The sequence below is a fragment of the Typopeltis vanoorti genome, chromosome 14 (assembly GCF_054136105.1).
Source record: "Typopeltis vanoorti isolate ZY-2024b chromosome 14, IOZ_Tvanoo_1.0, whole genome shotgun sequence".
Lineage (NCBI taxonomy): Eukaryota > Metazoa > Arthropoda > Arachnida > Uropygi > Thelyphonidae > Typopeltis > Typopeltis vanoorti.
Window position 1 is genome coordinate 34,378,104 of NC_143562.1, and position 126,050 is coordinate 34,504,153.

Sequence of the window (126,050 nt, forward strand, 5' to 3'; positions counted from 1 at the left end):
TTACTATGCAACTATCAGTCAGAACTATAATAACTAAATGCTGCATCTATGTTCCTCCTGCCACAGATATATCTCGGGAGATTTAAATGGGCATAACACTCTGTGGAGGTAGCGCTTGAACAAACATCAGAGGAAGAGTAGTTGAGCTTATGCTCGACAACAATAATTCCACCTCCCTCCCCTCAAGATAATGTATTTGAATGTGATCACTTTCAATATGATATCTACTTTTCTGCATCATCATGGATATCACAATGAACAAGCTGACTGGGCCACCTTCTCATCATTAGCAGGATTTTATTTGCAGCAGTCAGCTCTTCTTTCATCAGTGATGCAGTGAATCATATGACAGAGTGTATTACACAAGTTGCCACAACTGCAATTCATGAAACATCTAGTCTGTTTACATGTATTCCTAAGTCATGGTGGTATGACGATTGCAGCAGCCAAAGAAACTCAGAAGAAAGCGTGGAGTATTCTTCAAAGATACCCCACAACAAATTTAATTTCTTTAAAATGAAATTTGTGGCTGAGTTCAAACAAGACACACCCACTATCTGAGTCAAAAAGAATCCTAGATCCAATATACATCCTACATAACAAGAATAACAACACAAAAGAAGCCTGGGACAAAATCCAGAAAATGAAGGGCATATTTATGACCCACCAGCTCTCTGTCCTTGAATACAATGGATGCACAGTTAATGATCCAACAGTGATTGCCAACACACTCAGGGAAATTTGTGTTAAACATTAGCAACATCTTATCCTCCCCACCCCAAGTTCGTTCTCCAAAAAAGCAACCGAAAAATAACAGGCCATTTATTATTATTGTTAGTATTATTATTATTTGACACCTCCAGGGAGTCCAAAGACTCATCGAGGGAGGGCACCCGCTCTACAGCCGTTTCCACCACTCAATCCACCAAATGACCACAACTATGCCAACGCCATCTACCACCCACCACCACCACTTCCAAAGACAATCACAAACATCCATGCCCATGTTTGGATTGAACCCGCAGCTTTTTGGCTGGAGAGTAGATACGCTAACCACTCAGTTATTATTTGCTAAAGAAGAAATGAAAGCTGCTTTGCTCAAGTGCTGTTCAACCACTGTTGTACCAGATAATATTCCATTACAAGATGGGAAAACATTTGTCATTGTCATCCGTGGATCAACTGTTACACCTTTACAACAGACTTCTGTGAGAGCATATTCCCAGATACCACTGTCCCGCTTATTAGAGTCCTTAAAGAGGTTTGAAATTTCATGTTTAATCACTAGAACACAATTTCTGGATTATTTGAAAAATATATAAAATTACAAATTGTGTGTGTGTGAAATAGATTAAACTGGAAGCCAAAAATAGAAATACTATTTTTTATTTAAATAAAGTGCACAACTAGTTTCATCTTCTTAGATGACTTCATTGGGTACATTACATGAAAGGAGACAAACAAAAAACAAGCTATAAATTAAATTGCCAATGTATTACTAACATTTGAAGGCATTCTGGATACCACAGTATTGTTTGGCATGTGCATGCGGTAATGATCTTGCGAACACCAAAGTTGGATAGCAGCCCAGTGACAATCAGAAAGATTGTAGCTGAGGTTGGTGCTCAGATGTAATGAATTGAGGATGATTTCCTTAGATTCCACAATTCTTCTCTTGAGTTCGTCATGATTTGTTCAAGATGACTGGATGAGTGATAGAATTTTTATCGTTAGGGTCAGTAAAATGAACGGCATGATTAGTGTGCTACCTCTAGTTCTGCCATATGTGATGTCTCTCATATGCTTTTCCAGATGTAATCAATGGATTTTTCAGTCTGACTAAAATAGGACATGTTGCACCAACGACAGTAAATGCTGGGATATTTTAAGCTGTTATGTTTTTATTTAGGCATACTAAGTAAAGAACAGAGTTTGGGAAGAGGAATGAAATGGAGAAACAGAGCTGATATGTGGTAGAGATATATAGCGTTTTACATCATCCCTATCTTCAACATGGCAAGGAGGTGAATTAAATAGTAGCTTTCTATCTGTTTAGAATAACTATTTTTCTGAAAGGTTGTAAAAAGAAACTGTAGTTCTTTGTTTAATATCCTCTTCTTCACAGAGGAGGGGACAAGCATGTTTACCCAATGATGAGATTATACATGAAAATATCTATTGTATAAATGGAGATCTTCAGTTTTTCAGATACACAAGTGAGCTTGACATGAGAGGCATCAACTTCTAATTCCAAAGTAAATTGTATTTTTGGGTTGACTGTTGAGATGGTTATAAACTCTTTTAAGGAATTAGGTCCATAACTCCAAATTAAGAAAATATCATCTATATATCTCTTCCATAACCTAGGCTTTAATGGGAATTAAGTGATAGCTTTTTCTTTAAATGTTTCCAAGTATAAATTTGCCAGTATGGGAGATAAAGGATTTCCAATGGCTAAGCCAAAGTTCAGTTCATAAATAGTATCGTTGATTGAAAAGAAAATAACCAGAATTAATTCAGTGGGTCAGTAGAGACAACTTTTTTTTTAGACCATCATTAGATGCTAAGACAAACATGAGAGAAGTGCAAAATTGTGGAATCTAAGGAATTCGCCCTCAGTCCATTACATCTGAAGATTAACCTCAACATCTTTCTGATTGTCACTGTGCTGCTATCCAACTTTGACATTCACAAGATCATTACTATGCATATGTGCCTAACAATACTGTGGTATTCAGAATGCCTTCAAATGTCAGTAATATGTTGGCAATTTAATTTATAGCTATGTTTTTTTGTATGTCTCTTTTCATGTAATGCACCTGATGAAGTCTTCTAAGATGTAGCTAATTGTGTGCATTATTTAAATAATAAATAGTATTTCTGTTTTTATCTCTCGGCTTCCCGTCATTTAATCAATTTCAAATATGTCCCTCAGTCTAGTAAATCCATTATGTCACACACAACACGCACACACAGTATATAATAAAAATAGGTAAAATATTTTGTAAAGTACAGTAGATGAGCTGTACTAATGTACTATAGGTTTGCAATGTACTGTAGGTGGAGTAAAATAAAAAATAAATTATACTAGACAAGAAATTATATTCTTATTTTAATCCTTGACCCAAGCACAAGCAAAGTATGTGTATACAGTATCTTCACAACTTGGCTATTTATATAGAGGTAAAGGTAGTTGACTTTACATCAATTGCCTCAGTATCCTCTAATGCATGAGTACATTTCCTTTTGGATGTGTATGTTGCCTTGCATTATGGGATAGGTAACTACCCAGACTAGTTTCAACCTTTATTGAGGTCTCATCAGTGTGGATATGAAAAATTCTGTATTTATTTAACTTCAGTATTTTCCTGTATCTAGCTCCCATCTAATGAGATCTCAAAGGTTGAAACTGGCTCAGGTAGGTGACCTTTCCCAAAATGTATAGGAATATGTACATCTGTAAGAAGTATGCTATGCATTTTGGGATACTGAAATAATTGAATGCGAAGTCATCAACCTGTCTAATCAGGTATCTACACGTAAAGGTATTTTATGCACAAAGCCTGTTTGCTTAATCTTGGGTAAAGAATTAAAACGAGAATATAATTTGTATCGCATAATTTATTTTGTAAACAACTGATTAAACTTTCTACAAACATCTCTGATCCAGAGTATTTTAAGAATATAAACTTAAATCATGCCATAGTATCCTGCACACCATTGAAGGTACAGACTACCATGACAGGAATTTAACAATGATAGTAACGATGATGATAATCATTAATGTAATACAGTGGCATCTTGCTAATCCGTACTAAAAAAAAACTGTGCTTGTTCTGATTAGCGAATTTTCCCCCAAGAGACAACAATAACTAGCGTTTAAAACAAAAATAATCAGATTCTAATGGTACATCAATTTAATTCTGTAAATAAATGAAGTAACTGATAGAAAAAAAAAGCTACTGCACTGTAATGCAAAACTTAAAAAATAACACAGTACACAAGTTTATTTTAGTAAAAAATTTAGTTTGTGTGTACCTGTATTGTTGAGGATTCTGATTTAATAAAATTGCATAGTTCAGTACATAATTTAATTTCCATAAAAAATATCACTTTCTTGTACACAACATAAAAAAAAATTTTTTTTATTTCTTTGTAAAAAAGTCACTTGAAGCTAAACTTTTTTTCTAATGCTTCTTCTCGGAGCTGCATTAGCAATAAAATTTTGTGGTATGGCGTATCATTCTGCTTAGCCCATTCTATAGAATGGGCTAAGCAGAATGTTTTTTTTTCTTTTCTTTTTATAATTATAATTTGAGTATTTGATTTGATTTCGAATTCACTTTCAGTTCTACCTGTAATCCATTCCGTAATTTCACAAACATCTGTTTGTGAAATTTCAACATCTGGATTTATATTTTTAACCAAATTATGCACGTTTTGAATTTCCTCTTTTTGTGCATATCACCATAGTTATCTTGGTAAATTCTAGAAGGCCACAGTTTTTTCCATGACGCTTGAATTGCTTCACGTTCAACTACTTCCCAAGCAGCCTTCAAATTTATAATTTTTATTGATGTGGTAATATGTTTAATCGATGTGACAATACATTTAAAAGCAGGTCTTTACAATAAATCAAAATAGGCCTACAGTATAACCTTACAATCGACAGTATGAAAAGATACTGTATTGTAATAATAATAAAATAAATAATAATAATAGTTAAAATAATAATTATTAAATAAAAATAATAGTGCACAAAATAATAATACATAATAAATAAAACTTTTTTTTTCTTTCAAACCGCAGTTTGGATTACTGGACAGTTCGGACTAAAGGGGTTCGGATTAGCGAGATACCACTGTATCTTCTATTAATGACAAAGCCTTTGCCTTGGGGGTGATCTACCTCCCATGTCATTCTCAAGCCCATATAAAGGAGGAAGGTTGGACACAGGGCTAATCATGCTTCCCCATGCCAAGAGCCCAGTATACCAGGTGTGATGGCATGCAGGATTCTTGATGACCACTATTTAAGTTGGCAGGAGGAAATACATGAATGAAGTTTCAAGGGCATAGCCTACAGGAACCTTTGAAACAGATGAGGCCACCACTTTCACCTAAACAGAAAATGCTAATTGCAATGTGGAATGTTAAAGCTGTGTTTCAAACTGGAAACACACAAGAAGTTATCAAGGAAATGGGAAAGTATAGAATGGATATTTTAGGAATAATTAGAAGTGAATAAGTGAGAGAGTAGTGGTGCTTATATTTAGTGAAGAGAAAATCCTTGATAAATTGGAAGTCCAATAGTGATCGATGAATAATGATAGCTAGATTATATTCAAGATGTATTAAAATCACCATAATATAAGTGTATGCATGAACAAATGAGAAGAATCTTAAAACAAAAGAGATCCTTTATGATACATTAGAGATGAATAGAACTAGTACTGAAGCATGACATGATTATTCTTATAGTGACATGAATGCTCAGGTTGGCAAAAGAAACAATGAAAATGAGAGAGCAATAGTATTTAAAAAAAATTTAGGAAATCATTAAGACAAGTTAGTTAAAAGATCTGCAAGAGAAGATAAAAGGAATTATGTGGTCAGTTTGGCAGAAGCACAGAAGTCTATAGCATTAAGACATGATGAAAAACTGTATGAGGTGACAAGGAAAATATTCCCTGAAGAAAACAAGCAAGTAAATGCTATAAGGGATAAAAATGGTTTGCTTCTAACCGAAGAGGATAAAATCGTTGTAAGATGGTTAGAAATTCAATAATGGAAGACCTCCTATATGCATAGATTGGCTTCTGATGAGTATCAACAAGCTGTGTATTGCTCCCCCATTCATTAGTGTCTTTTCTAAAGGAAAGTCACTAGTGGTGTGTCTCAGGGATCTGTTTTAGGGCCATTGCTGTTTAACCTGTATATTAATGATACTGGGGAAGATTTGAATGGGGATATATAGCTGTTTGCAGATGATGTAAAGTTGGGATGAATTATGAGGAGTAGAGCAGATATTGTGGCCTTACAAGAAGACTTGAATAGACTGAGTGAATGGGCATGAGTGTGGAGATGACAGTTCAATGTTGCAAAATGTTTAGGAAATCATTTGAGCAGTTATAGAGAGAAAGACTAGTTAAAAGTTTTAAAAAATTTGAAAAACAAAGATGGAATGTAGAGTTTACTCTTGACAGGAAAATATTGTTGGAGGTGGAGGAAATAAGAGATCTTGGGGGTGATGGCAGATAAGGTCTAAAATTTAGAGGACACATTGCCAAAATTATGAGGACAACACAACGAGTTCTGGCAATGATGCAGAGGACACTGACTTATAGAAGTAAGGAGATTCTGGTTCCATTGTATAAGGCTCTGATTAGGCATATATGGACTACTATATACAGATTTGATCACCTGGTTTTCAAAAGGCTGAAGAGATGCTGGAGAAGGTCCAGAGGCAATTGACCAGAATAGTTTCTGATCTCTGGAATGTTGAATATGAAGAAAGGGTGAGACAATTCAAATTATAGAGCCTAGGGGATAGAAGAAAGAGGGATGATATGATAGAAATGTACAAGTTAGTAGGGTATTGTTATAGGATTAATGTTGAAGAGGTTTTTTATAAAATGGTGGGAGATTGGGGGACAACAAGAGGTCATTCCTAGAAACTGTATAAGGAGGGTGTGAGCAAGGGAGTGAGAAGCAGGTTTTTTTTGCATGAAAAGTTGTGAATAATTGGGCATTGCCTGAGAGTGTGGTGTCTGCAGAGATTTGAATGTGTTTAAGGCATGGTATGATGAGTTGTGTGTATGACAAAAGGGACCTCCAAGATGAGTCCCAGACTCCATGGGGTCTCATAGGTATTATTTCTGGAAAAATTCCCATGTTACTCCTCTGAGTAAATATTATTTTTATGGCTATTTAACTATTATTGTTTAGGAGTATCCCTTTTTTATAATGTCATTGGCTTTTTACTCAATTTTTTTAGATCATTACTGATGTTTTAAAGACAGATACAGTGATACCTCGGCTAATGAGTGACCCTGCTAATGAAGATTTTTTTTCGCTGTTTTTTGGACTTGGCTAATGAATATGGATTCGGCTAACGAATGTTTTAGTGGATGCGCGTGTTAACATAAAGCAGCAAACATGAACAGTCGGGCCATTCCAGGAGCTTATCTTTTCCATCTGTATGTGTGTGACAAAGAAATGAGCTGGCCACATCACATAGGGCAGACCCACCAACCCGACTATGTTGTTTACATTCGAGACAGCGAGAAGTGAAATGCTTCATACCAGTGTCAGTACGGTGCACGCTCCATGTGGCTGTGAATGCGAGAGGTAAGTGTGATCGTGGAGGTGTTTGGGCCCACGGTGAAAAAGTACCTGAGAGAAGAAAACTTGCCTGAAAAGGCTGTGCTTCTTCTGGACAATGCTCCAGGGCATCCACCTGGCTTGGAAGAAGATTTGGAGGCAGAATTTAACTTCATCAAGATAAAATTTCTTCCTGTGAACACCACATCTATTTTGCAACCCATGGACCAACAGGTCATATCAAACTTTAAGAAATTGTATACAAAAACACCTGTTCCAAAGATGTTTTGATGCAACTTCATTTACCAGTCTGACTCTGGGGGAATTCTGAAAGGATCATTATCATATCCTTCATGCTATTCAAGTCATTGATGGCATGGGATGAAGTGTCAGTTAGACACTTATGCTGCCTGGAAAAAGTTATGGCCAGACTGCTGCAAGATAAGAAGTGCTGTTTCCAGTGTTCAAGATGCTGAAGATGCTGCTGGTGAACTTGCTGCTGAAAATGCTGACATTGTGGGTAAGATAGTCTCCTTGGGCAAAGCATTACATTTGGAGGTAAATGAAGAAGTAGAAGAATTAGTTGAAGAACACTCAAACGATCTGACAACAGAAGATCTTGAAGAGTTGAAAAAGCAACTGAATCAGGAAAGAGTCCTGTCCTATCAGGTGTCTTCTCCCTCCAGGAGATTGACTACCATGTGTCTCCACCATGTCCTATTCTGTGCCTCTACTGCATTCCTCATATGAGAGATAGGTCCAGTCTTATATATTTTTCATCCATTCCAGTCTTTGTCTTCCTCTCTTTCTCTTTCCCTCAATAGTTCCTTCGAGAGGTGTCCTTTGTAGACAGTTATGTCTCAGAATATGTCCAAAATATCTGACTTTTCTATTTTTAATTTCTTTCATCAGGCTCCTGTTTATGTCTGCCATATCTAGTACCTCTTCATTTGTCTTTTTGTCTTTCCATGATATTCTCATAATTCTTCGCAGCATCCACATTTCAAAGGCCTCCAGTTTTTTCACACTCAGATTGGAGAGTGTCCATGTCTCTACTCCATATAATAATGTAGACCATATGTAGCATTTGGAGATTCTAAGTCTTGTTTTCAGATTTAATTCTCTAGATGTTAGTAGGTTTTTCATCCTGTTGAAAGTTGACCTTGCAATTTCAATCCTTTTTCTAATTTCATCTTCTGTCCTGCCATTTTCTGTGATCAAGTGTCCGAGGTATATGTATTTTTGCACCTGTTCTAATTTATTTCCTTTTATATTATGCATGTTTTTGGTATTTTCTTTTCTCTTGAAATTATCATGATTTTTGTCTTTTTTAAAGTTGAAACGGAGGCCAATACTGTTCGCTATACTTGAGGGTTTCATCTATAAGAGTTTTGAAGTCATATTTGTTTTCAGCTAGAACTGTGTCATCTGCATATCTTAGGTTATTAATATTTCTGCCCCCTTCACTGACTCCTTTGAGGTTACTAATTTTATTAAATATTTCTTCTGTGTACAGGTTAAAGAGAATCGGAGAAAAGACACAGCCTTGTCTCACACCTTTCTGAACTGGGAATTCTTCTGAGGTCTCTCTATTTATTCTCAAAGTTGCAGTCTGTTCCCAGTAATGATTAATTAATAGCCTAATGTCTTTTCCATCCATGCCTATTTGTGAGAGGATTTCAATTAATTGTTCATGTTGGACATTGTCGAATGCCTTTTTGTAATCTATAAGGCAGAGGTACACATTTTTTTGTTTTTCTAGATTTCTTTCTGTGATGGTTCTGATGTTGAAAATACCTTCTCTTGTACCTACATTTTCCTTGAAGCCACTTTGTGTATCATTTATTTCTATATTTATTTTTCTTTTATTTCTTTCAAGAATAACGTATAGGAGGACTTTTGATACTTGACTGATGAGGCTGATTGTCCTGAACTCTTCACATCTTGTAGCTTTTGTTTTTTGGGAATTGGAACAAAAATTGAGTGATTAATATCTTTGGGTAGAAATCCAGTCTCATATATTTTATTGCATAATTTTGTTAAAAATTTCAGTCCTCCTTCATCAAGAGCCCTCAACCATTCTGCCAAGATGTTATCTATTCCTGCAGCTTTATGTGGTTTTAGTTTTCTGACGGCATTTTCAACTTCATAGAGTAAAATGAATGGTCCTTCTAAATCAGTCTGTTCAGGAATATCATTTCTTTGTTGTTCATATAATTTCCTTGTGTATTCAATCCATCGTTCCATGATTTCTTTTTTATCCATTAGAATATGGTCTCTTGAGTCTCTAATGACACTTGCATGGTTTGCTGTATTTGTCCTGCTTGTTGCATTTCTCTGATGCATTTCTCTGCTTCTGTGTTTTCTATCAAGGTTTTCTATATCTATACATTTATATTTAATCCATTCCTCTTTGGCTTTCCTGCATTCTTTTTTTATTTCTTTATTCATGCTTTTATATTCAGGTTTGTTCTTTAACCTTTTTCTTTGTTCCATCAACGTCAGTATTTCTTCATTCATCTAAGGTTTATTCCTTTTCCTTTTTAATTGTGGGAGTGTATTTTTGGCTGCTTCATTGATGCTATTCTTGAACGTTTGCCAGTTCATGTTAATTTCATCAATTGGTGTTCTATTTTCTGTGCGAGTTGTGGTGTCACACTTGTTAAGGGATTTTGTGAATACTTTTATAAAGCAGTCTTTAACTTCTTGGTTGTTAAGTGAGTCTGAATTATCAGTTTCTCTTATGAATGGTTGGCTTGGTATCTTAAGTTTTATTTTGATTTTTGCAATTACTGGGTTGTGGTCCGATCCTATGTCTGCTCCAGGATATGTTTTTGTTTGTGTTATTGCATTTCGGAATCTTTTGCTTATTATTATATAGTCAATTGGGTTTCTATAGATGTCCCCAGGACTTTTCCAGGTATATATAGTCTTCTGGGAGGATGTTTAACTAGTGTGTTGGTAATTATTATGTCATTGATTTCAGAGAATTGAATTAATCTTTCATTTCTGATTCCAAGCCCTTGGTTTCCCATGCAAAATGAGATTTTTTTCTGAGCTCACTTTTGTATTTAGGTCACCCATCATTATAATAACATCATCTGACTTAGCACTGGAGATTGCAGTTTGGATGTCTTCATAATATTGTTCCAACTCTTCATCTGGATGATCTTGGGTTGGCGCATATGCTGGGATAATATACAGGTTGAATGGTTGTGCAGTTATTTTAGCAGTTACGATTCATTCTGTCATTTATGGGCCAATATCCCTGTAGAGATTTTGCAATTCTATTACTTAGGACAAGTGCTACTCCATTAAGGTGTAAGTGACTGCCAGAGTAGATTATAGTGTGATTTTTTCTTCTTATTATGCCTGTATCTGTCCACCTCACTTCACTGATATACCTGCAATATCGGCCTTCATCACTTCTAATTCCTGGAATAGGTTATCTAATTTGCCTGCCTCGTTGAGTGTTCTGACGTTCCATGTTACTAGTTTCAAGAGATTGCTCCTGGTTTTCAGACAAGGGACATCTAAGAATATCCTCCCTGGAGGGTTTGAGATATTATCTTCATACACTACCTTAGTAGTTCTTCTCTTACAATTCCTGGTTTCAAGATCTTCTTCCCTGTAGCTATAAGAGCTGATGGTTGCAGGTGTCTCAACCACATCTCTAACTTCATATTGTGACATAGTGTGTTTCATGGTTGACAATGGATAAATACGTGGTGAGGCTCCGATCTCTTCCACGATGGCTGGCCACAAGTCACTTAGATGTCAGGAGTGTGGATTTAGCTTGGATTAGTTCTAAGGATTCTTTGAGTGGGACATTTGTGAATAAGGAGGAGACATCAAAACTGACCATTAAGTCAGTGTGTTTGGGTGTAAGGTTTGCTATGCTGGCTTTGAAGTGGGCTGAGGTTTTTATGTGTGAAGGTGTGTTGCCAGTATAGTGTGTGAGAGCTTATTCACAAATGTCCCACTGAAAGAATCCTTATAGAGTTAATCCAAGCTAAATTTCTTCCCAATATCACAGCCCTATTTCAGTTCACAATGAACTCAGGCTATTTTGTTTGGCAAGGAAAATTCTACAAACAAATAGAAGGGACAGCCATGGGTTTTCCACTCTCCCCACCCTTGGCCAACTTTTATATGGAGACATTTGAAGAGAAAGCCTTAAACTCTGCCCCACAAAAACTAACCATATGGCTTCACTATGTTGATGATGATGTTCACTATTTGGCCACATGGCTTCGATGCACTCCTTTCCTTCCTAACACACTTAAACAACCAACACCCCAGAATCAAATTCACCCTGGAAGAAGAAAAAACAACTGCCTTTCTTTCTTAGACACACTAGTCACCTGCCAGCCTGATGGAACCTTGGTTTTCTCAGTCTATAGAAAACCCACCCATACAGGCAGATACATTCACCAACAATTCCCCCCCCCCACACACACACAACAATATGGAGTCATTAAGACACTACACTACAGGGCTAAACTTATCTGTTCAAATGACAATGCCCTAATCACAGAACTAAACCACATTCTCAACACTTTCTCAGCCAATGGCTACCCCCCCCCCCAAAAAAAAAAAAATCCAAAAAATATCGAAACCAATAAACTACAACCCTCCCCTTCCCCCTCACAACAAGGATTACTCTAAATCCATCACCATACCCTATATCTGAGACACCTCGGAAAAAGTTACAAAAATCCTAAAAAACATGACTTAACGTCTTGTTACAGACCATATAAAAAATTGGCATCCCTTATCCATTCTACTAAAGACCAAATCCCCCCCCCCTAGACCTACCTGGGGTATACCAGGTCCCTTGCAGCTGTAAGCTGTCCTACTTTGGCCAAACAGGCAGGACAGCTAATATCAGAATTTCAGACACAAGAACTACATCCGTTTTCACCAATACAGCCACTCTGGTCTTGCAGACCATGCGCTGGATACCTGCCATAGAATATGGTGGAAGAAAGCCATGATAATACACCATAGTAAATTCAAATACAAAAGTCTTTTCATGGAATCAGCCTCAGCCCTAAGAAACAATCCAAACCTCAACAAATTTGGCTGCGTGAGACTGCCCCAAATTTGGGAAACCTACATCAGAAGACCTTCAGCCCAAGAATACCAATATTGCCTGCTAGGGGGCATCATCAGGACTTTTAGGAGAAAGAATAGCTTCCTGCTTCGTCCTCATTTACTGTTTGTTGTGCTTGCGTGCATGTGTCTTGTTTTAAGTTCCTGTGAAAATGGCAACGTGACGTTGCCGAAATATTGCAAGTGTATTAAAATTTATTTTAATGTATATCTTAGTATACATTGTAATTTCCTTAAGCTATTTAGTAAAAATGCATAACCAATGTCTAAGCCTTTTCTCGAGAATGACTATCATGTAGTGTGCTATCTTTGTTTTGGCAAGAGGGTATTGCTACTTCTGTACTAGTATCATACTAGTACTTAAAACTTGAAGAGTTTAGAACTGCATGGAGGTAATTATGAAATAATAAATTTCATACTATTTGTATCAAAATTTTGGAGTATCTAGATAGAAAGAGAGAGAGAGAGAGAGAGAGATAGCAACTCATGTATATCTCTATCTTTTCATCTGTTTTCACCACATCATCAAGTGTTATTTCCACCTAGATGTTAAATCCTAGCAAATTTGTTACTTAATAGTTCAACTCTGCAGCTATTCCACACCTGCAATTATCTACAAGGTTATTTTCATACAATCTTTATTATATCTACCACATAATGTTACTCTAGAATTTCCTGTAAACTGTAAACTCATCTGATTTTTATTATGTCACTTCTAGCCTTTGCTGTATATAACTCATTCACCTGTTCATCGTGCTTTTCCTAAAAGGTCCTCCACATGATTTTCTTTTATAAATCTCTTGCATCATGAACTTTTTCATTCATCTCTCATCCAGTTTATTATTTATTCTAACTGCGGGGTACAATATGCTGCTACTGCCTTCAAGCATCTCTCAACTGTAAATGAAAGACATTAAATGTTGATTGTTGCACATTAAATACTTGAAGAAAAGAAATATATTAAATATTACATATGTTTTTATTGTAATGAGTTTATTGCAAATACAGTATTTGAATTTACAAATATTATTTCTATTTTTTATACTAATCTTATTTGAAAAACTACTCTTTCAGAATGAATATGAAAAAGAACTAAAAGATGCAGAAGAGCTATACCTATTAGAAAAAAATATGATGGAAGCAAAGATACGAGAATTGGAACATGAAATAAAAACTAATAAAAGAGATACAACTTGTAAGTTTAGACTAGTGACTTATGCAGGAAGTATATATATTTTTATTTCCAAGTACTGAAAACATCTGTTAAGTGAATTTCACCCACAAAAAATAGAACCTGTAGTACATTATTTTGGTATTATGTGCAATTGAGGATTAATAATCTTAAAATCTTACTCTAGATTATAGAAATTTTTCAAGCTACATCAGGCTTCCAATATGCAGAGTGGTATCAAATACTGGAATTTGTCAGAAATGTTAATATGATACTGTACTTGTAGAAATAATAAATATTTTATATCATCAAAAAAGTGATATTAGTAATAATGTCAGGAATATCTTATAGACTATTTTATCTCATCATGTTGTTTATTTTTGGTTTAAGCAAGTAGATTACAATTTGGTCAGCTAAGTCCCAAATTGTCAGTCCATCCTTATTCGTTCAGTACCCATTGCATATCTACTAACAGGGTTCACCATGTGAAGATGAGGAGTGGACATTACATCAGAAGCTCCAGATATCACCATCTAGGTTTCTAGATGGTGATATCTGGTGATCAGAAACAGATGATCAGAAAGCTTGGCTACCCTTTAAGCAGGAGAAAAGTTTTTCTTTAATTGTTCCTTTGAAAGTCTGATTTGGATATGTTGATGGTGTTTTTTATAGATACTGTGAAACTGAGTTTTTGACTCAAGTAATAAAGTATGCCAAATTTTCATCTTTGGCTGTTTGAGTGAAGTTGGGATTATAGGCCCCATTCCAGCAAGGATAATTTCACTTATTCACTTCTGGGGAGTAGAAATAGTAATTAGGATGGAAAAGAATACTAGTAGAAATCACAGAGGTTGTACCTTTGTACTGCTGAAAGACATGAGACTGAGAATGGCTGGGTGATGACCTTTCCATAGAAAAGGAAATCTGGAAAAGGATATGGTCTGAGTTAACAAGAAAAGAATTACCATTTACAGTATATTTGGAAGGAGAGCTGGTTAAGAAAGTGTCCAGGATGTTGGGAATGATGAAAATTATCTGGCATTCTGGTGAATAGATGGACTATTTTTGTATGTCATTACAAACAGCAGAGATATTTCTTTCAGCTTGATTATCAGATTTAGAGATGAGAAGACAGTTTATTGCAATTATTGAAATCCCCAAGAAAGATGTGTTGTTTAATTATTTGGTGATTATTCAATGCCAATTCAACCACCTAGTGGTTGAATTGGCATTTCTTTTGGTAAGTAACCAACTACTTTGATTATTAAAGAACAGCATTTTCAGAGTTAAAACATAAAAATTTTTAACTCTGCATCTCTTAAGAGTGAAAAATATATTACTGGTAAGTAGAGAAATTTTATCTCACATTCTGTGGTACTTACTTTTCATTGAAATATAATATATGGAAAGTTGATATTCCCAAAATTCACTTTCTGTCTCATCTCTGTAGCAATATATTTCCAGTTTCATCATCATTTCTTTATATTCATTTTTTCCCTTTAAATTAAATAGGTATTTGATCACAGTAATCTTTCAGTTACCTATGCTGCACTAGAAGGATGGATAATTATCCAACATTCGACTGTCCGACAAAATTTAACTTTTTTGTTGTTGTTGTTGTTTCCTTTCCAGCTGTGTGTGATTCTTACTCAATTTCTCATGCTGATTTCAAATATGTTTTTAATATTTTTTTATCACATATAGTTTTTGAGAAACAAATCTATACAATTTTATGATATAAACACTATTAACAATATCATACATGTAGAATGAAAGTCACCTAGAATGATTGTCTTAATGCCTTCCATTTATAAGATGAACCTGGTGGTTCCTGTTTCAGATCCCCAACAGTAATCAGCGAATATAGCACAACTCCACCTCCCCTTATACCTGCTTTCCATCCTCATAATCTGCTGATGAAACCTTTTGCTGTGCTCATCACTTACGGACCTGAGATTTTCTGGGGAAAAAGTCTAGATGGGAGTCAGGAAAGTGTATTTTCAGAGACATTTTGCATTTATCATGATATGCTTTGAGCATAGAAGAAATGAGTACCCAAAAAGTTTTCTGCAAATAACTTAAAATGTGTCCATGCATTAACTTCCTTTTGGTTTAGAACTTGTTCCATTGTGGGATTGTTCATTAACAATCTAATTTCTGGCCCAGTGAAAATGTCTTCCTTTACTTTTTCATCACTTATTTTTGTTTCAAATACTGAAACCCTGCTTCTTCCTGATTCAATGCTTTCATAAAGTTTTTCATGAGTCCAAATTTGATGTGAAGTGGTGGCAAATAGTGTATCTGTTTTTTTATTTTCTCCAGGTGTGAAATGTGTATGCAAAGGCCACTGTTTAATAACATAATGATTACTCCTGTTCTTATTGTCCCATTCACATAGGATTTATTTATTTATTTAGTGTATGGCATAATAAAGACACATGACATCGGAATATATAAATACATATTTGTGCAGACAATAAAAATGAGACAAGTAATGCACATATACACATATGTGTATATGTGCATTTTATAATACACATATAAAAAAAAAGTCATTAAAATTTTAAGTCTAGTTCAGACAGCCAATCAAGAGTTGAAGGATCTGCCTCAAAAAAGTCTCTCAGGTCACCAGGGTAGGCTCTTATGCTGCAGTCCTCCACAATGTGCCAGATTGGTTTATGGCCCCACGGCCACATTGGGGTGTAGATGATCTTCCCCACTTGTGTGGGCTGTCTGCACAGATACCATGTCCTGTGCATATCCTATTTAGACTTTTCCATAGAATACGCACAGGACATGTGTATTCTATGAAAAAGGAAAAGTTCCATATTGGTAACTCAGAAATTTTAGCTCTTCAGACAAATAGTAAATTACATCATTGTTAAATTAAGACAAGTAGAGAATTTATCTTGATGAAATGCTGCTCAGTACATAGGTAGATGATTTTCATGGCAGAATAATAAATTCTCTGTTTTTCTTAATGAAGAAATGATAAACAAATATTTTTTTCTAAAGAGCTAAAATTTCTGAGAGCTTGCTCCTTGACATTTATTACCTGCTGACTCAGTATAGTACTACTTGAAAGAAGCTATACATAATATTAGTCTTCATGTTGTCATTATTGTTATTACAGATGTTGCCTAGTTTTTTGTTTAACATCTCATTTAATAAAATGGTTTTTAATATCATTGTTATTTTGTGATAATAATTATTTAAACTAAACCCTGCATTTTTTAAAAATTGCTAAGTTAATTAATTTTATAAATATTTTTATACATTTAAAAGTTTCAAAATGAATCACTGCAATAAGAAACATACATATGGAGAAAATGGTTGCATTGTACTGATTCACTCAATTTAGTAAATTCCATTCCTGAGAAGCAAGTGAAGATCAGAACACCTATGATTTCTAAGTCTTCCAAAGCTGTTCAGACTTCATCTGGTCAAGAACCAAAACGGTCTGAAGTTGTTTTAGAAAATAAAGAACTAAAAATAAAGGTAACTTTGGATATTCAATTTATATATATATACAAAGTGTCCCAAAATTCACGCAAGAAGTAATTTTGATAGAAAACACAGGTTTTTAATTAAAAATTGTAATTTCTTATTGATTCATAAAGTATACAGTATAGGGTTATGCATGGAATAGCATATCGGGTAAATGGCCTCCACAGCTTTGCTGGCACATACGCACTCTTTTGTCGAAATTTTCCATGACCGTTTTGCATAAATGTGGCTGAATTTCATTGATATAGCGCTTAATTTCCTCCTTCAAGGCATGGGTGGTCATGGACTTGTTGGCATAAACCTTAGGCTTCAAAAAAACCCCAAAGAAAAAAGTCCAACGCCGTTAAGTCACATGATCTGGGCGGCCAATTCTGATCACCAAAACGGGAAATTACACGACCAGGAAATGGCTCATGCAGTAATTGAATTGTTTCTCGGGCTGTATGGCATGTCATGTGGCACCGTCTTGTTGAAACCACATGTCGTCCACATCCATATCTTGCAATTTAGGCACAAAAAACTAAACTGGATTATCATGTCGCGATAGCGAGCACCATTAACTGTTATTGCCTTACCAGCCGCATTTTCGAAGAAGAATGGACCGATGATGCCTCCAGCCCAAATTCCGCACCAAACAGTGACACGTTGTGGATGCATTTGTTTCTCAACAATCACTCGTGGATTTTCTGAACCCCAAATGTGACAATTTTGTCGATTAACGAAGCCATCAAGATGAAAATGAGCCTTATCGCTGAAGATGATTTTGTTCGAAAAATAAGCATCCACTTTTTGTTGTTCCATAATCCATTCAACAAACTCTCTTCGCTGTGTGTGGTCAGTAGGCTTCAGTTCTTGAGTCAGTTGAACTTTGTAAGCATAAAGATGCAAATCTTTCGTGAGAATACGCTGTAGAGAGCTTCTCAAAATGCCCAATTAATTCAAGACCACAGTGCCAGATTGATGTTCCTGGACTCTGAGCAACACTTTCACGAACTGCTTCGATGTTTTCTGTTGAACGACTTGTTGAAGGACGGCCAGAGTGTATAAGATCACTAATTGATCCAGTTTCCTTGAATTTTTTAATTAATCTTTTCACAGTTGATGAAGTTAAATCACTATTCCAACCATATTTTGTACAAAAATTGCGAACTGTAGCTGCCAAACCTTCATTATTTTTAAAATATTGCTCAACAATGAAAATGCGTTGTTCTTTCGTGTGGCGCTGCCCATTTTTAATAACCCTGAACTGTCAGCTGTCACGTTGTCTTTTTTTCTCGTTGGCAACACTTTACCGCGCAAATGGTGCTAAATTTAAATCTTGAGTGAATTTTGGGACACCCTTTATATATCAGCTGTTGAGATGCCAATTTAATGTTTTTTAAACATTCTCTTTTAGATTGAAACCCTGAATTTCCACTATTTGCAGATAGTCCTTTCTCAAGTGAGATTTATTATACCAGAAAAAATAAATGAATAATAAATGGCCTTATGCTCTAATGCCATTTTATTTCCCAAATGGAAAAGTGAAATTCTTTTAGTACTACATTTTGGAAATTGGGGGGCGGGTGCAACTTATCCCCATGTCATCATTGTAGATCGTTTGCTGTTTTGTGAGACATTGTTTAGAATATGGCAGACAATGCTACCATTCCATGTTGTAATCCTGATTAGGAGCATGTTTATTTTGTGAATATATGTGTATTGTGTGAATATACGAGTTCTGTGATTAGTTTTTTTCCCGAGTTTTAGAGTTAAAAACTTGAGTTTCCTTCAGGAGCAAAAAAATCCAACATCTCTGCAGAGATAGACTAACTTGGGAATCATCTCAAAAAAAAAAAAAAAAAGGCCTAAAATGATTTCATAGAAATGCACTTTGAGTAGAATTATATTATATTATATTCATAGTTTATAGAATTGAACCATGGGTGGAATGGTTCAAATTTGCTAGTCTGCAAATATTATCCTATCTTAAATCTGCTGTAAATTTTCAAAATACTAATATCCTGGTATCTTCTAGATTGTCAGTAGAATTGAAAAAAAGAGAAGCTAGTTGAACTTTAAATATTAATGCCTGCAAGGAAGATACTCTCACTGTTTGGATATTGTACCATAGAAAATCATGTTACAGGAACAAAAATTGGAAAATTTGAAAATTATCAAAATTTGGAGAGTAATAGAGATACAGTGAATACAAGTAAATCTTGTGTCAGAAAAGATTTTGAAAAGTGAATTCCAAGTTTGGCATGGGGTGTTAGAATGCACATTTGTTCAAGTTTCACAACTGTGAACTGCAGTGGAAAGAATCATAAGTATAGTTGGGGCAATTGAAATGGGTGATTAGTGTGACTTCCCACTGTGGTTCTGTTAGGAATAAATATTGGTTCAGTGGAGCACACATTTGTGTTTGGAATGTATATGGAAATGTCATTTTTTGTTTCTTTTGATCAAATTTTTATCCATATATTATGTTTTTTGTGGGAGTTTATTTTTTCATATTCAATCTGCATGCCACTTACAGCTAGTTGAACTTGCTGTTATTCTCTTGATATTCCTTCTACATCCTCTTCTTCTTATGAACCCCTTGCTTAAATAATTTACATCCATTTCACTTCCATCACCCACGTACTAACTGGTTGGGTAACATCTTGATGCATTACTATCAGTTTTAATCCCATGTATGTAATGGCTAAACTTCAGAGCTGCTTTGCACTTGAATGACAGTGGTATTAGGTCTCCAGACATATCCTTAAAGAATATGTCAAACACTCTCTGACTTTGCTTTCTGTAACTTTTATGACCTGCACTTGACATATTTATAACTCCTTTCATCCTTATTCTCTTGATATGGATCCCTTGCTTAAATAATGCACATCCATTTCACTCCAATTTGTTCTTTAAACTTTAGTGAAACATTTAAATGATACAGCATTTGAATGTTTCCATGCGCTACTAATATCCTTTCCATTTAGTAACTGATTATGAGATATTGTCTTGAGTTTGTTGTAAACTCCAGCTTTGTAATTCAGCGTGTAATCATTCTTAATTGAACATCCATATACTTATCTACTTGCTGGATTATCAGGGCACGATCATTGTCATCAACTTGTGACAAAAAATCATATCTTTAACTGATATCCACTTCTGACACTATGATCAAATCTAAAACTCTTTGACCTCGAGTTCCATCTTTCACATGTTGAGAAAGTTGTCTCACAACAACTCATTTTCTTTCATTCTTATCATGAGTTTTCTCTGCTACTCATTCAATGTTCAGATAATTGAAATCACCCATAATGATTACTTGTTTAGTACTTCTCAGGGTAATTTGCTGATGATTTCTTCATCTCCCAGCAAATTGAACTGCCAGGTCTTTAGCATCACCTCAACATATATTTCATCCTGTTATCCTTCACTTCACACTAGATAGCTTCGTACTCACTGCTTCATGGAACATTATTACATTTTTGCATACATGAGTTTCTAGCTCAGCCAGAAGTAAATCATCTGATATCATTAATATCTCCCTCTTCTTCTGTCCTTCCTATAAATACTATATCCTTTATACTTGATTCCATTTACTGCATCTGACTCTTAAGCAGGTTTCATTAACACCAACAGTCTTAGGCCATATTGTATTCACAGTCAAAAATACTCAACCTCCTTGTTCTTGTTACTCCTGATGTTTGTGTATAGACATAATGAGTAACCTTCTAGCTTTTCATATACTTACATCTGCGCTTCAAAAGTTCAAAGTTCCATCTGCAATCTGTAGATGGAACTTTGAACTTTTCTCTTTCCTGTAGGAATAGGAAAGAGAAAAATAAAGTTTTGAGTGTGCATTTTCCCACAGTGTACACTCAAAAACAGTCTAAACCAATTTGCAAGTCCACCCTTTCACCAGATTTATAACCATGATTATTGATGTGTATATTGTTAACATATTTGCATACCTCAGCTATACTTATGCATTCTCACCATTCCACTCATGATGGTCTAGTTTCCGTCACCCCCTTGGTTAAGTTTTTTCTCAAGGGTCCTGATACCTAATTCATTCACATACAGGCCATCCCTCTCATATACGTGTAAGTGTTTTCTATAATAAAACTTACTCAGCACATCCATTTTTACTACATATCCTGCATCAAATCTTTTGCTATAATAGTCCTCATTCTTAACTCATTACTATCATATCTCAGTAATAGAGATAATGGAAATAACTAAGTAATACAGAGACTAATAATTTCACTCTCTCAACCTTCTTTCTTCTTCCGGTATCTTCTCTTATACTGTATTTATCGCTACTTAAGTAATTCTTAACTGAGAAACAGAAAAGTACAATGTCTTTTACTTTTCTGTTTCTCAGTTAAGAATGTGCCAAATGAAAAATTCCAAATAGTGACTGTGTTGTCAAATGCAAATTTAATGAGTGAATCACTGTACCACATTACTTGTTTTTTCTTACATTCTTCTTGACATTCCTTATTGCTAATATTTTCAACTTTTTCTAATTCCTGGGTCAGTAGAGATTTCATGTCAAATTATTTTCTGTATCTTTGTTTGTGTCATCATTATGAGTGTTGTAATGTTTTTGTTCAGTAGGGAAAAGGTTTCTTGTCTCCAGCATCTGCATCAGCCTTTGCTTTTGATGCATATATTTAGGGAAGTTTTTGATGCACTACTCAGAACATGTGAATGAACAGTGTAGATAGATTTAGGATTTGTATAGAGTGGGTTACAAGATGGATCAAAAGCAGCATCTCCAGCAAAAAAGAATAATCCTCATTTTTTGAGGTTGAGGAAGCAATCTTAATTTAAGTTTTGTAGATCTGGAAAAGGCATACTGTTAAATTGTGAATGATGATATTTATAATAATAATACTTCATTCATAATTAACATCATGTACCATATCATAAGCAGGACTTATTTAAATTTATTCTGTTAGTTTCTTGCTTTTAAAATATTATTTATGTGATTTTAAAACATATTATAGATATGAAAAGGCTCTGTATTAAAGTGTCGATTATTTTATTTACTGTATTCCTTTGATAATAATATAAGAAACTGTAATATATGTAATTTTAATATATCCAGAAGATTCTTTGTGGTATCATTTGATTGGTTGTTATGAGAAAACATGCAAATTTCTCCCAGCACATGCTGGAATATGAACTACTATATACTAAGTGAAAGGCAAGTTTGATGTGAGCTAAACCGGTGAGAACCAGTTTTTGGCGAGAAAAAGGAAGGAGTAGATACGAAAACGAAAGTAAAAACAGAATCGAATAGGAGAGTATAGAGAACGGTAGCTGGAGACTGGAGGGGAATTTTGACGTGCCGAAAATGGTATTTAAAGGACCGGGAATCCCTTGGTATTTTAACTTACCTTTTTCTGAGTTGGATTTTTACCAAAACTTCCTAATGCCTAGCAGTGAAATAGTGCAAGAAATAGATTAATACGTATAAGAAAACTAAGAAATAAGTAGATAACTTAAACCAAGTGCATAAAGATTATATTCTCCCAAGTCTATAAATCAGTCGTGGAAATGGAAGATTCTTTTAAGTTTGTGTTACTACATAGTAAAAGTCAGCAAGGTCTTAAAAATTGTTGTTCGATCTACTTATGATGTGTTGAAGCTATATCCTGGTAAGATTACCTTTACTATACTTAGCGAGAAGTAACAAAAATTAATTCCTCCGAAAATTGTTCCTAGTTGCAGTATTCAGCGAGTCAAGGTTTAATGTGTGATGTGCTAAGACTTTTCCCTCTTCAAGTGACAAGTGTATTTTATTGAATTAAGTGTTCGTTGACTGAACGAGAATATTGAGAAGTATATTTGTTGTAATTTAGGAATCTCGAATTTACATGAACTAAAATTGATTAACTGAGCCTAGAGAATTACAAATGAATGTCGGAATGTTCATGAGTTGTATTATTCTGAATATCTTGAACTGATTTGATATTTAAATGTTTTGAAATATAACCTTGATCAGAGTAAAGTTATGATAGAAGTCCTTTGTAACAAGAAGGATAAGATCTGTTAAATATAATCTTTAATTATAATGTTTGAGCTCAGCTGAGTGGTATACTAGAATCTTAATGAGAGTTTTGTATTTTTTTAATTGTAATGTCCCTGTTGGAATGGTGTGTTATGATATAATTTATGTGACACTGCATTAAATAATTTTGTTTGAATCGAATCTTGTATTTGCCTGATTGTTTCATTGCACCGCTCATTAAAATAATACGAATCTCAGCAGGAATCCTATGTAGTAAGAATAAAAACCTCGGCCTAAAATCAGCTTATGATAACCTAATACAGTTGAAGGTTGATTTATCTAAATTGCTCTTGCAATTCAGAATATGGAGTGGCGCAGTATAATATAAATTTTCTTCATATTCGATTGATATATCAGCCTGCAACTAGTTAAATACTAAAGAGAGAGAGTTATAAGACGATAAAACGTGATTTAGAAGAAGTTAAGATCCAACAAAATGGCACAGTCGACTGTGCCAAATACAAGATTCAATTCAAATAAAATTATTTAATGCAGTGTCACATAAATTACATCATAACACAGTATTCCAAGGGACATTATAATTAAACGAATATAAAGCTCTCATTAAGATTCTAGTATAATACTCAGCTGAGCTTAAACTTTATAATTAAAGATTATATTTAACAGAGCTTATTCTTCTTATTACAGAGAACTTCTATCATAACCTTACTCTGGTCAAGGTTACATCTCAAAACATTTAAATATCAAATCAGTTCAAGATATTCAGAAAGAATACAACTCATGAACCACAGACATTTATTTGTAATTCTCTAAGCTCAGTTAATCAATTTTAGTTCATGTAAGTTCGAGATTCCTAAATTACAACAAATATACTTCTCAATATTCTCGTTCAGTCAATGAACACTTAATTCAATAAAATAGCACTTGTCACTTGAAGAGGGAAAAGTCTTAGCACATCACACGTTAAATCTTGACTCGCTGAATGCAACAACTAGGAACAATTTACTTTCGGTGGAATTAATTTTCATTACTTCTCACTAAGTGTAGTATAGGTAATCTTACCAGAATATAGCTTCATCACATCTTAAGGAGATCGAACAACAATTTTTAAAGTCCTTGCTGACTTTTACTTTGTAGTAACACAAACTTAAAAGAATCTTCCATTTCCACGACTGATTTATAGACATGGGAGAATATAACCTTTATGCACTTGGTTTAAATTATCCCTATTTCTTCTTTTTCTTATACGTATTAACCTATTTCTAGCACTATTTCACTCTTAGGCATTAGGAAGTTTTGGTAAAAATTGAACTCAGAAAAAGCCAAGTTAAATTTCCAAGCAATTCCCAGTCCTTTAAATTCCATTTTTGGTAAGTCAAAATTCCCCTCCAGTCTCCAGCTACCGTTCTCTATACTCCCTTATTTGATTCTGTCTTTACTTTTGTTTTCATATCCACTCCTTCCTTTTTCCTGCCAATAACTGGTTCTCACCGGTTAGGCTCACATCAAACTTGTTTTTCCCTTCATATATAGTAGTTCACGCTCCAACATACACTAGGAGAAATTTGTATGTTTTCTCACAACAACAATCAAATGATATCACAAAGAATCTTCTGGATGTATTAAAATTACATACATTACAGTTTCTAATATTATTATTAAAAGAATAAAGCAAATAAAATGAATGACACTTTAATATAGAGGCTTTTCATGTCTATAATATATTTAAAAATTGCATAAATAAAATTAACAAACGAAACTAAAAAGGAATTCATTAATAACATTTTATAAGCAAGAGATTAACAAAATAAATTTAAATAAATCCTTATGATGTGGTAGGTCTTGTTAATTATGAATGAAGTATTATTAATTATAAATATCTTCATTCACAGTTTAACAATACAAAAAGGTGCCCAGAGAAAAGCTTTTAAAAACACTACAATTATATGGGTTGAATGGAATAATTATTCTATATTCTATATAATAAGTCTATATTTAAGTTGTCAGTCAGTAGTTAGAATTGAAGGAAATTCAAGAAGATGGTTTGATGTAAAATCAGGGGTAAGACAAAGGATGCACATTATCTCCACTCTTATTCATAATTTCTATGGATCACATTATGAAAGAAAATCACAGTAGGCCTAATATTATAAATGGAGATGTCAAACTTAGCTCTTTACTTTATGCAGATGATGTTGTACTACTAAACACATCTAGTACAAGTGTCCAGGATTCTCTAACTAAATTGAATAACAGCTGTAACAAATTTGAGATTAGCTCTGCTAACGCATTCCTGGATGCTGACAATGTCAAGTTCTTTCCTGATATCCTCATTTTTAATATGATATTGCCATTGATGCCATCTATTCATATCCCTAATCTTTCTCAGAACTCTCATATCTTCTGTCTCTAGTCTTTGGTCAAGTGTTTTACTTCTGACCCAGCTCTTAGATCCATAAGTTAAAAATGGTTTGAATGCTGTCTTGCTAATTTAGTGTTTTGACTAATTTCTCTCTTATTCCATATAAACATATTGAGTAGACTTCCTACCATAATAGCTTTGTTGATTCTGTTGTCTATTTCGATATTTAATTTACCATCTTCACTAAAAATCATGCCTAAGTAGCTGAAATGTTTTACTTTTCATTAACGTAAGTTGATATTTTCAATGTTTCTGTCTATTTTCATGGTCTTTGTCTTTTTAATGCTGACCTTCATACCATATCTATTACAACAGTTATTCAATTTAGTCAAGGAATCTTGCAGGCTTGTAGCGGATTTATTGAGAAGTATAACATCGTCTGCATAAAGCAAAGAGCTGACATTAACATCTCCAATTTTCAAATAAAGACTAGGTGTTGCATTATATAATGCCCCACTGACACCATACAACTGTAGTGTTTTTTAATAGCTTCTCTCTTGCCACCTTGTCATATGCCTTTTCCAGATCTACAAACTAAATACAAATCCTTGTCACATTCCCATTATTTCTCAACTATCTGTAGTAAAGTGAAAATCTGATTCTGACGGCCTCTATTTAGGCTGTATTATGAATACAGCTTGTTCTTCACCAAGCTTTTCTTCCACAATCGTTCTCAACCATACTGACATAAATCTTACCAGGAATATGCAGTAGAAAAATACCTCTGTAATTCTCGCATTCAATTTTATTTCTCTTTTTATATATGAATACTAAGAGAGCTCTACTCCAATCATCTGGAATACATGCCTCTTTCCAGGCCTTCTGAACTAGGCAGTACAGCCACTGTAAGACTCTTATACCTCCATACTTGATCATTTCTGGTCGAATATCATCTACTCCTGCTGCCTTTCCACATTTCAGGCTTTTGATGGCCATTACTACTTCAAGTATGGATATGTATTCCTGATTGCATGCCTGGTCAGTGTGCTGTCACTGATTGTTTCATTTAGCAATTTTTCGAAGTAATTACTTCATACATCAAGGATATCTTTTTCTCCAGTTTTCATATCACCTTTAGTCCTTTATCATCTCTAATTCCTTTTACAGCACTCTTTCCTCCATTTCTGAGCTTCTTCAACTACCTCCAGGATATCTTGCCACCTTCTTGATATTTATTTTCTAGGTTCTTACCAAAGTCTTCCCATGACTTTCGTTTAGCTAGTTTTACATAGTGTTTAGCTTTCTTACATTTGTCTCTGTATTCTCTAAGAGCATCTGACTTATAATTGCCAGGGACTTTTGATATGCTTTTTTCTTTTCCTTCACTGCCTCTTTAACTTGCTGTGTCCACCATGGAGTTGTCACTGAATCTCCAATGTTTGGTTCCTGTTCTCAAACTCTTTCATTTTTTCTTGAATAATGTTTGTGTATTTTAGTCTACAGTTCACATCTGAAAGCTGCTCAAAAACTTTTATTCATTTTAAAACTTTCTTGCATGCTCTTCTTTTCAATATGAAATTCAAGTTTATCCTGCTCAAGACTAAATGATGAATCACTTCCAATTTCAAATCCTTCACCAGAGAGAAAACATCACTATCAACAATAACATAGTCAATGAGACTCTTCTTATTCCTTGCCTCTTTTCATCCATGTGAATTTGTGTACATTTTTATGTTGGAACATGGTGTTAGTAATAACCAGTCCATGTCCTGAGCAGAAATCCAACAGGTATTTGCTATTATTATTGGCTTTGCTCTTTTCTCCAAATTTTCCCAAAAAAATTTTTTTGTATGTCTGACAATCATTTCCTACTCTGTTATTTTGATCTTCAACAAGGACCAATTTTTCATTTTGTTAGTTGCTTTCTCTAAAGCCTCAAAAAATTCCTCGACTTCTACCTTAGTAGAACCTTCTGTGGGATCATAGGCACAAATAAGTCTCATTTTCCACTGATATTTGCCCACATCACTCTATTTGAGACTGCCTGCCATTCAAGAAGATTAGCCTCATATTTAATGTTGATTACTATGGCTACTCCTTTTTTCCTTGATTGTCATTGCCTGAAATTAACATTTTGTATTTATTGCTCAGAAAGATCTCACCAGTTTTTGTCTTTTTTGTTTTTCAGTCACCCCTATTATTGTTGATCTGGTACTTATCTAATTTCTCAGCTAGCTCCATTTCTTTGCCATTCAGGCTTCTTATGTTGATTGTACTGATCTTGAACTCTGGTGATGTTGAGTTGGGGGGACATTTTAGGATTTGTTTCAGTAGTTGACTTTTTGCTGTTTGCCCTGGTTCCCTGGCAAAAACAATGGTTGCCTTTTTTACCCAGGCGATGCCCCAGTCGGCATGAAATTCTGTCATGTTGTACCATCATTTTATATTTTGGTTTAAGTCAATAAAAATACAATTTGGTTGGCTAAATTCCAAATTACCAGCCCATCCTCATTCGTTCAGTATTCAAGTAGATACCCAACAGGGTGCACCACGAGAAGGTGGGGATTGGACATTAGGTCAGCAGCCCTGGTCAGTTCTCTGCATTCCTTTAAAGGCTATGTGGAGGTCTCCTCTCAGTTATCCAGCTTTGGCCCTTAAGCACCCCATATATATATATATATATATACATATATATATATATATATATATATATATATATATATATATATATATATATATATATATATATATATATATATTTATGAAGAATTGAATGATTAAAACCAAGATTTAAGTAAAAGAGTTTTAATATAAAAAAACACTACTAGTTTCGGCCTGTAACAGCCTTCTTCAGGTGACATTATAAAAGAAAGAAAAAACACTAAAAATTGAATGTTAAAAGACTATGAACAACATAGACAATCTCTATGCATAATTAGCATGAAAACGTTGTAGTTGAAGCTGTTCTTTCGTTTGTTGCATTGTTAGGAGAGTGCGTGCTTTGTAGACTATAAAAAACGTGTATGAATGGAGACCGCGCGAAACACGTCAGTGCTTGTTCACAGCATGTGCAACACTGGCGAATGCGGCCGGTGCCTGAAAGAGACTAGTGGTGAGGCGTGAAGCGGGACGGGAATACATACATATAAGAAACCGCGTAACTCCGGATTCGCATAAGTTGGGGTATGACTGTATATATAAGTTTATTTTACAAATTCCTTACTCAGGTGTGTGTGGTCAGATTGAGATTGCAAAATCAATTTTTTTGGGTTACATACATACATACATATAAGAAACCGCATAACTCCAGATTCGCATAAGTCGGGGTATGACTGTATATATAAGTTTATTTTACAAATTCCTTACTCAGGTGGGTGTGTGTGGTCAGATTGAGATTGCAAAATCAATTTTTTTGGGTTAATGAAATATATGGTTATAAAGTACTATTCCAGGAGTCAGATGGCATACTTATCCATTGAAAGATTGATTGACTGAGCATTTTGAGGTCAGATAATTGAAAGATCCCTGTAATTATCCAAAATATTCTTATCTTCAATTCTAATACCCCCTTTATCATTCCTTATTTCCTTTTGCAGTGTTTTCATTGGTACATTTCTACAATTTTTTTAAGCCACCAGAACATTTTGTCACCTTAACTTAATTTCTTTATTTACAAGAGCTGCTACTACATTTTTTTTTGTAATTATTTTTATTTTCCTGAATGAACTGTGCATAAATGTTATATCACATTCAGGTGCTGGAAGTTATTTTCCACTTGGTTAGACTATAATAAATTTAGTTTAATCCTTTATCCAAGTGTAAGCAAACAAAGTTTGCAAACTTTGTTTGCTTACACTTGGATAAAGGATTAAACTAAATTTATTATAGTCTAACCAAGTGGGAAAAAACTTCGAACATCTTTCTCTAAATCCAGAGTAAGTTAATAATAAGGTGAGACAACTTTTGGCAACTCGCATAGGTAAAAATGACTTCTCCATTGCTTACACCTTGGTATCATCACCTCTGGGTAGTGACCCTTCCCTTAATGCATAGCATTATACAGGTCCGCAAGATGTGCTTTGCATTTTGGAATGCTAAGGCAACTGATGTGAAGTCAATACCACCTGAAGATACTTCAGGCACAAACCTTGTTTGCTTACACTTGGATAAAGGATTGAACAAAATTTATTATTTCATATTCAGTTTATGACGATATGTTCACCTTTATGAATTAGTATTATAATCAGTTCGAAGTAAATCATTAACAGGAATGCTTTAATATTTTCTACCTATATATATGTATTATATGCACTTTAATTTTTTAAGATATATAAGGTATTATGATTTAATTGGAAATAATTTTCTTTGCTTTTTATGTGTTTACTGATAGTGTTTCAGTTCGCTATCCATCTTGTGAAGCATATTTACCTTCCTTTTATAATGTTAGTTTGATCCTTTATTTCCAGCTAATAAAACTGTATTTATTTCATTTATGCAGCCCTTTTAACTATAACATTTTTGCTTAATGATATTTTGCAAAATTAATCTGCATATCATACAAATTTTTTTTTTGCTGTTGTATAATATACTTAATGTTTTTATATAATTAGTTGGAGAGAATACAAATGGAGGTTGAAGAACTAAAATTTCACTTAGAACACAGTGAAGACAGAAATCTAGAGAGAATTAAATATCTGGAAAAAGAATATAAAGAGCAGGTGTGACAATCTAATTATAGAGGTTATTTTTTATTATATATTCTAAATTTATAAATAATCATGATTTTTTTTTTCAAAAATTTTGTAAATTTTTTGCATTGTAATATACTGATTAATATGATTGTTTTTCAGCAAGATAGCATTTTCTTTATTTATAATAGAAATGTGAAATATTATAGCACCTTCGTAGTGCAATTGGAACAACGATGATACATTGCATCCTTCATTTGGAAAAGGCCTAAGTTCGATTCTTGTCATGATGAGAGGAATCTTTATATGTTTTTTTTTATTCAATTGAAGGTGAGTTAGCCAATCTCATGTGGAGGTAGCAGGGTTTTTCCCTCCTAGAAACTTTGGTTTTGCATCCTGAATACGGACAAATCAGCCTTGAGAACACAGGCAATTTACAGGCAAAAAATACTAGTGGTGGTGGTGGGCAGTAGGTGGCATTGGTGAAGATGATGATGATGGTAGTGGCTGTTGGTATAGTTGGTGGATTAAGTACTGGAGATGGAAAGTTCTGGGGTTGGTGCCCTCCCTTGATGAGTCTTGGACTCCTTGGAGGTGTCATGAAATAATAATAATAATATTAAATTAAAAATAAACAGACAAAATTTTCCGATATGAATTGTAATATAAGCAATCATTTAGAAATGTAAAAGCTGGATAATTAGATGAAAATCTCCAAATAATCTGTAAGGAATCTGCTTTCCATGCTTTCTATTACTAGTAATCCACCTGAATACTGAACAAATAAGGATGGGTTGGCAATTGGTAACTTAGCAGACATAATTGTTTTTTATATTAGAATAAATTATGCACATTTTGATGTATATAATTATATGTGTGGTTATAAAATCAAGAAATTATATTTTTGTTTTTATCCTTTACCCAGACTAAGCAAACAAAAGTTTTCATATGAAGCAGCATCATGACTTGGCAACTTGTAAATAGACACTTATTGACTTTACATCATATTGCCTCAGTATCCCATAATGCACAGCACACTCCTTTCAGATTTGTGTATTGCTATGCATTATGAGAAGGATGACTACCAGATGAAAATGATTTGTTCAAAGTGACTAGAGGCTCTGAAAACTGTGATTGTTCTAGAAAGATCAGTCACACTCTCTCTGGTACTATAACCACTTGGATCACTCAAGGGATATGGTGTTTCAAGCATCTCAATATTTGTCCCACCATACTACACTCTGCCAAGAACCAGCACTGTACACATGTAAGCAAAAGCTCACCATGTGCTGAACCTGGACTTTACTTGGTAGTAAGCAAAAATCCATTATGGCAAACCTGCTCAGTGGCAAACCAATCTATCAGCATGTATGAGCTAAGCCCAAGCCGGCAGAAAAACTGGCTCTGTTCTTTGAATAAGCTCCTTCTGTACAAAAAAGCATAATATCATGAGAGCCAGGCCCAGGGAAATACTAAGAACTGAGTAGAAATCATATTTTCCATATACAAGTAGCAAAATGGGTTATTGCCATATTATTAAAATACACTGCATGGAAAAAAGTCAATAGACACCATACTGTAAGGAACAAACAGACATGGCACTCACCTTAATAAGATGTAAGTGGGTGCCATGGCTGTTTGTCCTTCCACTGCAATGGCTGCAGCAATCCTACAGGGCATACTTTCCACAAACATACAATAGTGATCAATGGGAATTTTGCAGCATTCTCCCTGTAAGCATGTAACAAGATCCTAGACTGTTGTGGGCCAGATGTCCATTGCTATCACTTGACACTCCATTTCATCCCACAGATGTTCAGTAGGGTTGAGATCAGGGCTCTATGGAGGCCAGTCAAGTGTAGTAACATTCATGTCCACAAACCATGCAGTTACAACAGCAGCCTTATGACATAGTGCATTGTCTTTCCGAAAGAGACAACGGTCAGTTCTGTAGAAAGCATTGCATTGTTCAGAATGCTCAGATATCTCCGAGTTCAGTGTTCATGGCACTACAGAGGTCAAACCAAGAAAAACAGGACCATACCATCACATCACCACCTCCGAATTTCATAGTTGGAATTATGCACTCTGTAAGAGACAATCACTGGGCATCTGCCACACCCATACCCATCCATCTGCTAGATAGAGGGTGTAACGTGATTCGTCACTCAATAACACAGCTTTCCAAGCTTCCATGTCACACTGTACATGCACTTTGCATCACTGAAGATGATTCTGCATGTAGGTTCAGATAATATAGGGCTGTAGAAACAAGCCCATGTCGATGCGCATTCAATGTATCAGTTGATAAATGGCAAATTTTACATATTATCCTTTGCAGCACCCTTCAGCACATTCAGTGAATGTGGTGAGTCATCCACTGCAGGTAGCACTTGCAGTTGCCTTCCTGCGCTTCCATCTCAGTATGGTATCACTGATTATTGACCTAGGATGGCGCACAGATAGGCCTGCAACTTGACTTCCTATCACAACGCATGTTCAAACTCCATCAGTACCCTTCTTACGGCCATTTCACCCAGACACAGTTGCAAATATCTGATGACTTTGGAGTATCATGGCTACAAACACGACTCATTACACAATACAAGCATCTTGCCCATGGGAGTGTCTATTGACTTCTTTCCAAGCAGTGTATAGCAAAATACTATGGATGAGAGATATCGATAGCAAGTTTTTGTTATAAAGTAGATTATCCTTGACAAGAAATTAGATTCTTGTTTTAATTCTTTACTCAAGCGTTCGCAAACAAAACTTTGTACATGAAGTAGCTTCATTACTAGAATATCTGCAGCTCCTACTTTATGGTGTTTCTAGTCTGTTTTACTGCCATCTGATTATCTTCTTCATCCTGAGTGCAGTCTATTTTATTCATGTGCATTCCACCTGTGAAATGCTGTTAACCTATAGTACAGTAGTATTAGTATTGTGACTGGGATAAAGTTTATATAATCCAGAACCTGCTCTAGAAACTGAATAGAAGTAAATTTTTCAAGCTGCTTCATTCCTCCAATAATCAGGATGATGATCTCACACTAGGCAATGAAATTCATCAACCATCTAAATAAATTTGCATAATATTCATGTCCATAATGAAATTTGAACCCAAAGCATGTTGATGAGAACAGATATGGCATTCTCTTGACCAAGGCCTCCAAAGTCCGATACTGATCACTCTGATACTGCTATCCTTAAACACTCCTTGACTATTTCCCATGCAGTCTAACATCCTTTCATTGCATCCTTTATGCTATGGTACTGCTCCAATCTACTTAAGTTTGTCAAAATCACTAGCATGTATCCATGTATATTTCTTCTTAACTCAAAAACTCCACATACTAACTCATTTCTTAGGTAAAGACTGCATGATCTCCCTAGTCAGATGCACCACTGGGTTATGGACAAATTCTCTAATGCTGTCACCAGATCTCACAGTCTCAGAGTCTGAGTTCCTTACATCACCTGCCATTTTAGTTGAATAACTCTCAGTACTGCATAAATTCCATTTCCTTTCTTCCAATTCATGTCCCCATATTCTGGCATGAAAGTAGTACTGCTTACCATCACGAGAATGTTCTTGAAAGGGATAGATATGGTGGTGATGGGGTCATGGTGTGGGGAGGCATTATGCTTAATGGGTGCACCAAGCTACAAGTACTGGAAAAAGGGACGATGACTGGTGAACAATACTGCAACCAAGTTCTTGAACATCATGTCTGATTGTTCTATGGTGCTGTAGGTGAAGAATTCATTTTTATAGATGATAGCGCCACACCACATCATACATGAGCAGTGGAGATACTTCTGGAGACCAAGGATATTAATTGAATTGAGTGACCAGCACACTTCCCAAATCTCAACTCCATAGAAATTTTTGGGTTGCAATAGGATTGCTGCTCAAAAATCCCCTCAAGAAAACTAACAAGTCCTTATCCTTGCTCTGAAGGAGGAGTGTGTCAGTTTGCCTCAAGAATTCCTGAATCACTTGGTGCTAAGCATGGTATGACATTGTGAGAGCTGCATCGTAGTTCAGGGTGGTCATATTCCATACTGAAATGTCTCTCTGCATAGTTTTCTGTTAGCACTGTACATTAATTCTTTAACTACATCTTAAGAAATGTGTAACTTTTGCCAAAAAAGGTATAGCAATTTAATTTGTAAGAAGTTTATAACACATTTTGTGTGTAATATAATTTATTAGTATGCTGGCAATAAATTTATGTCCACATTTGGCTGTAGTCATGAAAATTTTTTCATTTACAATAAAAATGTAATTCATCCTTAGCTTTTGGAGACAAGTGTAGATAAACAGCATCATTAAGCCAAAAAAAAAAAAAAAAGGAAGAAAGAAAGAAAAAAAAATTGTGTAGGGAATTCATAGAGAAAGGTAATCAACAGGCTCTTGAGCTTTGGGTTGGTCCTAAGGGAGTGTAAAGAGAGGAAGACAGTTTCATTGCATAAAGGAGGGTCCAAGATCAAGATAACAAATTAGTGAGCATTCAGTACATTAAATGATGATGCCGGTCAAGGTATTGAAAAAGTTGGCTAAGGGAAAATTCAAAGAGTGGGTGGGTAGGAATAGGATACTATATTGGGACAACATAGTTTTTGTGAAAGGTGGGTCATGCCTCAGTAACTTACTCATCTTTTATAATACAGTGGCAGCTGAGTTCGATAAAGTAAGGTGATACTGCTAGACTTTGACAGGATACTGTATGAAATTCTGATAAATTGCAGCAGATGGCGATGGATACCTAGTTGTGGATAAAAGGGTTGCTGATAGAGAGAGAGACCAGACAGTAATTTTTTTCAGTAGAGTCCAATAAAAAGTGTGACCAGCATGCTGAAGATCTCTGTACTTGGGCCACTACTATTTAATTTGTAGGAAATGATCTGAGGGCGAATTTTCAGTTGGTTAAAGATGATGCAAAATTAGATAGAGCACTATCCCTGGTTGACTGAGTGGTTAGTGTATCTGCTCTCCAGCCAAATGGCTGTGGGTTTGAATCCTCCCATGGGCATGGATGTTTGTGATTGTCTGCAAAAAAAATACCAGTGGTGATGGTGGACGGTAGATGGCATTGGTGTAGTTGTAGTTGGATTGAGTGATGGAGACAGAGAGCTGTAGAATATTTGCCTTCCCTTGAATGGATTCCCTGGAAGTGTCACATAATAATAATAATATAATAAAAGATGATGTTGAAATTTTACAGGATAATTTAAATAGACTAGCAGTATGGGCAAAGGAAAATGGATGTCAGTTTAATGTAGCAAAGTGTAAGGTTATGCATTTTGAGGTGAAAAGATTACCAGCTATGTACCATATTCATGGAGCTGTACTCCAAGAATCCATGAATTTGAAAGTGTTCTTGGATAGGGAACTGAAGTTTAGAGGGCATATTGCAAAAGTGGATAAAACACTCATTACTGAAGTTACTGAACTCTCTGACAAGCAGAAATAAGCAGGTTATTATTCCTCTTTATAAGGCATTAATAAGATCCCATCCCCCACTTTGACTACCGTGCACAGATCTGTTCACCTTTGTGGGTTACACAAATTGGTTGATGGGTGGAAAAGGAGAGAGTTGATAATATTGATTGTGGAGGATTAGTTAATTAGTGGAAGGTTTTTACAGGATTGATGAAGAGTAAATTTTTCAGAACAGATCTGATGATGGGAGAACTAGAGGTCAGCCTTGGAAATTGGGCAAGAGCGTAGTTAACAAAGGGGGGGGGAATAGGTTTTACTTGGAGAATGGTGGATGAGTGGAATAGGCACCATAACTGTGAATGAGTTCAAATTGCACAAAGTATGATAGATGTTGGCCGAATATTGGATAATGCTTGGCATAATAATGTTTAGGACCTCTCTCTCTCTCTCTCTCTCAATGATTCTATGGACTGCATAGAGTTTCCTGTGTAATAGTAAGAATAATTTCCTCGCAATCCTGAACAGTATCATTGATATATAAAATAATCAACAATACTCTGTGGCACCCTGCTCATTACATTTTTCAGGATAATGCACCTCCATACACAACTCGCTGGCTTCTGTTAGTCAATCTATCACTATAACAAAACTACCAACTGACTCTCCACTCCCTCCATCCTTCTCAATAGTAGTTTACCTGTGTTACTCTATCAAATGCTTTAACAGAATCACATAAATCACTGTATAAGTATCTCCTCTGTCCAGTATATGGCTCACTGTATTATACAATGAATGTAACCAAGTAACTAAAGTGAACTACCCTTAACAAACTCATGCTTCCCATTCTCAAAAGATTTCCATTCTCGTTAACTAGGTTATATATTTTGCCTCTAATCAGCCTCTGTAAAGAGGTGGTAACACCTTCAACACTACACCTGATATACACAGTAGCCTATAGTTGGAAACCACTGATTTGAGTTCTCTCTCATGTGATGGTGTTTTCCTGTTGCCAGATTTGTAGAACAACCAAGTTAAGTGCAGTGTCAAGGCGACCCCTTAATATACATAGTAATGTCCCATCTAGTCCTACAGACCTGTTACTATCAAAAATCAGTCTTCCATATTCACCCTTTCTTCTACTGGTGACATTACTATAGAATTATCTAGGATTTTGCTCTACTGCTTCAGCCAATCTCCTTTCATATACCAATTTCTCTTTCCTCACTACACTTATCACCTTCCTAGCCTGTGCCCTATACTCCTCATGCTGCTGATTGATACCTTGTTCTTTGTCTCCTCCATAAATATCCTCTTTCTCAGAAGCTTCTGCATAATTCCATGGTTCACTCATTTCATCTCATACTTTATTTATCCTATTAACCTTAGAAGTACAATCTGGCTATAAGTAACTGATTTTGGACTAAGTCCCAGGTACTGCTGATATCTTTCTCCTTCAATTGACAAGCTGCTGAATATCACTGCTCTGTTTCCTTAATTTAATTCCACTAATCCGTAATTCCACTTATCTCCTTTGTTCTATGGAGCTTGTACCTGCCTAGCCACTCCTAGTATAACCACATGATCACCCTCTCCAGTTGATAGCATCATGGGGACATCTTCGGTTATCACTATATGAGATGTTATTATCAAATGAAAACAAAATAAAAAAGGGCATATTTATGGTACATTATGTAACATATTATCAATATGTTACAGTTATACGGTGTAAATAGGACATTATATCAAGTAATACTTAGTCTTTACATGAGTTGTAAGTCAGCTATTAGAACTGAAGGAGTTACAGGAAGAAGTTTGATGTTAAATCAGGTGTGAGACATGAGTGTACATCATATCCACTGTTATTCACCAGCTATATACATCACATTATTAAGGAAAGTGGTATTAAACCTGTTATCAAAATTAAAGATGTTAATCTCAGCTCTTTACCTTATGCAGATGAAGTCGTACCCCTAAATAAATCCAGTACAAGTCTGCAAGATTCCCAGACTAAATTGAATAACTGTTGTGGTGAATTTGGTATGAAACTCAGCAATAAAAAAAAAAAGTGTAAATAGGCAGAAACATTGAAAACATCAACTAAATCCTGAATGGAGAGCCTGTGGAACAAGTAAAACATTTCAGCGATTTAGGCACAATTTTTAGTGTATATAGCACATTAAATATGGAAATAGACAACAGAACTAGCAAAGCTAGTATGGTAGGAAGTGAACTTAATAAATTTATATAGAATAAGAGATAAATTAGTCAAAACACTAAAGTAGTCATATACAAGACAATATTCAAACTGATTTTAACTTATGGATCTGAGAGTTGGGTTAGAAATAAATCATACAATCAAACACTGGATACCACAGATATGAGAGCTGAGAAAAATAGGGAGTGAACAGATGACATCAATGGCAGTATCATATTAAAAATGAGGATATTAAGAAAGAACTTGACATTGTTAGCATTCAGGAATGTGTTAGTAGAGCTAATCTCAGGTGATATGGTCATTTAAATTAAAGATTTGCAAAACAAGTGTTCTTTGCCAGATTGACAGGAAAAAGATCCAGAGGAAAACCAAGATGCAGATGGATTGATACAATAAAAAGTGCCTTAAAAGACAGAAATATAAGATCTGATAATGTTGGAGTCTTGACAGGTAACAGATTGAATTGGAAGAAAATTGTTGATAGGAAATGAGGTAACTTTTTCTTGTAGGTACTATCGTAATATTCTGTGGTTCCCCTGAGGGTGCTTGTCAGGAATTTCATTATGATGAATAAATTATCATCAGTTTTTTGTGTGTGCCCTGAAAGGGTGTCCAGGCTACTATGACAGCACAACATAATTAAGTTTATATTATTATTAATCTCTTATCAACAATTTTCCTCCAAATTAGTCTGTTACTTGTCCACATATTGTCATATCTAACATTTCGTTTTTCTAAGGCACTTCTGACTGAATCAATCCACCTACACCTTGATTGTCCTCTGGGTCTTTTTCCTTGGCATCAAACACCTGTTTTACTAACCTTTCCCCTCCTATTCTATTTAAGTAACCATAAGATTAGTCCTGTTTACATATTCTAGAATGCAAATAATGTCAGATTCCTTCATAATGTCTTAATTTTTAATATGATTCTGCCATTGATGCCATCTGTTCAGGTTCTTAATTTTTCTAAGAACTTTCATATCTGTAACCTCTAATCTTTGATGAAGTGCTTTATTTCTAACATGGGCAAGCTGCATCATGCCATATAAAAAGTCACATGTTTGTTGCTGGTATAAATTGGAGGAATATGATGCTTCCAAGTTTGTGCAACTGTGTCCGGGTGAAATGGCTGTGAGAAGGGTACTGATAGTCTGAAAGAGGCGTTATGATAGGACACATTGTTGCAGGCCTATCTGTTCGGCAGATTGTTAACAAATTGGTACATCTCAGGTCAATAGTCAGTGATACCATACTGAGATGGAAACACATGGAGTCAACTGCAAGTGTTACCTGCAGTGAACGACCTACCACACTCACCAAACATGACCATAGAGAGCTATGAAGGATAATATATAAAAACCGTCATTCATCAGTCAACATGTGGAATGCCTAGAACTCCGCATTCCACACATTGGCTGACGAATGATGGTTTTTACAAAACCATTCAAAACAGAGACTCGCAACATGGTTTTTCCATGGTAGGACTGCAACAAGCAAGTCCCACATTACCCAAACCAACATGTAGCATCCTGTTTAGTGGTGTATAGAGTACTATGAGATGTGTACTGTGAGATGTGGAAGCTTGGAAAGCTGTGTTTTGGAGCAATGAATCATACTGCACCCTCTGCCAATAAGATGGACAGTTGTGGATGTGGCAGATGCCTGCCCGGTGAATGTCTTGTACCAGAGTGTGACCCCAACTAGGAAATTCGGAAGTAGCAGTGTGATGGTATAGTCCTGTTTTTACTGGTTTGACCTCTGTTTGTAGTGCCATGAATATTGAACTCTACGAGGTATCTGAACATTCTGGATAATAATGCAGTCCTTTCTACTTTGTATCATTTCTATGGAAATGACCATTGTCTCTTTAAGCAAGACAATGCACTATATCATAAGGCTGCTGCAACTGCATGGGTTGTGAACATGAATGGCACCACACTTGACTGGCCTCTGTAGAGAGCCCTGATCTCACCCTATTGAACATCTGTAGGATGAACTGGAGTGTCAGATGAGGTCAGGGAATGTCTGCCTCACAACAGTCCAGGACCTCATTACACACCTACAGGAAGAATGGTCCAAAATTCCCATTGATCACTATCGTACATTTGTGGAAAGTATTCCCTGTAGGATTGCTGAAGTCATCACAGTGAAAGGTGGGCACCGTAGTTGTTTGTACATACTTGCCAAAAAATTATAGTTGGTTAATCCTTTATCCAAGTGTAAACAAACAAAGGTTGCATGTAAAGTATCTTCACAACTTGTCTACAGAAGCTGTGAAGTCAACAGCCTCTATATGTAAGTAGCCTAGTTATGAAAATACTTCACTTGGAAACTTTGAATAAAAACTTTGGTAAAGGGTTAAACAAGAATATGATTGCTTAGCAGGTATAATTTACTTTGTAACAAAGTGAAAAAACTTTCTACATGATCTTTGTCCAGCTGACAAAATTGAATGTAATCCTGGATCTCTTCTAAGCATACTCTTATAGATCTTTCACATTTCCCCATATTATGAAAAATCACAAGAACAGGGAACTCAATATAGTCTTGGATAAAATAGTATGGAATTCTGTTTTTTCAGAGAATGTAAGAACATTGGTAAATTAGAATCCCATTGGAGGAACACCTGCAGATTTATAATGTGCAGAAGTCTAGATAGCTTTTCTGATAAACAAGGCATATGGAATATAAAATTTAAAACTCCTCTTGAGGAAAACAAGGTTGTAAGCCATGATTTTTTTTAATATCTTAGAATTGTGATAAGTTTCCTAACCATTAGAGAAGAAAGTGTATTTTATAATAACGACATAATGGTGTTATGTTTAGAGAAGCATTTAAATCTACATAGGCAAAGTGGACACTAGATCCATCATTATTTCAAAGGCGAGTGTTTGTAGAAACAAACTATGAAAGTTTCATAAGTTGACCTGAGAGCTTACTAGAATACAATCCTTGGCATCCTCGAGTTGCCTTAGCTTGCACTACTTAAAAGACATGAATGCACTACCCAAGCATCCATATATTTGCTTTTTATTAGTGAATTTCATAAAGGTTTCACTGGCCTGACAGCTGGTTCGAACTGGTTGATTCTCTTCAGAGACCAGGCAGAAACCTTAAAAGAGCAAAAACTCTCATTCAGCACTAATGAAATTGAAATGTCAGAGAATGTATTTGTTACGAAATGTATTTTTCATAAGTGAGCTCTTGGTTTGTGCGTAAAGTAATTACTCAAGGAAGAGCCATAAGGCTTCATTTCGGCATCGTAAAATTACATAGGCAAAGTTAGATTGTATTCCCGTAAACTCTCAGGTCAACTTACGAAACTTTCATTGTTTCTACAAACATTCAGCCTTGAAATAATATGGCCTTATTGCTCTTCCTTTAGTAATTACTTTTACTCACAAAACCAAGAGTTTACTTACAAAAAATACATTTCTCTGACATTTTGATTTCATTAGTGCTGAATGAGAGTTTTTGCTCTTTTAAGGTTTCTGCCTGGTCTATGAAGAGAATCAACCAGTTTGAAACAGCTGTCAGGTCAGTGAAACCTTTATGAAATTCACTAATAAAAGGCAAATATAGGGACATTTGGGTAGCGCATTCATGTCTTTTAAGTAGCGCAAGCCAAGGCAACTCGAAAATGCCGAGGATTGTATTCTACTAAGCTCTCAGGTCAACTTACGAAACTTTCATAGTTTCTACAAACATTTAGCTTTGAAATAACTTTGCCTATGTAATTTTACATTGCTGAAATGAAGCCTTACGACTCTTCCTTTAATAATTACATTTAAATCTGGCTAGGAAGAACTAACTCATACTTGCTGTAAGCATCACATTTCTTTATGCATCTTGGGAAGCCTATATAGTCTCTTAGGTGTTAGCATAATGAACATGGTTTTTATTGTTGCTGTTTCCTTATCTTATGTTTTGATCTCATGTAGAAGTTTAGTTAATTTGTTGATTTGAAATAATTTTGTATGAAAGTGGTTCAGCTTCTTAAAATAGTCCTTATTTATCTTGCACTACTAGTGTCCTTTGTCAACCTTGTTTATAAGTTAAATACATTTGAATGGTAGTGTGATATTCATTGTTACATAGGCCTTTATTGATATTCAAAAGCATTTCCATTACTGGAACTCCTTTATTACTTCTTGAAATAGTATAATCGAGAGACCTTTGAATTACACAGAACTCTCATCATTTGTAAGGTCAGCCAGAGAGGGATGTTAATAACAGTTTTCTTATTGTCAAGAGAAGAGCAAGAGAAATGTACCATTTTATTACTTCTGAAAGCACATAAATAATTGATAAGAATAAATATCACTTAGATACTTGGATGTTAGCAACAGTTTTCTTGTTATCAGAAGAAAGAGAAGAGCAGAAGGGATATACCATTTATTATTGTTATGATTATTATTACATAATACCTCCAGGGAGGGTACCTGCTCTACAACTCTCCATCTCCACCACTCCACTAACTGCAATCACCTTCATCATCTACACCAGTGCCATCTACCGCTGACAATCATCACTATTTTTCACAGACAATCACAAACATCCATACCCAAGGCAGGATTCGAACCTGCAGCCTTTTGGCCGGAAAGCAGATATGCTAACCACTTGGCCAACCAGGCCGGCAAATATTATTTTTTGTGTGTAAATTGCGTGAGTTCTCAAGTCAATTTTTTTTATATTATTATTATTATTTGACACCTCCAGGGAGTCCAAAGACTCATCGAGGGAGGGCACCAACTCTTCGTCTCCACCACTCAACCTCATCTACACCAATGCCATCTACCGCCCACCACTACCACCATTAGTATTTTCACAGACAATCACAAACATCCATGCCCATGGCAGAATTCGAACCCGCAGCATTTTGGCTGGAGAGCGGATACGCTAACCACTCGGCCAACCAGGCCAGCGATTTTATTACTTCTCAAATAGCATGATATTTAGCACTTAGATGCTTGAAATAATCTCCATCTTTCTAAAAGCTTTTATGATCTGCTTCTTGAAATTCAGATTTTTGAGGTAGGGGTAATTGGACTTTTTTCTCCTCAGATTAACCAAACCATCATATGGAATATTTTGAAGCCTGGAAAATGACTGACTCTGGTTATCATGCTCAGTTATCCCATTTGCATAAAAACCATGAATACTTTGCATAACTGGATTTTTGACCTAGCACCATGCAAAGGATTTTTAGGTGTTTACAGAGTTGCCACCTATGCTCCCTCATGTTTAATCTTACTGTAGAAGTTTCAATTTTAAAATTTTCCTTCACATGACCTATAAGAAATGGGAAGGTCTCTATGTGTTATTACCATTGTGATGGAAAACTACTTCTAGATTTCTTTCAAAAAATGAAAACTTACTTTAATTAGCCTGTTATTTCTACCATCAGTACCTATTCAGAATATTGTTGCAGTACCAGTGAATCTTCTTGAAGAAATTATAGAAATGAATTCTTTCCATGATTTCTTATTACTAGTAAAGTGATATTTCTGGAGAAAGCAAGTTTTTCAGCCCAGAACCTATATTCCAAACCTCTGATGAATCCTTTGGAAACCCATATTCCTCCCTGAATTATTTATTCTTATTAATAATATATTATTATAAATGCCAGATCTCCATGGAGTTTAAAGATTCATTACAGGAGGCAAACACTGTTATACACAAAACCCATCAAATTGTGCTTTAAACTCATTCAATGTATCTGCATTCACCACAATGTCAGGCAAAGCATTCCACTGACCAACCACTTTCTAAGGAAAAAACCCTACTCCTTTTACAACCTCCCCTTGTTCTACTCTCCCCCCCCCTCTATGAAAAATTTCTTCTGCATTAACCTAGTAACAACCCTTTACCAACTTAAATGTTTCAATCATTATCCCCTCTCTTCCTCCTATTCACAGGGCTGTGCAAGCTACATTCCCTCAATCTGTCCTCATATCCCACATCCCAGACACCAATTACAACCTTGGTCTTCTCTGGACCTTTTCAACATCACCATCACCTCATCACCATGAAAACCAGGAACCAAATCTGTGCACAATAATCCATACAAGGCTTATACAATGGAATCAGAACCTCTATTTCTACAAGTTAAGGTCCTTTGCATCATTGCCATAATCTGATATGATGTCTTCAATGTGACCTCTGACCTTCAGATCCTTATCTACCACCACCACCACTCCAAGGTCTCTTATCTGCTCAACTTCCTCCAAAATTTCCCTCCAAGTCTATACTTTGCATCCCATTGTTGCCTACCAAATTTGAGAACCTTACACTTTACAGCAGTGAATTGACAGTTCCATATGAGTGTTGCTCACTCATATAATCTCATTCATTTACCCATATACGATACTATAGGTTGACCAACCAACCTAGGAAGCAACATGCTTGATTCCTCATTATTCTCTCCAGTTTTGCATCTTCTGTAAACAGCTGCATATCACCAGTTAAACCTATCCCATATCATTAATATACAAATTAAACAACAATGGTGCCGAAACTTACTCTTGCAGCACACTATTAGTGACTTTCCTCTTTCAAGATTGTGCCTCCACTTTTGTATCCTAACTCCCTGGAACATTCCTTCAAAACACATGGTGATATGTCATCAAGGCCTATTACATTATTGACATCTAGCTTACTTACCATTAAGTCTTCTCTCATTTCATTCTCTACACTTGCTTTTGTTGTTCTTACCAACTGAGCCACTCTCTTGGCCTGCTCTTTATACTCTTCTTGCAACTGTTTATTACAATTATTCATCTTGTGCTGCCTGCAAAGCGCCTTCCTCTTCCAGATTTCATGCTTAATTCTCTCTTTCACACTAAAGGAGGGGGGGAGGCAGTCTGCCCCGGGTGGCACTTTGAACCTTACACTATATATCGTTTTGACTTTTTGTAGTATTTTGGTGTGTATTGTGAGGGGTGGCAAACTCAGGGACCGTCCCAAGTGGCAAAAGCTCTAGCAACCTAACTGCTTTCACCCATTTTATACCTACCTTATTCAGTCTTTTGACTTTCAGAATACATTCACACATTGATGCTGTTATGTTTCTTTGTCAATTCCCAAGCAGCATTTATTTTCTTACCACTCAACTCTTCATTCCATGATATAGCTCCAAGTTGTCTTCTACCCTTTTTCATAATCAGCAGCCTTAACTTCCACATATCCTTTCCTCACAGAAATCTTCATATGGTTAGCAACAACCCATGTGATCACTTAATGAACACTCTCACCAACTGAAGGGAAATGCAAAACCCCATTCACAATTACATCCTCTTATGAAATGATCAGATCCAAAACTATCAATCCTCACTTGCCCTCCTTTATGTACTGCCTGAGATAGTTGTCTCTCAAGAACATGAGAAATTCATGTTGCAAATTCTCTCTCTTAAAATCCCTCATAATAATCACTCTTTCCTTGTTCATTAACCAAAGTTACTTATACATTTTTTCATCACCACTCTCCACATTCCCTGGCCTATAACAACATCCATTCCCTCTTGCATGTTTATTATATGGACATAATTTCCCTGCTATCATCAACAGCACTCCTCCTCTCTTCTTGTCCTTTCTATCCTTGTGAAAAACATTGTACCCTTCCATTTCTATTCTCGTTAAGATATCTTCATTCAAGTATGTTTCACTTATACAAATATGGGGCAAATAAACTCAATGAGTGAGTGAAATACTTTCATCTCCCTTATTTCTGATAGGCCTGGCATTTATAAATAAAAACAGCAGTTTGCTTTAGGTCTGTAACCAATCCTACTCAAGCCACTTGTTGGTTTGTGATTTCTCCAGGGAATTTCAAACTGAAAATATGAGGCTCACAAGACATTTTCAGGTTGAAATTTGCATTACTTTTTATTGATGTCAAATTCATAATTGCTGGCTGAAGATTCAAAGAAAAAATATTCTTGTTAGTTTGCATCTGCTTTGTAGCTCTTGGGGCTCATACAAGATAACTGAAATTCCAATAATGACTCTGTTTTTTTGGCTTATCTCATTTCTTCAGCACAGACACTGCAAACTTGTCCCCAAAGTTTATCAGAGTATGTATACTTTTTTTTTTATTTATTTTTTTTGGATAACTTCTGATATTTAGTGTTTGTTTCTTTACAATACATTTACCATAAATATAACAAAAAACATCTATATGTGCTCAATTTGCTACATAAACACGGCCACTTGAATGAAAAGAAAAGCATGTGTATTCTGATTCTGCTTTTGTGAGCTATAGGTGTAGCATTTGCAGAAATCTGTTGAAGACAGAGAGTATCAAGACAGATTTTACTGTAGCAAAGCATTAATGAACAGTTGGCGCTGACAAAGAGCATTCATGGAACTCATTCACTTCAATAACTGTTCTAAATAGTTGTAAGCAAAGTTTGTGCCTGAAGTATTTCAGGACTGGGGCAATTCGTGGTAAAGGTAGTATGACTTTACATCACTTGCCTTAGTATCCCATAATGCAAAGCACATCTCCTAGCAGACATGTATACTACTATACATTATGAGGAAAGGTCACTACCCAGACCCTTCAGGACTGGGGTAAGGTGGTACAACACCAGGGCAACTCATTGCAAAGGTGGAGCAAGCCACCAACACTCCTGTCTTAGTATCTCCTATAATGCAAAACACATCTCCTTGCGGATATGTCTAATGTCATGCATTGAGGGAAGGGCCACTACCCAGACTAGTTTCAACCTTTATTGAGGTCTCTTCAGTGGGAGCCAGGCCCAAGTTGAGATACCAGGCAGAAGCATTAGCAGGTCATCTCTACCTATTGGAGTTGCCAAATGGTGTGCCACCCTTTTTTAATAAATTACTCTGGATTTAGAGAAAGATGTTGAAAGTTTATTTTTCACTTGGTATAGGAGATACTAAGACAGGAGTGTTGGTAGCTTGCTCCACCTTTGCAACGAGTTGCCCTGGTGTTGTACCACCTTACCCCAGTCCTGAAGATACTTTCAGGCGCAAACTTTGTTTGCCCACACTTGAATAAAGGATTAAACTAAATTTATTATACTCTAACCAAGTGAAAAATAAACTTTCAACATCTTTCTCTAAATCCAGAGTAATTTATTAAAAAAGGGTGGCACACCATTTGGCAACTCCAATAGGTAGAGATGACCTGCTAATGCTTCTGCCTGGTATCTCAACTTGTGCCTGGCTCCCACTGAAGAGACCTCAATAAAGATTGAAACTAGTCTGGGTAGTGGCCCTTCCCTCAATGCATGACATTAGACATATCCGCAAGGAGATGTGTTTTGCATTATAGGAGATACTAAGACAGGAGTGTTGGTAGCTTGCTCCACCTTTGCAACGAGTTGCCCTGGTGTTGTACCACCTTACTCCAGTCCTGAAGATACTTTCAGGCACAAACTTTGTTTGCCCACACTTGGATAAAGGATTAAACTAAATTTATTATACTCTAACCAAGTGAAAAATAAACTTTCAACTACCCAGACCGTTTTCACCTTTATTGAAGTCTCATCAGTGAGAGCCAGGGGTGATACCAAGGTTGAAGTAATGCAGAAGTCATATTTTTATATATGAGTTGCCAAAAGGTGTCACACCTTATTATTATTATAATACTCTTGATTAGAGATAGTTGTTGAAAGTTTTTCCACTTGGTTATACTATAAATTAAAGATACCAATAAATTATATACTTGGTTTAATCCTTTATCCAGGTGTAAGCAAACAAAGTTTGCACCTGAAAAATGCTTACACTTGGATAAAGGATTACAGCAAGTGGTATCTTTAATTTATAGTATAACCCACTGATAAGACCTCAATAAAAGTTGAAATCGGTCTGGGCAGTGACCCTTCCCATAATGCATAGCAGTATGCATGTCTGCAAGGAGATGTGTTTGCATTATGGGATACTAAGGCAACTGATGTGAAGTCAATACCACCTTTACCATGAGATGCCCCAGTCCTGAAAATACTTCAGGTGCAAACTTTGTTTGCTTACGCTTGGATAAAGGATTAAACCAAGTATATAATTTCTTGGTATCTTTAATTTACAGAATAGAATTCATATGAATAGAATATAGAACTAGTTTCTCCCTGGGAACTGGTTCTGTCTATGAAGTCATCTACAATACACTTCACAACCATAATTTTATGTAAGATCATTTCTTAAACAGCTCATTGATGAGAATAAAGAAAATGTTTGAACATCCGTAACTGCCTTTTAAATGAGTATCATGATGAAAATGGCATCATCCCTAGGCACATTATCATCTTGCTCATGATGCTGGATCCACATTAGCGAGAGCAAATGACACCTTGGAATAGAAACATAGTCTGTTGCCAGCAAAAAGTTTAAATTACAGCTAATGGCACAAACATGATATGATCACACTTTTGTTAGATCACAAAGTGAACTTCATCAGAAAACAGATTGTTGTTGCATGATAACTCTTTCTGTCCGTTTTAAGCCTTTGTGTCTGGAAATGGTTTGGGATGAGGACTTGCTTTACTCTGCCAGACCATCACCTATTTTGATTACACAAAATGCTCTGAAAGGCTGTTGTTTTGTCAGTAATCAAGAGGTGGGGATAGTGTTATGATGGCTGGTCACATAACCAAAAACATTTTTTTCTGCAGTTCTTCAAAGCTTTTCAATCTGAACCAATCGCTTGAAACGAGAGACTATACTAAAAAATTATGCACTTTGTACATTCTGCATTATGGTTATGCTAATTTTAATAAATATATTGTAGATAATTTCTGACTTAATGTTGTATAGCAACTTAGTGGTATTAAATTCTATTCTTCATTTAATCATAGTTATGATTAAGGCAATGAGAATGTTAACCGAGCTTAATTAACTACACATTATTCAATTCGGTTACACTTACTCTTCCCTTGACTGTTTTCTGTATTTTATTATTATATATCTTTTGTGATCAGTTTCTTAATTTATCTGGTGCTTGTAGCAGTAATAGTGATAGCAAGATACTTTTTGTTATAGATGGAACACCAGAAATCATCCCATATCAGTGAAATGAAACGAGTAATTTCTGAAATGGCTTCACAGAATTCTGCATCAAGGGTTGCTGACCTGATGAATAAACTTGAAAACCAAGAAGTACATTTTTAGATTACCAATTGAATAATTACAATATCTTATAATAGAAATTAAGTTGAAATAGATTGGGTCATTATAGTAGTTGTCTCAGATGTTTGTCATAATACAAGTAAGCATTTATTAAGTCACTTTTTGGATGATGAAGTGTGAGTGTACACACACACACACACACACACACACACTTTTTAATGTGAATCCCACCTACAAAGGTTGTAAACTTATCATGCATTTAGTATCCTGGGTTGGCTATGGGTTGTATAATCCAGAAACCCTACAAAAAACTGACTTTTCAAGCTGCTTCAGTCTCCAGTAAGCAGGATGGTGGTGGTTTCATGCCAGACAAAAATTCATCTGCTATCTAAAAACATTCTCTCTCTCTCTCTCTCTCTCTCACACACACACACACACACACACACACACACACACATCTGTGTCCATGCTGGGATTCAAACTCACAGCCCTTTGGTAACAGAAATAGTATCCACTTAGCCAACCATCTGGCATCTGAATATAGTTATATAACCTACTTGTAAATGTTATTTATATAGTCTTTATGTCAGTGCATAATCAGGACTTATCTTACCCCTAGAGTACTTATGAAGAATCTTATAATGTTACTTCATGAAAATCCAGTTATCACTGTACTCTTTCATCCACTATGCTTCTTGGCTAGACATCGTTTTTTTTTTTTAATATTGCTCCCACCTATGAAAGGTTATTTGCAAATCTATAAGTACATTTTGTACTGTGGACATGATAGGAATATTTTTATCAGTTTTATTTATTTATTTTTTTCATTTATTTTTTGCATAGTCTGGAAACTCTACTCTAGAACAAACATGGAACTTTTTTCATGCCACTTTAGGACTCCAATAAGCAGAACAGTGGCTGTTCACCAATAATGACATTCATTTCCTACCTAAAGAGTAGGTTGTTTTTGTAGAGAGCCACACATTACTACTTCCACTCTAATTGCCAGTTAACCTCAATCCAACCCATAGCCTATGAATCTGGTAACATCAGCTTTGTTATCTTCAATCCTTGGAAATGTGTGACCTTACATAATAAGGGTGTAGTTTTTTGTAATATATTTTATTCTAGAGGCTCCATAGCTCATTCAGTATAGATGAAGCCCTTTGGTTGGAAAGATCTCAGTTCAGTTTCCTTCAATAATGTGAGGAACCTTTATCTGGTCTCTTTCAACGAAAGGTGAGTTAGCCATCTCGTACAGAGTTAGGGATTTTTTTCACCCAGAAACTCAGGTTTTTTGTCCCCCAGAACAGGCAAACCAGTTCCATGAACACACATATCTACAGACATAGGACACACTTGGAGGCAGAGGACTAACCACCTTGTCCTCGAGTTATGATTGTGAAGTCCAAGAATACTTGGAAAGGTCATGGGTGCTGAGGTGCCTGTTAGGACCACTGATGGGATATTTTATTCTAATAAATAAGAACAACAGAATGCTTAATGATAAAGAAATGGGAAAAAAAAGAAATCTCTACTGATAAGACTATTACACTTTTTTATATAATCTTTATCGAGTAGCTTTATTTTATCCTCCTACATGTTTCGCCAATCTGTTTCTATTGGCATCCTCAGGGAATACAAACTAGTAAGCTCAAATGAAGGTTACAGACTTGGTTATAACCGATGGTTCTAAATCATGCAAAAAATTCGTATTGTGCGTGACAATGTGCGTGTCTCGTTAACGTGATTTATTCGTAATGGCTCATGACGTAATTGTTATGAAAGTTCATTTCTTTGATGTTTAATGATCTGATAAAAGTTTTCCAAATTTCTGGTAAAATTAGACCTTGATTCTTGTTTAGGTTTTCAGTTTTACGGACGACTGTAGCTGCTTCTTTAAAGGTTCTTGAATGGTAGTTATCTTCTATGTATGGCATCAGGCTCTTATCCCACTCAATGTGATGGTTAGTAGAGGCAAAGTGGCATGAAAGGCCTGAAATGTCTTGTCTGTTATTTCTGACATATCCTATGTGTTCTTTCTTTCTCGTTTCAAAGCTTCTAGATGTCTGACCTACGTAACTAATACCACATGAGCAAGGAATATTATATACTCCAGAGTACTTGTAGAATGGGTGAGGATCTTTCGGTGATCTTAAAAATTTCCGAATAGTGTTGATTGGTTTGAATGCCACTCTGATCCTATGTGGTTTTAAAAGGTTAGCTAATTTTTTGGAAAGGTTGTTGACAAAAGGAATCGTAATTGTACTGATGTATTGGACGTCATCACGTTGTCGATGTGGTATATCAGTAAATAGAATCTTGTTATAGAGTCTTTTTGGGTAACCATTTAAAGAAAGTTCTCTAGATATTGTGGTTAATTCCGTTAGTAGGTCATCCTTGTCTGTCGTATACTGTATAGCTCTTTTCTTGAGACTATGGATAATGCTAAGTTTCTGAGCTGAGTTGAAATGGAGATAACGTCCAGTATTTGTAGGTTTTCTGTATACAGATAGGTTGATACTATTATTGGATTGTTTCTTTATTAAAATGTCAAGGAATGGCAGTTTTTTATCTTTTTCCATTTCTAATGTGAATTTGATGGTATTGTGGAAACTATTGATTTGGTTGAGGTAATTCATTAGTTCTTCTTTAGTATGATCCCAAATGATAAAGATGTCATCTACATATCTGTACCAAATTTTTGGTTTTGGAAAGATCTGGGTTAAGATTTTTTTCTCTAGATCTTCCATGAATAAGTCAGCACAAGGAGGTGAGAGGGGGCTACCCATAGCTAATCCAGTGAGTTGTTTGTAGATCGTTTTTTGCCAAATGAAATAGTTAGAAGTTAAACAGTGATTGAACAAATTAGTGATGTCTCTTGGGAACAATTTGTCTAAGATGTTGATGACCTCAACCACTGGAATGTTAGTAAACAGAGATGTGATATCCAGGCTTGCTAGTATATCCTCTTCAAAAATAGGGATGTTTTTTATTTTATCTATAAAATGTTTTGAGTTTTTAATATAAGTATCCGAGACGTGAATGTGTTGTTGTAAAATCTTCGCAAGATACTTGGACAGTTGGTAAGTGGGAGAATAGATTCCATCAACTATTGGACGTAATGGTATACCTTCTTTGTGAATTTTCGGAAGGCCATACAATCTAGGAGTAAGTGGGTGCATAGATTTTAATTTTTTTATATAATTTCTATAGGCCAGTTATTCATTCCATGTAATAATTCATTGGTGTCATTATGGTTTTTTGTGGTAGGATCTCTAATGAAAACTTCATATACAGACCTGTCAGATAATAGATTTTTAATTTTTTCTTTATAATCTGAAGTATTTAATATAACTGTATTATTACCTTTGTCGGCTTTGAGTATGATGATACCTTTATTATTCCTTAATTTGAGAAGTATTCTTCTTTCCATTTGGTTTGAGTTTGTGTTAGGAGATCTTGACTGAGCTGAAAGGATTATGCTGCTTTTTAATCGCAAGTTATTAGCTGTTGGAGCTGGTAGTAATGAGAAGGCTTTTTCTAAGTTGCAGATGAACTCTATTTTAGGAATGACAGTGGGTTTTAAAGCAAAGTTGAATCCTATTATCACTTGGTTATCTACCAGATAACCAAGTGATAATTAACCTATCTAAACACGTTTTAAGTAAACCTGAGATCTCTATCCTCAAAAAAGGATTCAACTTTGCTTTAAAACCCACTGTCATTCCTAAAATAGAGTTCATCTGCAACTTAGAAAAAGCCTTCTCATTACTACCAGCTCCAACAGCTAATGACTTGCGATTAAAAAGCAGCATAATCCTTTCAGCTCAGTCAAGATCTCCTAACACAAACTCTAACCAAATGGAAAGAAGAACACTTCTCAAATTAAGGAATAATAAAGATATCATCATACTCAAAGCCGACAAAGGTAATAATACAGTTATATTAAATACTTCAGATTATAAAGAAAAAATTAAAAATCTATTATCAGACAGGTGTGTATATGAAGTTCTCAGTAGAGATCCTACCACAAAAAACCATAATGACACCAATGAATTATTACGTGGAATGAATAACTGGCCTATAGAAATTATATAAATAAATTAAAATCTATGCACCCACTTACTCCTAGATTGTATGGCCTTCCGAAAATTCACAAAGAAGGTATACCATTACGTCCAATAGTTGATGGAATCTATTCTCCCACTTACCAACTGTCCAAGTATCTTGCGAAGATTTTACAACAACACATTCACGTCTCGGATACTTATATTAAAAACTCAAAACATTTTATAGATAAAATAAAAAACATCCCTATTTTTGAAGAGGATATACTAGCAAGCCTGGATATCACATCTCTGTTTACTAACATTCCAGTGGTTGAGGTCTTCAACATCTTAGACAAATTGTTCCCAAGAGACATCACTAATTTGTTCAATCACTGTTTAACTTCTAACTATTTCATTTGGCAAAAAACGATCTACAAACAACTCACTGGATTAGCTATGGGTAGCCTCCCTCTCACCTCCTCGTGCTGACTTATTCATGGAAGATCTAGAGAAAAAAATCTTAACCCAGATCTTTCCAAAACCGAAAATTTGGTACAGATATGTAGATGACATCTTTATCATTTGGGATCATACTAAAGAAGAACTAATGAATTACCTCAACCAAATCAATAGTTTCCACAATACCATCAAATTCACATTAGAAATGGAAAAAGATAAAAAACTGCCATTCCTTGACATTTTAATAAAGAAACAATCCAATAACAGCATCAACCTATCTGTATACAGAAAACCTACAAATACTGGACGTTATCTCCATTTCAACTCAGCTCAGAAACTTAGCATTATCCATAGTCTCAAGAAAAGAGCTATACAGTATACGACAGACAAGGATGACCTACTAACGGAATTAACCACAATATCTAGAGAACTTTCTTTAAATGGTTACCCAAAAAGACTCTATAACAAGATTCTATTTACTGATATACCACATCGACAACGTGATGACGTCCAATACATCAGTACAATTACGATTCCTTTTGTCAACAACCTTTCCAAAAAATTAGCTAACCTTTTAAAACCACATAGGATCAGAGTGGCATTCAAACCAATCAACACTATTCGGAAATTTTTAAGATCACCGAAAGATCCTCACCCATTCTACAAGTACTCTGGAGTATATAATATTCCTTGCTCATGTGGTATTAGTTACGTAGGTCAGACATCTAGAAGCTTTGAAACGAGAAAGAAAGAACACATAGGATATGTCAGAAATAACAGACAAGACATTTCAGGCCTTTCATGCCACTTTGCCTCTACTAACCATCACATTGAGTGGGATAAGAGCCTGATGCCATACATAGAAGATAACTACCATTCAAGAACCTTTAAAGAAGCAGCTACAGTCGTCCGTAAAACTGAAAACCTAAACAAGAATCAAGGTCTAATTTTACCAGAAATTTGGAAAACTTTTATCAGATCATTAAACATCAAAGAAATGAACTTTCATAACAATTACGTCATGAGCCATTACGAATAAATCACGTTAACGAGACACGCACATTGTCAAGCACAATACGAATTTTTTGCATGATTTAGAACCATCGGTTATAACCTAGTCTGTAACCTTCATTTGAGCTTACTAGTTTGTATTCCCTGAGGATGCCAATAGAAACAGATTGGCGAAACATGTAGGAGGATAAAATAAAGCTACTTGATAAAGATTATATAAAAAAGTGTAATAGTCTTATGAATAATTGTCAAGAAAAAATTCAACATAATGAACACAAATCTCTATTGAGTCTGAAGACTCATGTGAGAGGTTTACTGAATACCAATCGTGAACCATCACACTATATTTATCATGCTTCACTTTAAACTCATTTACTGACAGAGCATCACACTTGATTCTGGCAATCATTCCACACACATTCTAATCAAAAATTGTAGCCTACCCTACAAAACCACACATTTAATTTTCAGATATGAGCCCTTGTTCTTTCTTCCCAATCTAGTCATGTACTGAAAAATTTCCTTTGCATCAATCAGTCTTTTAGTAACTTATGATGCCCATTTCAGTTGGGTGTGCTGTCATGTGGCTTATGTTACCCATGCTACAAAATTTACGTCAATTTGACCCTATGATTGCATTTGTATTGATGTATTCAAGTTTTAAGAATGCATAGCACATCAGCACTCATCTTAATTGGTCCAATGCAATTAATTCTAGGATAACTTTGAATGCTTCATTTTATCAATTAATTGTAACCAAATCTGCATAGAGTGGTAGACAATGTGTTTGTTTTAAGATGTATTAGAACACAATAATGAAGGAGAATGCTATATTTGTTGGTATAGTTGAATTACTCAAAGTTATAAATATAATAGTAAATTTGGAAGAGGAGGAGGATGAGGCTTTCCTCCTTCAACTACAATCATACAATCTCCAAAAGTTCTGGCAGAAAATGGGGCATTCAGTAGATCATCAACACTGTTTCCCATTGTAAATATGGGCAAAAAAGTTATAAATTATTTATAGAAAATTATATATTAAAAACTTGTCTATATCGGTGTCCAAAACATATCAGTTCACACATTCAAAACAGATGAAATTCAGAAAACAAAAAACAACTCATGACAAATGAAAATGTTCAGTTGGATTGGTTGACACAATAACCAATCACCATCACTGATTTCTGGGTGCTATTTTCTCAGCACACACACCCTGCCTTGCCTACTGGGTAGTTTAAAACCACTGGAATGCTAAGAATTTGACCTGCTGTGCCATGTGTACGTTTGTTCAAATGGCTCAGAGGTGTCCACATTTGTGACCACTTACCCAGACTATTAACGCAAATGCCATGCATTGCTTATGTGTCGAAAAGTGTCCTCTTCATGAAGCATTAGTACATTGTGTTTAATTTTAAGAATCACACAAAGCCAGGAAACAATTAGGAGAGTCTTTAACAGGAATAAATAAAAAATATAATATTACTGATATTGCTATTCTCTGAGTGTGTACTGCACACCTAGCACACCCTGAATATATGTGTCTAGTTTCTATCACTAGGGAGGATCTAGAATTTGGGAAGACTTGGTGTTTTTGAGACTCGGTGAGGCCAAGTCTAGTCTATGTATTTTTTTTTTTAGGTTGCTTCCACCCATGAAAGGTTATTTAGGTTATTTGCAAACCTGTATTACAGTTGGTACCATGGGTGACCTAAGGATTTTTTCCCCTATTTTTGGTATTTTTTAAAATTTATATTTTATATAAAACTGGAAATCCTGCTCTAGAGACCAAACATGGAACTTTTTCAAACCACTTCAGGCCTCCAATAATTGGTACAGTGGTCTTACACTGGACAATGAAATTCATCTCACATCTAATGACAATCACAAATATCCATACCAATGCCAGGATTCATCTCTCATCTAAAGACAATCACAAATATCCATGCCTGTAGTGGGATTTGAACCCACACTAACCACTCGACCAACCAGGCGGGCAATGTTGAAGCAAAGTCTAAAAATTTTTGAAAATTATTTTATTTGATAAACTAAAAAATTTATGTTTCAAAGATAATTTGATTGTAAATAATTATATTTTTTCTATTCTGAATCTTGGAACAAGGAAGATTCCACAGGAATAGAAAAAATATATGAAAATCATAACTTAATATAATGATATTAACAACACCAGATGAACTATTTCATAAAAAAGATGTTTATTAACTGGTTTATATTTCACTGAATTTCGAATCAGCATCTTCAGAGCATAGAGCAGCATGTATACGTGAATAATGAATAAGTGAAACAATTCAAATTGTAATGGACAAAAGATCTAAAGTCCTAATTTACCACATTCTAATGTAAAAAAAGAACTATTACAGCTATGTAAAGTTAATCATAAGATTACAGCCTCCCCAAATTTTTGCCAAATTAATGCAGCCATATTTGTTCAGGTTAGGAGAATTCTTCATAAAAATGATCTGTAATGACTTCTAAATAGCATATTAGTTAAAAGTCTACAGATCTGAAAGATTATTTTGAAGAATTCTCCTAACCTGAACAAATATGGTTTCATTAATTTGCCAAAAATTTGAGAGAGAAACTTATGATCGACTCCTATATAGCTGTAATGCTTTTTTTATAACATCAGAGGGTGCCAAATTAGAACTTTAGATCTTTTGTCTATTACAATTTGAATTGTTTCACAAATCTGAGAACACACCCCAACTCAACATCACCAGAGTTAAAAATCGGTACTATCAACATAAGAAGCCTGAATGTCAAAGAAATGGAGCTAGCTGAGGAATTAGATAAAGTACCAGATGCAACATAATAGGAATGAATGAAACAAAAAAGACAAAAACTGGTGAGATCTTTCTGAGAAATAAATACAAAATGTTAAATTCAGGCAATGACAATCAAGGAAAATAAAGAGTAGCCATAGTATTCAACACTAAATATGAGGATAATCTTCTTGAATGGCAGGCAGTCTCAAGTAGAGTGATGTGGCCAAATATCAGAATATGGAACTGGACAATGAAATTTATTTGTGCCTATGGTCCCGCAGAAGGTTCTACTAAGGTAGAAGTTTTTGATGCTTTAGAGAAAGCAACTGACACAATGAAAAAGGAAAAGTTGGTCCTTGTTGGGGATCTAAATAACAGAGTAAGAAATGATTGTCAGACATACAAAAATGTTTTGGGAAAATTTGGAGAAAAGAGCAAAGCTAATAATAATGGCAAATACATGTTGGATTTTTGCTGAGGACATGGACTGGTTATTACTAACACCATGTTCCAACATAAAAATGTGCACAAATTCACATGGAGAGAAGAGGCAAGAAATAAGAAAAGTCTCATTGACTATGTTATTGTTGATAGTGATGTTTTCCCACTGGTTCAGGACACCAGAGTGTACAGAGCATTTGAAATTGGAAGTGATCACTATTTAGTCTTGAGCAGGATAAAATCGAATTTCATATTGAAAAGAATAACATGTAAGAAAGTTTTAAAGCAAATAAAAGTTGAGCAGCTCTCATATGTGAACTGTAGACTAAAATACACAAACGTTATTCAAGAAAAAATGAAAGAGTTTGAGAACAGGAACCAAACCTTGGAGATTCAGTGGCAAGCCTTGAAGAAAACATTGATTGATTCTGCCAGAGAGGCATGTGGTGAGGTTGTCTGCAAGGATAGAAATATCAGAACTCCATGATTGATACAGGAAGTTAAAGAGGCAGTGAAGGAAAAGAAGAAAGCATATCAAAAGTTCCTGGCAAATAAGTCAGCTTGTGCTCTTAGAGAATATAGAGACAAATGTAAGAAAGCTAAACACTGCATAAAACTGGCTAAACAGAAGTCATGGGAGAACTTTGGCAAGAATATAGAAAATAAATATCAAGAAGATGGGAAAATATTCTGGAGGTTATTCAGGAAGCTTAGAAATGGAGAAAAGAGTGCTGTAAAAGGAGTTAGAGATGATAAAGGTGACATTAAAATGGAAGAAAAATATATCCTTGAAGTATGGAGTAATTATTTTGAAAAATTGCTAAAATGAAACAAGCAGTGATAGCATAGTGGTAAAAATCACAACAGGCATACAGTCAGGAATACATATCCATACTTGAAGTAGAAAAAGCCATCAAAGGCTTGAAATGAGGAAAGGCAGCAGAAGTAGATGATATTCGACCAGAAATGCTGAAGTATGGTGGTATAAAAGTCTTACAGTAGCTGCACTGCATAGTTCAAAAGGCCTGGACAGAGGGATGAATTCCCGATGATTGGAGTAGTGCTCTCATAATACCCATATATAAAAAGGGAAATAAAACTGAATGTGGAATTACAGAGGTATTTCCCTACATAGTGTTCCTGGTAAGATTTATGCAGGTGTACTTGAAAAACGGTTGAAAAGAATTGTGGAAGAAAAGCTCGGTGAAGAACAAGCTGGATTCAGGCCAAATAGAAGCCATCAAGATCAGATCTTCACTTTAAGACAAATAGTTGAGAAATTATGGGAATATATCAAAGATCTGTATTTAAGTTTTGTCGATCTGGAAAAGGCATATGACAAGGTACCAAGAGAGAGAAGATATTCAATATGCTACAGTTATATGGTGTCAATGGGGCATTATATCAAGCAATACTTAGTCTTTATTTGAGTTGTAAGTCAGCAGTTAGAATTGAAGGAAGTACAGGAAGATGGTTTAATGTTAAATCTGGTGTGAGACAAGGTTGTACATTATCCCCTCTGTTATTCATTATCTATATGGATCACATTATGAAGGAAAGTGGTATTAAACATAATATCAGAATTGGAGATGTTAATGTCAGCTCTTTGCTTTATGTGGACAATGTTATACTTCTAAATAAATCCACTACATGGCTGCAAGATTCCCTGACTAAATTGAATGACTGTTGTTATAGTATGGTATGAAGGTCAGCAATAAAAAGACAAAGACAATGAAAATAGGCAGAATCGTTGAAATTATCAACTGCATTGTGAACAAGAACCTGTGGAACAAGTAAAACATTTCAGCTACTTAGCCACGATTTTTAGTGAAGATGGTAATTTAAATATGGAAATAGACAACAGAATCAACAAAGCTGTATGGTAGGAAGTCAATTGAATAAATTCATATGAGAGAAAATAGTCAGAACACTAAATTATCTGTATACAAGACAGTGTTCAAACCAGTTTTAACTTATGGAACTGAGAGCTGGGTCAGAAGTAAAACACTTGACCAAAGACTGGAGACCGCAGATATGAGAGTCGTGAGAAAGATTAGAGACATGAACAGATGGCATCAATGGCAATATCATATTAAAAACAAGGATATTAGGAAAGAACTTGACATTATCAGCATCCAGGAGTGTATTAGCAGAGCTAATCTCAGGTGGTATGGTCACTTAAACAAAATGGGCGAGGAAAGATTAATAAAACAAGTGTTCGTGGCAGGAAAACGACCCAGAGGAAGACCAAGATATAGTTGGATTGATACGGTACAAAGTGCCTTAGACGATAGAAATATAAGATCTGATAAAGTTGGATTCTTGACAAGTAACAGACTAATTTGGATTAAAATTATAGATAAGAAGTTAGTAACGGTGTAAATTTTTCATGTAGTACTATCATATCCTGTACACCCTTTGAGGGTACATGGTTGGAATTTGATGATGATGATGATGATTGTTTCACGTACTCATTTTCACATATACATTTCTTTTGCTCTGATGATTCTGATTTGAAATTCACTGAAATATACGCCAGTTAATAAACATCTTTTTTATGAAATAGTTTGTCTGGTGTTTGGCATGGGTTTACTAAAGTAAGGTCATGTTTGAGCAACTTGCTCACATTTTCTAATAATGTTACCATTGAGTTGACAAAGGGAATGGATACACCATGATACTTTTGCATTTTGCTACGACTTTCGAGTAGGTTACAACATGTGAGTTTGTTGCATAAGTTGGAGAACATAGGATTCAATTATAAAATATTAGAGTGGATAAGAGGATGGCTGACTGACAAATATCAAAAAAGTGGTATGTGAGCTACATGAGTCTGCAAGATATAATGTGACCAGTGGTGTACCACAAGGATCAGTCCTTGGTGCATTGTTATTGAATCTTTACATTAATGACATTAGAAGGATTTGACAGGAGGCCTTCAACTATTTGTTGATGATGCAAAGATAGGCAGGGTAATCAGGAATACAACTGATATGCAGTTTGCAGAATGATTTTAATAGGCTGGAATTGTGGACATGCGCAAATAGCTGCCAGTTCAATGTTAGTAAATTGAAGTTATGCAGTTTGGTATGATGAGATATTCATTGTCATATTATATTCATTGAATCATGCTAGAAGAAACTAATCAGGTTATGCATCTTGGAGTTTTATTAGCTAAGAAGTTAAAGTTCAGGAGCCATATAGCAAAGATTGCAAATACAACTCAGAGGATAATTGCAATGGAAGTCATTTTTCCCCTTTACAAGGCCTTGATATGACCTCACTTGGGATATTATGATCATATCTTTTCTCCTGCTTTCCATGGTGATGTTAATGCAGTAGAGGAGTGCAAAGGAAAGTATTAAAGATGATATTGGGATTATGGAATACAGATTATGTAGGTAGGCAGATTGAGAATTTGTTGACTGCAGACACTAGCAACACAGGAGAAAGAAAAGGGTGATATGATTGAGACTCACAAACTTCTGAAAGAGTCTTACAGGATACCAGCAGATGGAAGTTTCATTTTATGGAAGGTGGGGACTGGATGAGAGGACATCTGTGGAAGAAGTTGAGAATGAACGTAGTTGAGAAGATGAGAGCTAGATTTCTCTCATCGAGCAGTGCATGATTTAAATAGATTGCCATTGGAGGTGGTGAGTGCAGTTTATGTGAATGAATTCAGGAAAATTCATGACAGCTGGTATGGGGATATGTGACCTCTCTCAATGAGTCCCTAACTCCCTGTCTTAATAATAATGATTAATAATTGAGTACACGGTTCAAGCAGTTCTTCAAAAGAGCATATGCAAGCTGTTGTTAATTATACATTTGATAAATTATTGACTGTAAACCCAGTATGTGAAAGCAGCTTTGTGATAACTGATGTAAATTGGTTTTTTCATTTTATTTTTACACAAATTATGGATTCTACAACCAGGTTATAAATAATTATTTATCACTGTGTAACACTAAAGGAAAGGATGTAAATAAGTACAGATATTCCTTCACTAATCCTCAGTCCTCTGTGGTTTAATCCATAGTGAATAATTCATGTCTGGTTTGGCTCATTATGATATCAACAGAAGCTGTTTCAGGCATGAACTTGTTAATAGAGGAGATTTTTAATTAATATTATTTTAATCCTTTTATTAATCCTACTGGCTGCGCCATTGTTTTAATAAAGGATTTTTATTTATTTTATTTAATCTCTTTTTCTAACAATTATTTTTTTAATTCCGAGTGCTTTTATTTATTATATGCACAAATTTCTTTCAGAATCCAAAAATCACTGACTCAAGATCAAATTACAAAATAAATACATTTAATATAACAAAAACAATATATATATATATATATATACACTTTAAACAATATTACATAACTAACTACAAATTTAATTGGATCCAAGGCCTTTTTAAAAATAAACTTACACTTAAGACTAGACTAAACACTTTGTTTTCACAATGACAAAATGTTCATAGCCAGTTGCTTTCTCTGTCAAGGCCCCCTTTCCGAAGATATATGACTTTATTCTTCATTTGCATAGGATCCTTTCTCATCACTCATGTAGCACACATTAATTTTTCCTGACTCAATTCTGTCTCCTTTCCAGTGGAAATAATAATTAGATCCGGCATCCTTAAGACAAATGAAACTTCCTAATCAGTGTTTTCTCGAACATTCCTTTAGAACGTAAATGTTGGTCGATTTGTAGAGCCTCTGCTACTAATGGCTCAGTTAAGTAAGTTTGAGCGCGGTTAGTAGTTGAAAGGGGACTAATCGTTCGATGCTGTTGGCACACTCTCCCTCAATTAGTCTTTGGACTCCCTGGAGGTGTCTAATAATAATAATAATAAATAGCAATTTCTTCTTTTATTCACTAATGCTTATTGACAGTCTCAACTCTTCCACTTTAAAAAATTCATAGTTCTATGTGAACCTTTTCGGAATCTACTACTAATCTTCCAATTAGCGTTTCCTCGAATATTCCTTTTAAAATGATCAATAGCAATATTTTCTTTTATTTATCAATACTTATTCCACTTTGAAACTTCATAGTTCCATGATTCCTTTTTTTGGAATATACTATTGATTTTCCTCTGACTGTCACATAAAAAACTTAAGTTCCTCTAAACCTAAATATCTGCCAGACTGTGTTCTAATTTTCTCTCCGAACACACTCTTGTTTTTCTCTTCGTTACTATGATACCGAATGCTTTCTGTCAGCTGTCAATCACACATCAAACTTCTCGGCAAGCATGCACATTCCATGAAAGTGGCAAGCGAGAAACTAGGTATAATGGCTGACAAGTTGTCTCCGTTAGCGACAAGAGAATGTCTTCATAAAACACAAAACTTATGAACTCTACAACCAAGTAATAAATAATTATTTGTCACTGTGTAACACTAAAGGAAAGGATGTAAATAAGTACAGATATTCCTTCACTAATCCTTAGTCCTCTGTGGTTTAATCCATAGTGAATAATTCATGTCTGGTTTGGCTCATTATGATATCAACAGAAGCTGTTTCAGGCATGAACTCTTATCCAAGAAGAATTCTGAGGCCCTATTACATTACCCTAACTTTAATCAGAATTGTGGTGGTGGTTATTTGTGCTAATAGTGTGGGAGATTCTGATCCAAAGTGACTGTAAGTTTAGTTTCATTTTGTGAGATTTATTTCTCTTATACATGCCATCTCTGATATATGGAACATGCCTTGAATAGTTAGTCAATTCTTACATTGTTTACTTTGAAGATGAATCGAATTATTCTTTCAAAAATATTTGATGGTGAATTGATCAGTAAATAAAAATTTAGTATGTTTTAAGTGTTTTTATATTATGAAATCGCTTAACATTTGGGCATTAATTTAATGGCATATTTGGGTATTTAATTTTTCTGTGTTTAATCTGTTGGTTCTCTGTTATTTTCCTTTAGATTTTGCTGGAGCAACTTAAAAGTCAACTACAAGAATCCCAAAAAGCCCAAGAAGAGTTAAGATTTCTGCAAATGAAAAATGCAGATTTGCAAGATGAAGTGAAGGATTTGGGAAAGCAGTTGGAGAAAGCAAGAAGCCATCAGACACCTGTACATATAATATGTAGATAGTTGTAATTTTTCAAGGTTTTAACACTACTTCTATTACTACAAATTTAAAATAATGGATGATGTACTGCATTAGGTAGCATTTACCAGCCATTCTCCAAAACCTAGCTCAACCATCTGGCTTAAAAATATAGTACAGGTAACCCTCGTATAACGTGGATGTTAGGTTCCATAGAAATGCCATGTTATATAAATCGCGTTATGCGAGACTCGGATTACATAGAAAAAGTAGGGTTAGATTCCGCAATCATTTTTATTTTTAATTATATAAACAACAGTGACATACCCAACAAAAATATTTTTTTTATTTAATTCTTCTAATTCACGTAAGTTAAGAAAACATAAACTATGAAACAAATGTATAGTTTAAACTTATAAAATTACAAATTGTACATAAACTTCATTGCACATAATAAAGTGGATATTTCAATCGTCATCACTGTCTTCAAAACGAACATTTCGTAGATGTTCTTTATTTATGGGTGGCCAGAAGTCATCACTTTTGTATAATTATACAAATGAGAATGTATATTTTGTATAATTATACAATTTGTATAATTCTCATTGCATACTTCGGCTGGTTTAATTATCAAGAAGTCAGTAATAAGACCTTGCTTACCACTATGCTGCAATTTTTTATTAAGTTCATAATATGGAGCTAAACAAATATCCATTTGTCTCGTGAATTTTCTGGAGCCCTCCATTCTGGGGTCATTATCCATAAAATAGCTTTCTAACTTTCTTGCCAAGTCCAATCCTTCTCTAATTTCTTTAAACTGAATTTTTTAACGGATTCATCACAATCAGAATCTTCGACAGAACTTTCCCCGCATTTGGTTCGACGTCATCTATTAATTGTGCCAGTTCCTTCTCATTTAAATCTATTTACCCATCAATTAATTCACTAATTTCGTTTTCAATCATATTGCAAAAGCCCTCTATGTGGCCATTACTATAGAAATATTTTTTTTTACATAAAAAAGCATTACATGTTATATGTAACTCAGAAGAAAATAAGATTAACACACTTATGATTTTTAATACGCTTTCATGGCAGAAAACGAAGACAACTTTCAACAATAATTAACACTTTATACAGTAAACAATTGACGTACATGCGTGCTAAAGGGAATATTTCCCCTAAAATTCGCTACTTATAACTACATGCATGATACGGGCAGACACAAATTTAACGAAGCTAAAATTTGATTTTTAAGTCACGCGGTGAAAAATATATGAAAAGATAAAGGATTACTGTGATTTGTAGACCGCGTTATATCGAAATTGCATTGTATAAGTACCGTGTTATATGGGGTTGCTACAATTTGTAGACCATGTTATAGCAAAACGGTGTTGTTTAAGTACCTCGTTATACAAGGGTTACCTGTATATTATTATACTATATTTTAGTCAATTAAAAATTTATATTTAATATATTATATTTAGTGTATTTAGCAACATAATTGTAGAAATATTATTAGTTTAAGATAGTCTTAAAAATAGTAACAGACTGTTAGAACAAAGCAGTGGCAAAACTGAGCAGAAGTATTTCAGCATTAATAATGATAATATAAGTGAGGATAATTTGACATTGCATATGTCTGATTAAAACAGATTATTAGTCAATTGACCTAAGAATTAGAAAAATCGAGAAACATTTAAAGAAACTTGGGATAAAAATAATAATAATCAGAATGAGAAAAGCACTGAAGTTTGTGAGAATAATAACTACAAGGTAAGGCAATTAGAATATAAGAAAAATGAAGCAATATAGTATACCGATTTTCAATAATGAATTTTGAGCTTGCCAACACAGTCATTATTTCAAACTTCCCAGGGATGAAAATTAAAGGTGTAGCAAATGTAATAGAAAAACAAAAAAGTAAAGTAAAAGAGATGGATGTCTTGTTGGAACTAATAATTTAAGTAGCAGCAAATATAGTATGAGAGAAGTTATAAATGGACTATTGGAAGAAGCAAGAAGGAAAAGTGAGAGAGTGAAAATGGTTGGTTTACTATCAAGATACTAGTTAAGATGGATGGCTATGATAGCAAATGATTCAATGCACAAGCTGTGAGAAGAAATGGGTGCAAGTTTTTGGATTGGAGTGAGATTGATGGTACAAATGACTTGTATTAGAGGGATGGCTTGCACTTTAATTGATTTGACTCCAGGAGCCTGGAAAAATTAGTTATTGGGATGCAGCCTAATGCAGAGAGCTACAAAAACCAGATCATCATCATGGAGAATAGTGAGAATGTGTTTTTGTATGTCAGTTGCCATCTCTCCTAGGTACTGGCCTCATCCAAGAGGCTGAAATCCCAACCCACTTGACTAATATGGGATGAATTCGGACCAAACCTCCCAGATATGTGGAAAGGGCCTCTGCAACCTACCACTTTTTTTTTCTTGCAGGGACCTCACTCCACAATGCTAATATGGTTATGCTTTATAATACATCTCATGCTGCATCAATTGTTCTATCTCATTGGCTTTAACAGGCCTTTAAGGCCCACAACCCTACAAGCATGCTTGGATTTCGTAATCGAAATACGAGGATAGAATGGTCATCCCTATGCCTCGAAGTATTCCTGGCTATATCTCTCCCTGTGTTCAAGGGGCCGATTTGCCTGCTTGCGGGATGAAAAAAACGCTAGATAAACTGCAGAAAAAACCCTGCTGTCCACGCCCAAGACCGGCTAACTTGGTTATGGCTGAGGAAGATCCTTCAGCTCCTCATGTCGTCGACAGGAATCGAACCTAGGACACTCCTTCCCCAGTCATGCGGTTGCGAAGCACAAAGCAACTAGGCTAACCGCATGGACGCTGTATCGATTGTTGCACAAAATAATCAGAGCTGCATTCAGGGCCTAGGCAGAGAATTCTGTTCGAGAAATATATTACAGTCTCTAACAAAAGTCCTTGATATTGTGAATGAGGAATACCAGAAAAGGCATGCAATTAATCATAGAGGGGAACTTTACATAGGCACATGGAATGTATGGGGTCTATAGATGGGTACTCCTAATATTATCTGTAAAAAGATGGAGAGGTATAAAATCGACATCCTGGGAATTAGAGAGACCAGATGGAATGTAGGTCACTTTGAAAGACAGTATGATAAGCTAATTATTTATTCAGGAGGTGACTCAAAGCATCATGAGGTAGTTATGATACTGAACACAGTTAGGCAGTTGGAGAAACAAAGAGACACAGAGACTGAGGAATATAAGAGATGTAAGAGATAGAGAAGTCAGAAGAGCCATAAAGCAGGACAAGGAAAATTTTTATGCTAAAAAATGTGAAGAGATAGAGTTCCAGATGAGGAGGCAGAATTATAAAAGCATGTTTTGTTTAGTTTCTGACCTAAAGCATAAGTTTAAGCCCAAATCGAATGGGATTAAATGGGCTCCATTCCTGTTCATCAAAGACTGGAATGGATTAGTACTAACAGAAGAGCTGGAAATCAAAAACAGATGGAAAGAATACTGTGAGGAACTGTACAGAGAGGATAAGGAAAATTTGAAGGAGCCCTCTCACTCTCACCAAGAAAATTTTGATTTGGAACCTCTTCTTTAGCCATTATTATTATTATTACTTACGACATCTCCTTGGAGTCCATAGACTCATTGTGGCAGACCCATATCAACCATCATATACACAAATCCTATCATACCTCTCCTTGAATCCATTCACTATCAGGGAACTCACAACCAATTCTGGCAATCCATTCCACTCACTTATCACTCCACACAAAAAATCTGGTCTGCACACCCCTACTAACAGCTCTCTTACACAACTTCCACGTTCTCTGATTATTTGTCATATAATGCAAAATTACGTTTGCATCTTTATAAAACTCCTTTAATATCTTAAAAGTTTCTATCATGTCTCCCATTTTCCAGCTATCAACTAAACTTTATAACCTACAAACTTTCAACCTATCCTCATAGGGAGTATTTTACAGACCTGTCACCATTTTGGTCACTCATCTCTGAGTCTTTTCGACCATCTCCTGATCCCCAAGAAACCCAGATGACCAAATCTGTGCAGAGTAGTCAAGATATGGCCGAATCATAGCCTTATAATCATAGCCAAGAGGGTAATAACTTCCTGATCTTTTCTTGTTAGCGCTGTTTTCGACATCCAAGTAATTTGTTGAGCTATTTTACCAACTTTTGCAATATGCTCTCTGACCTTTAACTCTTTGTCCATCATTATCCCCAAGTCCCTAGCCTCATCAATTTCCTGCAAACCAATACCATCAATATGATACACAATAAAAATCAACCTTTTCAACCCAAAGTGCATAACCTAACATTTTGCAACATTAAATTGACAATCATTATCTTTTGCCCACAATGCCAATTTATTTAAATCATCCTGCAGGATATCTATATCACCTTTATCAACTATTGCTCTCCCTAGCTTGAATGAGCAATTAAACAGTTTAATGACAATGAGGCCCTTGGTGCAAATGGAATCCCGCCTGAGTTAATTAAGTCCACCCGAGATAGAGGGATAAGATTGTTTCATGGATTGATTATAAGAATATAGGAGACAGTATCATAGCCTAGAGACTGGAAGAAGTTGTTTTCCATACCATTACATAAGAAGAGTGATGTGAAGGATTGCAAGAACTATAGAATTATTAATTTAAAAATTCAATAGTTTAATAAATTGCAAGCAAGATTCATTCTAAATAGGATTGAGGCAGAGATCCATAAGGAACAAGCAAATTTTAGGAAAGGTAAGGGTACCAGAAATCAAATCATTTGCCTTAGACAGATCACAGAAAAGTATAAAGAATTTAGTCTCCATATGGTAATGTGTTTCATAGATTACTTTTGGCTGTGATCAGGATGTGAAATTGTGGGAAGTAATGAAAAGAATTGGTTTTCCTCAACATACTATCAGGTTGATAGCTAACTTACACAGTAAGCAAGAAGCCATGGTAAGAACAGGCATTGGATTAACTGACTGGGTTCAGATTTGAATTAGGCAAGGATGCCTACTATCTAATCACCTGTTTAGTATCTATGCTGAGGACATGATGTGTTTGTAGCATTGGATGAGCTTAAGACAGGAATTAGGACAGGTAGATTGATCAGTAATATTAAATATGCTGATGATATAGTACTCCTTTGTTCTTCCTTGTCATTACAAAGGAGTACTATATCATCAGCATACCTATGGTATAGTACTCCTATATTTGACTTTAGGATGGTTCTTAAAGGAAATACAGACATGGAAGCTCCTGAAAAAAAGTGTACCTTAATGGAGAAAAAATTGAGGAAGTCAGCAAGTTCAAGTACCTGGGATCCATTATTAATTTGAAGAATTGCTGTTCAGAAGATGTCAGAAGAAGAAGATTAGGAATAGATAAAACAAGTCAAAGACTTGTCAAATCTGGAAGACTGGATCTACACAGGAATAAATTTGAGGATTGTGGATGCAGCTGATTTTCCAGCTGCATCCACAATCTTAGACTTGGAATCTAAAGAAGAAATCTGAAATAGGAAAAAGTATAGCTACTTTTGAGATGTGATATTAGACAGAGTTGTAGAGCAGGTGCCCTCCCTCGATGAGTCTATGGACTCCCTGGAGGTGTCAAATTATAATAATAATAATAATAATACTAATAATAATACTATTACAGAAGGCTGATGAGGATATCATGTACTGAAAGGCAGACAAATGGAAGGGTGCTATAAAGGATTGGTAGAACTTAAGTCTCCTTAAGGATATTGACAGATGAAATACTTTCAATACACTGAAAGGATGGAAGAAGGACTTCTCAAAACAGTAATGGAAAGTTAAGTTCCTGGAAAAAGAGGAAGAGGTAGACTGTCAATGAGATGGATGGTATGTATGGAGTGACTGGTCTCAAGAGAATTGAAGCCTCCAGAAAAGCATACAACTGGATCACTTTGCAAGGACTGGTGCTGTACATCACCAAGTGACCAACCATACACCATCTGTTGATATCCAGTGAATAGATGGATCAATCCACCAGAAATCACCATGATAGAACATTAGTTTCTTTTTAGTTTGAACTGTTTCTGCAACAATTGTTCTACAACAAATGTGCATTTTGCAACATTTGTAATTTGCGGTCTGCAGTTGCTTAGTTGAAATCCAGCAAAATATTTAGTAACCAAAAAAACATCTTGTTCCTTTGGTGTTGTTTATACCATGAAGCACTGCTATGAGCAATTATGCATGTATAAATTATCTGTATGTAAATATAATTTGTATTAAGTTGTGTCATAATATCTCCTCAATTTTGTCAAATTTTAAGTGAGACTTTTTTGAGATGAACTTAAACAGCTCTGATTTTTTTTTTTTTTTTAACAGGAAATGAGAGATGTATTGGCATTACAAGATGAAATTAGGGAATTAAAGCAAAAGTAAGATTTTTTTTATGTCTATTCAGTTTAAATGCTTATTTATAAAATGCAGTCTGCTTAATTGAAATTATTCAAACTACACTATAATTTGAATTTGAATTAATGTTAATGCATATTGAGGATTGAGAGCTTTAAATCTGATCATATCGTCACAATGTAATTGTGAATGAGGTTTCACACTTTCCTCCAGTTCAGGGGTCAGCAACCTTTTTAGACTCGCGGACTACATTCATCTTTTATTTTTAATAATTGGGCCACAAGCATTTAATTAAGAGAAAATAGTGAGTGAAAAAAATACTTAAGCTATCAATTTTTATTATATCAATCTTAAAAAAACAGAGAAATTTTTCAAGTACGAGATATGAAACAAGCAATGAAAATGAAACTAAATGAAAAATTATCACATAAAAACAAATAATATAGTTTATGCATCACAATATGGGTGTCTCCCTGCTTAATGTGAGTTTTGTGATTGTTTTCCCTTAGCCAAATTATCTATATCTACTTTGTAACCTGAGGTGCAAATTCATGAATCAATCAAGAAGAAAATTTATTTTTTCTAAAACTCATGGCAGAAAATGCTTGTTTACAAATGCATGTGCTTCCAAATGTAATATCATCTTCTTTGCAAAATTAATTAATCCTTTAAATTTTTTTGGTAAGCATCGATAAAATTTTTGGATATTTTCTAACGAAAATGCGTTCTTTAATGTTTCATTGTGTTATAATTCCAAAACTTCCATTTGTAGTTGCTTTGTATGTCATCAATGTCGACATTAAAAGGGTCCAAAAATAATCGCATTTTGATGCTATTTTTATGAAAATTCACAAATCTTGTTGAAAATTCCATTTGTAAATCTTCAATAATACCAACAAAAGTTTCCTTTTGTGTTTTCCATCCAACTGTAGATGCAGATTTGCAAATATATATAATGACGTTTCTTCAACAGACATAGTTTGCCTTCAAAAGCTTTTATTTCAGAAAACAGTTCTGCTAATAATTTACCTTGGCCCTATAGGTTCAAGTTAAGTTCATTAAGGTACGTTGTAATATCTACCATAAATGCAAGAGACATAATCAAGTTTTTATCCAGTAGTTGTGGGATAGTATTTTCGTGTTCCATCATGAAAATATATATTTCTTCACGTAAATTTAAAAATCTTTTTAGCACAACACCTCTGCTTAACCATCTAACAGCTGAGTTAACGTCCTTATACTCTGATTCTATATCAATCAAGAATTCTTGAAATGGCGGTGTTTCAGACCGTTGCATCGGATGTAATTTGCAGTTGATATCATGATGTCCATAATGTCTTTCATTGATGATAAAATTTTGCAACAAAGTGCTTTCTGATGCAGTTATTCTAATTTAAAATTGACCTATGTATTATCACAGATAGTTGTTGGAAGTTTTTCAACTTGGTTATACTATAAATTAAAGATACCAAGAAATTATATACTTGGTTTAATCCTTTATCCAAGTGTAAGCAAACAAAGTTTGTGCCTGAAATATAATCATCCCTAGGTCTGGCTCCCACTGACAAGACCTGAATAAAGGTTGAAACTGGTCTGGATAGTGACCCTTCTTATAATGCATAGCATTATACTTATATACACACCTTATTATACTCTCTCCTGATTATATTTCAGGTGCAAACTTTATTTGCTTACACTTGGATAAAGGATTAAACCAAGTATATAATTTCTTGGTATCTTTAATTTATATACATTATTACAGCTGGACAGCCTTCTTTAAATAATCTTTTAGACCAAAAATTACTTCTGTGTGAAACATGTAACTTATTTTAGCAAAGTTTGTGGCTAGTTTGGATGGACTGCAAAGATTAGTTTTTCTGTTGCAAGTTTTTCCATTGGTTATACTATAAATTAAAGATACAAAGAAATTATATACTTGGTTTAATCCTTTATCCAAGTGTAAGCAAACAAAGTTTTTGCCTGAAATATCTTCAGGACTGAGGCAACTCATTGTAAAGGTGATATGACTTCACATCACTTGCCGTAGTATCCCATAATGCAAAACACATCTCCTTGCAGACATGTATACTGTTATGCATTATGGGAAGGGTCACTACCCAGACCAGTTTCAACCTTTATTGAGGTCTCATCAGTGGGAGCCAGACCTAGAGGTAACACCAAGGTTGAAGTAATGCAAAAGTTATATTTTTATATATGAGTTGCCAAAAGGTGTCACACCTTATTATTATAATACTCTGGATTAGCGATAGTTAGTTGTTGAAAGTTTTTCCACTTGGTTACACTATAAATTAAAGATACCAAGAAAACATGTCTGCAAGGAGATATGCTTTGCATAATGGGATAATGCTAAGGCAAGTGATGTGAAGTTATATCACCTTTGCCACGAGTTTCCTCAGTCCTGAAGATACTTCAGGCGCAATCTTTGTTTACTTTTTCTTGGATAAAGGATTAAACTAAGTATATAATTTCTTGGTATCTTTCATTTACCAGTTTTTCTGGTTTCAGGTAGCTAATGTCCATTGGTTCATCCATTCTATCCATAGTGCTGGAAACTATGTGCTCAAGGAATCTAGCAAGGCAAATGAGAATCCAATTTACAAATAGGATAGAAAGTGCTGTACAGATTGATCTTTTGAAGAATCCTTGTTCTTTCTAATCTTCTATAGAACACAAGAAATATGCTCTGCATATGTTTTGATTAAACTCATTTTCTAATCAAGATTCGGGGGGGGGGATCAGATTTATATAAAGTTTCTATTCATCTTTTACTTGCAGTAGACCATAAACTATAGTCTGCAATTCAGCTATTGTTTAATCAGCATGTCAAAGATGGAAGATAGCCTTTAGATTCAACCTTAATTGTGAATTAAATTCAGGGATGAAGACTTGATTTTTTGATTTTGTCCAGAAAGATCATTAATTCTATCTCTAATTTTTGTGCATGATATACATATTCCATATGGTGAGTCTCCCATTCAGAATTATAGAGCATAATTACTCTATAGATGCTGCCTGAGCTTTCCATGTTCTCTTACATAGTGCCTTATGTCTGTCTGTGTATCTTTCCATAGCAAGAGAAGTAGCCAGCATTAGTGATTGAAGGGCTTCAGATTATCAGCTAAGGAATATTATTGAATAATGACACTGTAAAAACCTATCATCAAGTTGGAATCTGTATTCTTCATAAAGAATGATAAATGCTCTGCATTATCATGATTAATTAGGTTAACAGTTTAGTTATTACAGTTGATACAATCTACTATAGCAGTGTTTCTCAACCTTTCTAAGCCCAAGGACCAGTAAAATGCCCAAAACAATTCTATGGACCATTAAGTTATGTAATTTTTTTTTTACATGTATATGGGGATTACCAACATTTTGGAAAAACTGTTGGTAATCCCCATATACAAACCATATACTAACATAATAAATCTAAAAGCATGTTTTGAATATATATATGGAAACATAATTAATTAAGTCGGAAATAAACTATTAAAAGTGTATCATCACTGAACAAAGTTTTAATTTTTATTAAACAAATAAAAGGTATCAATTTCCGATTTGCTGTGGACAAATGAATGGGTATGTCAGTGCAGTCCTGCTGAAACCCTCATTCATCTGCCCACAGCAACCTTTATATTTTACATGTTATCTCCCATTCATCTTCCCACACCCATTAAGCTCACCCCACAACAACTTTTTTAGCACCATTGGTACCATGGACAAATGAATGGGGAATGCCAGCAACGTTCTGCTGATACTTCATTCATCTGCCCACAATGACATTTATCTTTAATCCCCATTCATCTGCCCATACTCATGAAGCCATACAACAACTTTTATCTTCACGCACTCTCTGATTCGATCTGCGACATGTAAACTGTTCCATTCGCTAAGTGCATTGTGAGATGAGGGAAAAATGGTGTTCTTATCTTACTCCAGTCATCATAATACTGAATACAAACTTGTCATCCATGGATGACATCCCTTGTCCTGTCCAAACCATCCTTGCATATACCCAAAAATTTCACTCAGAACATCCCAAGGCCATTAATTCCCCCCCCTCCCCATCCACACACACACACACACACACACACACACACACACACACACACACACACACACACTTCTGGCCGACTTCTGGCCCATACGAATCACCTTATTTCCCTGACGAGTTTTCCATGACCAGCAAAAAAATTTAAGACATCCTGTTATGTGAGGTCCTTCCCAATATCTATAAACAGTCAAACTCACGATGTCAGTTGCAAAGTGCCATCCATGTGGCTGGGCACATTTTCCAGCTGTCGACCGTATGCCATATATACCACATGCATGTGATTTGTACTAATTGTGTTATGATGGTGGTTTTAATTACCATATATGTCAGCATATAAGACGAGGCTAAATTTTAGGCTATTTTTTTTTAGATTTTAAACTTATGTCGGTTGTATAAGACACCCCCCCCTCCCAATTTCTTCTTTCTTGTATTAATGCAATGTTAGGTATTGTTGTTATGTCTGTTATTTTTTTGCATAGCATACATTTCATATTTATGCAAATTACCTAATTAAAAGCAATTAGTTCCAATTTTATTTAATTATTAATTTTGCATTTTTTTAAATTTTAGGATTATTAAAATTGTTATAATTTGAAATCATGGAACCAGCAACAAAACGAAGAAAATATGTAGTTCAATTTAAAATAAGGGTAATTGAAATGGCAAAGCAAACTAATAACTGTGCTGCTGCAAGAAAGTTTGACATAACCAAGAAGATGGTAAGAAAATGGAAAAAGCAAGAAGATATTTTAAAAAAATTGACAAAGAAAAAATCTGCGATGAGAACAGGGATCACCTGATGGCCACAACTGGAAAATCACGTTGGTATTCAAACAAAGGCATAATGGTTATCTTGTTACAAGAAATATGATTAGAGCATATGCACTAAAATGGTCAAGATTGAATCTGGATGAAAGTATAGAATTTCAAGCTACTTCAGGATGGTGTAATCGTTTTATGAACAGACAAAATCTGGTAATATGACAAAAAACGAAAATTGCTCAAAAACTACCAGCAGATCTTGAACACAAACTTATCAGTTTCCATAAATTTATTATTCAGTTGAGACAAGGACATAAATTTCTATTGTCAAATATTGGAAATATGGATGAAACTCCTATGAGCTTTGATATGATAAGCAATAAAACATTGGAGTCTAAAGGTAGTAAGAGTGTGCTAGTTCGAAGTACAGGTCATGAAAAAAACCCAAGGTTTATGGTTGTGTTGTCATGTTTGGCTAATGGAACCAAGTTAAAACCAATGATCATCTTCAAACATAAAATTAAGCCTAAGATAAAATTTTCTTCAGGTGTTTTTGTACATTTTCACAAAAAAACGATGGATGGACGAAAATTGTGTGAAATTATGGATAAATGACGTGTGGAACACACAACCAGGTGGTATAAAGAAGAAATGCAGTTTATTAGTATGGGATATAGTTCATAGTCATTTAACTGAGAATACTAAAAGTCTTTTAGAAAAAAAAACACAAAAATTGCTGTTATAGCAGCAATTTTTGTGGTGTTATACCAGGTGGTTTAACTTCTATATTGCAACCATTAGACGTCTACTTGAACAAACCATTTAAAGATCACATGCGAGAAGAGAGGAATAATTGGATGTTGACTGGTGAAAAATCATTTACAAATGGTGGATCTATGCGTGCTGCATCACTTGATATGCTGTGCAATTTTGTGAAAAGCATGGAATGAAGTAAAAGTAGAGACTGTAATAAAATCATTTAAAAAGTGTGGTAGCTCTAATATTATGGATAGTATGGAAGATGATCTGTTGTGGGACACTGATGATGATGAAAACGAAATCAATTCACCGGATTCAAACTGGGATCCATATGATGATCATTTCAACAATGAATCTGAAGAGAACTATTTTCAACAGATGATTAAGAACATTAACATGAAAATTGAGATTAATAATTATTATTTGTTTTTTAAGACTTACATCTATTGTAATATTTTAAATAAATTTATGCAACAAAAAATTAATTTCATTTGTTTATAAACGCTGCCTATTTTCTTATATGACGATGTTTTGTAACTACCTAAATGTTCATCCAAGAAATTAAGCTTCCCTTTTTATACTTGCCGCATAACATGACCCATGATTTCGAGGGGTTTTCTGTGGTATTTGAGAGTCGTCTTATATGCCGACATATATTATATCCATCCTGTTTTATCTACAGGCAACAGTGGTCATCGTAAGTCTGCAAATTCATTAAACGTGTGGTGGTTTTATTTATATCCGTCCTGTGTGCTGCTTGTATTTGTTACATTGTGATGTGTGTTTCTGTATATACCATACGGATGTTGTTGTCTGCATGCAACAGAGGCTGCATATTCCTGCAACCAACCATATGAGATATGGAACTTCGCAAGATGCTGGCAGCTATCCTCCTCATCAGCAGAGCTGAGCCTCACCATGATGTCACTTTGCGTAACTTTTGTTTCATACCCGATTTTGGAAATGGATTAATTCCAAAGCCAGTAACAAGAATAATCAGAAACTGTAGTCAAAATAAATAATACAATATAATTATGTTACTACTTACTTTTAATGAGATGGTTTGGCTTCTTGGCCTTTGCAGAGTTGCTGGATATCTGGCTTAATATTGGTGAACTTCAGTCAAAGATCGGCACACACACACACACACTAAGATGATTTCTGTATTTTGTTTTTAATTGAAGGAGCGATGAAAATCCTTTCTCACAAAAATAGATTGTAGAAAACTACAACGATTTTCAGTGCTTCTTTAGATAATTCAGTAAATTCACTTCTTGCTGAAGGCGAGATCCAGAATCGAGCCAAACCAAGATCACAGAATTGCATTTTAAGGCCCACTGTTACTTGAAAGCTCAATTAACTGTTCTTTTTTCAATAACGAAATGTCATTCTTGTGACTATAAGCCTGAAATAGATCTCGAACCCACAGAAATTTCTGTGGGTTCGAGATCTATATGCCGTCACATTGTGCATTGGAAAATATGTTTAAAAATTCTGTTTCAGAGTTTTGAGGTGGTCAGAAACCCTTTCCAGAAACACAGAATCAACAAAAAGATCATTTTCCACTAAAAAGGATTCCAATGTTGGAAAAGATGCAAATTATTTGTCTTGTACATAATTAATGCACAACACCAGTTTTTTGTTTTGTTTTTTTCTTGAATAACTTTATTTTGTCATAGGCATCAAGAACAGTTAAAGAATTTCTCTGAAGGGAGAGATTTAGTTCATTTAATTTTGAAAAAAATGTCTGAAAGATGGGATAGTGTTGATAACCATACTTTGTCAACAAGGAGTGATGCAAAATTAGAATTACGTTCATTTACAAACAATAGGCCTCATACTTTGCTTCAAATGCATACATAACTGACGATGGTAAATGTCCCCTAACCATTCCAGACACCCAACATACAATGTCCCCTATATCCTTTTGCCAGGATGAAATCAGAAAAATACTGTCCCAATTAGACACAAAAGTCTCCTGGCCCTGATGGCATTCCCCCAATTGTCCTGAAAAATTGTGCTCCAGAACTGACCCCTATCCTATGTCACCTATATATACTCTCCTACTCCACTGGAATCTATTCCACAAACTGGAAATTGGCCTATATTCAGCCCATTCCCAAGAAGGGTGACAAGTCACTGCCATCCAATTACCGCCCTATCTTGCTTACCTCAGTCCTGTCAAAAGTAATGGGAAAAATCATCAATTCCCAACTCCTACACAATCTTGAAGACTCTCACCAAATAAATGACTGCTAGTATGGATTCCGCTACTGCCAATCAACAAGAGATCTACTCACATACGTCACCCATCTCTGGACAAATGCAATGGCGAGGTTTGGCGAATCTCAAGTGGTTGCACTAAATATCTCCAAAACCTTTGACTGGGTCTGGCACAAAGGCCTACTAGGCAAACTACCATCATTCGTCTGACCCAGAACTTCTGTAGTTGAATTGCCAGCTTTCTGTCTGGATGCACACTGTGTGTGTGATGGTGGACAGTTCCCTATCCTCTCACCATTCAATTAATGCTGGGGTTCCACAAGGTTCTGTCCTCTCACCAACCCTCTTCCTGCTATATATCAATGACCTACTGCAATTGACCTCCAACCCAATACACAGTTTTGCAGATGACAGCACACTACACTCCTCGCTCACATTTGATAAGCCTTACCCTACACAACTCACCTCAACCTACAGAACATCAACCACCACCCTCAACTCCAATCTCCAAGCCATCCTACAATGGGATTCGGATAACTGCATAAATTTCAACGCCAATAAAACCCAGTTCTGTACTATTTCCCATAAAAAAAGAACCAGTTTGAGATCTCGCTTCTTGGAATCACCCTCACATCAAACCTCTCCTGGCATAAACATATCACAACCATTGCATCCTCGGCCTCAAAAAAAAACTAGGATTTCTCTTTCGCTCAAGGCGTTACTTCACCCCCCCCCCCCGAACAGCTATTAACATTATACAAATCACAAATCCACCCAGCTATTAAATACTGCTCCCACATATGGGGTGGGCCCCCTAAAAGCTCTCTCTCAAAATGCTCGACTCAATACAGAGGAGAGCAATTAGACTTATCAACGATCCATCCCTTACCAACTCCCCCCCCCCCCCCCACACACACACACACTTTCACACAGACATATGGTCTCTGCAGTATGTATATTCTACAAATATTTCAATGGGAAATGCTCATCTGAAATAACATCAATAATTCCTCCGCTCAGTAATAAGCTCATTGGAACACATACAGCTGCTGCACAACATCCCTTCACAGTACACCTAGAAACAAGCAGAACAAGTTTCTTTTCCTCTTCCTTCATCCTTACAACTGCTGCACTGTGGAACAGTCTCCCACCTGCTGTGTTTCCCAAGGAATACAATTTAAAGTCATTCAAATCAAATGTAAACAAATTCCTCCTTTCCTAACCCACCACCCATACACGGTACTAATGTACTGTAGGTTGACCAATCAACCTCCTGTGTATGAGCCCAACATAAAAAATAAATAAAATAAAACTTCATGTGCCTTAATTGAAATAATCTTGTTAATACGTTGCCTCTGGAAAGCCAGCGAATTTCAGAATGAAGCAAAAGTTGTATATATTCACTGCCCATTTCATCGCAGACTACTGAAAATAATCTGTTATTTAACGGTCGAGCCTTAATAAAATTAACTAGCTTTACAGCATTGTATAGCACAGTTTTAAATTCTGGTGGCATTCCTTTGGAGGCCAACCTTTCCCTATGTCATACATTGTTTCATAAACAATATACCCAATTCATATCTGGAGCCACTTCTTTGACCATAGAGACAACCTCCAACTATGCCTGCCTGTAAGGGCGCGAGCTCCATCCGAACTGAAGCCCATGCATTTTTCCCACTGGATCTTCACCCTTTGTGTATTATGTAAATATTGAGAGCGTGAAATATTTCTTCTCCAGTTGTTCGGAATGACAAAGTTCTACAAAACTGAATATCATCATGAATGTTGTTATCATGCACATATCTTATGTAGTATATTAACTGTGCATCATCTGTAACATCAGTAGTCTCGTCTATTTGTAATGCATGATAAGAGCTTTTCTTAACTCTTTTGATTAACTGAGATTCTACGTCACCTGCCATATCATTAATTCTGTGACCTACTGTGCTATTGAAAGATGAGTCAAATCAACATCTTTTAGTAACTTGTTGCCATAGTTTTTACCACATCTTTTATAGCTGGAAGTGGTAAATTTTCCCTGACAGAATGAGGTTTCCCTGCTATCACTATGCACAAACTTAAGAGAAAAATGCCTGGCTATTATTCGAATCACTATGCACAAACTTAAGAGAAAAATACTATCACTATGCACAAACTTAAGAGAAAAATACCCAGTGCCTGGCTATTATTCGAACCCATTGCCGAAACTACATCTTTCCCATGATTTAATGTCACAAAATTTGCTTATTTTTCACATCACAATGTTTAGTTTCTAAATGTCAGAGTTTCGGAGGTTTCATGCACTCATTCAACAACACTTCATAATACAAAACACATTGAGGTTTCTGTTCACTTTCATTTCTACACCAAGTAAATCCAAATTCCAAATATGAACTGTTATATTTCCTATTGTATTTTTTCTTTGAACTGCTTGTTTCTTCTACTTTAATAGTATCAGATTTACTTGCCTTTACAACACGTTTATCAATTAGGTTTCACCTGTTTCATTTGCTCTTCTTTTCCAAGGCCTAGTTCAAAGCCACTTTTCCATTATTAAAAAACGTTTCTGAAAACTATATAAATATTTTTTGGAAACATTTTTATTTCCTTAATTCCCTTAATATACACACACACACACACACACACATATATATATATTAAGGGAATGTTCCAGGGAACTGATAGTAACATTGGCCTGCCTGTTTAATAAGAGCTTAGCAACAGCACAGGTTCCAAAGGAGTAGAAGGAAGGTAAAATTGTTCCACTGCATGAAGGTGGTGATAAGGCTGTAGCTTCAAATTATAGGCCATTCTATATATCTGGAGTGTGGTGAAGTTCCTGGAGAGATTGGTGAGAAGTAGGATACAGAAATGGGTTGATAACAGCAGTATTCTCTGTGGTTATAAGCATGGATTTTTTAAGGGGAAGATCATGTTTCACTAACTTATGTACTATAACAAGGTGACTAATAACTTGGACAGAGGGGGATGCATATACAGTGGTGTACTTGGCTTTTGCAAAGGCTTTTGATAGACTGCCACATGACAGTCTATCAAAAGTGAAACAGATAAATTTAAACAGATGGAATTGGATAACAGACTTGTGTGTTGGATCAGTGAGAGTGCAGTATCTCAAAAGAGAAAGGTCACCAGTGGTGCACCACAGGGATCAGTTTTGGGGCCATTGGTGTTCAATTTGTATGTTAATGATATTGGGTATTATATCAAGCAATACTTAGTCTTTATTTGAGTTGTGAGTCAGCAGTTAGAATTGAAGGAAGTACAGGAAGATGGTTTAATGTTAAATCTGGTGTGAGACAAGGATGTACATTATCCCCTCTGTTATTCATTATCTATATGGATCACATTATGAAGGAATGTGGTATTAAACCTGATATCAAAATTGGAGATGTTAATGTCAGCTCTTTGCTTTATGCGGATGATGTTATACTTCTAAATAAATCCGCTACAAGTCTGCAAGAGTCTTTGACTAAATTGAATAGCTGTTGTAATAGATATGGTATGAAGGTCAGCAATAAAAAGACAAAGACAATGAAAATAGGCAGAATCATTGAAAATGTCAACTGTGTTGTGAATGGGGAACCTGTGGAACAAGTAAAACATTTCAGCTACTTAGGCACAATTTTTACTGAAGATGGTAAACTAAATATAGAAATAGACAACAGAATCAGCAAAGCTGGTATCGTGGGAAGTCAACTGAATAAATTCATATGGAATAAGAAAGAAATTAGTCGGAACACTAAATTAGCTGTATACAAGACTGTGTTCAAACCAATTTTAACTTATGGATCTGAGAGCTGGGTCAGAAGTAAAACACTTGACCAAAGACTAGAGACCGCAGATATGAGAGTCCTGAGAAAGATTAGAGGCGTGAACAGATGGCATCAATGGCAATATCATATTAAAAATGAGGATATTAGGAAAGAACTTGACATTGTCAGCATCCAGGAATGTGTTAGCAGAGCTAATCTCAGATGGTATGGTCACTTAAATAGAATGGGAGAGGAAAGATTAGCAAAACAAGTGTTCTCTGCCAGGTCGGCTGGAAAACGACCCAGAGGAAGACCAAGATATAGGTGGATTGATACGGTACAAAGTGCCTTAGACGATAGAAATATAAGATCTGATAATGTTGGAGTCTTGACAAGTAACAGACTGATTTGGAGGAAAATTGTAGATAGGAAGTTAGTAATGATGTAATTTTTCCATGTTGTACTGTCATATCCTGTACACCCCTTGAGGGTACATGGCAGGAATTTGATGATGATGATGATGATGATATTGGGTTGGGTTTAACTAGTGATATCTAGCTTATTTATTTATTTATTCGTATGGCATGAATATCAAAACATGCAGTACAATACACTTTAGTAACATATAAAATTAAAAGTCAAAAGTCATTTTAAAAACCAATAAAATTAAAAGGTTACATCCATATTGGTCAGATAGTTCATAGCTTCGGGTGTAGCACTTAAAAAGTCCAATTTGTCTCCTGAATATGCTCTGAGATAACACTGAGTCACAATATGGTTCACAGTTTGTCTCTGAGCTCCACAATCGCTATTCGGGGATGGTCGTTTACCCCATTTAAAAAGCATGTCTGCACATACACCATGACCAGTTCGTATTCTATTAAGCTGAGTCCAGGATTTTCGTGGGAGGTGTGAGCAAGCATCAAAACTTTCTTGTAATTCATTGAGAGAAAATTTTGTGATGTCATCTGTATGGCTGTCCCACTGTTCTTGCCACTTTTGCTTCAAGTCAAAGTTAGAATGTAGTAGTAGTAGTTGGGCTAATTGTAGTGGTGGATGTCTTGATCTCAATCATCATACACTTAAGTCTCAGAGATCTAAATGTATTGGTAGGGCTGTGTTTTTCCAAGATTTTCTTATACTCATGTAAGAGAGCCTTAGTCCTGCGCAGATTCGGTGGAACAATGTTACTAAGAGCTGGAAGCCAGTGTGTGGGCGTTGATTTAATTGTGCCAGAAATCAGTCTCATTGTATTATTTAGTTGGCTATCAACAAGTTTACCATGTGTGCTATTTAGCCACACTGGTGAGCAATATTCGGCAACAGAGAAAACTAGACCAAGAGCAGTAATCCGCAGATTATCGGCTGTTGCTCCCCATGTCGTGCCTATTAGTTTTTGTATTATGTTGTTACGGGTTCTTAACTTAGCAGAAACGTTTGTTAGGTGTTGCTTGTAAGAGAGCGTGCGGTCTAGGGTAACACCCAAGTACTTTGGAAACTTATTGTGTCGTAGTAAACATCCTTCAAAGAAGATATGCCAAGTGACATCTGCCATGTGATTATTAAGGTGAAAGCTTGATACGTCTTGTGTTTTGTCTGGATTGAGCTGGAGCCTCCATTTTTTATAATATTCACCTATAGTTTTCAGATCTTTTGTAAGTACGTCTTCAGCCTGACTCATGTTTTTGTGTCGAATGGCAATTACAGTGTCATCAGCATAACAGAACTTGTGTGAGATGGTAGCATGCAAGTCATATGTGTATAGGTTATAAAGTAAGGGTGCCAATACTGACCCTTGTGAAGACCATTATTAAGTTTTCATTGTCGGGACATTTTATTTCCTAATATAACTTGAAAGAAACGTTCAGTGAGCATGGAGGAAATTAAGTGTGCAGTCCGTTTACATGGGACAGTGCTAAGAAAATTGTATATAAGACCTTCACGCCATACTGTATCATAGGCTGCTGTTAGGTCCAAGAAGACAGCTGATGTTTTTTCTTGCTTCTGAAATCCAGCTTCTATGTATGATGTTAAAGTGAGCACTCACTTGATCACAGCAACCACGTTTTTCTCTAAAACCAGCTTGTTCAATCGGGACATGCTGCATAATTGGTGTGGACAATCTGTTGTACAGAAGGCGCTCTAACATTTTATAGGTGCAACTCAATAAAGCAATAGGTCTGTAACTTTTTGCCTCCTGGGGTAGTTTTCCAGGTTTAAGAATAGCAACTATTTTTGACTTCTTAAACTGGCCAGGTAGTCGGCCAGTCAATAATATATCAGAAAAGAATTCACAGAGCCATTTTATAGTATTTGGCCTGCTATTAATCAGAAATTCAGGATGGACACCATCAAAGCCTGGGACCTTGCCTACTTTGATATCTTTTATGACGGCTCTTACTTCATCTATAGTGAAGATTGAGGCATATTGTGAGAAAGCAGGGGCATTTATTTTTAAAGCTCTAAGTTCTTTCTTAACTTTCTTGGTATGTTCACAGTCCCTAGGTGCTCTTGACATATTAACGATTTGATTAGCTATTTTCTCAGGAGAGATGATTGTGCTTTTTCTTTTAGGTAGATTAGTTGTGGATAGTTGTTGGAGAAGATTCCAAGCTTTTCTACTTGATCGTTTGAAGTCAAGGTTTTCAACCGTATCAATCCATTTTGTTTTTCGAGATGAGTTCAGCTATGTAGTAATTCATCTGCTATTTCAGGATCTTCACTTTTCAGGAACTCTCTATAGAGATTTTCACTCTCTTCATTCCATCCAGGGGCATAATCTTTTCTGTAACCTCTAGGGATATATTTTTTCGCAGTTGATATGATTGCTCCTACAAATCTCTTGTACTCTGCAACTCTAGCAGGTATCCACCGAACGCATTTATCCAATTCATTCGCAAAATTTCTCCAATTTGCTTTTTTAAAATTCCAATGGATCGTGGAAAGTATCTTGCTATAGGTAGTGTCATACCAATTTTCAGTAACACCGGTCGATGTTGACTGTGTGGGAAGTTAGAAAGTACATATCGTTTTGCTGGTAATGTTTGCCCTTCTGTGTTTATTGAAACAAAACATAAGTCTGGATTAGACTCTGTTTGCCATGCTGATGATCTAAAGGTGTTTCTATCTTTGGCATCAAATACAAGGTGTATATTATTTATTTTTGCCCATTGAATGAGGGTAGTCCCGCAGTCGTTGTTATCACGGTACTTCCATTCTTCATGATGACTATTAAAATTACCAATCCATACTGTTGGATGTTGATAAGTAGGTATCACATCTATAGACCATGATGTTAAAGGAGGTTTATAGACATTGACTATTGTTATGTTGTGAATTTTCACACTCACAAGATGGGTATCGTTATCACATCTCGTTGTCAGAACAGAAGCATTTTCTATATCATCCTTGATATATATTGCAATGCCATAATTCCGGTGGTATGTAGCACCAATCAGAGTGTAACCAGTTATTTTTCCTCTTCTATTAAGGTCGTCTTCATTTTCAGCATGTGTTTCTTGAAGAAGCACAACGTCAATGTTATTTTCTTGTAGTATTTTGCAGAGATAGTCACATTTTGCTCTGTTAATTCCCTCGACATTCAGTTGACACATCTTAAGGCTAAATCCCAGTTTTTTGTCAGCATCATCAATAAAATTAGAAAAATCAGTATTGTTTGACTGCATGCCTTAGCCAGGAGAACTAATTGTTAGACTGGCTGCCAAATCGCTCTAGCTCAATTAGCGTTACCCAGGGTGCACCACAAGGAGGCGAGCTAGATTACACTCCGATATCTAGCTGTTTGCAGATGATGTAAAACTGGGCAGAGCAATGCACAATCAGGCTGATGTTTTAAAGAGCATTGCATGAATGGGCAGGTAAGTGGAACTATCAGTTCATTGTTGCCAAGCGTAAAGTTTTGAGATTTGGTAAGCAACAATGGGATGCAAACTATACACTTGGTGGGGAAACTTTAACAGAAGTAGAGGAGATGAGAGATCTAGGAGTGATGGTGGACAAGGACCTGAAATTCAGGGCCACATTGCACAAGTTGTGAAGACATAACATCGAATAATGGCAATGATGCGGAGAACCCTGACATGCAGAAATAGAGAGATTATGATTCCATTGTATAAGGCCTTGATCAGGCCTCATATGGATTATTGTGCACAGATTTGATCGCCAGGGTTTCATGGTGACAAGGATATGTTGGAAAGGGTACAGAGAAGATTCACAAAGGTAGTCAGTGGTCTTTGGAATGTGGAGCAAGAGGACAGATTGAGAGAATGTAAGTTGCAGAGCCTCATGAATAGGAGGAAGAGGGGGATATGATTGAGATATAAGCTGGTCAGGGGTTGTTATCAGGTAGACGCGGAAGAGATTTTTCATAGAATGGGATTGGGGAGTAGAACAAGAGGCCTTTGCTGGAAACTGTATAAGGAGGGTGTGAGCAAAGGAGTGAGAATTCCTTTTCAAGCAGTTTAAGACGCGGCTGGATGAGCATTATATGCAATAGTGAGTACCTCCCACGATGAGTCTCTGACTCATGATGTCAAATGTTGATAATAATATAAATACTGGGGTTAATTAACTCATGACTCACTTTGTCCAAGTATCATTTACACTTCTGAAGGTATAATGAGCCTTGGTTGAATGAGGAAAACCTTCAGTAATAAAAATCAATAAACAACAAGCAATTGGTTGAAATGTGGATAACACATGTTCACTTCAAATCTGACAAAACAGCAAGGGAAGGTGGAAACAATAAAACTATATTGTTGTTCACTTCACACCTCTTATTATTCATCATTCTGCCACTACAAATTATTGTAGTGCCAGAATGAGGAGTAATAAAAGAGGGATGAAGTGAACGACAATATAGTTTTATTGCTTCTGCCTTTGAACATTCTGGCGCTATTTATTGTTGTTGTTTTTAAAGTCTCCATTTGATTTCAATAATTTTTACTTATTCAATTTTAATTTGTTTAGATAACAAAAAAATATATATTTATTTAATTAATTTGAGTTCTGCCTCCGGACCACCTGTCCCATCGTCATGAACCACCTAAGAAACACTGCACTATAGGTATCCTGTTATGAATCTCAGGAGGATGACTTTTTGTATTCTAAATTTCTTATATGATATCCTTGTATCATACAGGATATCATACAAGAAATTAATTTCTTGTATCCTAAAAAATTTTAGCAAGGTCTGGGCTGATGTATCTGTATATGCAAGCATGATCTTGAGTAGTAGTTTCCTATTGTAATCTGTGTGTCCAAGTGATGATGATGACACTTGTTTTTATTTGCCATTCATCAAGGATAAAATAGAATAAATTAAAGATACCAAGAAATTATATATTGGTTTAATCCTTTATTATTATTATTATTATTATTATTATTACGGGCAACTCCAGGGAGTCATTAGACTCATCGAGGGAGGCCCCAAATCATATTCATCACAACTATTTGACATTCATACAGTATCTATCATACCTCGCCTTAAACTCATTCACTGTCACAGCATCCACCACAGACTCAGGGAGCGCATTCCACTCATTCACTACTCTAAAAGTAAAGAACCCAGCTCTAACACCTTTACTAACCACACTTTTGCCCAGTTTCCATGGATGTCCCCTAGTCCTCCCACAACCAGCCCTGTTCTCAAAAATATCTTCTGAATTAATTTTATAGAAACCATTCAGTAATTTGAATGTCTCAATCATATCTCCCCTTCTCCGCCTATCAACCAATTTTTGCAACCCACAAATCCTCAACCTGTTCTCATACGGTTCATTCCACAGACCTGCTATCATCTTGGTCACTCGCCTCTGGATCCTCTCCACCTCCTCCCCATCAAGAAGAAACCTAGGTGACCAAATCTGAGCACAGTAGTCTAGATGGGGTCTTATCAAGGCTCGATACAGAGGAACAATAACCTGCTTGTCTCTGCTTGTCAACGTATTCTTCAGCAACCAAGTGATTTGATGAGCTGTTTTGGTCACTTTTGCAATGTGTCCCCTAAATTTCAATTCCTTATCTACCAACACTCCTAAATCTCGTGCCTCATCAATTTCCTGGAGCATGGTTCCACCAATGCAGTAAACTGCCGCCAATCTTTTCACCCAAAAATGCATAACCTTACATTTTGCCACATTAAACTGACATCCATTCTCCTTAGCCCAGACCTCCAATCTATCCAAATCATCCTGCAAAATTTTGACGTCATCTGCATTGACTATTGCCCTACCCAACTTCGCATCATCCGCAAACAAATGAACTGTTCCTCTCAGATCATTTCCTATATCATTTATGAACAAATTAAACAGCAGTGGTCCAAGAACAGATCCTTGTGGCCCACCACTAGTCACAGGCCGTCTTGTGGACTCTACTCCCGAGTAAACCACTCTTTGATATCTCTCCGTCAACCACCCTCCTATCCATCTCACCAACCCTATGTCCATTCCCATATGCTGCAATTTACTGATTAGAATTCCATGTGGAATCCTGTCAAAGGCCTTGGCAAGGTCCAGTAGAATCACCGTAAACCCATTACCCTTATCCAGTTCAGCCGTCACTGTGTTATAATACATGAGCAAGTTACTGAGGCATGACCTACCCTTCACAAAACCATGCTGTCCCCGATACAGTATCCCATTTTCTTCTATCCAATCCTGTATTTTCCTCTACTATTTTCTCTAAGACCTTGACAATGATTCCTGATATGCTAATCGATCGGTAATTTACAACAGCAGTCTTGGAACCACCTTTATGCAGTGGAACTAATTTCCCCTCTTTCCACCCGCTCGGGACTAACCCAGACCCGAGACTCAAATTAAACAAAATGGTCAAGGATACTGACAATTCTTTAGCTGCTTCTCGTACAACACGAGCTGGTATACCATCCAATCCCACAGATGTATTGACATTGAGGTTATGCAATAGACTACTCACCTCCACTTCATTAACCACAATTCCCGTATAATCTACTGGTTTATTCGTTTCTGCAAAGTCACCACCTGGATGATATACTTTTGCAAAGTGCTCACTCAGTAACTCAACTATCTCAACTGATTCAGTTACCTCCCTACCATCGGCATTCTTTAAAATCAATCTGCCATGTACATTTTTCCTTTTACTTGCTACATATCTAAAAAACTGTTTAGGATTCTCTTTAGCCTGCATGGCCAATGTTCTTTCGTAATCCTTTTTTGCTTTTCTTACCACACTCGTCACCCTTCTGGCCTGCGCTTTATACCATTCATGTGCCTGCCGGTCACCCTTCTCCTTAAATTCCCTCCATAGTTGTTTCTTTTTTTGCAACTCAAGCTTAATGGTGTTATTCATCCATTTAACCCCTACTTGATTTATTATTCGGACTCTAGGTATACAGTCAGCCATTGCTTCATGCAAGCACTTCTTAACTACCTCCCATGCACTATCAACTTCTAGTCCTTGCAGTTGTACATGCCATGGCACTGAACCAATCAAACTCCTAAGCTTGTCATACTTTCCAGCCCGATAATTCCACATGTACCTTGTCTTAATTGAAAATTCTGCACCTTTAGCCACCTCCCAAGTTAAGACCCTATGATCACTCTCACCGATTGGTGGCAATGTGGTCATATTTGTTACAGCCAAATCCTCAGATGTAATTACTAGGTCAAGCACTCTCTGACCCCTAGTATTTTCCATTACATGCTGTCGCAGATAGTTATCCCTTAATAACCGCATAAAATCCAGTTCCTTCCTCCCGTGTGTCCTCTCCTCACTCCAATCAATGCGACCATAGTTGAAATCTCCCATAATAATCACCCTCCTTCCACCCATTTCTTCTATTTGCTTGTGCATACTGTCACCACCATCTTTTCCATCACCTGGTCTATAGCAGCACCCAATTGTATATTTAGTTCTGCTAGCCACAATCTCACACCAAATGGCCTCAAATGTGCTCTTTTCTCTATCCTGCAATTCAACTTCTATTCTCCTTCGCTGGAGCTCATCAGCTATCATCAACAATACTCCTCCCCCCATTTTATTCTCTCTGTCATTTCTGAACACACTATACCCATCACATTCAATCCCACTAGTTATATCATCTACAGTCAGCCATGTTTCACTAATACCAATAACCTGTGGTCTGGAAGTGCCAACCATGGCCAAAAACTCTTCCTTCTTGTTCCTAATACTCCTAGTATTAGTGTACATGAATTTAAGACCCCCATTAGCCCCAACCCTACCTTGATGCCTTATATTAACTATCCCACTCAGATTTGTTGTCCTTATTTGCTCTGGCATATTATATTCATTCTTACATTCAACTGCCTCCATAAGGACTGTATCTCTACTCCCCCCCCTAACAAATCTAGTTTCCCTGAATTTGCACATCCACTACATTCAGCAACACTTTCTCAAGTCTTCTTACACCGTAACCATTCAAATGCAAGCCATCCATCTTATATAGATCCTTTCGCCCATCAAACTCACTCCACACATCCACAAATTCCACACCACTCGTCATACATAACCCACGCATAAAGTCATTTGCAATTATAGCCCTCCTTTTAAACATTTCACTGTCATACCGTGGCAAAAGACTAATCATTCTAACTCTCTCACTCTTTTCTTTTGCTACCTCAAACAATTCATTCAGGTCTTCTATCATTTCCATTTTATCTCCTTTCAAATCATTCGTACCTGCCACAACAATCATTTCTTTCACCCTTTCCTTTTGCTCTCTAATAGATGCAGTTACGTCCTTTATGGTCGCACCAGGTTGGTACGATTTTGTCAAATCCTCTACTAACACACCTCGTACTAACGAGTCTCCATACAGCACTCTATCCTTCATTTTGTTCATGTTCACATTCATACGTCTATTTTTCCTGTCATACCTTTTATTATTGGTTGGTTCATTCAGTCTACTTTTGTTCATGCACTCTAGCTGCTGTTTTGCTCTTTCTATCGCACTATTCAACAACGCGATCTCACTCAATGCATCTATCTCATCTTTTTTGTTCTCTGAGAAACCATTTATACTATCATTCACACTTTCTACATTCACACTCTCACAATTTTCATGTACAACCTTGCCGTTACTTGTCATATCCCTATTTCCTTCATTCTGAAGGTTGACGAAAATATCACACTCACGATCCGAAATACACTTCAATTCCGCATTCTCCCTACATTTTCTACACACATTCAATCCTTTATTATCATCTAACCACACGCCGACCGCACTCCGCAAAGCGTACATTTCACAGCTAGTACACTGACTCATTTCTTTTATGCTACCGTTCTTTGATAACGATGGCGAACCTTCATTACTGGCTGCCATTTTCCTTCGCACAGGTGCCATAATTATCTGTAACGTGTTTTGTCAAATTATACGTTATAACACACCAAAAATAGACGCACTAAAATACGCAAGGCAAACAAAACAAAATTACACAATATTAAGTAATTTGTATCGATAACTGAAAATGATACTTATCTTATCTGGAGCTTGCACAAACACTACACATTACGAATTCATCTAGCGGCGACTTCCCGACATAGATTATATTATAAAACACTTTAGTACACTAACCACGCTAATAAAGCTACAATAATATACCAAAATTAAACACTTAAGTCCATTAACTTGAATCCAAAACACCAATAAATCAAAAAAAAACACAAATCTCTCAGGAGCTCTCCGATAGTACGTCCGTTCACCAGCTAGCCTCGACACCGATCGAGTCCAAGTGTAAACAAACAAAGTTTGCACCTGAAGTGTTTTCAGGACTGGGGTGACTTGTATATAGAAGCTAATGACTTCACATCATTAGCTTTAGTATCCCATAATGCAAAGCACATATCCTTATGGATATCTATAATGATATGCATTATGAGAGGGGGGGGGGGTCACTACCCAGACCTGTTTTGACCTTTATTGAGGTCTCATTAATGGGAGCCAGACCCAGAGGTGATACCAATGTTGGAGTAATGCAGAAGTCATTTTTTCATATAGGAGTAACTAAAAGGTGTCTTTCCTTATTATTAAAATACTCTGGATTAGAGATAGTTGTTGGAAGTTTTTCCACTTGGTTATTTATTTTTTTTTTTTTTTATGTTGAGTCCATACACAGGAGGTTGGTTGGTCAACCTCTAGTACATTAGTACCATGTATGGGTAGTGGATTGGGAAAGGAGGAATTTGTTTATATTTAATTTGAATGACTTTAAATTGTATTCCTTGGGAAACATAGCAGGTGGGAGATTGTTACACAGTGGGGATGAAATTTTTCCTCTCTTTAATGCTTAGCAATGTAACATCATGTGGCTCGTTCTACTTTTGAATGATCAATTGTTGGTATTTTACCTTGTTAAAAACTGTTCCTATGTAGCCACTGAAGATAATCTGTTAGTTTCAGACTGAAATATTTGACAAATATTAAAATATTCTTGTGTTAATATATCTGTAATTCCTAATTTTATCCTTATTTTTCAAAACGGTCGTCACTGCAGAATAAGACCATCCGAAATCATGTGTGTTCACATTAACAGGCTTACCAGCTTCATGTTGCTTTATAACTTGGAACTTCGTTTCAAGATCAATTGCTGACCTCTTTTTCTGTGATTCTTCACTAGGTTTTTTGATTGAGCATATAGGGCCATGTTGCACAAAATATTGCAAAATATTTAATGATATATACACAAATAACCTATTTCTCAAACACAAAATCAACAGAGGAACTGTTGAAGACACATGCCGGTTGTGCTGAATTCTCTGTTGCCACTGTGCATCATGCATTGTTCCTATATAGTAGTGGTGTTCAACCCGTCGATCGTGATCGACAGGTCAATCACGGAGTGATTTTTGGTCGATCTCTTGTTTATTCCTCCTTACTTACAAATTTAATTAAAACTGAAAACATAATATTTTATTTATCATTATTTTGTATTAGTTTTTAATTCTTCTCTTTAAGTGTATTGCTATTGTTTATTTATGTTTCGTTAAAATTTTCAAATCAGTAATTTTCTTATAAGGTCCGGGTAAATGAATTAATTTGGATCAGTGGAAGTCAAAACAGCGAGCCGAGTAAATAAAATTATAAGCAAAGCACATCGTATGCATTTCGTTTGTAATCGTGTTTACTCATAACTACATCACACACCTCCCACTACCCACTGTTAGAATTTCAGTTGAGTTTTAGTTGCTCTAAATTTATCGTTGGATTTACCATTACTTTGTTTGCTAATTGATAAGTTTTAAACATTTTTTATTTTAATAAAATATTTAAAAGTTGTTGTTTTTTTTTATTTGAGATAATCATGAGTGTATTAAAGAAATCGAAGACGTATCATTTTCACAAGGAATGGGAAATGGATTATTTCTTTACAATGGTAAATGGAAAGTGTTGTTGTTGTTTCATTTGTAATTCATCTGTAGCAATTCCAAAAATCGTAATATTGAGAGACATTTTCAATTGTTACCAAAATATAATGAAGATTTTCCCCAAAATTCTGAAATACGTGAATCAAAAATTATAAATTTAAAGGCAGGACTTTCTGGACAACAAAATATGATTTTGAAAGTAATAAATAAACCAATATCAGCCACTATTGCATCTTTGAAAGTGTGCCATTTATTAGCAAAAGCAAAAAAGCCTTTTACTGATGGAGAGTTAATAAAAGAATCGTTTCTTGCAGCAGCAGAATCTTTATTTTCTGATTTTAAAAATAAAAATGAAATCATTTCGAATATTAAAGATTTACAACTTTCCAGAACAACTGTTATGAGAAGAGTTGAAATTTTAAGTGCTGATCTGAATGCTCAGTTAATGTCAGACATTCACCAGTGTGTTGCGTTTTCATTACAATTTGATGAATCAAACGACTTCACTGATACTGCTCAGTTAATCGTATTTATTCGCATGGAATTTCAAGATTATTCAAGTAAAGAAGAACTTTTGAAAATTGTACCATTATCGGGAAGGACTAGAGGAGAAGACATTTTTTCGGCATTTGATGAATTTGTGAAACAACACAAACTTCCGCTTTTTAAACTTGTGTCTATTACTACTGATGGTTCTCCTGCAATGATATGTAATAAATCAGGCTTCATTTCATTATGTAAAAACGATGACAAATATCTGGATATTTTAACATACCACTGTATTATCCACAACAAGTACTGTATAGTAAAAGATTAAACACAAAAGATGTTTAGGATATTACATTTAAAATCGTAAATTCTTTTCGAGGAAAAGCCCTGCAATGGCGGTTATTTAAATTACAGGCAGATGATGATAGGGAACTTCTATTGTACAATAATGTTCACTGGCTCAGCAGAAGTCAATTTTTAGAAAGATTTCTTGTATTAATTAAAGATATAAAAAATTTTCTTGATGAAAAAGGAGATATTTATCCACAATTGAGTGATAAAAGATGGTTGTTACGCTTATCATTTTTAGTAGATTTCTGTACGAAATTAAGCAATTTAAATTTAGAGTTACAAGGTAGAGATAAAAATTTAATTGAGATGTTAAGTTCAATAAAAAGTTTCCAACAATACTTACTTTTATTAAAGAAAAATATAAATTGCCTCGAATTTAGACATCTCCCATATTTATTAAAATTTTTTGAACAAAATCAAGAAATGCTTCGCTGTGATTTAAAAGAATTTATTTGTGAAATAGACTTAGTTGAGGAAGAAATAAATTCAAGATTTAAAGATTTTAATAAAACTGAAATGATTGTATCTTTTATGAATAATCCATTGTATCTTTTATGAATAATCCATTTCAAGAAAACTTGAACATCACAGAAATTTCAAATAAAATTAGTGGGCTGTTATATCAAACAGCCCACTAACCAAGCTGAAGTAGAACTTTAGATAATAAACATTCAGAATAGTTTACATTTAAAATCAATAAACAATGAAGTCGTTTGGAAGTATACACACAAAATATTTCCAATATTAACTGATATTGTGCGAAAAATTCTGTCGTGTTTCGGATCAACATACTTGTCAGAATCTCCTTTTTCAAATATGAACATCATAAAAAATAAATTAAGAATGCAAATTACAAATGAATATTTGGATGATTGTCTGCGATGCCACTTCTTCATATCAACCTGACTATGAAATATTGCGAGGTCCAAACAATGCCAAATTTTACATTAATTGTTTTTTCTAACTTTGGTTTTCCAAAATAGAGAAATAAACATTTTATTCCAATATATTTATTTTATTTGTTGTATTAAAATAATTAAAAGTGATAAATAAATTTTTAAATACACGAATAAAGTTTTTAGTTTCTTTAAATTTTTAGGGCTGGGAGAGTTGGTCCTCCGAAGTGAGTGAGCACATTTACTGCATGGTTGTGCGTAATAAGATATCAGGTTGGGGGAACGTGATCTATATAAGAGAGTAAATCACCGAATAACTTAGTATAGAAAAGTAGATCACCGAATAACTTTGTATAGAAAAGTAGCTCGCATAGTAAATAAGGTTGAACACCACTGCTATATAGAAACCTTTTTACTTTATGCTCGCTTGCGTCTTTTTTGAAGTATAGTCGAAAATGTTATTCCCTTATGGGATCACGGACATCATATTTGTTATTTACTATATTATATGTTTCTTGGTTAAACTATTTTGCAGTAACAATTCATTGTTATAATTCCTTTCTGATAATTTTTTATGACAATTGTCACAGGGTTCCCTGCAAAATAAATATTTTTATGTATGGTGCCATGGTCTCAAAAAGTTTAAGAAACGTTGTTATAGATCATGCCACCTGAACCAGCCAGGAAATCCACTGGAACAAATTACAGTTAATGTAGCTACTGCACAATTGTAATTTTTTGTTTCTGAGATCTTGATTCTGTATCGAACTTAAATTGGATTGGCTGCATAAAACTATCTTAATCTGGAGGAAATTGTGGTTTGCATTATTCCCCATCCCTTTCTTTTTATTATTATTATTATTTTGTCTCCTTTATGTTACACTATGCTTAATGATATAATAATTATGTATTGTTAACATTCTGTTCCAATGTTGAAAGTTTATTTTTCACTTGGTTAGAGTATAATAAATTTAGTTTAATCCTTTATTCAAGTGTGAGCAAACAAAGTTTGTGCCTGAAAGTATCTTCAGGACTGGGGTAAGGTGGTACAACACCAGGGCAACTCATTGCAAAGGTGGAGCAAGATACCAACAACTCCTATCTCAGTATCTCCTATAATGCAAAACACATCTCCTTGTGGATATGTCTAATGTTATGCAGTAAGGGAAGGGCCACTACCCAGACTAGTTTCGACCTTTATTGAGGTCTCTTCAGTGGGAGCCAGGCCCAAGTTGAGATACCAGGCAGAGGCGCAAACTTTGTTTGCTCACACTTGGATAAAGGATTAAACTAAATTTATTATATTCTGTTCCAATTGTAATACTATATACACTGATTTGAAAGAAGTCAACATACACCATAGTGTCAGGAACAAACAGTGATGCTCACCTTATTAAGATTATAGACCTTGATCCTAAAGATGTTCAAAGGTGTTGAGATCAGGGCTCTGTGGAGGCCAGTCAACTGTGGTGACATTCATGCAGTTACATTATGACACGACGCATTGTTTTGCTGAAAGAGACAATGGTCAATTACATAGAAATGCCACAAAGTAGGAAGCAGTGCATCGTCTTCTTGCATGGAGAGTAGTTGATGAATTGAGTGCATTGCTTGAAAGATTTTTTTTTTTTTTTTTGCATGAGTATGTGGACTGTAGTGAGTCCTTTGAACCCCATGGTGGTTTGATGTTAATAATAATAATATTTGAATATCTAAATTTTCACTTATTGTATTTAAACTATCCTGATTTATGACATCTTTATCAGTGAATTTGCAGAATATAGTTTTGTTATAAATGAATACACTGGCAACCTATTTTTAATTCAGAAATTGCTTTGACTTTTTTTACATAGACACAGCAAAAGAGAAATGAACCTCCAGAAATTATTGTTTCAGTTGAAGCAATCTGATACTGGTTATCTAAAAGAAGAAATTACCAAGTGGCAAATGAAAGTGATAGAAAAAAATAAATCATTAGAACATATGCAGAATGAACTGAACATCATTGTAAGATATTTAGAACAGCTAAAACAGTATGGAATTGTAATTCCCAGATTAAAAGATCCTTTAGATTTTAGACCGGTGGATGTAACATGACTATTATTGATGAATATAAACTGAAAAATTATGGCTTCTTTCTAGTTTATTTTTTAATAATCAGTAAATGTTAACTGTCTGCCCTATAGATATGTTATCTATAGGTCCTACTAATGGCAAAATATTTTATTCGAATTTAAAAAAAAAAGAAAAAAACTTATGCCAGTATTGCAATTTGAATATAGTTTTATTTTCACATAAATCAAAAAAAAAAAAAAAAAAACATACAGCTTCCATACTCACAGTAACAATTGTCCCTCTAGTTCGAAAGACCTGCGTTGGATTTCGGTCCTGTCTAAGACATGAAAAACCTTTTCAACAGCTTTTCAAATGAAGGTGAGGTATCCAGTCTCATATAGATGTGGAATGTTTTTCCTCTCAGAAACTTAGGTTTTTCATTTTGCAAGATAGACAATATGGTCAGAAATACGTGCAGTTCACAGACAGGAAAAGACATTTAGACTTTGCAGACAGGATTAACTACCACCTTAATGTACACTCCTGTCTTGTTATTTATGTCAATCCAATCCAACAAAGGTTGTAAAACCTATAATACATTAGTACTATAATATCAGTTTTGAGAATGGGCTGAGGGTTAGATAATCTGAAAACTTTGTCCTACAGAAAAAACTGTATGTTTTCTCAAGAACAATGTTTCTCTTAAATGAGAAACAGATATGTTTTCTATAGGTCCTAAAAAAAGATAGTTTCATTGTTTGCTAACCCGGCCAGCTGTTGACAGTCAGTCTCCATTTTATTATTTTTGGAGGATGTCTGGAATCCTGTCCTGATTGGCTGCATGAATAACATACCTGCTATCCAACCAATAAGCCTGCTTTAGATGAGCTTGTTTAGCTCCTTGAGTTATAAGTCTTAAAAAAAAAAAAAAGATTAGTGCAATCTCTAGCTTGCATAGACAAAAGTGACACAAGAATATAGCAGACAACTGCTGTTATGTCATGCGAGTTCTACAGTTAGTTTCTCTGAGTTAGGTTAAAAATCTAAGTTTCTTTCAGGAGGAGGGAAAATATATCATACTCACCTGTACCAAAGATCAAAAGTTTTTATCGTTCAAAGTGAAGTATACTTTAATTTTAGAAAAATTAATGAAGACGAGGATACCTGTTAATAAAGTAATTTGATGTCATATATGACTTCCAAGGCTCTCCTAATAATGCAATACAAATAACATTTCTTATAATATAATATAAATGCAGTGTGTAGTATGTATATTTTATTATTTTTATTCTTTTCATGAATATCTAATGTCATAATCAAGTTTGGCCCATGCTTACTAGAAATTTTTTTGGGTGAACTAAGTTGTATTTCAACCCCCAGCCACCATACACACACTCAGATATGTAACCTTCTTATTTAAAAAAAAAAAAAAATATATATATATATATATATATATATATATATATATATTAAATATAGTTTAATATATATATAAGGTATATATAGTTTAAAAAATAGCTATACTTGAGTTCAACATTTACAAGCAAGGGGCTTGTTTATATATTATGTATCCTCTGGTGGGGGTGAAAAGTAGTGCCTGCTGTATTAGCAAGTTGTTGTAGGCCAAGAATCCATTACTATATTAAATAATATGTCACTGAAAAGTAGTTTGAAAATCAAATTATTGCATCATTATATCAGCCTAATTGGCTGACTAGGTAAAATTTCTGTTCTCCTACCGACAGTCTGTGAGTTCAAATCCTAATTTTTGTTTGTTAATTAGGTGGTAGTATTGCTCATCATCTACTTGAAAGCACAACCTTTGCTTATTGGAAACATGAAGTTACTTGAAAAAAAATCATGTTTAATCTCTAGAAATGGAATTCCAGATTATTTAATTCTTAACCTACTCACAGGCTATATGTTGGCATCCTTTCATAAGTGGGACTGACATTAAAAAAGAAATAATAATTTATAGGTCCTAATTGAACTGTTTCATTTTTCATTCCTGTAATCCATACTTTTACATTTTGCATAAAGTGCAAGATAGAAAATCACATGGATTTAGTATTCAAGTGCAGTAATTCACAGTGACAATAAAAAAAAATAATAATAAAACTACATATAGTTGCACCTTTCTAGATACATGCCAAATATCCAGAAATTAATTCCAACATTTACTTTTTTAAAACTTTTTTTCGGTGTGTGTGTGTGTGTGTGTGTGTGTCTCTTTCAGAAATACTGCCATATAACCTTCTCACAAAATCTACCTGTCCATTTTGGAATGTGTTCACTTCATAAGCAACATATTTCTGCATAACTCGTTACTCATAACATGTTGTCTTTCACTAACTGTTCTCATCCTCTTCAAGTATCATAAATCTTTTATATGTTTATATAACATCACTTAGCTCATTTTCATCTGCATGCAAATTTCTACTGAAGTATTCTTTGGGCCTTAGTGTAACTGGTGATCATTAAATATTCATTTCTTTAGGATTCAAAGCAGTTTAGTTTCAACTATAACAGTAAATATGTACTGGAAAGTTAGTTATTATGAATTTATTGTTTACTTTTATTTATTTTACTTTATTATTTATTTATTGTTTACTTTTAGAAATTTTACAAATGATAATTAATGTTACATTGTTTCACTTATTGTCAGTAAGTCTAGGTGGAAAGAGAAAAAAAAAATCAATCATTGAATATAAAATTGCCGGCTTGGTTGGCCCGAGTGGTTAACGTATTCACTCTGCAGGTTCAAATCCTGCCATGGGCATGGATGTTTGTGATTGTCTGTGAAATACTAGTGGTTGTGATCGGTGGTAGTTGGCATTGGTGTGGATGATGAACATAGTTGTTCATCATCCACACTAATGGATTGAGTGGTGGAGATGGAGAGTTGTGGAGTAGGTGCCCTCCCTCAGTGAGTCTTTGGACTCCCTGGAGGTGTTATGTAATAATAATAATTGCATAATGTATTTAATGTATTATAAAAAATGATTAAAGAACTTGTATATAAAATAACTGAGTAATAAAAGTGTGAATTTTGTTAGAATTTGTTACTTTCATGCATTCTGTTAACTGTTGACATCATGAAAACATAGTGGATGTGGTGGGAAGAAAAAAAAAACATCAGCTCAGTCCAGAAATTAAAAAGTTAGAGGGTGTAATTAGTTCTTTCATTTTTTTTTTTTCTGGGCCATCTTGAAGAATTGTAATTCTTGGGACCGGCTCGCACCAGCCAGTTGTTAAAATTTTTCAAATTTAGCGAGCCAGTTGTAATTCTTCAAGATGGCCCAGAGCCCTGTTCATAAGGTAAATAATTTTGAGTTATGATCCCTTGCTTAAAGTCTTTTTATTTAGAATTAGACCTACAATCTTGTTGATATGGAAATAGGAATTTGCAGAGTCTTGCTGGAGGGAGCAAACTTCTGGAGATTTTTTACACATGTCATTAATCTTTTGAACCTGTCTATACCAAAGCAGCCCATTACTGGTGTAACCTTTAGTATTTTTGGCAAGTTGGATGATTCTCAATTTGGCATTTTTGCAGTTTGGCACTCTAGGCATTTTGAGTGAGTAACCTGTTGTCAGGACCATTTGTGTGTTGACTGCCTTAAAATCCTAGTGATTTTAAGGCGGTCATTCCTGCTTTTTGTTGAAAGTTGTAGTAGTTCCTTGACACAATTTAAATGATTGCAGCAACCACAGCTCCAATTCCAAATGGTGTGTCACCAAGTCCTCCTCCATTTAAGGATTCTGTTTTGCATAACATATAACAGGATTTTGGGACATGCGGAGCTTGTGGTATGTATGCATCCCATCAGTTGGATATGTGGCATGTGAGAGAAGGGGGAGTGCATATATGTGCAAAATGTAGGCAATGGGAGGAACTTAGTAACTTAGATATTACGATAACTGACCTCGTTACGCAGGGGTGGGAGAATTTTGAGAGATGAGTAGTGTGATAGAAGTTGAGAACAAGCGAAATATGAATGAAAAAATAAGAATGGGGAGTGTGAAAGGCTTGAATGATTGTGAAATTTTCGGAGATGGTCTTGGTTGGGGAGGATGAAAGGCAAGTAAGAGTGGCTAGCTTGCAGAGAGAGAGAGAGAAATGAGATGAAATGAAAGAGGAGGTGGAATGTCTAGGGAATGAGATGAGAAGTATGAAAGATGAAATTAGGCAAATGGAAGAGATGAATGCAAGGTGAATCAGAGTAGGAGTGAGAGAGATTTATGAGAATGATAGAAAAGAAGAGGAGAGAAAAAGTAGAAGAGAGGGAATGAGAGAGGTATGGGAATGATAGAAGAGGAGAGAATGGAAACAGTCAGAGAGAGGGAATGAGAAGAATGCGAGGGAATGCTGGAACCAGGGATAGAGTGATGCCAGTACAGCAGGAGCAGGTAAGTAGGGGGAACACAGATTGAAAGAGTCAGAGGAGAGAGAGAAAAAAAGTGTGAGATGCAGGCAGTGGTGTGTTTGGACCGGATCGTGTGAACCGGTTGTTAATGATTTTAAGTCGGGCGAGCCGGTTATTAAAATTTTTTATGAAAGGATAGATGATGAATGGTGGTATATACTTTTTCTCATAAATATTTTGAAAATTGTATAATAAACACTTACATATATATTATTATTATTATTATTATTATTATTATTATTATTATTATCAAAAATAAATGCATAAAGGAGAATTCACAAAACACAAACTCAATTTAAGAACCGGAATTTGGAAACGATTTTATTTACTAAGCAATGTCTGTATTCATTAAAACACAAACACGTTATCAAAACTCCCGAACTGGGTATTTGAATAAACAATAGCGCCTTATTTTTCGGCGAATTTCCAAGAACTTGCAACATTAACTTCTCAGAAATTAACATTGTTGCACTATCGATAAATACAAAAATACGTCGCGACGGCTACAGTCTCTAGTCATTTGATCGACTACAAGTGGTAATATTAGTGTTACATTTGTTTGTTCAGGATTTCATTTGATAATAGGTAAGTTTTAGGTAATATAGGAAAATTTTCTTTAATATATGTTTTTATTTCAGCATCTGAAAAACAGGCAGGTCAGCATTCATCCAATTAGAAAAACACAGTTCTTACATCTGCAAATATGATTATGGTCAGTCTGGCCTTGCAGACCATGTTTTGAATACATCCCACAGAATCTCCTGGAAAAAACTACCATGCTCCACCATAGTAAATTCAAAAAAGAAAGCCTATTCTTTGAATCTGCATCTGCACTCAGGAATCAACCTAATTTAAACAAATATGGTTGCATTAAACTTCCCAAAATTCGGGAAACTTTAATTATCAGAGATCCCTCTTTACATCCCAGGCCACCTGCAAATGCCCATAGAGGGTGCACCACCTAGATAGGACTTTAGTTTCACTTTGTATTGTATTTGTGTTTGTGTTGTTACAGAAAGTTTTTGTAATCCCCGAAGATGTCTCTGTGACGGAGACGAATTATTGGAAGTATTTAAAATTAGTTTTAATCCTTTCTCAGTGCTGTTAATATTCCATTAAATCTCTAACATGAAGATTATAAGGCTCAGTCCAGGAGATTGACTGTTATGGTTAGGAAAGCAAAACTGGAATATGAGAAGAGATTGGCACTAAGATCCAAAAAAAATCCTAGGGAATTTTTTAGCTATGTGGCCAATAGGAGGAGAAATGATTGTGGAAGAATGACATTGTGGGATAAAGATGGGAATAGAGTGACTGATGCAGAGGACATTGTGGAATTGTTCAATGAACACTTCATTGGAGTATTTCATCCTGGAGAAGTAAGTTTTAATACTAGAGGGATAGTGCAAGTTCAAGGTTTAGAGGTGCAAGAGGAGAGCATGTTCCAAATACTGAATACTCTGGATGTCAGTAAAGCTGTGGGACTGGATGGTATTTCACCACGGGTTTTGAGAGAATGTGCTAAAGAACTGACAGCTCCGTTGACCTGGCTTTTCAATGAAAGTTGCTACGGGAAAGATACCCAAGGAATGGAAGAAAGGTAAGATAGCGCCATTGCATAAGAGTGGTAGCAGACTGGACGTGTCTAATTATAGGCCTGTTTGTGTGTCATCATCAGTTGTTAAGATCTTGGAGAAATTAGTGAGGAATCGTATACAGCGTTGGGCAGATGAGCGTAATGTTATCTGTGAGAATCAGCATGGATTTGTCAAGGGGTGCTCTTGCTGTAGTAATATGATCCTTTTATAATAAAGTGACAAGAACAGTTGATGAGAGAAAGGCAGGCATATACTGCCATTTTGGGGATTTTGGAAAAGGCATTTGACAGGGTGCCACATTATAAACTGATCTTGGGATGATGATTGATAGAAAATTGAAATTCAGAGAGCATATCGCAAAGGTGGTAAAAGTAACCCAGAGGATTGCTGCAATGGTTTCAGGGTGCTACATTATTAGTTATGAGGATCGGCTGAGGGAATGTGAACTGCAGAGCTTGGTGGATAGAAGAAGGAGAGATGATATGATTGAGACTTTTTAACTGTTGAGAGGTGGTTACAGGGCTGACATTGGGGAGTTCTTTCACTTGATGGAACAGCAGGAAGGAGTGATGACAAGGGTCCATCCCTGGAAGTTACGAAAGGAAGCTGTGAGTGAGATGATGGCGAGGAGTGGTTTCTTTGAATAGTGGGTGGTTAAACTATGGAATGCATTGCCTGATAGAGTGGTGAGAGCAAGAACAGTCAATGAGTTCAAGGAGTGGTATGATAGACTTTGTATTTTCTAGGAAGGACCTCCCACAATGAGTCTCTTGACTCCATGGAGGCCTGAATAATAATAATAATAGTCTTGCATGCTGCATTAAATTTTCTTTCAAATCACTGTTCTCTTTGGATGTAAAAGTTGTATGCCTTTCCAATCAGTCCTATGACATGGCTCCACAGCACGATTGAAAAGACTTTTTCCCATAGTGGATTAAATGGTTACTGCTTTTATGCTCTTCTTTAGTGAGTTTCATTGTGTTCAGTTTTGCCTATATACCCAAGGTTGCAAAAAAAAACTTAATTTTGTTACTCTTGGATATGTGTGTCTGTATCTGTGTGGGGATGTGCATGTAATAGGAGTCTATGTGAACACCAGTAGTAAGTGTGCATTTGTGATAATGAAGACAGCCCAACAAAAGACAAGTTACAGGCATATCCAAGAATGGTAGGGAGTTTTGTTTTTATATTTTTGTAGTGAATCATACATGGCTGTGTTATTTATAGTCATCTACTTATCTGAGCCAAAAAGAAAAAACTTTCATTTTAAAACTCTAGAGTTAAGAGCTAAATGTTTGAATGTTTCTATATATACTGCTTGGAAAGAAGTCAATGGACACCATAGTGTGAGGAGAACAAACAGCCATGGCACCTTGGTAGTATTCGCAGTTCAATATTCATGGCACCACAAACAGAGGCCAAACCAGAAAAAACACGACCATATCATCACACCGCCACCTCCGAATTTCATAGTTGAGGACTAAGTACTCTTGTAAGAGACATTCACTGGCATCCACCACACCTTCACCCATCCATCCGGTAGATGATGTAGCATGATTCGTTTCCTCCATAACACAGCTTTCCAAGCTTCTATGTCACACTGTATGCACGATTTGCACCAATGAAGACGTTGGTTCAGGTGATGTGGGAGTTGCATATTGTGGTCGCACCACAAAAACCCATGTTGTAAGCCTCAGTTCTGAATGTTTTTGTACAGATTCATGTTCCAGCCATAAAATTAAAAAAAAAAAAAAAAAACACCTTAGTTATGTTCAGTGAGCATGCTGTCCACTGCAGGTAGCACTTGCAGTAGACTCCCTACACTTTCATCACAGTATGGTATCACTGATTGTTGACTTAGATGGCCCAATTTGTCGACAATTTCTCTTCCCACAGCTATTTCACCCGAACACAGTTGCGCTAACTTAGGAGCATCATATTCCTCCAATTTATACTGGCTACAAACACATGACTTGTTACATGGCATGATGCACTTTATCCATAGTGGTATTCATTGACTTCTTTCAAGCAGTGTAGAAGTTTCTGATGAAAAGGACATTGGTGAACCCATGGTCATACCTTCTTTTTGAAGGCAGAAGTTGCTTTGTCATGTGAGGTTACTTTGGCATTGCACACAGACAAAGAGGACTGTTATATCTGTCAGAAATTTGTTCTGTAATAAGATAATTGTGCCAATAATGTTAAAACTAACTAAGAAATCTTGGTTATCAAGAACATCTTTAATAGTCTTGTAAACTTAGATACATAGGTGAAACTGGACTCGCAATGGAAATTTAAAAAAAGTGGGGCACAAAAGGCCTATCTGTTTAAATTACCGTGGGAAAATAGACACTTTCTGATCACGTGCTGGCCATTGCATACACCAATTGAAAAGTCACAGAACTTTTACATCCAAGTATAACCATTTCATTAAAAATATAAATCTAAACAGGAATAATGTCCTTAAAATCAATATAACATAAAACTGCCTTTACACCTCCTGTAAAATGAAAACACTTTTGCAACATTTGATACATAGGTGAAACTAGACACAATGGAAATCAGAAAAGAAGAAAATAAAAGCTATATTCATTTCATCCATCACGGGTTTTAAAACAGGCATTTCTGATCATACCATTTAATAGAATTGATTGGAAGGCACAAGACTTCTACACTCAGGCAGAACATGGTTTTAAAAAAAAAAATCTGGCACACTTCTTGTGTGCCAGATTTGGTTGACAAAATCTTGGAGAGTTTGTCAACCACATCTTGTATAAGATTAATGAGATGTGAATAATAGATCTCCAGAAGGTTTTTACAGTAAGACTGCACAAATTCCTGTTTTCACACTAAAGGATTCTAGGCTATCATGAATGGTTACAATAATGTAATAGCAGAACTCCAGAAAAATTATCATGCTCTCTACCAGATAACTCTCTAACATCAACAACTTCAGAAGTTAATTTCAGAATTGTGCTGAGTTTCACTATAATCATAGCTATGCAGATTAATTTTTATTACACATATTGTATCTTACATTATGGCTTGTAATTCATATATACACTACACAGTTTGCTTTTGTGTATGTATATACTCCTGAATATGACCTTGGTTTAAAGGTTGAAGTATTGATTTTTCAAATTTTAATTATTGTTATTTAACTCAAAACAGTAATTGTTTCCATAAATCAAGTATAAAGGGTGCTTTTCATCATTTAATCACACTGAAAGAAAGGATGCAAATGATAGATATCATAACGATCAGTTTTTGGATTTTCATCATTAAATAGGAGTTCAACATTAAGATAGTATGTAAAACTGCAAATTTTGAACTTCAGAATGATAAATATGATATATTTTAAGTTTGGAAATGTCAGATATTAAATCAGCTGTCTTATAATTCATCATGTATTGTTAACACATAAATTTAACAGTAATCCCAGAATACTACAGTGCACCACTTCCCTTCCCCCCCCCCCCAATTTAGAGATAAGTGGTACACCACTTATCTCTCACTTGAGATGAATGTCCCCCCCCCTCCATATACAACTAACTGATATCTGTCAATCATCCATTTCCATATACACTGTGTGCAAAACCTGAAGACAAACACTATTTCAGAACATTTTCTTCTTTTTCTGATGCTTTTCCCACTTAAGTAGGGTTGCTGTTTGTAGTGAGTCTCCTCCACAACCTCCTGTCTTGGGCTGTAGCCACATCCAAGTTCTTCATCCTCAAGTTCTCCTCCACCATCCCCCTCCATCTCTTCTTTGGCCACCTGCGCTTCCTTTTCCCCTGCACATCCATCTGCATGACCTTTCTTCCCACATACCCTTCCTTCCTCCTCATCACATGACCAAACCATCTCAACCTTGCCTCCTGTATCTTTGCTCCAACACATATACTCTGTCATTTCTCAGACGATCCTTTCTGGTCATACCGTGCATCCACCTAAGCATTCTCATCTCCGCTACCTCCATCCTGCTGATGTTATTTTTCCTCAGGGCCACAGTTTCCATAGCATATGTCATAGCTGGTCTCACTACTGTCCTGTAGATTTTGCCTTTTAGATTGATCAGCACCCTCTTATCACATAGCACTCCAGCCACCTCTCCAGTTCCTCCATTCTGCTTGTATCCTGCATCCCATTTCCTTCTCAGCCTCACCATCCTCTTTCATTGTTGAACTTAAGTATCTAAAGTCACTGACCTTCCTGATGACATTTCCTTCCAGCTCTAGATCTGTCTCCTGGCTGCCATTCACTTTGCAACACATATACTCTGTCTTACTTCTGCTTAGTCTCATATCTCTCTCTTCCAGTACTTTCCTCCAACTTTCCAGTTTAGCTGCCACTTCTTCTCTTGATTCTGCACACAGCACAATGTCATCTGCATACAACATAGTCCAAGGTGCGTCTTCTCTCATCTCCTCCGTCATCCTCTTTCATTGTTGAACTTAAGTATCTAAAGTCACTGACCTTCCTGATGACATTTCCTTCCAGCTCTAGATCTGTCTCCTGGCTGCCATTCACTTTGCAACACATATACTCTGTCTTACTTCTGCTTAGTCTCATATCTCTCTCTTCCAGTACTTTCCTCCAACTTTCCAGTTTAGCTGCCACTTCTTCTCTTGATTCTGCACACAGCACAATGTCATCTGCATACAACATAGTCCAAGGTGCGTCTTCTCTCATCTCCTCCGTCACCACCTCCATCACAATATTAAACAGGAACGGACTTAATGCTGACCTTTGATGCATGCCAACTGTCACTGGAAAACTTTCTGTCTCTCCCAGATCAATAAATACCAGATGTAGCTCCCGTTGCTTCTCTCGAAACTTTCCTATTATCTGTCATAACCCAAAGATAGCATCTGTCATCCATCGACAGATGCTATCTTTGAAGAAGGCATGAAGCCAAATTACTGCTTTGCAATCTCCACCTCCTTCCTCAGTCTTCCATCAAGAACCCTCTCTAGGATTGTGTGGGACATCAACTTTATTCCTCTGTAATTCTTACAGTCTTGTGCATCCTCCTTTACTCTTGTAGATGGGGACAAGCAAATTCAGCAAAAAACAGCAAATAAGAGGGTGCTGATCAGCTTGTGGCAATTTCTTTAACTGATGATTTAGAGTTGAAAGCAGGTACACATTCAGATGTTTTAATCGTACGCACAGGGATCAAATGGTAGCACTGAATAGGATAAAAGGCAATATGATGCATATTGTTTTAGAAGGAAGCTCTTTTTATGAAGGAATAAAGTTTCAAACTTGGATGTCTTATAATGTCTCAAAGATATCTAGATGATTTCACATGGGGAAAAATTATTGGAAAGCTTGAAGAAGGCCACAGAATTACTGATATTACCAGAGAGTTTGGAATCTCTTATAGTGTTGTATCCAGGCTCTGGGCACCAATGGAATGTATTCTAGATGTTTGCTAAGAGGTTGCCCTCCCTCTACCACGGAGCACGAAGATAGATTTTTGTTTATAACAGCAAAACATAATCGACACACCATGGCAGGTAAGTTTGCAAGTTGGCTCCATTCAAGCACAGGTACATGGATAGCTCAACAAACTGTGGCAAAATGTCTGTGACATGTATGCCTATATAACTGAAGGCCTATAGTCTGGCATCCCTTTATCCACAGCCCATCGCAATGCACGTTTTCAGGTGTTGTATCCATAAAAATTGGACAAGACACCAACAGGCCAATGCAGGCCTCTGATTCTAGATGACACTTGACCTGGCAAGAAAGTGGTACTGCTTACCTGAAAGGGATAGATACAGAGATGCTGGGGTCATGGTGTCAAGAGACATTATGCTTAATGGATGTACAGAGCTACAGTGCTAAAAAAAAAGACTGTTACCGGTGAATGATACTGCAACGAAATTCTTCAAATCAATTCAAAACATGTTCAATTGTTCTGTGGTGCTGTAGGCGAAGAATTCATTTTTATGGATAACAATACCACACCACATCATACACGAGCAGTGGAGATACTTCTGGAGACCGAGGATATTAATTGAATCAAGTGGCCATTACGCCTCACTGATCTCAACCCCATAGAACATGTTTGGGATGCAATATGGAGACACATTGCTACTCGAAATTCCCCTCCAAAAAACAAACCAGGCCTTATCCTTGCTCTGAAGGAGGAGTGTGCCAGTTTGCCTCAAGAACTCCTGAATCACTTGGTGCTAAGCATGGTACGACATGGTGAGAGCTGCTTCACAGTTCAGGTTGGACATATTCCATACTGAAATGTCTCTCCGTATAGTTTTCTGCAAGCCTGGTACATTAATTCCTTAACTATATCCTTAGGAAATTTGTAACCTTTGTCAAAAAAGTATTGCAATTTAATTTGTATGAAATTTATAATGCATTTTTTGTGTAATATAATTTATTAGTATATTGGCAATAAATTTATGTCTACATTTGGCTGTAGTCATGGAAATGTTTTTATATACAGGTAAAAATGTAGTTTGTCCTTAGATTTTGGACACCCATATATAAGCCGTTGATATGCTATATGCTGGCATATTTGGCCGAATGAGCAAATATAGAATCTCAGCTCTCCAATCAGCAGGTTGAGGGTTTGATTCCCACTGTGGCATGCATGTCTGTGAAGGTCTTTGTAAGTGCTATAAGATTTTTATTGGCCAATGAGAGAAAAAATTCTACTTATTAAGGTTGAAAAACCATACTTGGTCTTTATATGAGTTTCCTGGATTATCCAACCTTGAGCACTTCAACATACTAAATGTGCTATAGGTTTACAACCTGTGTTGTTGTCATTGATACATGCAATGTGTCCTTATACACATTACCATTTACATGGTAAAGAAAAATACAGTACATAAGATTCAGTACGTGACATTCTAACAGATATACCTTGCAAAGTGAAAGAAAAATACTCTCCATACATATCTACTGTAGCAAAAAAAAAATTGCCCTATCAAAAAATCCATTGTTACGTCTTTGCTTCATCACTTTTTCTTTTATTCTTATGTTATATTATTCTATATATTTTATTTATCTCTCATGCATATCAATTATTTCATTGCTGACAAATTTATATTTTGTTTAGAATGACTGCACCAGCTGCCAACTAAATTCTGATACTCAAATAAGTAACGCTAAACAACAAAGGGATCACGTGATGTGCAGTCATGGCTCCCCCCTTTTCTTTCTTACGTAAATTGCTTCTCCCTTCACTCATACGGGTCCGAAAGTTTTACAAGTGGTAATTCAATCTCAGACACAACAGGCTCATGAACTTTGACATAAAGAAATACATTTATTATAAACACTTGCATAGATACACTTTAAGTAATAATTTCAATGCTAGAGAGTCTGAACCCCCCCCCCTCTTTAGGTTAAGATATCCAAAATTTCAATTCTTATGTTTAAATGAAGCAGTCCTATATCTCTGTTATATTATTATGTTCAGACTGGATTATTCCATACAGGGTTACTCAGCGCTCATTTTCTAAGCACAATTATGTACAAGCTTTATACAAAGTATGTCAGACGCATTCCGTCTTGTAATTTAACATGGAAAAATGTTCTAATTCGTGCTCAAGCGCTATCCCCCCACAACTTAATTAAAATTCAGGCTAATATCTAACATTATATCATATAGCTTCTTCCTGACAAACAGTTCAGAGGTTAGGTTCCTTTCTCAGCACAAGATTAGAGTGGCACCAGCTTATTTGACACAGACAGATCAGTCCAAGCAGTCTTTTAGGCGCTATGGGTAAGTTAATGTGTGGAGCTCCTTAAATCCTTGGCTCCTATTCTTTTTACGATTACAATTCTATAATGAGTATGAAAAATTGTACATTACCATCTTGTTCTTTTCATGGGGCCTCCGTGACTTCCCTTCACGCTTTCACTTCCGATAAGCAAGACTTCCGTATTTTCTCACCACATGTTTCTGTGGCATCAGCAACTTACTTCCACTATCTTCGAAGGTTGCCCTTCGCTGACTTCACGTTGGCATAACTTGCCAATGGCTCTTTACTGGAATTTTGACTTCATTCCTTTGGTGGCTTTATTCGACTCGGTACAACAGCAACCAGGAGATTGTTGCTGGGCACCGGCGACAAGCTTCCGTAGCTATCCAGGATTGGACGGGAACACAGGAACAGAAAACAAGAGAGCGTTTGATTCTCGCGCCGCACCTTATATTACAAATGCGAGCACCCTCTCTCGATGACTACGTCACACTCTTAGCTGCGGCCGATTGATCACCCCAACTCCGAACTGTTTTGACATGGTTCTAATACATATATCTCTTAAGCACATTTAATAATAACAATTTCGGTCCTGAGACACAATTTCCCTTTGCTTATTTTACACAGACATTATCAATTCTAAATACAAATTTCTTAAGTTTATTTAATATTAACAATCTCAGTCGGTTTGATATACTTTTGAGTGAACATATATACAATACTCTCTTAGCCCTTTCTCTGGAGGCATAAGCATGTCCTTATCGTTAGGTCTGATCGTCACTGTGTGTTGGGTCGGAAACAAGATGGCTTACGAATAGTGAGTCAGCTCATTTTCCGACACACAACACCATGCAGCGATCTGTAGAGATTCTTATTTTCATCATTCTAGTCTTGCATTTGAATTGATTTAGGGTCAGGAGTCTTAAGAAAGTATTGTTCAGTGAGAGTTTTGAAGTGAAGAGTTGGAAGCTAGAATGTTTGGGAGGGATGCAGGTTAGTGTAGATCTGAACAACCTAAAGGTTAGTAAGTGGGAGAGTCATCACATGATGCTGAATATAGATCTCAGGTTCTTAAACTTTAGTGGGCTAAGCAACACAGTGTGTAAGGAAGGGTGTGGGATTGCAGGGGGGGGGGGTATTTCAGTTCATGTATACTAATGCCAGAAGTATTCAAATAAGGGCGAGGAGTTTTTGGCATTGGTTAGCTCAGTTTGTCCCAGAGTTATAGGCATTAGCGAGACTTGGACTGAGTGTTGACTGAGGATGATATAGGAATAGAATGCAAAGGATATAGTATTATCAAAGAGGACAAAAAGGAAAAGGATGGTGGAGGGGGTTGGGCTAATAATAATAGAGAAATTGAAGGCAAAAAGAGTAGGAGTACATCAGAAGGATACAGATGCGAAAGGCAGTTCATTTCAGGCTGTCTGGTCTGAGATAATGGCCAACAGGGTGAAATATATAATTGGTTGCTGCTAAGCCTGGGTGTAGATGGCATATATTGGGCAAATTATCAAGTAAATACTGTGGGGATTTCAACTATGGGGACGTAGCTTGGGAGGAGGAGTGGTCACGGGGGGGGGGGGGGGGGGTATAAAGCTGGTGATACATAATTACCTGAGACAGCATGTAAAGGAAGGAACACAAGGTTCGAGAATGCTGGATCTGGTCATAACATCAGGGGAACTTAGTAGCCAATTAGCTATGCTGCCTCTCCTTAGGGAAAGTGATCATGTATTCTTGACCTGAGAAATTATTATTATTATTATTTCAGGCGACTCCAGGAGTCCTTAGACTCATCGAGGGAGGCCCTAAACATCATGTCCACACAACTATGCGATTACATTCTCACAGTATCTATCATACCTTGCCTTGAACTCATTCACCGTCATAGCACCCACAACAGACTCTGGCAGCTTATTCCACTCATTTACCACTCTAAAAGTAAAGAACCCAGCTCTAATACCCCTGCTAACCACACTCTTGCCCAGCTTCCATAGGTGTCCCCTAGTTCTCCCACCACCAGTCCTGATCTCAAAAATATCCTCTGAATTAATCCTATAGAATCCCTTTAGCAATTTGAATGTCTCAATCATATCTCCCCTTTTCCACCTATCAACTAGTTTCTGTAACCCACAAATCTTCAACCTGTTCTCATATGGTTCATTCCATAGACCTGTTATCATCTTAGTCACTCGCCTCTGGATCCTCTCACCTCCTCCCCATCAAGAAGGAACCGAGGTGACCAAATCTGGGCACAGTAAATATTGCAAGACTATTAAAAATTTGCAAGACTAGCAGAAATTTCTGTTAAGAAAGGGTATGTGTGGAATTAAAAAGCATGTAATTATGATAAGCTGAGGAGTCAGCTTTCATTAGAGCCATGGCATAAGAATTTGGAGGGGAGGGGAGATGGTGGTCGAGGTATTTGAAGAAAGCAGTCAGACTGTATACCCAGAGTCAGAATGATAAATCAGTTAGGAATTAAATGGATGAATAGCATCATTAAACAGGAGATGCAAACAAAGAAAAGAAAGTTGTGGAGGGAGTATAAAGAAAAAAGGTAATCAGCATACCCATGAGTAGTACCAAGGCACAGGCGAGAAAGGTGACCTGTATAGTAAGGAAGGCTAATGCTAACATAAGAGAAAGCTAGCTGATGAGGCCAAAAATAATTCTAAAGAGTTCTTTTACTATGTGGCAAGAAAAATGAGGAATAACTGTGGAAAGATGACTTGAAAAAGTGCCGATGGTGAGGAGATAACATAAGCAAACATAATAGTTGCGTTACTGAGTGATTATTTTGCAAGGATGTAGCATCTAGTGATGTCTGGTGATATTGCAATGGCAGATGTGGCGTTAACTGATGGGAGAATAGAGTTGAAGAATAGGAGGTGCTTAGGATATTTCAGAACCTTCTTAATGCAAATACAGCCATGGGATGGATTAGATGGCATATCAGCCTGTGTGTTAAGAGAATGCACAAGGGAATTAACACCTAGTCTGACCTCACTGTTTAATTTAAGTCTTAGTAGCAAATTATAGGCCAATCATTATCTCAGGGGTGGGAGTTAGGATATTGGAAAAATTAATAAAAGACAGAGTTGAATAGGAGATGCTTAGGATATTTCAGAACCTTCTTAATGCAAATACAGCTATGGGATGGATTAGATGGCATATCAGCCTGTGTGTTAAGAGAATGCACAAGAGAATTAACACCTAGTCTGACCTCACTGTTTAATTTAAGTCTTAGTAGCAAATTATAGGCCAATCATTATCTCAGGGGTGGGAGTTAGGATATTGGAAAAATTAATAAAAGACAGAATTCAGGACTGATTGGATAGAAATATACTCTATAAGGAACAATGAGGTTTTCTGAAGGGTATTCTTTATTAGAATTTTTGTCCATATATTACGGGCATCATTAGTACAAAATCAGAATAGCATAACATACAACTTAATAGTACAGACATGTTGACAATACTTTTGTAGTTTGGAATGGTTACTTGTCTTAGTAATTTGCTTACTTTTTTTTTTAATTTTTAATTTTTTTTTTATAATAATAATAAAGTGACAATGGAGTTAAATAAGAGAAAGGGCTACTCAGTGATACTGCTGAACTTGATTGACAAAGGCCACATTTGATTAGATTCCAGATAGAACTTTGTTGCATAAATTAGAGCAAATGGAGATGGATATGAATCTGGTGACCTGGATTAAAGTATAGCTGATGAGAGATATCAAAGATTAGTTTATGGAGGAATTGCATCCAGGAAAAGGCAGGTGCTAGTGGTGTACCACAGGTCTCAGTACTTGGTCCTGTATTCTTTAATTTATACAATCAATGATACTGGAAATGATTTGATGGGAAATATTCAGTTATTTGCTGATGATGCAAAACTTGAAAGAGCAATAGAAAATGAAGGTGGTGTCAAAATCCTGCAGAATGACTTAAAGAGACTGGCAGTATAGACAAAGGTAAATGGCTGCCAGTTTAACATGGCAAGTGTAAGCTGATGCATTTTTGGAAAAGTGATCACAGGCTCTCTAGGTATCTCAAGGTAAGACAGATAATTGCCTCTGTCTCACTGGTCTAATCTTATACTAGCATTACAGTGTGAATTTTTGTGAGTTCTATGATCAGTGTCTGCACTGTTAGCTGAGTGCCCATGCGCTTTGCAACCATGTGCCTGGAAAAGGAGTGTCCTGGGTCTGATTCCCATCGCTGACGTGAGGAGCTTAGGATCTTTCTCAGACATAGCCAAGTTAGCCGGTCTTGGGCGTGGACCACAGGGTTTTGCTCCCCCAGTTTATCTGGGGGTTTTTCCTCCTGCAGGTAGGCAAACCAGCCCCATGAACACACACCTCTACAGACATAGGTTACCTCCAGGAATAAGTTGTAACCAACCTATTCCGTAGGATTTTGGTTACGAATGCCTATACGGTAAAAAGTGTAGGTCAGTGCTTGAGCGTAAATTAGGAATGGTCAATATTTCCTTGTTATATGGTGAAAAACCTGAGTTTCTTTTGAAACAGAAAATATATGCAAAAAAATATGCCAGATACCAACTAAGCTAAGGACTTTCTTCTTCTACTCCAGCATGATAAACGCTATCACAAGAAAAGTCGGTGTCATGTATTCTCTATACAATGTCCTAATTGAAAATTCTATACTTTATCTTATGACTAAGTAGGCTATAATTCTCCACATTGGGAGAAAAACCACTCATATGAAATGGAATAATCCTCTTAAACTTCCATTCAGAAAGTGCTGAATTATTGAAATATTTACAAATTTATGGAACACTATATATACAGGGTGTTCGGGATAAATTTGACAGTTTCGTAAGGAAAAAGAAAATCTTTGTATCTATTAAATTTAATGAATTGACAAAAAAACATTACAGGCAGAGTTAATTACAATACTATCAACAAGATTTACTCAAAATAACCACCATTAGCATCGATCACAGCTTCAATTCTGCTTCGGAACCTCGAACAAGCTGATGCTACAGTCTCCCTGGGAAGGGCCGCAAAAACTGTTTTAATTTTATCCATTAACTGGGCTTTTGTATTACTGGAAGTGCGATTGGTGTCTTTTTCAACTGCGCCCCATACAAAATAATCCATGGGGTTAAGGTCTGGGGAGTTTGGAGGCCAAACATTTGGACTGGTGAAGTCGTAGAAATTTTCAGACAACCATTTTTGACTTTTCCCAGAGGTGTGGCAAGGGGCCGAATCCTGCTGCCATACATACGGCCTACCATTGGCTACCCTTGTTATCCAGGGCTTGACTAGTTAGCAACTCCACGAACAAAGCCCGAATTCCAATGCCAGGGTTCTTCAACACCTGTTCCTGCAGATTTGCGAGGAATTCTGCTGTACGAACGCAATCAGATCGTCTGCTAGGGATCTTTCTTCTTGCTACATCCTCGTAGTCACCATTGCAAGTCTCTAGTTCATGCCTGATTGTTTTTACTGTATTCAGGGAGCATTGGGCAGCAGTCGTAATATCCTTATTTTGATGGCGGGCACGAATCATCATGATACAAGTTATTCTCTTCCATGATTCAGGTGGGTTCCAGCTATCCATCCTTTCTGACATCTTGTATATGAATGAAGAAGGGTCCAAACTTTTAAATGAAGAGAAGTGTGTGTTAATACATGTAACTTACGGAAAAATATAATTAATTATAAATATGTCAAATTTATCCCGAACACCCTGTATATATATATGTGTGTGTGTGGATATTTTATGGGCTCTAACCACAGAAATAACCACAACTAATTCTTCGCTTTCCTCTGATGTACCCTCAGCTGGACTCATTCATTGCATGCCTGCTCTCAATACTCAGTCTCCAGCTCACTAAAATGTCAAAGCCGGCACACTAACGAATGTGTTTTTGCTTTGTATTATTGACACATCAGTAAACCAGTAGCGAGTGATTTTTAAGTTTGGTACTGAAAGCTTGGATTTTTTTTTGTCTCATAACTCAAGAAAATCAACCATAGAATCCACATTATTTCAGACAAAAGCATCCTGTTATGGTTAGGTACCAAGAGATGGCAGCACTTGTTTGCCCATTTCTTCTTTGGTTGCAGCTTATAATTAGAGAGAGTCATGCGCTATCTCTGATTGGCTACCGGTGGAGATTGAACCACCCACTCACTTTCCAAAAGCTGGATAGGGTTAAAAGGCCTCATTCACTCTCTATAAGGGAATGAAAGGCATTAGCTGATTGTTATTTATTATTTATTTAGTTAGTTTGGCACTGCCAGGTATATGATGCAAAGATCGGTGCATAAATTTATGATCACATTAACACACGTAAAGCTGCAAGACATAAAGTTATTGTTGGTAAAATTTAGTGGAACTGAGATTATGAGCTCAGTGGAAGTGGTGTTTGCATTCCTCAGTGCTAAACCCAAAGAAAGAGTCGTGAGTTCAAGTCTAGTCGCCGATTAGAGGAACTTTTTTTCTTAGCCTTTTTTCGACCAGTTCCTAAGTTAATTGATTTCTGGCATGGGCAAACGGGTTTTTTTTATTATTATTATTATTCCTAACACCTCCAAGGAGTCTGAAGACTCATCGTGGGAGGACACCTACAACTGTCTCAACCACTACACCGAACTTCTACTACGAATCATCTCCATCAACGCCATCTACCGCCCACCTACCACTACAACTAGTATTCTATGTCTATAAATTGCGTGTCTTCTGAAAGGCCGATTTGTCTGCGGGATGAAAAACCTGAGTTTCTGGGAGAAAAAACCCTGCTACCTCCATATGTTTTCGTCCCATAAACTCAAGAAAATCGACCGTAGAACTCACTTATCTTCAGGCTAAAAATATTGTGTTAGGGTTAAGTACCATGAGATGGCAGCACTTATTAGCCCTCTCTTCACTGCATGCCTCTTAATTAGTGATAGCCTTGAGCCTGATATCTCTGATTGGCTGCCAGCAGAGATTGAACTGTCCACTCAGTTTCCAAAAAAGTTAGGTAGGGCTAAAACGACCTCGCCCACTTTCTATAAGAGAATAAAAGGTGTTATTGAGATTTTTTTATTTTTTTTTTATATTTATGTACAGTGATATTTTCGATTGAATAAAAATGTTTTTCACTTCTCTCTCATTTTAGAAGCATAAGGATGTTAAAGCATGTTATGAACGTTTTTCAAATGCAAATGCTGCTCCCTCTCAGTTCATGGATTCCCAAGCCAACCACTGCTGCTCAGAATACTATGGCTCATGGTCTGAGTGATTCTCCAATGAGGAGTGCTGGTGAATGCCGAGAGATACGTTTTTTTATTTATTTTATATTTTTTAATTTTAGCGACCTGATCGTTAAAAAGTTACCAGCACACCGCTGATTACAATACTTCAGCTCTTCGAATAACAAATTAAAAAATTCTTTTTTTTCTCTCTTTCTAATCATGTATTTACAGGATAATGCTTATAAGCTTTGTGACTTCTCGTATGCAGATAAAAAAATAATCAATAATAAATAAATGTTCAGGGAATTTGTATTCTTAGCTAACCAGAATTCGAATCTTACTTCTTTATGACGCAAAAGCATCATACTTCACTCTTACTATAGTTTTTTCTTAAAACACCTCGAGAACTTCATTATTCAAGTTACCTTCTCAAGACTTAGTGGTCAAGGAGCATTTACAGGAGGTTATGGCTGATAGTATACCTAGGATCCGAATAGTAAAACAAGTAGGGGTTAAATGGATGAATAACACCATTAAGCTTGAGCTGCAAAAAAAGAAAATTGTGGAGGGAATTTAAAGAGAAAGGTGACCTGCAGGCACACGAACGGTATAAAGCGCAGGCCAGAAGGGTAACGAGTGTGGTAAAAAAAACGCAAAAGCGGATTATGAAAGGAAACTAGCTATACAAGCTAAAGAGAATCCCAAACAGTTCTTTCAATATGCTGCAAACAAAAAAAAAAAAATGTACACGGCAGAATGATTTTAAGGGATGCCGATGGTAAGGAGGTTCACTGAATCAGTCGATATTACTGAGCGAGCACTTTGCAAGGGTATATCATCCAGGTGGTGACATTGAAAAAATGAAGGAACCATTAGTTTATACGGGAATTGTGATGAATGAAGTGGTGGTGAATAGTCTATTACAGAACCTTAATGTGAATACATCTGTGGGATTGGATGGTATACTGGCATGGGTCTTACGTGAAGCGGCTAAAGAATTATCAGTGCCCTTGACCATGTTTAAACTGAGTCTCAGGTCTGGTTTAGTCCCGAAGGTGTAGAAAGAGGGGAAAATAGTTCCACTGCATAAAGGAGGATCCAAGACTACTGTTGCAAATTACCGACCGATCAGCATATCAGGAGTCGTCAAGGTCTTGGAGAAAGTAGTCAAGGGAAAAATACAGGAATGGATTGATGAAAATGAGATACTGTACGGGGGACAGCTTTGGCTTTGTGAAGGGTAGATCATGCCTCAGTAACTTGCTCAAGTTTTATAACACAGTGATGGCTGAACTGGATAAGGATAATGGGTTTACAGTGATACTGCTGGACCTGGCTATGACCTTTGACAGGCTACCACATGGAATTCTAATCCATAAACTGCAACATATGGGAATGGATATAGGGTTGGTGAGATGGATAGGTGGGTGGTTGATGGAGAGATATCAGAGAGTAGTTTATTCAGGAGCAGTGTCCAGAAGACGGCCTGTGACTAGTGGTGTGCCGCAGGGTTCTGTACTTGGACCACTGCTGTTTAATTTGTTCATTAACGATATAGGGAAGGAACTAAGAGGAACAGTTAATTTGTTCGCTGATGATGCAAAGTTGGGTAGGGCAATAGTGAATGCAGATGTCAAAATCTTGCACGATGACTTTGATAGATTGGAGTTCTGGGCTCAGGAGAATGGATGTCAATTTAGTTCATTTTTTCGCTGATGATGCAAAGTTGGGTAGGGCAATAGTGAATGCAGATGTCAAACTCTTGCAGGATGACTTGGATAGATTGGAGTTCTGGGCTCAGGAGAATGGATGTCAATATAGTTCATTTTTTCGCTGATGATGCAAAGTTGGGTAGGGCAATAGTGAATGCAGAAGATGTCAAAATCTTGCAGGATGACTTGGATAGATTAGAGTTCTGGGCTAAGGAGAATGGATGTCAATTTAATGCATCAAAATGTAAGGTTATGCATTTTGGGGTGAAACGATTAGCAGCAGTATACCACATTGGTGGAACTTTACTCCAGGAGATTGATGAGGCCAGGGACTTGGGAGTGTTGGTGGATAGGGAAATGAAGTTTAGGGGGGGGGAACATTGCAAAAGTGGCTAAATCAGCTCATCAAATCACTTGGTTGCTGAAAAATACTTTGACAAGCACAGTCAAACAAGTTATTGTTCCACTACATCGAGCCTTGATAAGACCCCATCTAGACTACTGTGCCCAGATATGTGCGCCAAGGTTTCTTCTTGATGGGGAAGAGTTGGAGAGAATCCAGAGATGAGTGACCAAGATGATAGCAGGTCTATGGAATGAACCATATGAGAACAGGTTGAAGATTTGTGGGTTACAGAAACTAGTTGATAGGCAGAAAGGGGGAGATATGATTGAGACATTCAAATTGCTAAAGGGTTTCTATAGGATTAATTCAGAGGATATTTTTGAGATCAGGACTGGTGGTGGGAGAACTAGGGGACACCTATGGAAGCTGGGCAAGAGTGTGGTTAACAAGGGTGTTAGAGCTGGGTTCTTTACTTTTAGAGTGGTAAATGAGTGGAATAAGCTGCCAGAGTCTGTTGTGGGTGCTATAACAGTGAGTGAGTTCAAGGCAAGGTATGATAGATGCTGTGAGAATGTCGTATAGTTTTGTGGACATGATGTTTAGGACCTCCCTCGATGAGTCTAAAGACTCCCTAGAGTCGCCCGTAATAATAATAATAATAATAATAATAATAAGACAACCTTTCTGTTTGTAATGAATTTAGTTAAAATGAAAAATAAATCCTCTAACACTTTTATTCCACAAAGGGACTTAGTAGCACTTCTTTAGCCTAACTAGCTCACTGAAGAGAAGTAGGCAGTCGATTTCTATCCTCTTATAGTGATTCCCAGCTACAATGAATCAAAATTTTTCAGGGGAAAGAGAGCGATTATAGGAAACAATTGCGAGTGTCTGTAAGCCGTAACACTTATATTATTGTCTGTAATAGTGTGAGTTCTCTGGTCAATATTTTTGAAATACACGTTCTGAACTCTAAGTTTCTTGGAGAAAAAAATATCTTGCCTACCATACCAAAGATCGACTAACTCAGGAACCGACCAAAGAAAGGCTTAGGAAAAGTTCCTCTGGTCGGCGAATAGAATCACATCTATAACAGTCTTGCAAGCAGCCTAGCGCCACGTATGCAAATATCATTTCCACAGGACTGCACATGCGCTTTACGGACTAATTTAAACAAAATTATGCAAGATCAGTATTATTCATTTTGCATTGGTTTTCCTTCCATTAATTCTCTTACCCCTCTCCACTTAGTTTAACTCTAGGTCTAGTCAAATGGTTAGTATCACCATTGGTTCTTTATATAATTCACGAGATCCGTATTATGAAACTCAAGACTATTTTAATACCTTATTTTAGTTTATAAAAGCTATGTTATTTGTCCATCAAAGATCTTTGGGCCTAAGACGTTAATGGAATACGGAATCAGACAAGAAGTCCTATAGGCCTGCATAACCTGTCCAGACTTTCTTGCTAACTTTACCTTTGGACATAGGCCATGGAACATGTGAAGAAACTCTCCTATAGTTGATCTTGATATATTCATGACATCTGATTGTTTTTCGCATGGAGGACTTTTCAGCAAGCTACCATATTATGGTTTTTCCCCTATCCTTTATAAATTGGATAGTTAATTTCCTTTCTGAACATTCCTTGCATATAGTGGTCGATATGGCTTCCTCTCATCAGATTTTTTTTTATCAATACCATTCGAGAAACCTTGTATTACTCAAATGATTGAACTCGCAAAACCTTTCATAATCAATGACAAATAAAAAATAACTGATTGCTATACCATTTTCAAGTGGAATGAAATGAGCCTAATGAATTTCAACGCTATCAACACAATCCCGTCTTATTACCCAAAAAAGATATATTATATTATTCCGTTTAACTTTTGACATCAGTTTTTCCCTGTGAAAGTCATCACCAACAACAACTGTTGGTGATGACTTTCACATCTAGCTTATCCTGGCATAAACATATTACATTGATAACCACTCCAACCTGCAAAAAAAGGTATTTGTCGTTCAAAAAAAAAAAAAAAAAAAAACTTCTCTCTTCTGCTCGACTCGTAATACTTTGCAGATTCCAAATGTAACACACCTTAGAAGATTGTCCTCACATTTTGGACATTTTTGGATGGGTACACCATTTTAAATAGTGCACCCAAAACCTCCCTGAAACTTTTTAATTGTATACAGAAGAGAGAGAGCACTAATAGATGATCTCCCATTAGCGGAAACAGAGAAATGATAGTAGCCAGTAATGGCCACTATCATTTCTTTGTTTCCGCTAATCCTGTACGGTCGTGTGCAACTAATTGGTCAGCACCTATACATGACTCAATTCCAAACATATCCAACCGACTTCTCATCTCCTCTCATTCTTTGAATCAGCCTTTCCTATACTGTTCTTTTAAATGAATATAACCTCCAGCTTTTTGTGAAACAATAACCACTCGTGGCATTGTTATGTTATAGGTCTCGTGACCTATCTTGTGTTGGATCAGTAAAAAAATCTGTCTCAACTGTACAGTTATCGAGGAGGATGTCCGCGCGGTTAGCCTAGTGGCTTTGCGCTTCGCAACCATATGCCTGGGGAAGGAGTGTCCTATTTTCCATTCCCGTCAACGACGTGAGGAGCTCAAGGATCTTCCTCAGCCATAGCCAAGTTAGCCGGTCTTGGGCAGCAGGGTTTTTTCCACCAGTTTATCTGGTATTTTTCATCCTGCAAGCAGGCAAACCGGTCCGAGGACACACATGGATTACAGTCAGGAATACTGACCCAGCCATAGGTCTGATTCGTCAGCCTATGCCAGTTCCGGAGCTCGGATAAAATTTGGGAGGGACTAAATGGTACCGTGAACTCCCCCATAAAGGGGGAATGCTGTATCATCATACGGAATTTATTTTATTTATCGAGGAGGATGATTTCAATCATCTTCCAAGGAAATGAAGAATGACGTCAACAGTTAAAGTTTATACGCTGCTTGGAAATAAGTTAACAGACACCCCCACTTCCCCACGAGCATGGTGCATCGTGCCAAGTAACGAGTCATGTGTTTGTAGCCAGTATAAATTGAAGAAATATGATGCTACCAAATCAGTACAAATGTGTCCGAGCGAAATGGCAGCAAGAAGGAAACTGACAGAGCAGTTTGCAAGAGGCGTTGTGATAGGCCATTTTACAGACCTCTGTTCGGCAAATTGTTAACAAATTGGGTCATACAGATCAACGGTCAGTGATACCATACCATACTGAGATGGAAACTCATGGAGTATACTGGAAGTGCTACCAATGCTCACAATATGAGTTTCCATGGTAGGACCGTAATATGCAAGCCCTACATTGCCCAAACCAGCATGTAGTGCAAAGAGTGAAAACATGGAAAGCTGTGTTATGGAGCGACGAATCCACCCTACGTCCTCTACTGCGTGATCCCCAAATGTAAAATTCTGAAGTTGCAGTGTGATCGTTTGATCCTGTTTTTACTGGTTTGACCTTTGTTTGTGGTACCACGAACATTGAACACTGAGAGGTATCTGAACATTCTGGACAATGCAGTGCATCCTACTCTGTGGCCTTTCTATGGAACTGACCATTGTCTCTTTCATCAAGACAATGCATTGTGTCATAAGGCTGCTGCTGTAACTGTATAATTTTTGGACATGAACGTCACCACAGTTAACGCCTCCATAGAACCCTGATTTCAACACTTTTGAACAGCCTTGGGATCAACTGGAGCGTCGGTGAGGTCAAGGGACGTCCGCCCCACAACAGTCTAGAATATGATCACATGCCTACAGGAAGAATCGTCCAAAATTCCGATTGATCACTATTGTATGCTTGTGGAAAGTCTGCCCTGTAGAATTGCTGCAGTCATCGCAGCAAAAAGAAGATCCTGCATCTTATTAAGGTGTGCGCCATACACTATGGTATCCATTGACTTCTTTCCACTTAATTTCCTTGGAATTAAGTGATATCCAAGCCAAGGCGATCAAAAAATGGATAAAACAGACGCTCCAGATTTATACACAGCCTACATTCAGGCCTGCACCCAACATCTTTTGTAAGGAATTAAAGTCATGGCTGATATTGGTACAAGTAGTGATGCCCTCGCTCTTTCTCTTCATTTATCCTTTTGAAAATGAGACACTTTGCGCTGTTAATAACGTTGCTGGCTTGAATTTAGGCCGTGTATAAATCTTGAGCGTCTGTTTCATCCATGTTTTGACCCCCATGGCTTGGATACTGGGAGGAATTTTAAATCAAATGGAAAATGAAGGCCTTTATTCCGTCATGCATAATTTCTGCAAAAAGATCAAAACAAGTACTTGGAGCTAAAGAACACAAACAGTAACCTGCCAAAGCAAAGAAGGAATAACAGTCATGGAGAACTTTCCATTTGGTGTTATGATTTGGGGTTGTAAGTGGTTGGAGGGAGGACATTCTGTTAGAGGTTAAAGTGGGATGAGATTATGATCCAGATGGAGAACTGGTTGAGAAAAAATAAAAAAAGATCTTGAATTAGGATTTTTTTTCCCGCCCGGAAACTCGGAAGGAATAAATGAGTGTTATAGTTTAGAACACCAGGTGGCAATATTTGCTGTTTATCATGATCCCTTTTTGTTTTTCATTCATAGCATGAGTCAGTGGCGGACCCAGGGAGGGGGGAAAGGTGCCTTCCCCCCCCCCCCAAAAAAAAAAGAAAAAGGAAATAAGCACTAGAAAATTTTCCAGAAATCTTTTCCTAATTAAAATTCATTTTTTTATTTATATTGTGTCTTCTATTTCTATACTACATATCATGTATTGACGATCACTGTAGATGCTCAGTCATAGGTCGTATGCAATGCATAGTGTGTATTCGTAAATCGTCTACTCAACTCGGACCCCCCCCACCCGAAGATTAAATCCTGAGTGCGCCACTGGTTCGAGTTGACAATCAGTGAAGACTAAAGGATCAAGAAGGGGTGACCACTTGTCATCAAAATGCTGTTTAGGGATAAACAAATTCCTTCCTCCTCCTGTGTAATAAAAGGCTTCAGAGGATTTATTTATTTATATTTGACCAATAATGAACTCCTACTTATTCGCGATTGGTCATAATTCAAACTCTTGTTATTTCATAAATGCACATAATGTAAATTAATGATGGCAAGCCCGCGATTCTAATCTGGATGCCATCTTATTCCTATCCTGTACAATTCGAATTTACGAATTGCGTATTATGTTTCTCTACATTCTCCATACTTCTTCTCCTTTTTTTTTTTTTCCCTAAAAATATCTTCTTAGCAACTAATTTATGTGTTACAAGACAAATATACTGCATTAAATAATGTTTTCTTATTTTTATCCTTTTTTTTTTTTCAGCCATGCCAATTTAGTCGGCCTCTGACATAACAAACAGGTACGGTGGTTTATTCTTCTTTAAATCTGGAACTTTAATCGTGCATCTCAAAAAATCTACTACAGATTTATACTATTATACAACAATCGACTGTTAAAAAGATCTAGAAAAAAATCTTATTCTCTGTAATCAAACCGGTAACTTTTTTTTTTTTTTTTGATGATCAAGAGTAATATGTTGCTCAGGGAGAAAATCTCCTAAGAATGCTTGATGTTATCTGTAGGACAATCTCCTTATTTCTTGTTTGTCTGTTATTGCTTAATTGCCGTTCTGTGATCTTGTACTGACGATGCCTAATGATACTTAGGCGAAAATTCTACTTTCATAAAGTTTTTACGTGAGTTTTTATAATTTGTTTATAATTCTTGTAATTATGCCAACTCTTATTGAAACAAATCCCAAAGAATATAACCTTCTAACCTTCAGCTCTTTAAGAAGCTCATCAACAGAGTAAAAGCCTATAAGTCAACTTGTTTGTGATCTCGCGCACGAGCGCGCGCGCGTGTGTGTGTAGGTGGGTAATATTGACAAACAAAAAATTAATAAAATATATACTTGCAAATCCTACACGCGAGCACTCACAAAGGACTTAGAACCACAATATGGCTTTGAGTTATCTACTCTCTCTCTCTCTCTCTCTCTCTCT

General features: G+C 36.0%; 1 protein-coding gene across 1 annotated transcript; it reads left to right on the forward strand.

Moving 5' to 3' along the window:
* The first annotated feature begins 7,703 nt into the window (after positions 1 to 7,703).
* Positions 7,704 to 98,367, forward strand: LOC150099359 (uncharacterized). The gene is made up of 8 exons (XM_090404326.1): positions 7,704 to 7,880; positions 13,512 to 13,632; positions 16,970 to 17,106; positions 30,107 to 30,214; positions 48,855 to 48,971; positions 63,631 to 63,780; positions 70,157 to 70,209; positions 96,756 to 98,367. The coding sequence occupies exons 1-8, from the start codon at positions 7,704 to 7,706 to the stop codon at positions 96,997 to 96,999; spliced, it is 1,107 nt and encodes a 368-aa protein (XP_090260452.1). The 3' UTR covers positions 97,000 to 98,367.
* The last annotated feature ends 27,683 nt before the right edge of the window (positions 98,368 to 126,050 follow it).

Bases quoted from the DNA above. Each gene is read 5' to 3' on its own strand.
- LOC150099359 (XM_090404326.1), top strand. From the start codon at position 7,704: ATGAAGTGTCAGTTAGACACTTATGCTGCCTGGAAAAAGTTATGGCCA. The intron at 7,881-13,511 runs GTAAATGAAGAA...CTACTCTTTCAG, and splicing joins GCAAAGCATTACATTTGGAG to AATGAATATGAAAAAGAACT. The intron at 48,972-63,630 runs GTACATTTTTAG...ATTTTCCTTTAG, and splicing joins ATAAACTTGAAAACCAAGAA to ATTTTGCTGGAGCAACTTAA.